At 37.8% G+C, this 113,616-nt stretch overlaps 4 protein-coding genes across 6 annotated transcripts; all 4 read right to left on the bottom strand.

Annotated features, from left to right (window-relative positions):
• Window positions 1-14,762: 14,762 nt before the first annotated feature.
• scarb1 (scavenger receptor class B, member 1) lies at window positions 14,763-33,666 on the bottom strand. Of its 3 annotated transcripts, XM_039677413.2 has the most exons (14): window positions 33,252-33,666; window positions 32,211-32,371; window positions 28,123-28,264; window positions 26,343-26,546; window positions 26,156-26,251; window positions 25,817-25,932; window positions 25,567-25,733; window positions 24,856-24,974; window positions 20,457-20,530; window positions 20,260-20,311; window positions 17,567-17,719; window positions 17,251-17,289; window positions 16,716-16,788; window positions 14,763-14,940 (listed from the first exon to the last, which is right to left on the bottom strand). In XM_039677413.2, exons 1-14 carry the CDS (start codon window positions 33,369-33,371, stop codon window positions 14,930-14,932), a joined length of 1,527 nt encoding a protein of 508 aa, XP_039533347.2. In that variant the 5' UTR covers window positions 33,372-33,666; the 3' UTR covers window positions 14,763-14,929. The 3 variants fall into 3 exon arrangements, with proteins under 3 accessions (XP_039533347.2, XP_039533350.2, XP_039533348.2); XM_039677416.2 differs by lacking the exon at window positions 17,251-17,289; XM_039677414.2 differs by lacking the exons at window positions 16,716-16,788; window positions 17,251-17,289 and having other exon boundaries at window positions 33,252-33,665.
• Window positions 33,667-38,537: 4,871 nt separating this feature from the next.
• Window positions 38,538-42,782, bottom strand: ubc (ubiquitin C). Its single transcript, XM_039677412.2, has 2 exons — window positions 42,644-42,782; window positions 38,538-40,926 (listed from the first exon to the last, which is right to left on the bottom strand). Exon 2 carries the CDS (start codon window positions 40,917-40,919, stop codon window positions 38,634-38,636), a length of 2,286 nt encoding a protein of 761 aa, XP_039533346.2. The 5' UTR covers window positions 40,920-40,926; window positions 42,644-42,782; the 3' UTR covers window positions 38,538-38,633.
• A 238-nt stretch (window positions 42,783-43,020) lies between these two features.
• tpst2 (tyrosylprotein sulfotransferase 2) lies at window positions 43,021-49,706 on the bottom strand. Its single transcript, XM_039677417.2, has 6 exons — window positions 49,467-49,706; window positions 48,641-49,144; window positions 46,672-46,989; window positions 44,660-44,858; window positions 44,034-44,084; window positions 43,021-43,590 (listed from the first exon to the last, which is right to left on the bottom strand). The coding sequence occupies exons 2-6, from the start codon at window positions 49,138-49,140 to the stop codon at window positions 43,552-43,554; spliced, it is 1,107 nt and encodes a 368-aa protein (XP_039533351.2). The 5' UTR covers window positions 49,141-49,144; window positions 49,467-49,706; the 3' UTR covers window positions 43,021-43,551.
• A 1,920-nt stretch (window positions 49,707-51,626) lies between these two features.
• sez6l (seizure related 6 homolog (mouse)-like) lies at window positions 51,627-111,996 on the bottom strand. Its single transcript, XM_089126192.1, has 17 exons — window positions 111,694-111,996; window positions 70,922-71,353; window positions 68,633-68,772; window positions 66,504-66,699; window positions 65,856-66,041; window positions 62,799-62,970; window positions 62,554-62,723; window positions 61,506-61,700; window positions 60,300-60,438; window positions 59,860-60,056; window positions 56,441-56,635; window positions 56,127-56,318; window positions 55,848-56,042; window positions 55,471-55,506; window positions 55,173-55,287; window positions 53,922-54,027; window positions 51,627-52,360 (listed from the first exon to the last, which is right to left on the bottom strand). Exons 1-17 carry the CDS (start codon window positions 111,773-111,775, stop codon window positions 52,331-52,333), a joined length of 2,778 nt encoding a protein of 925 aa, XP_088982318.1. The 5' UTR covers window positions 111,776-111,996; the 3' UTR covers window positions 51,627-52,330.
• Between the last annotated feature and the right edge of the window lie 1,620 nt (window positions 111,997-113,616).

Below are 113,616 nucleotides of genomic sequence, written 5' to 3'. Positions count from 1 at the left end.
AATAAGTTCAGTGTTATCAAAATCTACATTCAAGTGTGTGCTAGTCATACGTTTGCTCACACAGTGGTTGTTGGACATCTGTGTGTAAGATCATGATGCTGGCTTGCGCTCGCTTTACATGCTTTTTATAGCACAAAATTGTAGAGGCACTTGCTTTGTTGGCCAGGTGTCAGAGCTGCTTTGATGCCTGCAGAAGAACAAAAGAGCAGCGATGTTCCACCTTTTGAACTGCTCTGCAGCTGCATGCGCTTGCATCTAGCGTTATATCGCAGCCCTCTTTGTGGACACATGTTTAGAGTCACTCTGGATTTTATTTAGACTGTTAAAACAGATAGAAACAAAACATTGGTTAGAATAGCTTTTATATGTGACACATCACCAGCTGGAAGTTTTTTTGTTACATATTTGATTTGTGTTGTATTGATTTTCCTGGCAGATAGCTGAAGGCCAAATCTTTTGTCATATATGAGATTGAAGTGGTCCATGTCTGTTAGCTTTGAGGTCTAGAATGGTATGTAATATGCAGCAAGTTGATGTAACTTACATTTGTAAAAGACAAAAACTTTGATTCATGTTGTCCACAGGGGCATATTTACATTTTTGTCCAATCAAATGCTCTCTAGAATGGGAATGTCCCCTTTATATAATATAACTAGCCACCAAATATTGCAATTGCAACAAAAATCATGGTTTTAAAAGATGTAGCCTAAAGGCTAAAAAAGATGAGTTCTTAGATACTTTGCCTCGTTCCAACTTCCTGTTACATCAGGGAGAGAACATATGATGTAGCAAAGCTAGTCATTCCTTAGGAAGCCCTGTCCTCATCTCACACCACCAGCTGCTGTTCAAGCTCTCAAACTGAGTATAATGTTATTAAGCACCATCACACCCACCATTTAAACTATTCTGATTTATGTACATATGATGCATTTCATTTGTTTATCTGTTAAAAGATTTGTGCATAAAATAAAGCTACTGCTTGTCTGTATGAGTCTAAAGTTTAAATGTATAGCCTTATTACACCGTGTCCTAACTACACGCGACGCGATAAAATTCCAGCGACAGTAAGTGTGTCTGTCCACACATTCAGAACAGCGTGTGAGCCTAGCATGGTGTGAGCAGAGTCTCTCTGTGAAAGCGCACTGTTGGCCCGCACTCGGTTTTGGAAATGGGTAAGGACATAATCAAATCAAGAAATAACATTATTAAAAATCAAAACATTAACAAAATATACTCATTGACTAATTTTGTTATGAAGTACAGTTTGTAAAGAATTCATTTTGAACGCTATATTATATGCTTTCAAAACCTGAGGTAAATTATCGCTTGTGGCACAGTGACCTATTTTTAACTAAAAATAAATAATGTATACTCATTACCAGTGTAATTTCTTCATTCTGTCAGCCGCGACGTCGCAGAAATAGGAACCGTTTCTTAATTAGAAACTTCGCGTGTCGCCGTCGCGTCTGGTTAGGACAAAAACTCTGATTAACATGGAAAATATACCTTTTATCGCGGCGTCGCGTCGCGTGTAGTTAGGACACGGTGTTACACTGCTAATATTAGATTGCAATTAAAGAAACATTACTGTGTACTTGTGATTGCTTTATGATGTTCTGAAGGAAATGTAAATCTCCAATTACTCTTGTTTGCATCTCTGCTTTCCTCAATAAAATCAGATACCATTATTATATTCTGAAATAATAATAGTACTTGTTATTTTTTATTCTGAAAAGAGATATCATAGCCCACTTCTCACAATCTAATCCACTTCTACCCTGTTATTTAGCTGAATATTCTTGTGTGCATGTTTTCATCAGCCTAAAGCAGTAGGCTAGTGTCCATTTGTTATCATCTTGAAAGCTAAACCCCCTCTGAATGAGCAAAACTGAGCAGCTGAAGCATTGCAACGAGATGGACGTTTTCACTGTTAATCAAAGTTTATGACCATGTTTTCCATTTAATCCATATAATCCATTCTTAAATACCCAAACGGGTGCTATTTCTAAAACAATTACAGCAAGCTGATCAGGCAATAAGAACACCCTGCCAAGTCTGAGCAGTGCTCTCAAAGGTGCAGTTTACCGGGGAGAAAATTAAATGTTTCGGTTTCAATATCATCAACGTATGCTCATCAATGTTCAGGTACCTAGTGGATTGAATCAAGCTTTCATTTAATTGAAGGTACTTTTTCAGTAGCTCTAAAAGACAGGGCTCATACTTCTATAGAGATGACACTACTCATTTTAGCAAAAGACTGTTGCATTCAACTCAACTCAATTCAAGTCAATTCGTTCAAAGTCAAATCAGTTTAATGTAATTTAAGTTAGACGGACGGACGGATAGATAGATGGCTTGTGCAAGATTCAGAATTTCAGAATTGGCCTCCATTCAATTCATGAAATGGAATTTGAACTGAACTAACTCCACCTCACAGGGAGTTGAATTTGAATTGGAATGACAGGAAGTGGTATTAAATTCATGGCAATAGACCCCTTTTGCGCCGACGTCACGGTCACGTCACGGCGCTAGCTGGAGGCAAAACAAAGTGTAAACTGGAGGCGGCCAATACAAACCAGCACAGATTCGGTTACATAATAAGGAGCTTAAATTAAATTATTGTTACTTGTTGTGTTGTTTGGTGCAAGAATTGATGAAAAATGAATATGCTGTATCTGGAACTTTTATTTCTAGAAAATATTCACATCATTTAAATCGCACCGTAATGTCACTCTTTACATTGTCGTGGTCTCGGCGCTGGCTCAGCAGAACTGCGGATCGTACACACAAGTCTTGTACAGGACCATTTAGGCATTTAAAGATTTATAAGCCCTCAGTTTCTATTTACGATCGGTTTCTCTATAAGGTAGGTGTAGAAGTCAGGCCACTCAACCGAGGTAACGTACGTTAATCCTGTCAGATTGTCCATGAGTGAGCGTGTAGGCGGCTACAGGTCGGCCAATCTGGTTCCGTCCGTTAAAAATAACTTTTGGAAATAACAATCGCGGTCCTGGACACTGAGTGACCTTACACATTAAGATAATATCGGATTTTCTCCAGTGATTGTTAAAAAACAAGCTAACAATCCTTGCTAACTAGCGCCAGAGGGATCTTTCTGCCTCCACCTAAGCTCCGCCCACAAAAAACGTCACCATGTTTACCAACTGTAAAGGGGTCTATTGACATTATGCACAGCTGCACTACTTCCTGAACTTAAGCCAGCTCCTTGTTTCCTGTCTACAATTATTGGCCGAACTTGATTAATTCAGCTGTGTCTGATTATTGTTCCCGTGACGACTGAGGTCAAGCACACCTGGATTAATCAATGTGTCCAATAATGGCAGACATGAAACAAGGAGCTGGCTTAAGTTCAGGAAGTAGTGCAGCTGTGCATAAAGCCAATTCAAAGAAATTCCACACAGTCACACAACAGAAAGAATGTGCTGAATCTCACATTGAGGAGAGCGGGGCACAACGCAACACTTTCTCAGTTTCAGCAAATCTATTTAGACTATTGATTTTTCCCACATCATGTCTAAAACAATTATGTGGTTTTGTTTTATTAATACAGTGTATATTTTTTCATGATATAACCTGAAATAAATGTTGAAATGTGATGCCATGCCTCAAGGGGCATATTGTAACATTTTAAAGTAACACCAGGGACTTTTCAACCTTCATGTGATGGTACATCGACTTACAATAGGTTGAATGACACGTCTGCTATAGCCTGACGGGGTCTGTAGCGTTTTTAATCGAACTTTCAAACTTCCGGTTTCGGGTAGTAACCGGCGAACAAAGAGAACTACAAAATTCAACTGCTTGACGGCATATACGTCACTTCCACCACCACCCCCACTTCCTTAAAATCGGACGTGCGAGCCAAATGTTATAGTCATGGCCGAAGCAGCACAGAAAAACAAGAAAGCAAAGGTTTTATCGGACCAAAGCAAAACGAGAAAGCCATCGCATTAAAGGCAGAACGAGGGTCAACATTGGGCCAGCGTTTTCTCGCTGACGTGAGCTGAAGGAGGAGGAGGGGGGCCGACCGATGCGGACTTGGACTTGTCATGCTTTTGGACTAGTAAGTTAGTACGTATATTGCTTGCATACTGTCTCTTTGTTTTTTGTTTTTGTCTGCCTGACTATGTTACGGAAGCTATCTTATCCTCCGTTTATCTTCATGAATCAAGTATGATAGTAGAGTAGCGAATTATCAATCTGGTACCTAGTAAACGATATTCTAGTTTTTGATGGTTAGCTATCGTCTAAACGGCGTGTGCAAGTTTGGTAGGGGCTACATTCTTGCAAGTAAATATATAAGATGTACAAAATCATATTTTAGGATACGTAACATATCTGTGATATTCGTTTATTTTTCTTGCCTCAAGCTAAAGCAAATCGATTTGTAAAATTTGCAGATTCATTTATGGTAGCTTGATATTATAATATTGACGATATATGGTTATCATCTACCACTCAAACATTGCATTGAAGTATCATATATTGATGTATTTATTTATTTATTTCAAGCAAAATAGTGTGACAACAGAAAAGATACACAATAATAATAACTTATTATATAGATTCAGATTAATATAGATTCAGTAAAACGGTAACTAATAGACTAGGCTACTTTAATGACGCTGACTTGTAAACGTGAGCATCGCGATCATTTGTCGTTAGAAAAATGCAGAAATATATGCCACTGTATCTGGGATGAAGACATTTCACTATTGGGTATCGAGAATCGAGTATCGATTGGAACCGAGACTAACTTTTCGTTTTTCCCGGAATCTTTCAAAAGTGAAAATTTCGATTCCTAGTTTCAATATTCACAGTCCACCGAGCGGAAGAAGAAACCGCTGAACAACACCAACGAAGAAGCGTCTACCGGAAGTGTTGGCATAACCGCGCGAATCGAACATGAGTAGCTTACGTCGATGATCCAAAGTGTGGCTTCACTTTTCTAAAAAATAACGAAATCTCGGCAAAATGCAAAATTTGTGACAAAAGGAGTATTTTTACAGAAGGAGTATTTCCTTCAGAAAGGATTATTTCCTTCAGAAAGACCGTTGGTTAGCAAGGTTAGCTAAACTTTTTTGACCCTGCCTCTTAAAAGAATCGGAATCGAGAATCGTTAGGAACCGGAATCGAAACAAGGAATCGGAATCAGAATCGTTCAAATTCAAACGATACCCAACCCTACATTTCACACGCGATGCAAGCAGAACACCTGCATGTGACCTCCTCCTACAATGTTCAGGGCTATCATGGTTGTTAACAAATGCGCGTGCATGTAGGATGACAGAGTTTACGACAGTAGTAGAGGACAATACTGTTTCCCAACTGTAGGGGGACCCCGAGAGCAAAAACTACCTGGTGTTACTTTACAGTTTTTCTCCGTCGCGTTGGTGCATTTCTCACATCACTATTCACATTTGCACAACGGTTAGTTCAACCTCCACAACATTTTGTCATTTGTGCACATCATAGTAGCAGTTTCTCATTCCTTCCAACAAATTGCAAATGCTTTTGGACATGCATCAATTGCTTTCATACAACTCTCTGCTGTTTTATAACATTATTATTTGCTCATGTCATATCAGTCCAAATTAACTATACTTGTGAATGCTGAATAGTCATTCCATATAAAACTAATAGTCCTCATTTCATTGCTTGAGTCATCACATTCAAAAATGTTAAACTATTTGTCAAAATCCGTCAAGCTAATTTTTTTTTATCTTAAAAAAAAAAACCTTTTTTTATCCTAAATTGAACAATTTCTGGCAGGTGAACCTCAGCTTTCACTGATGAGAAGATATGTGCATGAATGATTTACAATATATGTATGTTTTATGTTCAGTTCCTATATGTACTGTGATATTGTTTACAGTTGTGCACCGATCTACCCAAAGGGAGTTTATGTTTGTTGTAAATAAGGGTGAATTTTTTCTTTTGGACAATGCTCTGAACAAATTACAGTACTGTAGAATTGCAAAGATCATGCAGTAAAAATGTGAAACATACATATTCAGTGTCTTGTACTCAATCACTGTACCTCACTAAATACAGTAATGTGAAACTTTACTGTAGTTTTCAAATGGCTGTGCAAATAGTTTATAGGACTGTCTCGAGCATTTTCAGGTAGTGTCACCAAGATCGGACTTTTTTTGCATTGGCACACACTTACAGAGTAAACTGTCAAAATGAAAACATGACAAAGCCATTTGACTATCTTGTTCATAAACACTGGTGTTAGGACACTGACACTTTCAATGACATGAATACTTGCTTTTGAGGCATGAGTTATCCATTTTGAGCAAGTGACACACTTTTGCAGGTTATCAACTAAGTTTTGCAGTTTGTACTAATAGTTTTGAGAACTGCATTAACTGTTGTGCAAATATAAATTGTGATGTGAGAAATGCACCAAAGCGACGGAGAAAAACTGTAAGCTGTCACCATCCATATGACAAAAATATTAAATAAATAATGGCATTTTTTAATAATTAGAAATAAACTCATTTTTGAATTTGACAACAAACACACAGAAAAACACAACTATACAGCATAGTTCAAAACAAAATAATAATGAAACATTTCTGAACATTGTCTCTCAGTCTTTATTTACATGTTTCTTGTGTTTTCTCAATATAATTCATAAAAGTATAGAATATAATATCATGTTTCTTCTAATAGGGGCACATTGTAAGGCAGTGTTATAACATGCCCCAACTGCATAACTGAGGTTTATATCCATGCTAGTGTCTTCTGCTAGTTAGCAAAGCATTAAAGAACTATATCAACTGTTAAACAACATATCGGAGATAAAAAATAATATCAGATTTGTCTAATTTTAAATAAACACTTACTTAAGAAATGTACTTTTGCTATGGTTAAATAAATGTTCAGTGATTTCTTACAAAGATTTCTGAATTTTGGTGCATTTTTTTCTCTATATTGTTGAAATGGCAACTAGTAAATACACCAAGTTTTGTCATGCTGGCATGTGTGGAAGCATTTAGAAGTATTTTGTCCACCTCACAAATTTTTTTTTTCCCTAAAGATTTATTAAAGTAATTATGGGAAATGTAGTGATGTTCCATCATGTTCCACATAATTACAATATTTGTTCTGTGACTAGAGCTTTTAACATTCATTGCTGAGGGAAAACATTGCTGCCGGGTAGTTAAAACTAATTTATAATTTATATAATATGTAATGCAATCATATCTGACATATACGGGAAAGCTTCATTGTTAAACACTTCACTTAAAATATCTATATGAATTTCTTAGAATATGATTTTGTTGTTGAATTGCAATTCTGCTTCCTTTAATTCAAATTCGAATTGTAATTCTAGATCTTTTTGACATCAATTCAAATTCAAAAATGGATGGATGGATGGATAGATGGATGGATGGATGGATGGATAATAGATAGATAGATAGATAGATAGATAGATAGATAGATAGATAGATAGATAGATAGATAGATAGATAGATAGATAGATAGATAGATAGATAGATAGATAGATAACATGTTAAATTGTTCGTTCACCCAAAAATGAAAACACAGTCATTAATTACTCACCCTCATGTCGTTCCAAACCTGTAAGACCTTTGTTCAACTTCGGATCACAAATGAAGATCTTTGTGATGAAATCCTGTCTTTCTGAACTCTATGGAGAAAAAGAATGGGATTTTTACTTTTAGAACTGCAAAGGCAACATAGATACTCAAGGCCATAGATATAACCCACAAAGAGGATTACAGCTCAATTAAATTATTTAGTGCTCCAAGCGTAATTGCTCTTTTGTCCATTACGGTGTTTAGGCCATTTGTTTTGCTAGAAGCGTGGAGAGAGGATGATGAAGAGGAAGGCGAAGCATCTTAATGCACTTCTCCTGCATGTTTTGCCTCAATCGGTCTTCCCTCGTGACTGAGCTTCATGATTCACTATTTATAATTGAACACTGTTAATGCAGACAGCCAGGCCTCATCAATCAAGGGATATCTAGGGCTAATATGATAATTATAATTATTCCATGCAGATGGCTTGGGCTGCTGTGATTAATCATTTGTTAAAGAGGCATTCTTTGATATGTCTGCTTGGACTCCATAAAGCATATCATTAAAACCCATTTAGCCATTCAAAAGCTAGAATGACAGGTTATCAAAGACAAGCTGATCCACGCCTCGCCACTTCAGCTGAAGATGTCACTGTAGCATCTGATTATAGCAAGACTTAAATGAACACAACTCTCTGAGCGCAACAGGACTCTGAGTGTGAGTGATGCTCAAGCATCCTTTCAAGGTAAATCATATTCTGTCCTTTGATACAGGGTTGGAGAGCAGGTCTGAAAACACAACTTGTTTAAGTGTTCTCCATCATATGTTTGGAATTCAATGCCATCATTGGGTGAACAATGGGACAAATGTGTCCAGTGTTATGGTGCGTTCTATTATTCATTCGTCTCGGAGATCCGAATCGGACGACAGACGTTGCCTAGCAACACGCCCCCTTTCCTCGGATTTCTCCTCTCGGACGTCGGACAACCGTGAGGACACCGAGCAAGAATTCCGTTTCGGAATTCAAGATGGCTGCGCCCTGTGACTTGTAAGAATGAATTGTTTTCATTGTTTTTGAACCGCTTTGGTATTTTAAATGACGGTTATAATCACTCGTATTGCATGCGTCCCCTGTAGGTATGGGAATCGGTTGTTGTGAGTGCAAAAATTACTGACGTTGCTAGCGTTGCTAACAGAAGATTAACATGAAAAACATTAATAAAGTGAACATTTTTAAGTTCAAATGGCTGCGTTTTAATAAGGTGTACTCATAATAATTGTTTTTAATGTAAGTGCCTGGTACTCGGCCAGTGCTACCATTATAACAGCTTTCCGGGTGGCGTCCATTTTTTTTCCCGACTCGGACGCGCAAAACAAATAGAACGCTTGAAGTGTGGACGTGACGTCAAATCCGAGGTCCGAGTCGGTTCGTTGGCTATAATAGAACGCACCATCAGTTACACTGCAGGGCTCTTGATTCATTATCATAATTTCCAACTAGGGAAGAGTGCGTCTCGTCTGCTTGTTTAATCAACCTACTTGGAACGCTGCTGTCAAACAATCAATATTGGGTGAATAAAACAAGCTAATCTGAAAGAACTTTCTCATATTTTTCCACAGCACTGACAAAAGACTTATTAAAGGAACACTCCACCGCTTTTTCATATTAAACTATGTTTTTCATATTAAACTCTCTTGTCTCAGTCCGTGCTCTAAAGCGCTCTGTCTTGTGGCGAAAATTTGTTAGCACTTAGCTTAGCCCAGTTCATTCATTTTAGAATCCAAGCAGAGAAGTATTTAAATACAGATACAAGAGTAGTGTAACTCAACCAAGAATGGTGACACAAAAGCGCAACGTTTTATTTTGTGTTACCATTCTTGGTCGAGTTACACTACTCAGCACTCCACTACTGTTTGTGTGAGAAAACGAACAGTATTTATATTTTTTTTACCTCTTATAACCAAGAGGTTGGTGGTTGTTGGTTACAAGAGGTAAAAACGATATATAAATACTGTTGGTTTTCTCACACAAACCGCTCGTTTCGTGTCTTAGGCCATCAATGTGTACTTACATTTACGAGTCATTAAATCATGTTCAATTTGGACTTCTCTGTGCATGCTCTTTGAGGTGGTGACCATAGACCTCCATTATATGACTGATAGACAAGAACGGTTTGACCTAAAAATATCAAAATTAAAAATACTGCGGAAACAAAGACACCTACAGCTTGGATGCCCTTGAGGTAAGCTAAAACATATCAAAAAAATTAATTTCAAAGTGAACTATCCCTTTAAGTGCAAACAAAGATTTTGCCGCAAGATTATATATGCTTCATGAATGTAATGGAGTGTGGCATCACAAAAAAAACAACAAAATGAAACCAAAACCAAAATACAAAATCAGTCAGTCAAAAAACAAAAAACAGGATTTTTTGATTAATTCAAAGTTTAAAAAACAGCATTTTTTAAAATATAATCTTAAGTAACATTATATATGTTTTTATAGTCACATTTGATCAATTCAATGCATCCTTACTTGATAAGCGTTTTTTTTTTAATCTTACTTATTGCATAACTTTTGAGTGATCAAAATTCATAATTTTTTCCATATGAGATGGAATGTGACCTGAACATGTTTTAATAAACTTCACCCATCATCCTGTTCTTGCATGAGCATTAATATTCTGAGTCTACTCCGCTCTATAATTTCACAGCAGACTTTGGTCATGCCCGGGTTCCAGACATCAAAGATGCTGGAAGGGCAGCCACAATTTCATCTCGGTTTGATGTTCCTTGAAGGGATGACCTGAACCCTCCCTTTGGATGTCAAACCCACTCACTCCAGCGGGGAGGTAAACAGGAGCAAAAGGATCTTCATCAGACACAACAGAGCAACACAATACAAACACCAAATCGCTCAGGTAAACGGCTCACTATGTCGAATCCAGGAGAAGGGGCATGGAAAACAAATGAAACAAAGACAAACCAACAGGTACTGAATAAATTACAAAGGGATAGTTCACACAAAAACCTGTTCCAAATAAATTTCTTTGTTGTGCTGAACACAAATAATATTTTGAAATATATCTTGTGGGGCACCGTTAAATTCCATAGTGTGGAAATAAATATCTTTGCGTTCAGCAGAACAAATAAACTCATAAAGATTTGGAACAACTTAAGGGTGAGTAAATGATGACAGAATTAACATTTTTTTGGTGAACTATCCCTTTTACTTTCCATTACGTTTGATGGACACAAACAACTGGCGTCCACAAATAGAACAATCTTTGAACTGGCCAGAACCCAACAGAGCTCATTACATATTTGAAGCATGTTTTCTCTTTGCATTCAGCTCTTGAAGCACTTGGTCGCCAAATCTGGTACAGTGTTGTTCTGCCCGTTTCTTAAAGGGATAGTTCACTTTGAAATTAATTTTTGGTATGTTTTATCTTACCTCAAGGGCATCCAAGATGAAGGTGTCTTTGTTTCCACAGTAGTTTCAACTTTGACATTTTTAGGTCAAACCGTTCTTGTCTTTCAGTCATATAATGGAGGTCTATGGTCACCACATCAAAGAGCATGCACAGAGAAGTCCAAATTAAACATAATTTAATGACTCGTAAATGTACGTACACATTGATGGCCTAGGAGCCAAACGAGCCATTGTTTTTACCTCCAAGTGATCTGAGGGCACGGGCGCTTCGGTCTGCGCAAGTGCCGGAAGTGATCTCTCGCACGTGTACGTCACTCATTGTTTACACAGAGATTTCGGAATCATTACCTTTCACTGTGAAGATCTAAACATATTTAGATAAACAGGGAATCGCAGACAACATTGAATCTTTCGCAACCGCGTGTGAGATCACTTCCGACGCTTGCACAGATCGAAGCACCCGCGCCCTCAGATCACTTGGACGTGGCTGTGGTTACAAGAGGTAAAAAAAACAATATAAATACTGTTCGTTTTCTCACACAAACTGCTCGTTTCGTGTCTTAGGCCATCAATGTGTACTTACATTTACGAGTCATTAAATCATGTTTAATTTGGACTTCTCTGTGCATGCTCTTTGAGGTGGTGACCATAGACCTCCATTATATGACTGACAGACAAGAACGGTTTGACCTAAAAATATCAAAATTTAAACTACAACGGAAACAAAGACACCTACATCTTGGATGCCCTTGAGGTAAGCCAAAACATACCAAAAATTAATTTCAAAGTGAACTATCCCTTTAATTGCTTCATCGAACCAAAACTACTGAGGTTAAATCCTAGAAATCTTTACACCACATACAAAGTGGCAGACCACTGCAATTGAGAGCTGGCGTTTGTTTAATCGAATATTTGAGATATGATTCATTGCAGTGTCCGTATAACGCTCTATATTTCACATGAAAGACAGCTTTGTGGCCATGACACCATAGGTTACCGTAATCAGCAGCGGGGGTCGAAGAAACACCGAGAGACGCATTCCCTCAGGACATGAGATTGAAATGCGGCAGCTCTGTTGGAAAAGGTCACATTTACAAGATTGCCAACTTCATCGATTGAACAGCCGTCAAACAGACAGCCGAAGCGCCTTTTCTCTCACTACACTGCATTTCATTTCAAATGTTGAAGTTCTGGTGACCTGCAATGATAAAGTGGTAACCCTCACGTTTGGGATCTGGGAAACCCCAAGGACCTTCACATACACCAAAGCACTGACACTTGCTAATCTTATGGGAAATTAATTATTCTAAACCTAATTTCAGCTAGCTTTAAAAGTAATCCATGAAAATAATAAATTTCTGTTTGTGTTGTGCTATAAGAATAAAGCTTCAATTTGCTACTTGTTATTACTAGATGGCAGGTGGAATTATGGGGAGGGACAATCGCACTGTAGAAAGCATTGTAATATACAGAAAAATGGACACACCAAATAAATAGATTTAAAATTTTAATTAGATATCTTGAATACGGACTAACCACACACAAATCCAATTCTGATTTCATAGAGCTTTAATCTTGTAAAGCCTGACATATGAAATGATGACCAGAATAATTTCGTGTTTCGTTTTTGAAACCTTTAGACAAAATCTAAAAGCTTTTTTTGCCATAATAAATTAGCATATTTTATGTTTGTATGATATATGACATATTAGACTTTTGAGGCCCATATAGTATGGTTTACTAGAATATGGAGAAAAAAATAAATAAATAATAATAATAATAATTCAGAGGCCCATCCTCTGTGCAGATGTATTTATAAGTCAAAAAGTAAGATGAAATTCTGTTAGCAAGTAATGTAAATGAGTGAGATCGTAATAAGAGTATATCAGACTATTAAAACATTTACTTTATAAAAATAATTTAAGATTACAAAGCAAAAATACATTTTACTTACTAAAAAAGTATGAAGTGTCAACCAGAGGGGAGAAGGTAACGTTATAGAAGATTGATTGTATAGCCTATAAACACGTTTTATATAAAAAAAATCTTGATATATGATCTTAATAATTTAATGGAATCAGCTTTGGATTATTTTTTTAATAACATTTGGCTGAGATGTTAGAAAACAAACATGTTGAAGATTTTGAAGGGAAAATCTAAGGTAAATTCTGAAATTACAAAGTATGTCATTGCGTTCTCTGGAGCCATAGACAAAGAATCATAATAACATTTTAAGTTTAGGGATATCATTGTGTAAAATTAGTTTATACTCACGTCAGGAACTCTTCGTTTCAGTCAACACAACAGGGACACGTTTTCCAAGATTTGTGTATTTCTTCAACAGGCCCAGCTCTCATACACAATCATCTATATATATCAATACATAAATAAAAACTCTTTGATTAAAAAAGGTTCAACAACATTAATGACTAACGACGATACAAGACCAAAAAATGACTTAATTCAGTACAAACTCGCCTGCTGTACTGTTGCTCGCTCTTGCCATCTTGCGGTGATTAAAAGAACTGCTATTTTAAAAATGGCGGAAAAAATAAAGACTCATTCTCGTTACTGTGATGCTAATAACTAACTAATAACAGTTATTTTAAAGTACAATTTAGACATCCAATTCAATTTGTAGTGCTACTTTTGGTCTGAATTAAATTGAACAAAGAACCTGACACAGTATTAGTGGCCTGGGCAGGATGATTGAAAGCCTAGTTTCATCCTTGAAAGTAACAAATCGTTCACCGCCGAAAAAATTAAAACTGTTATTTACTCACCCTCAAATTGTTGCAAACCTGAATGAATTTCTTTCTTCTGCTGAACATAAAAAGATATTTTGAAGATGGACACCATTGACTTCCACTTGGAGAAAAAAAAATACAAAGGAAGTCTATGAGGCCTGTCTGTCTTTTGTCTTCAGCAAAACAAATTGATTCTACAGGTTAGTTCTACAATGTACTTCCATATTGATTTTGGAGTGAGCTATAAGACAGGCAGGTTTTTATTTAACAGACAAAAGACAATATTTACTTCTCATCTACACAGCTTTTGATAAACCTTAACAGTATTTAAGGAGTAGGCCAAATAAAATCATGGATGGACTCATGACCATGTGCTGTTTGTAGCCAGATTTATAAGCGTCTTTAAAAGTTGTCATACAACATTTGTCTGCGAATCAACCAAAAATACCAAGAATTAAGTGAACTCAAAGTCATTATTGAATGGCTCATAAAACAATACCATTTAATTTTATACCGAACAATCAAGAGAATACAAACAACGACTTTTTTACATCCATTAAATACAAGTGGCTCTACAGACAGAACAAAAGCAACATGTGTATTCAGCATAATGAGAAACATGTTAGCTCAGCATTTTTTTGTTTTCAGAGGACATTTCACTCAATGGCACGGAAATATCCAGTGTTCACATCCCTTACTTATTTACAGGATAAAGGTTAAACGTCTATAAATACATTTTTCCCTCTGAGGAGATAAGGTTTGGAGTGTTTAACAATTTTTTTAAAGCTATAAAAATGCACCATTTGAAAACGCATCGTCTAGTAGTAAATTGTCAATTTAATTTGAAAGTGTACCAGTGTCACCTTTTCACCCAAAAAATGAGAAGATATAGTATTGACCCCACAGAGAACTTTAAACCCAACTGCTGTGCAAAACACAAGCCACTCAAGAGTTCATAATCCTGTTCTGGATGGTTTGTTCTTAATTCAGTTCATTCAACTACAACGCTTAATAAAAAAAGTTATTTATTGCCCAGTGGATTGTGGGATTGAGAGTTTATACAGAGTGATCTGCAGTGTGCAGAGTGGCTCTAGCTGGTTGAGGCCTGTAGTAATGGGGTCTTTTCACTGGCTGAGCTGGATGGATCCACATCTGTGCAGGGCTGGGCACACAGCTTACTTTTTATCTGGCAGCGAAGGGGGAAAAAAAATCGTTATCAAAAACAAATTCCTCACCAAAATTAAAGTTTCCACTGCTTAAGAAGATTGAAAAACTTAAAGGAGTAGTTCACTTTTTTTTAAAAAAACTTTTGCTTATAATTTACTCACACCCCATGTCATCCAAGATGTCCATGTCTTTCTTTCTTCAGTCGAAAAGAAATTAAGGTTTTTGATGGAAAAATCCTGGAATATTTTCTCCATTTAATGCACTTCAATGGGAACCAAACAGTTCAAGGTCCAAAAGACAGATTCATTTCAAACTGCAAACTATTCAAAGGGCTTTAAACGATTCCAGACAATGAATAAGGGTCTTATCAAAGCGAAACGGTCACTCGTTTAAAAAAAAGAAAAAAGAAAAAAAAAAAAGTTTAAGTTTTAGAAGCTCAAATGGTCGCCTTGCTCTGTTCTGTTATGCACGTTCGTGACTCTCCTGTTCGAACTTGTTTGAACCAAATGACTCGAAAAAAGATTTGTTCATTTTGATATTCAACGAACGATATGAATGAATTGACTCAGAAAAAGATTCGTTCATTTTGACGAACGAGTTCGAACAGGAGAGTCACGAATGCGCATCACAGAACAGAGCAAGGCGACTATTTGAGCTTATAAAACTTAAAACTTTTTTTTTTTAAATGAGCGATTGTTTCCCTTATTCATCGTCTGGTGTCGTTTAAAGCTGCACTGAAACTCATTTGGACCTTGAACTGTTTGGTTCCCATTGAAGTCCATTATATGGAGAAAAATCCTGGAATGTTTTCATCAAAAACCTTAATTTCTTTTCGACTGAAGAAAGCAAGACATGGACATCTTGGATGACATGGGGGTGAGTAAATGATCAGCAAAAGCTTTTCTAAAAGTGAACTACTCCTTTAAGTTACATCCTTTTTTGTTAAACATTACTCAAGAAAAATATTCAATACATTTTTTTTTTCAGATTTGCAGAAAAAGAACAAACAATATACAATAAAGAATAAAATGTGGACAGTAAAGTTAATAAAAAAAGGCTAAACATTCAGGAACTGGCAAAGACTTTACCACCTGTTTAACATCTGGAGCCACTTTTGGTTTTATATAAAGTATGCGTGTAAAAAATAAAAAGGAACTGGCAAAATCCTCCATGCAGACATATCAGAAAACACTCAGTTTGTCACAAACACTGTTCCCTCTAATGTATTTTTCCCCCCAAGTTTAAAGTGTAAATAGGATTTCGGACACGAAAACTCAAAGTGTTGTAATGGATATGATCATGTTGATGTGTTTGGTCATGGCGGAATAGGTATGCTACGCTGCTGCTGTTATTGCAAATATAGGACTTGCTACTGACAATACAGACGCAAAACTACTGTACAGCAGCAGTGTGTCTTGCTCACAGCATAGCATACATGAATTAACCATATAGCAGACCTACACAGGTGAAGCTGGGGAAGTGCACTGCTACAGAAAACACCAACCAAGGGGATTATGACGGATTCTTCAGCCAACCACCAGGGGGCGATTGAAAAATTTTAACTTCACTTTTCAGGGTTTTGCTCAGCAAACAAAACAAATTAGAGGGAACATTGCTTGCAAAATTCTGTTGAGTTATGATGGACTGATGGGTGAAGCAGATGAAATGGTGACTGTAAAAGGTGCATGTGAGTGAAAGGAGAAGCGTTCACTTCAGTGTGCTCATGTGACCTCAAAAACATCCCACCTGCAGAAGAAGACATTGAGAAGAGGCATTTCTGAGCCAAAAACCCACCTGTGTCATTCACGTTTAATTTTTCAGCCTGCGCCTCATTGGTCGGGTCGTGTTTTGTATCTTTTACGCTTTCCTAAGAGAATAACCAGACCTCATTGAACATCAGGTGGGCAGAGACACTGATTGGGAGCCAGTGATCTTCAGGTTGATTGGACACAGTGACAGTGTTGATCACAGCGGACAAACTGAAGGGAATTTGAACGGCCCGTAGTGCTCGTGCACGGCAACGCATGCAAGTGTGTCAGTGATTGGGACGGGAGCATGCAAGATGAACACGATCGTGCAATGTGAAAATCAAGTTTCTAAGCATGTGATTTACAAATGTCTTTACAATAAGATTCACATCTGCCGGGATCATCTCACTGTGGCTTTTCCTTTTTTCAAATCAGCAACATTACATTTAAAGTTGATCAGCCTTTGCTCATTTTAAATGAGATTGTAAACAATGGTTTCAAATTTGGAACAACGACATTTGATTGTTATTGTCATTGTAATCGTTTTGTTTTTGAATATGCATTTAGAAAATAGTGCTGACCATTTGTGTGGGAGAAACTGCGGTCTTTTTCCTGGCTTTCTGTAAAACAAACCATGCAAGTGTTGCACTTTAAACCATCTAAGCCCATGCAGCGTGTTAAAGTGGGGTGATGAGGAACGTTAAAGTGCTTTCGGGTTCTTACGCTAAACTTCCTCCTCAGAGCTCAGACACACTTAAACGCCAAACCACATTCGCTCAACATCATGTAAACCCACTTCCTCTCCAAATCTCACACAAACATACACCCTTTGAAATCACATTAATATTAGTAAAAGTGCATTAAAATCATGCATAGAAAGTGCAGTTGGCGACATACCTTTTCACTTGTCACAATGTATAAAATCACGACTCCCAGAATGGTTGCGAGTCCGAGACCGATGAAGATGTACTGCATGTACTCCATGACCATGGGCAACACCACCAGATTAGTGCGGAACGTGTTGAGAACGGGACCGTCAATGTATCCGCTCTGAGAAAGACAAATCACTTCATTCATTTGCCCTTTGGAACTGAATTCAAGTCACATATCAGCACATAGACAACGCAAGCTGTGTCCTAATTCAGAGGCCGAATGAGTTACGTGCAAGGACGGCCTTCATAATTTGAAGGCTCCTTTGAATGAGGCTTACAATGTCTTCATTTCATGGGGCGTGAAAGATAGAACGAGTGAATCATTCAAAGTCTAGCCTATGCTGGATTACACTTTTAAATGCAAGTATTGGAGTTTCAACCTACTTGAATTTCTAACCATAAAAAGGAAAAAAAATAAAAAAAAATAAAAAGTCCCCTTGTGGACAACCCATGTGCAAATTCATGTTGCAAAGTATTTTCTCTTTAAAACTGCAGTAAACCAAAGACACAAAAAAAATGCGGTTTGAAATCGCTGGCGTTTCTGACGTCACAAACTACCTTGTAACCAATCACGTCAACGTGTGAATCTCTCAAGGGGGTAATCCATCAGCCGGAAGCTGAAGCCTCGCGGGAGCCGCCATTATAGCAGAACTTCACCTGCTGTTGGCATCCCATTGACTCCCATTCATTTTGGCGTCACTTTGACTGGAAGCTCAAGTCGGCGGTGGTGTGAACGTACAAAGAGGCCGTAAGTCATTCATTTTCAATAGAAGCTGGCTTCTCTCAGCTGCAAGGAGCGTCAAATCCATCGGAGTCACGTTTTGGCCGTTTTGAGCGTCAATCAGAAAGTTGAAAGAATCTCAACTTTATGGTAAAAGTGACGCGGTTCAGTGGCAAGAAGCGGCAAAACGCCAATCGGAATATAGACGTCCTTCTGGCTGATTCCGGAGAAACGTGAATGTAAATTTTCGTTCCAACCAAAACATTAGCTCCGAGAAAATGAAAGAGAAGCTAATCATCGCCGTTGCTGTGTTTCCTACTGGTTTCGTATCATTTATGACATGACGTTGTTTGCTTATAGGGACCGCATGAGCGCAACTTTTATTTGAAATATTACCGAACACTCGTTTTAAAGCGGGAATGCAATTAATTTGCTCACGGTGACGCCGATTTAGCCACAAATAATAATAGCTAACTATTTTTTTTCTGACCAAATGTGACCAAAACGGTTATAAAAATGCTTTCAAAAAAAAAAAAAAGTTTATGTATTGCTTGTTTTTTTTTTTGTTTATTAAATTTCATGTTGCGACACTTCTATTCTCCCTGCAACGCCAGAGCGTCCAAAGCGTCAACAAGCTTCCCGGTACTTTTTTACAAGCGTCCTTGAGCCGTACAGTGACGGCGAATAACTTTACATCTAAGGCGTTCAAAGACTTAATTTGTCCATTATTTATTTCTAAATATTCTAAAATTCTATTTCTAAAACTTCTTAAAACGCTCCATTACTTCGCATCTTACCTTATGGCCCCGTAGAAGCCGTTTTTGTAAAAACAGGCTAATGATTGCGTTATAACTACGCAACTTTCTGTCGCACAATAGACACATTACCGTATAGACAGGAGGAGAAGCTCGTAGGAAATCTTTTACGGTCTATGAAGCAATCGGGGGTACATTGAGGCATAAAGTCAAGGGAGAAGCCTATAGATAGTCCACAAAAAGCAACGGGACAAAATATTTCAACGTTTTTGAGGAATTAGGTGATTCAGATTTGTCTTGGCACAGCTACTAGGAGACTTACAACTGTCAGACTGTCGTCACGCTCAGTTTGAGCCTGCGCAGTTGCTGACATCAGGCAGGAAGTGCAATAATCGGGCTCCCTTTTTTTATTTGTCTATGGAATCTGAGCTGGTGTGAGTAAAGATGGGGCTAATTTGCATATTAATAGAACTGCACATACTAAATGGGGCTCATTTGCATATTAATACAACCGCACATACTAAATGAGGCACGGGTGTAGTAGAGTTACTATCAAGCTATTTTAAGGCATGAAGACTTAACAAACTTTGAAATATGTTATTTTGGTGATCAAAGATGAGTTTTTAGGGATAAAATGATCGACTACAAGGGTACTTTAACATATCTTAAGGCAAGACACCCCAAGTATAGGAAATACATAAAAATACTAAAGAGTTAACCCTGGATGATTCTAAACCCCAGATAAACAGAATCCTGGTCACCTTGCTTGAGAAAAAGCAGAGCTTCTAAATGACAAGTGTGAAATGTTCCTCAACCCGGGTTGTCATTCAGTATACAATAACAGTGTAAAAGTTCATTTGTTATGAAGCAATAGAATATTTACCTATAAAGACGACAATTGTCATTATCCAGCACAAGTAAAGTTTTGTTAGAGTTCATTCAAGTTTTGTTGGTATCCAATATCTTCAATGCAGTCAAATTGATTACTGAAAATTAAGTGTTTTTTCAAACCACAAATTCAAGCAAATTTGAGATATGAAACTAAAAGTACCAATTCTTTTAAAAATGTCACCTTTTTATTTTGGCACGTTTAAGACATTAACACTTGGTGGGGACTTTCAAAACATTTTAGGGCATTGGAAGTTCTTTTGTGCATTGGTTTTCTTTGTAATTTGCTCTTACCTCTTCAAACCAGATCATGGGCATCACCACCTCCGTTATCTTTCCTGTTTCTCTGAAAGAAGCAAACCACAGCACACAGAACAGAGTCAAAGGGAGACCGTACAGAACAGTGAAGCCTTCAAAAACAAACAGGTTTCATGACATCTGCACCTCAGAGCAGACACAGAGCGCCATGACTGTTGACCTACTGTACTTACGAGATGCCCGAAACACTCTTTATGAGCAGATTGAGCTGCAGCCGTATGGAAACGTTCATCGGCACACCGGTCTCCTGTAATACAAAGCGTTGAATGAATCTCTTCAGAACATGCAACAGGATTTAATTGATGAAATTTCAGCCCGCTTTTAAACTTGAATGATGAGTTGAAAAAAAAGTTTAGCCAACACTGTATATAGAAAATTTGTATACATTTGATGCCACTTAGAACAAGGTGAAGTACAGAAGATGCATTCCTGATGAACAAATCAACTAAAATATCCATAAATAAACCTTAAATTCCTGAAACTCAAACCTGGATGAAGATTAAATATTAAATCATAATAAAAGGAATGTTTTCCCTGGTCTACTTAAAGGTTTGGGGTCTATAAAGTTTGTATAATTTTTTTTTTTACCTTTATTTAACTAGGAAAGTCAAAATAATGTTTTGAAAGTAGTCTCATATGATCCCCATGGCTGCATTTATTTGATCAAAATATAGTAAAAACAGATGTTCAAATAGAAAACCACTATTTTAAATTGTAGTAATATTTCACAATGACTATTTAAGAACGCAATTTATTCCTGTGATCAAAGCTGAATTTTCAGAAATCATTATAATATGATGATTTGATGCTCATGAAACATTTCTGATTGTTAATATCAGTGTTGAAAACAGTTGCTCTGCTTAATATTGTGGAAACTAAACTTAAATCAATTTTAAAAAGTGATTAAGGAATAAACTTTTGTAACTTTATAACGTCTTTACTGTCTTTTTTGATCGGTTTAATGCATCCTTGCTCAATAGAAGTATTATTTTTCAGAAAAAAAAAAAAAAAAACCTTTTGAACATGTACTTTATCTTTAGCCTGTTCTACTTCATATACATTGAGACGCTATCAGATCATAAACCAACTTGAAGATCGACTATTACAACTGCTCATTTGATTGGTTTCTCAACAGCCATGTCATTTACAAGCAGTTATTATGTTCTAAGATATAATCTTCGGAAGTGAAAGTCACTGTGATCGATGGTGAGATCAGAAGGTTCAATTACAAACAAGCTTCTATAACCTCTGAAGGAAGCACATGACTTTCTGCACCATGAAAAATTAATAAATGTAGTGGTTTCCTCCACTTTAGAGTACTGCATGGCCCTAAGCACAGGGTTCGTACAGATACGGTAAAATTAATTTGGGGGGTTTCTCAGAAATCTATCAGAGATCTTATCAAACAATATCTTTGCTACGTTTTAAACTTTTAAAAGGTAAATGGATAATAATATAAACTAATGTTACAAATAAAGTGATGCACATGCAATTGCTGCGGTAACTTTAACCACTGTAAGGAACCTATGACAAAGATATTGCTTTCCACACTCAAACTAATTTTTCTTCTGCCATGAAAATATGATTGCCCTATTTATATGAACAAGATCATGCTCATAGCCATGCACAAAGGCTCTGTTTCAGATGGGCTGCAGCGTTCATGCGAGAAACTTTTGTTTTATTAATAAAATTAAACAGTAATTTCATATATTGGTTTTTTTTTTGTATAAAAAAAAAAAAAGACAATTTTCAAGGGTTTTTCCAGGACTTAAAGCTTCAAATACTCAAATTCAAGTAATTCAAGCTCTTTAAGCACCTTGTACAAATCCTGCAAGAACTCCAAAGTCACAGGTTTGAACACAAATACTACAATTTATACCTTGAATATGTAATTTGGATAGAAGCTGGAAATAGTAGTTGCCAAGAAATACTTCTTGTAGTACTTCAGGCATGTCCTGCTGTGTTACTTGTGCATGGAGTAATATGGTTATAAAAAAATAAATTGAGCAGAATGTTACTTTTATTTAAAAAAATAAATAAAAATAACCCTGCCGAATCGATTTGGACACAGTAAAACGAATTAAACAGAACTAAACTACTGTACGGAAAGCATAAAGGCTTCATTTGTTGGGTGTAGATTCAATGTCGGGCTAGTTATGAGCAGACATGTATTTGCTCCAACAGAAAACACTGAAACCAAAGATCCGTTTTGTGACGCTTAGTAATGGAGTCTATAGATCTGGAGCTAAAAATCGCACATCATGCTGTGAATTTGTCCCAGACATTCAACCCAGGAGCAGTTTCAGGAAAATGTCTTAAACCGATGAAGGGAGAACCACGAGATAACCATCGAGTTTTGCAACCGGATGAACAGATAGTCAAGAAGTGTGTCATGATTGTGCAATTCTGTTAAATTTAGCGGCACAAAGCCTTGGCTGTATCTCCAACTAATCAGAAGTCATAAAGTAGAGCTGGTCTTATCAAACTGCCTGTTACAAAAGGCCCAGAGACATCAGGAGATTCACATCCAACATCCAGCAAAACTTAATTGACCCACAAAATGACAAATTTCCAGCTAGACTTAACCCCCAATAAACCACAGCACTAGAGTGATTTAACAATCATATTTGAACCTAAAAGATGCATGTAATTAGAAAACCTTTAGTCAGTCATTGAGCATGTATAAATGTTATACCTTTAAAATCTTAAGCTTGGTTATTATGGGTCATTTAGTTGCTGAGATCTATACAAACATCATAAAGGTCACGATAACTCTAATTTCCAATTAGCTTATCAGATGTTGTAATGGTTTAATGGCAGTAATGAGCAACGTACTCTCATTATCAAACCAGAAACGATCCCGACCCACAGTCCCACCTTTACCCGTTTACGTTTATTTGAGTTGTTCTGTTATATACCAGTCAGAAATGTGCGTTTCCACTGTCAAGCCAATGCGAGCGAGGGCCATTACCGGGCTAATAGCCTCCGACTGAAAGCTTTGTGCAATCAAAATGATAAAAATAGCCATTTTTATAACATGAGAATATGATAGAGCACAAGCTAGAGTGCCGTTTTTCCGAACATCTGCACAATAGCAAATCTGACATTGTTTTTATATAAAAGTTCAATTGACAAGTTACTGAGTAACAGGCACGGCACATTCGGTTTTCACTCGGTCCAAGAAAATAGGATATTTTTAAAAATAATTATGCTGTTTTTCTTTTAAACATTTATTATTTCTACATAAAAAAATAAAAAATAAATAAATCCACAAACTTACCTATACATTGATTTATAATTGCCGTGTAAATTCATTTGTCACATCTGAACTGCACCCAAAGATTGATTTTGTTGACTGATTTCATTAGTAATAGCTATAGACTTTTTTTACTCTGATTGGATTTGTAGATTAAACTTAAGAATTTGACATGAGGACACAGATGTGACGATACATTTTAAATACCAATGGCTTAGTGTTTTGATTTTCTCTCAACAAAGCACATCCTGTAGGCTAGTTAATCGTTCTGAGAACCTCAAAGCATATTTACATGTACTGTATGTGTATTTTGTGGTACTCCATAGCAGTGTCCTAAATGGGTCATTTGTTTTGTAGGAAGGGCCCAAACAAACTGGAGAGGCCCCTCAGTCCTGACCTACACTCTTGAAAATGGGTTGGAAAAGTGGTTATGCCACAGTTATAGGCTGTATTGACCCCAAAAGACATGAAACCAGGTATTTATGCAACAATATTAGATAAGACATAAGGACCAATTCCACATTTATGGCCAATTACAGAGATAAAGATCTTAAGTTTTTTTAGTCATAACAACCCATATTAACCTTGAGAGATAAAGACTCACACTTGCTCAGTCACCTGACAAGGGAGGAAAATTCCACTGGTTGTTAATTTTGTTTACCTTCTCGAACTGATGAATCATTTGTTATGAAAGTGATTTTACAGATTGTATAATGAGTTATAACTGTATGTTGCAAGTATTTCAAATTGTATTCCTAGAAAGAGTAGTAATTATATTAAGTAGTTCCCAATAGTAATGCTACATTAGGGTGACCAACAGTCCTGTTTTCACGTCCTATCCTGGCTGTTTTTTAAAAAATGATGAAAATGTCCTGGTTATCAAAAAAAAAAAAAAAAAAAGCTCTACAAAATATAGATGGGCAAACAAGGAGGATGAAGAAAAACATGATAGAGGAAGAAAACTAAAGAGATCAATATATTTCGTTAATGCGATTTTGTAAGTTTGTGAAAGCCATTTTTGTTAAATTGAGGTATTTCTTTTAGCTATTTATATGTTTATTTTCCTAATACATAAGACATTATTTCTATCATTATTTCTGAAATCTGTCATAAAAGTTAAGTAACCCCTGAGAAGCCTCTAAATTTATGTCTTGTAATATCAATTTTCTATCCATACAGAGGAGGCATAACTTACTTTAAAAGTATTGAAATTAATAAGTTATCTTCGAGTATCGTATCGTTCGGGTATCATTCGAGTATCATACACCGAGCCGAGTGTTCTGGTTTATGCGTTTCTGTGTGCCGGGATTTCTTACCGGGTGGATATCGATAAAAAGTCCATGTTCATCTTCATTTGGGCTCAATCCGTTGACAGTTTTCAAAAGGATGGGATCAGCCTCAAAAAAGTGCGGATGAGAAATGAACACAGGGGAATCTGAGATAGGAGGGGAAAAAAAAAAATACAAAAGGTGAAACAGGAAAAACAAATAGATGGGCTAAAAAGTAGAAATCAATAGAAGGAAAAATACAAGGAGAAAAGAAAGGAAAAGAGACGAGAATAAAATAGACCAGATAAATAGGATGGATAAAAGAAAAGGTTAAGAAAATGAAAAGGAAAAAGCATTAAAAAAAAATGCAGGGAATAGAAAAAAAAAAGTTAAGAAAAGGATAAGAAAAATGAAAACGGAAAGTAAAGAATTAGAGATAATTGAAAGAATTTAAACCAAGAAAAATGAACAAATACAAAAAAAACAAGAGAAAGAAATAAAAGATGGTAAGACGAGAAAAAAAAGGTAAAACAAAAGAGGTAAAAGAAAAGTGAAAGATAAAAATGGAAAAAAGTTGTAGAATTAAAACAAATGCCAAAAAAAGATAGAAACAGGGTAGAAAAGGGTAAAAAGGCAAAGAAAATGGGTAGAGGCCACATAATGATTTAACCCAGCATGAACAACATATTTACAGCCTCCAGATAAGACATTGATCCGCCAGCATGTTTGACAGTATGCGAGTCAGGATTAGAGACTCACTGTGTCTACAGGTGCTGACGTTCAGGAGCCCGGACTGACGACACGGACAGAAGCCCTCATTGGGAGGATAATCCGCACCATTGGCAAAAAGAGTCTTCGGCGCCACGAAGCGGTACACGGGAATCCCACGCGACACACCTGACCTCTGGTACACCAGCTCCATAGACCTGAGATTGGAGAACGTGCCATTAGAAACCAGTCACTAAACGCACATCATCTTATGAAGGCAGAGTAACAGTCTGCTGTTCACCGGCACGCGTCAGGGCTGTAGAAGGGCAGGGTCGACTCGGTGTTCATGAACGGAGGCCACATCTGTCCCGCCGTACCATTGATCATGTTACACTGCTCAGACCTCCAGTAATCCACCTGCACCAATAACACAAAGCACCACATCACTTCCTTTACGCAACACCAAAACCTATGTTGCGTCCCAGTTCGCATACCTATATCAAGCTCAAAACTTAAAGCATTTATGTACACGGACTGTGTATGTTTCAGACCCGAGTAGATCTAGGTAGGCAACTCACTAGATTTGGAACAGAGCTAGTGTCCTATGTTTTATAATGGTCGCAAAGGGCATTTGGCTTACGCTTTTCATGCCATTCCAAGAGTCCACCTTATGAACCTTCCGGATGTCATCTTGGCCAGTGAACACGGTGAACTGTCCAGAATTGGAGTTGTTAAACTACATAGGGAACGAAACAAAGCAAGAAAATCAGCGGACCCTAAAAACACCAGCCACTGCAACAGGACAACTGAATGCACAGGAACCTCACCTCAGCAAATAAGCCAAACTTGCCGCTGGATGGAAGCATGCCTGGAAGATAATTGTTCAGGAAGTCCACCAACTTGCTGTCGTAGCCCCACATGAGTTCTCCAACTGGTTTTGTCAAGAAAGGTCCCTCGTTGAAGGTCTTGAATGTAGTGCTGAGCAAAATGCGTATAGGAAACGGCATATTCTCCATCATTACCGATGCGCCCTGAAAGTGCGACAAGATAGCCTAACTATTACAAATTTCAAGCATTTAAGACAAATAAACACTCAGAAATTAAATGTCTAACAAAAATACAACCGAACAAATATAAGATTGAAAAGCATTTTAAAATTCTCAGGTATTCAGGTGCAGAAACTAAGCAAATGGAAGAGAACACTGCACTTCATAAATAAAATAAACATTACAAATATAGTTACAAAAGTTATTCAGTCACAAACAGTGAGTTCATTTCTGTCTTGTTGTTGGATTAACATTATTATAGAAATGGCAGAAGGAATATTAGAATATTACATATCCAATATAATGTTACACATGCGTTTTCTTAGTCGCTCATGTCTAAAGCAAACGTAAACAGTTGATAAGGATATTTCGACGTGTATATTTGTCTGTTCAAGTGCTAAAAGATGTGTAAGAGAACTCCGTTTAGTATCGCTCTGTCCAGTATGAGGTGGCAAAGGAATCCCAGACAGCAACAGATCCGGCCCAGATCCGGGCCTCATCTGGCACATGTGGTCAAACTATTCAGCAGATATATTCTGCTGAACGTAAACCAACTATTCGTCGTGTAAACCAACTATAACTATTCGTCGTGTAAACCAACTATAACTATTCGTCGTGTAAACCAACTATAACTATTCGTCGTGTAAACCAACTATAACTATTCGTCGTGTAAACCAACTATTCGTCGTGTAAACCAACTATTCGTCGTGTAAACCAACTATTCGTCGTGTAAACCAACTATTCGTCGTGTAAACCAACTATTCGTCGTGTAAACCAACTATTCGTCGTGTAAACCAACTATTCGTCGTGTAAACCAACTATTCGTCGTGTAAACCAACTATTCGTCGTGTAAACCAACTATTCGTCGTGTAAACCAACTATTCGTCGTGTAAACCAACTATTCGTCGTGTAAACCAACTATTCGTCGTGTAAACCAACTATTCGTCGTGTAAACCGGGGTGTAAGGATACTCTCATGTCACGATTCGATACATCACGATACGATATTATTGCGATACTCCAAGACATAAGGTTAACCAAAAATGTACTGTTGATTAAAATGCTAAATTTGATATTGCATTGTGGGTTTAAATGAATAGGCTTGGACTTGGTGCCTTGTAACCCAAGGACAATGGTGACACCAGAATAACAATATTCATGATTCTGAAGCTGAAAATACAGAATTATTTTAGATGAATATGCTTGCACGCTTCCATCGACTAGATACATTTAAAATAATGTCGGCCACTTTTTACTGGTAACATAAGACATTCGGCATTATCAGTCAGCACCTACAAATGTTCCAACATTGCATTATAACCAATATTAGGCTATACATAGTAGTTCAATGTAAACCTGATATTTCTCACACAGTAATTTTTATTTTGGGGGAACTATCCACGATACATATCGTCACTAGTATCCACGATACGTATTGTTGTATTTTTGTATTGCGATATATTGTGGCACGATATATTGTTACACCCCTATTCGTAAACTATTCGATTGATTTGATTCCCAACCCTACATGGTGGGCTGAATATTTAATCATAAATTCTCACCAGCACTAGCATGTTAGGGATGGTGACCACATCAGATTCATCTCCCACAGACATGCTCTCCTCAAAGAAATACTGCCGATATTCCATATACGAAACCGTGTTGTTGTCATGGAATGTAATGTTGTCCTTCCAGCGCTTTTCACTGAAAAAGATATGTCATCAGAAAAAAAAGTCTGATGAGCAATAATATTATCCCAACACTGCAAAATTCAGCTTTTAGAGGAACAACTTCAGTCAGCATAAATGGCACATTAGACACGCAAAGACTTCTCTCTCAGATCGTGAAACCCACAACACATGCTTTGATTAAGTTAAGCTCAGACAAACATGTCATGTGTCTCATCTAAAAAAAAGAAGCCACACAACTGTGAGGATGACACCAATGCACATTTAACAACCAATCATAAAACAACTAAATGATCTGGCCAAAAACAACTTTCTAACAATATAACCGTACTCTCCAAACAGCATGCCAACAGAAGTACACTACATGCATGAAATAGAACTATAAATACAGCAGTTAAAAGGCATTTCTGATGTTTATAAAATATATTATACACTGCCCGGCCCAAAACACACACAAAAGAGCAAATGCTTAACAAAGCATATAATTCTTGCAATATTTTTCAGGTGATCTTATGCTGATTTAGTTATTGCTTTGACATGACTACTGAAACTAAGGTCTGACTCTAGAGACACACCAAGATTCCTGACTTGATTCTCAGTTGTTTGACCCCTAGACTAAAGGTACCCAGACACCTTGAGAACTTCATCTTTGTTTCCAAATGCAATTACTTCAGTTTTGTCTTTGTTGGATGCGTCAACTTTCTTCAGTCAAACAGTTTACTTCATCAATACATTGGCAGAGGGAGTCAATGGGGCTGTAGTTGTTAAGCGATAGGGTTAAGTAGAGCTGTGTGTCGTCTGCATAGCTGCGGTAAGCGATTTGGTTCTCGAATTGGTTTTGGAAAGCGTTTTGGATTTGGAATTGAGCCTTGAGGGACTCCGCAAGTCATGGATGTCCGCTAAGGTCTCCTATAATCACATAATAACCTCTCCCTACCAAGCAGAGATGTATAGTAACGAAGTAGAACTACTTAAGTACTGTACTTGAGTATTAATGCTGTATCTGTACTCTACTAGAGTATTGTTTTTTTCCCCTCATACTTCTACTTTTACTTCAGTAGATATTTTCAGTGAATTTAATACTTTTACTTCGATAATTTTTTTTTAATGTTCTGCTAGTTACAATTATAAAAATTGTACGAATCATTCGTTGCAAGTTGGCTTTCAACCACACGCCAGTTTTATAGGGTAATGGTATTGATTGACACACATTGACAACTTTTTTTGGCGGCCGCCAAAGCAAATTTGAATCCCGCCAAAGCACCTTATTTGATTCCTAGTTCAAACTTTTGACTGCTTTCTTTAATAATTACGTGATACAATACTTGTACTTTTAGTACTTAAGTAGTGAATTTTAAAATAAACTACTTGCAATACTTAAGTACAAAAAAATGTTGAATACTTTAGTACTTCTTAAGTGTGGCGCTTAAAGAGCACTTCAACTTCTACTCAAGTCACTTTTTTGATAGAGCACTTGTACTTTTACTCAAGTCCAGGTTTCTAGTACTTTATACATCTGACCTGACCCATTTTAGGACTATCCCAGAAAGGCCCACCCAGTTTTCCAGCCAGTCAAGAAGCATGTCGTGATGGACAATGTCAAATGCAGCACTGAGGTCGAGTAGTACCAACACGGATACTTTGCCTGTATCAGTCATAGATATGTATATAAAGGCTAGATGTGCTACGGCGGAGTTTCTATCATCATCACCGACGGCCATCTTGTCACAGACAAGCTGATGTAAGATGAGTGATCAGCATGAACACAAATACTCTTATCTCGTTGAATTCTTGACGGATTTACAAACGGTTTGGTTTCTTACAAACGTTATTAATGTGGCTATAATTATCGGGATGATTATTTATTTATACACTTTTTATTCAGAAGTATGCAGTGTCATAGCTACATCTCTGACGTTCATAACAAACCAAACCGTTTGAAAATCGTTAGAAAATTGAGCCAGTTATGGTTATTTAAATAGTACATGTACCATTACCACAATGTTACGAGTGAGCGAGCTGCCTGTGACAAGATGGCCGCCAGGTGCAGACGACAACCTCCATTGGCCAGCAGCGCTGACGACACATCTAGCCTTTATATACATATCTATGGTATCAGTATTTAAGCGAATATCGTTTATCGTTATGAGCGCTGCCTTTGTGCTGTGATGCGATCGGAAACCAGATTGATAAATCAGCTGAACAAATTCTTAAGCTCAATTTTTTAAGTTGACAACCTTTTCAATACAAGATCTTGACCAAAAGTTGATGCACCTCTTGATGGAAATAACATCACAACATTTTAGAAGAACTGTTGCTACACATATACTGCAATAAACACACATAATGAGCCAATCACTGACTCTTAAGGATTTGCCCTTTTGAAATCCAAACAGCTTTTTATGACTGGACAGTGTATAAAATTGTGAATACTCTAAATAAAAATGTTCTTATGTGGAATCTTATTTTAATTCCTGATAGAGGCTGCGAATAAAATGTTAGGATTAGCATCATTTTAAGAAGTTAGAAAACCTTTCTTCTCGTTCAGTTCCAGCAGTGTCTGTATTTACTCAGTGAAATGCTCTAGTATGCATGGCTCAAGGGTAGGATCACAGCTCCACTCCAATAATAATAATAATAATAAAATAGACAGATGCAGATTAGGGAATAAAGAAAAAAAGGATAAATTTGTTGAATGCACAAAAAAAGAAAAGCTGTGGGAAACATTGCAAAACAGATAGTATGATTTAAAAATGTTCAATTAAAAAAAAAAAAAAAAAAAGAAATGCATCCCACGGTTCAAACGTTTTAGGCTGGTACGATTTTATGTTGCTGAAATCAGGATCTTAAGCTCACCAAGGATGCATACCCTAATAAAATAATACTTTTGATCTTAAAAAAAAAAAATAATAACAATAAAAAACATTACTGAACACAACCATTTTGGTAGCATATATTACTATTCAACTGGAAAATTAAATTTGTTTTCCTAATCTACTTAAACATTTAACAGTCTGTCAAGGGAAAAAAAAAAAAAAATTTCAGCCCTTCAGGCAAGTTTAAGGCCACCAGACAGACCTACCAACTGTATAGTGCGTCTAAAGCAAACAAACCTCATGTATGTGCTAAAGATCACGAGTCCATCAAGAAAGGGGATGTTTTTTTTAAATGTAGGGCCAGTCACCTCGAGGTATATTGCGCATAGTTATATATCTACAAGTCACTCTGGGATGGACAGGACACTTTATATCCTGAGGGGACGAATACCAGACATTATGGTGGTCCTGCCTGGACAACTGACAGAATGCACATGCAAACGCACCATGAACTTCAGCGCCATAGGGCTTCACTTGCAGGTCAGAACATCAACAAAACCATGTCCAGTCAAGACAGATCTAGTGATTTGTACAATCCCTATGGATTTGTTGTGTTTCTGACCTGCAAGTGAAGCCCTATGGCGTGGAAGTTTTTCTTCCAAGCAACATACAGGAGACTTTGAGGTGTCTTTCACGCAGAAGTTCTTCATTGCGTCGCAGTAGTCATCTCAAGGATAGTCTGATTAAGGGAACTTTTACATTGCAATATATACACTTAGTGGGAGGGATTTACATAGAGGTGGAGCAAACTTGTTCACAGGTTTAGGGAACATGTATTGAAAACAGAGTGATATCTTTTTCAACAAGAATAAAACAAGAAGAATGCCAGGACTCTCTTGCTGAGACAAAAGCTCACTAGAGTCCCCAAGAGTCTCAGTAATCCGTTTCATTTAACTTACAATAGAGAGAAAAAAGGTTGGGTAGGAAATCTGACCAATACAGAAAAACAGGATATAATGACCATCCTAATAATTCAATGTACAGAACTTTACTATTGTATTGGAACCTAAATTAAACATGTTAATAAAATTTGTAATACCACAGTTTTATGATACATTTACAGAAAAAGAAGGAAACACTTCTTACCGGTAAACATACGGCCCCCTCTGTATCACCATTGGCTTTTCTCCTTTTAGGATTTCATCAGGATTGACGATATGGAAGAAATATACTGACATAAAGAAGGGAACCGGGATGTCCTTCCACATAGTGTAGGAGAGATCGTTCTTTGGGTTTATCTCTACATTCTGTGAAGATTTGAAGTATGCAAATATGGTTAGTTAGCAATCAGAGTGGGATATGCTGAACTTAAAGCATTTTATAATTAATTATTACATACAGATTAATGGCCGGTTGAGGGACAACACAGACAATTTGTAAATTTGTCACACCAAAAAAAAAAAATTAATTAAAAAATAATAATAAGTGTGATTAAAAAAGGAAAGGAGATGAGGAACAGTAATTAATACTCAAATTATTATTTAAAAAAAGTCTCTACCATGCGCAGTAATCTCACCAAGGCTGCATTAATTTGATTAAAAAAAAAAAAAAGTAATATTGTGAAATTGTTTTTCTATTGTAATGTTTCTTTTGTAAAGTTAAAGTTATTCATGTGAACGGAGCTGAATTTCCAGCATCATTACTCCAATCTTCGGTCAAATATGCTAATTTGCGGTTTAAGGAACATTTCTGATACATTTTTTTAATAACACAAGAACAGACCCCTGCAAATAGTATTTGTAAAAACAAGACAACATCTTCAGAAGAAAACAAAGGCATCAGTACTTACGAATCTGATAATGCGATTGATTACAAGTTTAACAAACTAATAGCTACCACAACGATCGAATCTTAGTTTAGATTTCAAGTACTAGGTATGTTTGTAGCACATTATTCATATAATCGGGCTAGCTAGCCTATTATGAAATACTTAACAATCGTTCCCATTTATGCATTTTATTTTAAACGCATTTTTTTTAACGCAACAAAGCCACTAAAGAAGGTCATATAAAGCTCAGTTCAAGGATTTTCGACACTAAAACACGGGGTTTTGCAACTTAGTGTCATTTTAAAATGCAAACATGTTTGATTAGAGCGTCTCGTGCACCTGTGAGGTGTTTAACTTACCTTCACTATTTGATCGTCTATTATAATCGGTCCAACAAACACCAGGACAGTCCCGAACAAAACTGCCAAACTTCCCAGAACTAAAAAAACGATCGCTAATGTGGATTTAGACACCGCCATCCTTGTATCACACAGTTCACGTTACAAACGAACGCAAATGATTGAGAATAAAGTCAATTCTTCCAGAAAGGGCACGTAGCTCAAAGCACGAGTGAGCCCTCAACAGCTGAACAAACTATCACTTACATACGAGATAAAGCCATAAAACTCTGGTCATTGAGTTATTAATGCTCTTCTGGCTTTATGGCCACGTACATTACAGCTGTGAGTGATGTTAAAGTCCGGCTCGCTGATCAAGCAGGTTTTATAGGGCTCTTGCTGTGTGATTACCATGTTTACGATGCTCCAAGCGCCACCTATGAACCAGAGGATTCTGGGTAATGCAGTTATAGTAGGATATATGTTTGTTTACCACCATGGGTGATAATAAGAGACTGCCTGGAAGATCTAATACACGAATTCACTTTGTTTGGCATCTTTCAACAGCTGTTTAAGGAGAAAATATTGTATGGATACTAGCCCCCATTATTGCTAAATTTATGATTGCAAGATAGAAACGCCTCCCATATTTTTTGTTGGTTCTCAACCTGACAGGCGATATTTTTGACCACCTGACAAGCCACATTTTTGTTTTAACCCTGAAACAGCACGTAAGGCTGTAAGAGAACATTTTCTTTTAAATATATCTTGAAACATGTATACAGTTTGTGTGTTCTTTAAAATATTATATAGATGTGTTAAAGGAGTAGTTCACTTTAAAAAAAAAACTTTTGCTGAATAATTTAGTCACCCCCATGTCATCCAAGATGTCCATGTCATTCTTTCTTCAGTCGAAAACAAATTAAGGTTTTTGATGAAAACATTTCAGGATTTTCTTCATATAATGAACTTTACTGGTAACCAAACGGTTCAAGGTCCAAAAGACACTTTCAGTGCAGCTTCAAAGGGCTTTACACGACACCAGACGATGAATAAGGGTCTTATCTAGGACCCTTCGAGTCATGACTCGAAAAAAGATTTGTTCATTTTGTTCACGAATGCGCATCACAACAGAGCAAGGCGAGCATTTGAGCTTATAAATCTTTTTTATTTATTTTTTGAATGACCGATCGTTTCGCTAGATTAGACCCTTATTCATCGTCTGGTGTCGTTTAAAGCCCTTTAAAGCTGCACTAAAACTCTCATTTGGACCTTAAACCGTTTGGTTCCCATTGAAGTCTATTATATGGAGAAAATCCTGGAATGTTTTCATCAAAAACCTTCATTTCTATTCAACTGAAGAAAGAAAGACATGGACATCTTGGATGACATGTGGGTGAGTAAATTATCAGCAAAAGTAGGCTATTATTATTTTTTTTTTTTTTAAAGTGAACAAGGCTAAAGATTATCTTCCATATACAAATGGGTCAATGAGACATGTCCAAAAGGACAGAAGGATCTTCTCAAAAATAAATAAGCTTGACAAGATGCAAAACAAATATTGGTTGTTTTTGAAAAAGTTCTTTTTGTGTTTATGTGTGGGTGAACTATGTACGTACAAGGGACCTTTGGTAAAGAAAAACACAAGCTCTTGTACACTCTCAGGAAAAAGGTACAAAAGCCGTCACTGGGCCTTATACCTTTTCAAAAGGGAAAACTTTTTTTCATCTTAGGTACTAATATATACTTTTTAGGTGCTAATATGTACATTTTATGTGCTAATATGTACATTTTAGGTGCTATTGTATATTTTAGGTGCTAATATGTAGCCTATAAGGTACCAATATGCTCTCTTTAGGTATACTTTTGAAAAGGTACAGCCCCAGTGACAGCATTTGTAACTTTTTTTCTGAGAGTGAAGATAAGAAAGGCAGGAGTACGTTTTAGAGGATGTTCTTTTGTATATAAACTGTGTAAAATGAGAAGACCGGGGCCCTTCTCATATCAGAGTCTGTCTGTGTGTGAACTGCCTTTCTTGCAAGAAATAAATACTTATATTTATCTTTCGAGATCTTCATTTTTTGTTCTTCAATTGTTATTTAAGCTCTATAGGCAAGAAATTTCCACGACAAGTCTTAAGGCTTCACTTAACTGACAGGGCGAAAATAAAAACATGTCCTGTTGAGAAAATTAATAAGTTATTCTGCAGTACTCTATGCATTTAAATCATCCTATTATGTTAATTTTGCCAGGCCTATATGCAGATTTGATTTGAATGATATTTTAATTATAATACAATCATTTATGTATTTTTAGAACATATGGCGTATCATGTCTGACAGAGCGAATTATGAAAGTGGCACAATAAATGTTCAAACAGAGCCGCTGGAAGAACATGATTAGAGTATTGTATCTTTATTGGATAAGTATTTGCCACTGATAACTCATGTGTATGTAACACAATTACTTGAATCTCTTATCTGTGTCTTAGCCGTGGTGACGCAGCTATATTTATCTTTGTGACTTGAAAAGTTATGACGCAGTATCTTTGATATTTTTCCCAGATTTTGGGGTGGAAAACATAAATATAAGTTGAAATGTATTGAAGCACATAATTGATCCATCCTAAGAAATTTTGCATGTTTGAATCTCTCTCTTTTTTGTGACAGTGTTGGTATTCAGGGACCTATATATTACAATTGTCTCAATGCAGGTATGACCACACTTTACCCATTTTGGAAACATCAAAGTACAGACTGTTCAGTTAAAATTTCACCTAAAAAGCAAAACAAATAAAACAGTGAACGCCTTTCAGAAGTTTACTCGACACACCGGTATATCATTATATGGCGTCCCATCTGAAGGTTGCCAAATAAAAGCATCACACTCCAAAAAGAAGTTTCATGTTTCTTGGTGTGCCCGTGCAAGTCTAACATCTACAAATCCGTCAAACTGAAACTTTCACCTCATTTGACATTTAATACTATAATACTGTGAAATGTCGATCAGGTTGAAGGCGAAACATCATCAAAAGAGCTTTTTAAAAAGGCTAATCATGTGATTTTTTTACTTTTAATCTAAGACAAATCTGGACTGCATGGAAAACAAGAAAACTGTTTGGGCCCTGAAGAGCATGACAAATATGATAAACCACAAATTATAAATGATATTTGCAAGTGCATAGAAATGTGTGTGTATTTAGTGAATGAAATGTTCTGACAACACATGACACTGTGATGCATCGGAATAGTCTAAATGTCCTTATGTAACTAACATGAAATTCGTTGAATGCAGAAAAATATAAAATCAGACACACTAAAACACTCACCGGACCAATCTTACTTTTTAAACACAACAATGGCATTCTTTACTGAACATTTAACAGGCCAACATTAAGAGCTTTATCTATTGCTTTCAATGAGTGTCGTTGTTTTCAGCTCAGCTTGTTTCTCATTTAGTGCTGCACTATTTTCAGAAGACCAGTTAAGTATTTTAGGTATGGCTGGCTGATTGGATTCTGTCCAAGACGATGCAGTAAGTAGGCCTAGTCAAGAGACGTTATATGTGAATGCCTGGAATTACTAACACAAAGCTTGATTTGTATCTTTACACAATACACAACTTTAGGTTGCTCAAGATGTGCTGCTGGTCAATTTGAATGAAGTGTCTGCTACACTATTTGATGCCAAAACAAACTGAATGGTTTAACAAAGCAGATGTTAGATAATGGTTTATTTATGACCAACCCAATAAAATGCTGCAAGCTCTCTTGTGCAAAAAGTACCAAATAAATCAGCTTCTCTTAGGGCTAATTCATTTGGAATTGGGGCCAGTTCAAGAAACTGAAGCAAAATAAGAGGCCGGAGAATATGAGTAATTATGGTAACAAATAAAGAAATTACAACATACTGAAGGAATCAACATATTCTATTTTGTAAATGCAGAACAACATATATGCACATTGTGATGCAATAAGACACATAGGCCCAATGCATTGTTACATTTAAATGGAAATACTGTGTTGACAGGCAACATCAAATGTATCTCCACCAACAAAAATAAAAACGATATTTTATCAAGGCAAATTATTTAAAATAGCGTTACTCAGTTTAGGTGAGCCATAGCACACTCGCGTCAACGACAATAAACGCGTATTTCTGTGTCCATTCATTGTTGAACTGTCTGTTCTCTGATTCAATTTTTCCTTTTGTTTTTAAAGAGAGAGACATTTCAAACTTCGTGTTTAGGCTATGACTCGAATAGGTTTTTTTCTTTTTCTCATCCAAACCGATTATGTTTATCAGTGGTTGAATATCAGGCAAGGATAAGTTTGTGTGCATTTTGTTTTATAAGAATAGACGAGAGTCTCCACCACGGGTGACTGCGTGACACCTCGTCGGAAGACTGCGCGAGCCACAAGAGTATCCGCGCCAATGATCGCTGCGGCAACGAGCACTTGATCACTTGATTTCAAAAACACATTTCAGCGCTAGATCGCCTCGTACTTAACAAACGAAATGAATGCTCTGCTAGTTGACTGGAATTAAATAGCCCTTAAACAGTTTTTACAATATAGTTGAACTGCCCTCAACCAAACCAGAAGGATTTAAAGTGCACCTGCATTTATCATCACTACCCATTCAGGAATAATGACTCAAGGGTCAGACGAAATACATTTAAAAGAGCCGTTACATACATGAATGCCCTCCAAAGTATAACGGCATTAAAAGGGATAACGAATAGCTTTTTTGCAAAAGCTCTGGTGGCATCTTGTGGCTGGATGAACAATTGCAACGTGCCACAGAGGTAGCTATGACAAGAGAATGACCCATGTATTGGAAGAGGGCTTTTCAGTCTTTATGCCATGGATCCCTAAAGATGATCAACCTCATTATGAAGAAACCAACCCTAAAATGGAAGATTTTTTTAATAGAATGCTCAAATCCTCATTCAGTAATGAACTGTTCATTGTATTTTGTAAATTTTTATATTTAAATGGAAAATCTAAATTAATCAAATTTAACACATTCTTTGTGAAAACCTGTAGTAGATAACATGAAATTACACACATGAAACACATTGGAAGAGCCACCTTTAGTTAAGGGTTATTTCTCATGTCCCAAAAAAATGTAATTAAAGTGCACCTACACAATTAAATACTATAAATACTCAATGCATTAAATTTTACTAATTTAACTTTAAACCATTAAAAACACCTATAAAACAATTTTAATGGCCAAAATGTAAACATTTGTAATCTATTAAAGAATTTTGTGAATTACTTAAGAGATGAGACAGACAACAAAATCAGGAATGCCAGAACTTTATTGAATGATTAAGATGAACAAAAGAAATGGTAATTGGTCTGATAATTTTCAAGACTTATATATTAACTTAAGCATTTTAATTGCCCCCACGAAGACGCAGAACAAGATGGAGGGTGGACTCCTTCTGGATGTTGTAGTCGGACAGAGTGCGTCCATCTTCCAACTGTTTGCCAGCAAAGATCAGACGCTGCTGGTCAGGAGGAATGCCTTCCTTGTCCTGGATCTTGGCCTTGACGTTCTCAATGGTGTCGCTTGGTTCCACCTCAAGAGTGATGGTCTTGCCAGTCAGGGTCTTGACGAAGATCTGCATACCACCCCTGAGGCGGAGCACCAGATGGAGGGTGGACTCCTTCTGGATGTTGTAGTCGGACAGTGTGCGTCCATCTTCCAACTGTTTGCCAGCGAAGATCAGACGCTGCTGGTCAGGAGGAATGCCTTCCTTGTCCTGGATCTTGGCCTTGACGTTCTCAATGGTGTCGCTTGGTTCCACCTCAAGAGTGATGGTCTTGCCAGTCAAGGTCTTTACGAAGATCTGCATTCCACCCCTGAGGCGGAGCACCAGATGGAGGGTGGACTCCTTCTGGATGTTGTAGTCGGACAGCGTGCGTCCATCTTCCAACTGCTTACCAGCGAAGATCAGACGCTGCTGGTCAGGTGGAATGCCTTCTTTGTCCTGGATCTTGGCCTTGACGTTCTCAATGGTGTCGCTGGGCTCAACCTCAAGAGTGATGGTCTTGCCAGTCAAGGTCTTTACGAAGATCTGCATACCACCCCTGAGGCGCAGCACCAGATGGAGGGTGGACTCCTTCTGGATGTTGTAGTCGGACAGTGTGCGTCCATCTTCCAACTGTTTGCCAGCGAAGATCAGACGCTGCTGGTCAGGAGGAATGCCTTCCTTGTCCTGGATCTTGGCCTTTACGTTCTCAATGGTGTCGCTTGGTTCCACCTCAAGAGTGATGGTCTTGCCAGTCAAGGTCTTTACGAAGATCTGCATTCCACCTCTGAGGCGGAGCACCAGATGGAGGGTGGACTCCTTCTGGATGTTGTAGTCGGACAGCGTGCGTCCATCTTCCAACTGTTTACCAGCGAAGATCAGACGCTGCTGGTCAGGTGGAATGCCTTCTTTGTCCTGGATCTTGGCCTTTACGTTCTCAATGGTGTCGCTTGGTTCCACCTCAAGAGTGATGGTCTTGCCAGTCAAGGTCTTTACGAAGATCTGCATTCCACCTCTGAGGCGGAGCACCAGATGGAGGGTGGACTCCTTCTGGATGTTGTAGTCGGACAGTGTGCGTCCATCTTCCAACTGTTTGCCAGCGAAGATCAGACGCTGCTGGTCAGGAGGAATGCCTTCCTTGTCCTGGATCTTGGCCTTTACGTTCTCAATGGTGTCGCTTGGTTCCACCTCAAGAGTGATGGTCTTGCCAGTCAAGGTCTTTACGAAGATCTGCATTCCACCTCTGAGGCGGAGCACCAGATGGAGGGTGGACTCCTTCTGGATGTTGTAGTCGGACAGCGTGCGTCCATCTTCCAACTGTTTACCAGCGAAGATCAGACGCTGCTGGTCAGGTGGAATGCCTTCTTTGTCCTGGATCTTGGCCTTTACGTTCTCAATGGTGTCGCTTGGTTCCACCTCAAGAGTGATGGTCTTGCCAGTCAAGGTCTTTACGAAGATCTGCATTCCACCTCTGAGGCGGAGCACCAGATGGAGGGTGGACTCCTTCTGGATGTTGTAGTCGGACAGCGTGCGTCCATCTTCCAACTGTTTACCAGCGAAGATCAGACGCTGCTGGTCAGGTGGAATGCCTTCTTTGTCCTGGATCTTGGCCTTGACGTTCTCAATGGTGTCGCTGGGCTCAACCTCAAGAGTGATGGTCTTGCCAGTCAGGGTCTTGACGAAGATCTGCATACCACCCCTGAGGCGGAGCACCAGATGGAGGGTGGACTCCTTCTGGATGTTGTAGTCGGACAGCGTGCGTCCATCTTCCAACTGTTTACCAGCAAAGATCAGACGCTGCTGGTCAGGTGGAATGCCTTCCTTGTCCTGGATCTTGGCCTTTACGTTCTCAATGGTGTCGCTTGGTTCCACCTCAAGAGTGATGGTCTTGCCAGTCAAGGTCTTTACGAAGATCTGCATACCACCCCTGAGGCGGAGCACCAGATGGAGGGTGGACTCCTTCTGGATGTTGTAGTCGGACAGCGTGCGTCCATCTTCTAACTGTTTACCAGCGAAGATCAGACGCTGCTGGTCAGGAGGAATGCCTTCCTTGTCTTGGATCTTGGCCTTGACATTCTCAATGGTGTCGCTGGGCTCAACCTCAAGTGTGATGGTCTTGCCAGTCAGCGTCTTCACAAAAATCTGCATCTTTACGCTAGAAAGCAAACAAATACAAATTGATTAACACATGTTGCATTGGTGAATGCTATGCCCTTGTCAGAGTAAAACAGTTGCTCGTCTGGACAAATAGGACTTTTGGTGCAAATATAATTTATTCTGAAGCAATATTTTGTGTTTTAAATCAGACTGGAAAAACAAAAACCTGCATTTGCGATTTACCCCAGGGCATTCTCCCCATAGCCTTATAAAGATCATGTATAATTTAAAATTCTTAAATGTTTTTAGATTTTAAATCTAAATTCTTAGATTTTAAATTTCTTTTCTTGCCTTATTCAATTTGAACAATGACACAATATGGCTGTTACCTCTCAAATTAACGCACTTGCACTGAAAAATTACAACTGCATAAACGTTATGAGATGGTTTTAAATATACAAGTAAGTGTTAAGTGGGAGGGGGGATAATTTGACTTAAAAATTAAGCTAACCGCCAGATATCTTAATGGAGTCATTTAAAAAATGTGGAATGGCAATGGTTTATGAATGGGTAACTGAATCTTTGACAACCAATTTGATCAAAACACAAAATCATTAAGTAATGAAACAGATGAGTGTTGCTGTGAGATGAGCTATGGTTCCATGGAATGTTTATTTTTACTACTGAAATAGAAGTCAATTTAAAATAAAAATGTACGTGACATTAATATCAACTAATTTATTTAACAGAACGTTATACGAAATGGTCAGATTTTCAATCGTGATGGTATTGAAGACAGAAATTCTTGGATGTGTGATGTTGCCCAGTTACTATCATGTTAAATTAAAAACATTTAGTAGTTTTACGCAGTTTAGTAACTAAGCTTGTGTGCTGTTCGTTTGTTTCGATTTCTCAACTGCGCATCCTTGTTAGTCAGTATGCACATTATCCATACTTAAGTTACACTAACGTAAACCTAGTAACACAGAACCTTCTCGCGGTTCGGTTAGGCCCTGGTTATTTTGATATGGGCTAACGGTTTAAGGCTAACTGTTACTTGTCCGGTTGGGGAAGTAAACATATTTTTCTCACCCCTTCAAAAAAAACAATCAACTTGTCATGGACCAGCGTTGATGCGGAGCAATGAAACTGCTCATTTAGGATCGTAAGACAAGCCCAGGAATTTTCTAGAAGGTTAATCAAAAGAAACAGAGGTAGCTGTGCTTACGCCATCATTACTGCTGACACAGCTATGAGTCAGGTTTAACAAATGGGCGATTGAAAACAAAATGGCGACATTAACAGAAAACGGCCAGAAAAAACAAGTAGAATACATAACAAACGTTATACATATTAAAAATGAGTTAAAATTCGATGGGATGAATAGTTTAATAACGTGTCGACGACTGACAAATGTTATAAACGCAGATTAATCCAGATATTCTATTACCTCACCGCCCTATTTTGCGGCCTAAATCGCCGCCAAATTACTGAATGCGTTTAAAACTCGCATAACTCATCGACGATTATTCAACATTATGTTAACACTTAAACACATTAAAATGGTAAAAAAAAAAAAACTAAATACCAAAGAACAAAGAAATTTGGTCCTCAGAAACCACCAGGCCGGATAAGTTAGCATAAAAGCTACCGCGTTAGCTTTTTCAAAAACATACGAATAAACATTCGAAAAAGACCTCGAATCAAACAAAATTCGGTTGTTTTTAAGCAGTTATATAGCTGGCGTCGTTTGGGTACATTTACTTCATACTTACAAACAAATGTTCTTTTCTTGAGGAGCACGGAGTTTATGAGTCTCTTTTCTTTCGTCACGGGAGCGATTCTATCTGGTCAAAACAAAAGATCCGGGTATTTATACACAACGTGCGGTATCCTTCCGCCGCTACGCCCAACGCACTATAAAAGAACTGCAGCTATTAAATTTGAAAACTTGGTTTCATGGGAAACAATAACACATGTGTTATACTGAACATATACGAATAATAATTTTATACAATAGTTTTGTGGACGTAAAACAGATTTGTTTATTGTTGTGTATTCGTGGGGGTTGGGGGACCGGCGGAGTGATATTTTCTGCACACGGTTTGCCTTGATCAAATGTTTTGAAAGCAAAATAATGACACATATAGGCTTCATTGCGCGATTTCTATGAACCAATTTTATTGAAATAATGCACTTTTAGAAACACTGATGTAAACGAGTTAATTGTGGCAATAGAAAAAAGAATGGCTCCGTTTAACAATATCTAGGTCAAGAGAATGAACGCTGGCACATAGCAACAGCATTCAGTGCGTCACCAAGCACAACGTCACGGTTTTCTCATTTCCCAATAACACAAAATTGCAGTGTTTATGAAGTTCACTTCAGTGATGTTAGCTTCCATCGCTTAATACTCTTCATCAGGAAGTAAATACCTGTCCAGTTTGTTCTTTTTACAACATGTGGAACATATTAAGATTTAGTCACTTGATTCTCTTAAAGATTCTGGTGATTTCAAAATAATAGGTGACACAGGAATATAACCACAGTTATTGCATAATAATGATATTCCTCATCAGGTTGCTCTCTATCATGTGAAAGGCCTCCAAGGTGTATGGCACAAAAATTGTCAAGTTATCCAAAGTTGAACACAAGAATATATTACAATCAAAGCGAACTCTGTTCAGTTTCTTCCTCCTTTAGAATTTTTTTTTGGAGATACCTGTCAAAAGAAAGAAATGTTTTCAAAATGAGCTTGGCTAATGCAAAACAATTAAAGACAGCGGCCTAGGCTATAGGCTAATCATAATGCAACTTACACAGTGGCCACTAAGATGACGATGTTCCACAACTGGCTTGTGCAATGACTTTATATCAACTAAAACCAATTGAACCTAGTAGCATAACCACACATGTAGTTCATCTTAACTATGTTCTACTAAACTTTGAAACCCAGAAAGTATACAATCTTTTTTATACATAATTTCAAACCTAACAAACATATTTATGTCAACAGTTTAGCCTGAAATGTGTGCTTGTGTTCTGTCTTTCTAAATGACACTTGCTTTAATGTTTGTCATCAACTTAATGACATTCAGACATTTTGTGTTTCAAAAATAGTTTTTGGGGCCAAAGTATGTTACACAATCAAAAGCATGCACCTACTTGTGTCCATCTTTTCAGGTTTGTAGGAGTTTTAAAATCTCCTCTCAATACCTAAGGAAAAAAAAAAACATGGAAAAAATGGAAATTACTTTATTACATTTATCAAAAAAATGGTTTTACAAAAAAACAACAACATTTATCTCACAATGATGCCATAGAAGAATCATTTTTGTTCCCGGAAAAACCTTTTTAATTTTTAGAAGAACTATATTTACAGACCAAAATATGCAATACAACATATGCCGAGAACCATTGTTGGGTAGCTTACTACAAGTAGCGACGCTACTAACTTAACTAACATTTTTCAGTAGTTTGCAGCAGCTCAGTTACTTTTAAAACAGTGTAGCTTTTCCAGCATTTATTCATTTATTCAGTTATTATATAAATCATTATCAAAGTAGTTTCAGTGTAGATACTTTTTTATAGTATCTTAAGTTTAATTTGTAGCATGTCAAACTACAGTTTCAGAGTTGCTTCCCCAACACTGATAAGAGCCTTTATTTTTAATTTTATCTTTATAAAAATAAAGATAATATCTTATCTTTATTTCATAGAGTTCAGCAACTCACTCTGAACTTCGAGTTGCACTGAATGAATTGAATTGCACATATTCTGTTCAAATATACCCTTTGAGTATTGTTGATCACTTCGGGATCTGGTGGGCCATAGTCTGGGGGATTGGCGTTGGGGTTGTAGCCCAGTTTACGGAGCATTGGAGCGATCTTCTCCATGTCCACCCGGACGTCTGCTGGGATGTGGCCGACCCATCGTGTGAGAGCTTCCAGGTTAACTGGTTTGATCACCTGATCCGTGGAGCGTTCGGTTCTTAAAAACATAGCGTGAAGTGAGTATTGACAAGAAACAGAGGGAGGCCGAAATACAGGAATAGGCAACGTCGGTCCTGGAGTGCCGCTGTCCTGCAGAGATTAGCTCCTCCAATCCTAATCGAACACACCCGAACAAGCTAATCAATGTCTTTAGGATCACTGACGGTACTTTTACATGACAAACGAACCCGATTCACACATATCCGCGCAATCGGATAACAACTCTGTATTTGCTGCCAGGCCATTAGATGGCGATGAAACACTATACTGACACATAATATGCAATGCGCATGACATCATAGTCTTCGGAGAATCGCGTTTTTGTTCTTAACAAGGAGATCGTTTTCAATAACGTACACTTTGAAACCGTTTTCAAAAGTTTGCGTTTTCATCGAACTGTCGGCATTCGATCAGCGGGTGAAGGTCTATGCGTGTTACTGTCTTTCCGCGTACCAAAGTATTATGAAATAGACTGACTTATCAGACTCCATAAATTAAAAGGTTTTTAATGATATCTGAGCATCATTACATGTGAGACAGAAAGAAACCTCTTTCACATGAAAACATTAGCTAACAATGGAAATTTGCGAGCAGAAAACCATTTCCCTGAACGTCACACCCTTCTGTGTGCGAGACATTTCTAAACTCTTAAGAACTTTATTATCTTTTGGTTTACTTTTGTGGGAATGAGACACAGTCGCATTATGACATTTCAAATGATACCAAACATAAAACTGTATGATTGATAATTGTTCACATTAAAACCATATAGATTTTGGGTGAGTTTCAGGTGAGGTAGAAGGACTGGGAAGAGAGAGAGAAGTTATCTGAGGTGAGACTTTTCGTCTCAAATGGCTATGCTAACTTTACAACAGTGAGTTCAAATGTTAATTTCAGAGAGTAGCTCTCTCTTCCAGTTCTACCAGTCTTGAAGAACCCAAAAAGCTGTTGTCACGTAAGGCTAAAACGCAAGTCCAATGTGGCCACAGCGTAATATCATACAGGTATAAATAAAGGTTTATAGATGCTAGTTTCCATGACAAAGTTGAAAATAAATATTTTCATTACTACTGGAGTTGCCAGTTTGCTGAGTAAACCGCAAGCACAATCGATGCCCTTCCTGCGACTCAGGCCCCATCCACACTACTGCGTTTTCGTTTAAAAACGGAGACCTTTTGCTACGTTTGCACCTCCCGTCCACACTAAAACGGGAAAAACGAAGACCTAAAACGGAAAAGTTTAGAAACGCTGCAGCTGCGTTTTGCGTTTTGAATCTCCGGAGGGCGTTTTAGTGTGGACGAGACAAAACGGAGGAGTTTACAAACGATGACGCAGAGGCTCACGCTCGGCTCTATGATTGGGTGTCATCAGTCATGACGTATCTTTCCCTGATTCGCCAACCACTGTTTACACCGGCGCGCGCATGCCCAGTGTTGGTGAATAGTCACGTGATCCACGTTTTCAGTCGTTTTAGTGTGGACGGAGATAAATTCTAATACGCAGGTAAAACGCTAGTGTGGACGGAGATCGTTTTCGTTTTAATTCTCCGTTTTTAAACGAAAACGCAGTAGTGTGGACGGGGCCTCAGTGTCTGAATCACTCACTCGTCTTCTTTCACTCCTTCAACTGGACTATATTAGTGGATTTATGTAGGGAATAGTAATTGAGGGAAGGTGACAATTTGGAACGCACGCAGCCCAAGGCTACAGGACTTTTTTCCAGGTTTGGAGCTAAACTATGCAGGACAGCGGCACTCCAGGACCAACGGTGCCTATCCTTGGCCTAAAACATGAAATGTAATTTCACCATACCGAGACAGTGATACCCCTCCAGGCCGTCCGATGGCCTCCTCATGGTGAAGCACCCCTTCATGCCATGGGGATTTGAGAAAATGGAGCACACGCTGCATGGTGGCTCGTGGCTGCAGCACCAGATCCTCATAGCGGACCACCATACACCGCCTTTGGGATACAGCCATACACTGGGAGAGCATCACTTCAACTGCATTGCTCCATTTAGTCAGACAGTCCCTGTAGCTGGACAGGTTGAAGCCAGAGATAGTCACTCGTCTGGAGATCATAGAGTGAACTGACGCTCGACCATCTCTGAGCATTAGCAGGAATTTCGAGCTGAAAGGACAGATGATGACAGTTGGAATGAGTAAAATCCCATGAAAAGGATGAGAAATGGAAAGACATTTGAACAACAACAAAGGCAAAGCAACATATTTGAATATACAGTATTGACACAGAATCTCATCTCAGCACTTTAGATGAATGGTTATGCTATCCAAATTTACCGTACACTCTAAAAAATGCTGGGTTGTTTTAACCCAATTTTGGGTCAAATATGGACAAACCCGAAATGTTGGGTTAAAAATGTAATGTAAAAATTTAACCCAACGGCTGGGTTAGTCCATATTTGACCCAAAGTTGGGTTAAAACAACCCAGCATTTTTTAGAGTGTAATTTACACAATCAACATGTATGAGATTTAGTCAGTCAAAACATTTTTGAGTTAAATTGATTTTGTGTCTCTGGTAAATAATGATCTAGGACATTGTATAATGTTAATAAATTAATTAATGGGTGATTATTCAGTATTTACATGTATTAGATGTACATTTAAGACATCTTTGCTTCCATTATAATAGGTTACTTGAGTGAAATCATTCAATTTGCATTGTTGCTATAATGACATTTCTTCAATTAAAATATGGGCAATTAATTATGTAAATCTTTATGTAAATACCTTTCAGATGAATCTCTTTTACTGGGATTCTGCTTTCTCTGTCATCAGTTATTCAGTTATTTAAATTGTCAAATTGTAATTTTAAACAGAATTGTTGATATATATATATATGTGTGTGTGTAGGGGTAAGATGGTCTCTTTGAATCATTTTACATTTTGTTCTATAACATCTAAATTAGCAAAGGTTTCTATTTATTTCCTATGATAACATTGGCTGATATATCATCATCCTGCAGATGCTAAACTTGTTTAGTTACAATTTAAAAGTAATAAGGGTCTATTTTAATAAGGGTCTTATCAAGCGAAACGATCGCTCATTTAATAAATAAATAACAAAGTTTAAGTTTTATAAGCTCAAATGCTCGCCTTGCTCTGTTCTGTGATGCACGTTTGTGACTGTCCTGTTCGAACTCGTTCATCAAAATGAACGAATCTTTTCCGAGTCAGTTGGTTCATTCAACGAACGAAACTAAAAATTGACTCGGAAAAAAGATTCGCTCATTTTGATGAACGAGTTCGAACAGGAGAGTCACGAATGCGCATCACAGAACAGAGCAAGGCGACCATTTGAGATTATAAAACTTAAACTTTGTAATGTATTTATTAAATGAGCGATCGTTTCGCTTGATAAGACCCTTATTCATCGTCTGGTGTTGTTTAAAGCCATTTTAACAGTTTGCAGTTTGCACTGAAAGTGTCTTTTTGACCTTGAACCGTTTGGTTCCCGGTTCAGTGAATTATATGGAGAAAGATGCTGTAATGTTTTCATCAAAAACCTTCATTTCTTTTTGACTGAAGAAAGAAAGACATGGACATCTTGGATGACATGGGGGTGAGTAAATTATCAGCAAAAGTTATTTTTATAAGTGAACTACTCCTTTAAATGGTGGTCGTGTAATACAAAATATGCTCATAGAGATTTTTTAAATATTGATTTAATCAAGCACAATAATATCAATAACTATAATGTAAATGTCTTTGTGTAGAGCTTTTTAATTAGCATAAAATAAAATAATCCTCTAATCTTACTTGGGGAAAATGCGTGACAGATAAACTGCGCTCTTCAGTGTAAAGGGGTCTTTATTGCACAGCACTCGTGCAGGTTCTCCATGACGTGCGATGACCTCCAGGAGGAAGGCAGTGGTTGCAGCGTCCAGCATCTCTTGACTGACTCCCTCGTCCTCCAGAGCCCAGCGCTCGCCCGAGTCCTGCCTTCCCCATGCCTGCCGCAGGGCCAGCATCCTAGGGATCACCCGCGTCTCCTCCCCGCAGCGGATGTCAGGGTGGGCGTCGAGCATGACACGCATCAGAGTGGTCCCTGATCGTGGAACACCCCCCACAAACACTACTGGGGTGTTGTGATTATACCGATACTGTGTCTGGTTCCAGTTTCGAGACCGTATAGACACCATATGAGTTCTGGGAGGCTCTCCTTGGCATTCCAGCACTCGATATAGAGTCCTAGTAAGAGTCCACGCTCCGAACACGGTTAGCAGGAGTACAACTACCCGTTTGACTGACAACCGCATCACTCTGAGACATTGCAAGAGGAAAACATTTTAAGTTTAAACATCGACTTCCTCTGTTGGCTACTTCTGCAAAGTTTGTTGTTGTTGAATGCGAGTTAACTGGTTACAGGAACTATGAGTGTTATTAATCAGATCTTATCTATGAACCACACACCATTCTTTAAAAATAACTTTTTTTGCATGTTAAAAAAAGTGAAAGTGGTTCTCATCAACATGCATGACACACGCAGGAAATGTGGAGCTGAAAAAAGACACTGCACTGATAAAGTGACATGAAACGAGATGCATTAAACATGAAACGCACAAGTCAAAAACTATCAACTCACCTTGACAAGAAAAACTATGAACATCGCATGATCTCCATGCGCTGTAGTGAAGTCAAATGGGCAGAATGCACGAAGAGGAAGTGAACCGCAGTTTAGAAATAGACTATCAGTCAAGATCTTTCCTGACAGCCACAAACAGTTCTCCTCTACCAAAGAAACTTGCGAGATGTTTTTTCCTGTGTCTCTAAACCTCAAATGTTCTCAGTCTGTGCTGAATGATTCTTTGCTAAAAGTGCACATTTGATACAAATGCATTTAATACTTTCAAAAAAAAAACATTGGAAGGAAATGGGTGAAATGAGAAAAGGTGTGAAACGTGTGAAAGGTTGCATTTGCATGCAAGCAGGAGGCTGGATGTTTCCACTCCATTAGATGTGCTGATATACCCAGAAGGAAGATGTTATTGATTGCAAATTGCTTTTTTAATAGTTCATCTTAAGATTCCTTAGCAAATCTAGACACAAATACTGACATACAGTAAAAATATAGAGCTATAAAATGAGAGTAGAAGTATTCGATTGAATGATCATTTTGAGTCAAGGTCAATTAATCTACAGCTGTCTGTCACATTTACTGTTGTTCGGCATTTTTTTTTTTAGCCATTTCAATGTAAATCCACACAAATGGGAATTTAGCATGAAAGCAAACATTTCCCCACTCAGGTTTCACAATGGGTTCAAGTTGGTCACACAAATTCACCATGTTGGCCAACAGAAAGCTGATTATAATCTTTGTGACTGCTGTGGTTTATACATCATCAACAGTCCCCGCCCACTTTTTCAGCAGCGCTGGTTCCTTAAATATTTTTTCCATTCTTTTTTTCCAATAGGGATATTTTTTTGTTAAAGACTTACAGTATAAGCCACGAACCAAGCCAATCAGCTGCAAGGTGAATCACAAGACTACAACCTTTGATTGGAATCAAAACAGTTTATGAATATCGAACAAAATTACAAAAGACTGTGTACTTTAGTGAGGGAAAGAACTACAATCCCATGAAGCTTTACAAACAGCATAATGAATAAAAAAAGTACACATTTTGATTACATACAATATAAACAATATATTTTAAAGAAACACTCCGACTTTTTTGGACTTATTCACTGCATCCCCCAGAGTTAGATAAGTCCATAGTACATACCTTTTTCATCTCTGTGCGTGCTGTAACTCTGTCTGACGCACCCACCGCTAGCCTAGCTTAGCACAAAGACTGGATGTAAATGGCTACAGCTAGCATACTAATCCTAGTAAGCGACAAAAAAACGCAAACATTTTCTTATTTACATGTTGTGATTTATATAGTCACAGAGTGCACAAATCACAAGGTCATATGAGATATGAGAAATATTGGGAACTATATTCTCAGAAGGCAGCATTGCTATTTGGGTGGAGTGAGACGCACCGTAGCAGTGAGAATATAGTTCCCAATATTTATTCGGTTAAAAGATATCTGTGTTTAACATTACCTTGTTATTTGTACACTCTGTGACTATACAAATCACAACATGTAAATAGGAAAATATCACTATTTTGTCTCTTATTGGGATTATGCTAGCTGTAGCCATTTACATCCAGTCTTTGTGCTAAGCTAGGCTAGCGTTGGGTGCGTCAGATAGAGTTACAGCACGCAAGGAGATGAAAAAGGTAAGTATGGACTTATCTAACTCTGTTAGATCTAACTATCTAACTAATATTTAAGTATTGTGAGAGCTTAGAGAGATATAGACTCGATTGGACTTCATGGGAGTGGGTGGAGCTAAAGAGATATTTTTGAGCTTTTTTCAACTCACTGATTGGTGGAATTTTCTCTACAGCTTTAAGGGTTATGTAGTGTTTCACTAGGAATTCAGCTGATAAGATATATATAAAAAAAAGGCTGAAATAACATGGATTGACAAAGTCAACTTCCCTTTGGAGAAATTGAATGAGTTTTTACTTCCTGAACCCGACAGTTGCACTCCGTAGACAATGGACCTTTATTTCCCCAAAAATGTCATTAATGTGACCGTAATGAGCAAGTTTGAGACTTGACTTTTCTTAGGAGAAACATCTGAAATGCACGAGACTCTAGCAAAGTCTCCATATTAAAGAGATTTAATTCGAAAATTTGATGTCCTCTTTTCAAATGAACACCTTTAATAAAATCAGGACACTTCAGGGTTAAAAAAAGATTTAAATGAATTTATTTTTCACATTTCTTTAGAGAAATCAGTTACATTTTTTTCTTGATCTCCAAAAATGAAGTATTCATTAAACAGCAGAGAACATTTCACATATACTTATATATAAATAAATACATCATCTGGTCTCTGCTGCAGTAGGACGTCACTTGCAGGGGGAAAAAATACTACTTTAAAACCTGCACTACAAACTGCTCTAAGTACAAAGACTTAAAAATGACAGCAGGCAGGACGGGCCACAGACAGACAGACACGGGACGGCGCCACCACGACCCCTTTATATCGGAGCACGCACCTCAGGGTTAGACTGTCCCATACGTTACAGAACTGAGGCGAAAGAACACTGTGCAAACCTATCAGTTGTTTTTTTTTCCACTCACTTGTCATGTCTCACACACACACACACACACACACATTTGTGAATGGCAGAATGAGAGCCTCCGTCTGTGAGTGCATACGTGTTGAGTCACATGTCGTAAAACCACAGTAACGTCTACAGGCCGAACAATCTCTGCACTGATACTTCCTGTTTCACAGACCCTTTCCCTTCACGCCCCTCTCTCTCAGCTGATGAGCGCCCTTTCCTCTGGAGGTTGGGGAGGTGGGGAGAGTGGAATTGTCAGGATATATTTACATCAGTTCCTCTAAGAGCTGGAGCAATACGGGACGTGTCTGTGGACCTCTTCATATGGACACCTCATATTCTCTTGTGTCCTGTAGAAAATAAACAAGAGACGCTGTGAGAATTACCACGTTTAATCATGTAAAAAACTCATTTCCGAACACAGGTGATGTTGTTCTACTAGGTGATTTCCTGGCCCTTGTTATGTGGTTCAGAATGGCTGATTAGACTATTACTGGGTTTTTTTTTGGAGTTGCTAAGAAGTTTGTCAGATGTTTTGGATGATTGGTAACACTTATTATGCGGTTGCTAGGGTGCTCTGGTAAGTTGCCAGGGCAGTGCTATGTGGTTCCAACAGGGTTCTAGTTGGTTGCTAGGGAGTTGCTAGGAGGTTGCAAGGGTATTCTGGGAGTTGCTAAGTGGTTTGTCAGATGTTTTGGGTGTTTGCCAAGACTTATGGGGTTGCTAGGGTGCTCTGGAAAGTTGCCAGGGCAGTGTTATGGGGTTCCTACAGGGTTCTAGATGGTCGCTAGGGACTTGCTAGGGTTTTCTGGGAGTTGCTAAGTGGTTTCTCATATGTTTTGAATGATTACCAAGACCTATGCGGTTGCTAGTGTGCTCTGGGAAGTTACCAGGGCAGTGCTATGTGGTCCAACAGGGTTCTAGATGGTTGCTAGGGAGTTGCTAGGAGGTTGCAAGGGTATTCTTGGAGTTGCTAAGTGGTTTGTCAGATGTTTTGGATGATTGCCAAGACTTGTGGGCTTGCTAGGGGCAGTGTTATGGGGTTCCTACAGGGTTCTAGATGGTTGCTATGGACTTGCTAGGGTTTTCTGGGAGTTGCTATGTGGTTTCTCAGATGTTTTGAATGATTACCAAGACCTGTCCGGTTGATAGTGTGCTCTGGGGAGTTGCTAGGGAAGTGCTATGTGGATCCAAGGGGTTCTAGATGGTTGCTATGGTTTTCTGGGAGTTGCTAAATTGTTTCTCAGATGTTTTGTATGATTGCCAAGATTTATGTGGTTGCTATGATGCAATGGGAGGTTGCCAGGGCAGTACTATATGGTTCCTATGGGGTTCTAGATGGTTGCTAGGGAGTTGCCAGGGTTTTCTAGGAGTTGCTAAGTGGTGTTTCAGATGTTTTAGATGATTACCAAGACCTATGTGGTTGCTAGAGTGCTCTGGGAAGTTGCCAGGGAAGTGCTATGTGGTTCCTAAGCAGTTGTAGGTGATTGCTAGAGAGTTGCTAGGTGGTTTGGACGATTGCCAAGACCTATGCGGTTGCTAAGGTGTTCTGGGAAGTTACCAGGACAGTGCTATATGGTTCCAATAGGGTTCTAAATGGTTGCTATGGAGTTTCAAGGTGGTTGCTAGGGGTATCTATGAGTTATTAAGTGGTTTCTCAAAAGTTGTTCTGGGTGCCTAGGTAGTTGTTAAAATGTTTGGGCTGATTGCCAGGGCCTTTCTAAGCATTTGCTATTGTGCTCTGGGAGGTTTCCAAGGTGGTGATATGTTCCTGTGGAGTTGCTAAGTGGTTGGTTGTTCAGGTGTTTTGGATGATTGCCAGGACTAGGGTTCTCTAGGAGGTTTTGTGTGTTCTATGTGATTGCCAAGGCTTTGTTATGCGGTTGCTAAGGTGTTCTAGAAAACTCTCACCCCTCCAGTCTCGTAGAGGGGGTTGTCAAACTCAGTTTCCACGGTGATTTGGCTGTAGGGATGCGGATACATCAGAGGAAGTCTCAGGTTTGAATGATAACGGCACCTGAGGAACACAGAAAAGTGTTGACAGGGGTTAAAACGCAGCACATGTTCTCTCGTTTCACCAATGGACAATCATGGTGTCAGCTTTCCCACCCACACATATCATTACACTTCAAGCTATTAAATGCTTTATGAAGAAACCAATCCCATTTCACAACAGTATTAGTACAAACAGCATCGAGCAGTCTATTAAATGAGCAACAGAACATGTGTAAGTGCTCAGGAACAATGGCAGCTCTTTATTGTAGCACAACAGACGAGTTTGGAAGTAAAAACTCCATTCATTTTCTCCCTAAGGAAAATTAATTTTAAATGATAACTTATAAACCTGCAAAGACAGGCCTACTGTGTGTATTTACTTCTGTCGAAGCCACCAGTTCATGTTATTTCAGCTTATTTTTTTAAATAATTGTGTTTAACAGTGGAGTTCTTGGTGAAAAACTACATTACCCATGATGCTGTAAAGAAAATTCCACCAATCAGAGTCAGTCTTGTCTTGTATTGTCTTTTTGATCAATGTTCAAAAATGTTTTTGCTTCAAATCAAAGTTTGTAGTGTTATGATTCACCTTGTATCTGATTGGCTTAGTTCATGGTTTATAACTAGGGATGCACGATATATCGGCCACCATATCGGTATCGGCCGATACATGTTCACTTTAATGTCAACGTTAACGTTATAGACCCAATAGGAATATTTAGCTGAAATATAAAAGCCAATAAATAATGTAGACACTTCAGATGCATACTGTTCGAATTTATTGGTTTTGGATTGCTTGAAATATGATTGGAAAATACAGTTACGTGCAACATGCGCAGAGCAAATACCTCACATAGGCTTTATAATATTATAATTGTGTGCTTGGGAAAATCTCAAAATTAATATATATTTTTTAATTAATATTTATCGGCCAATATATCGATTTTTGGCTTTCAAATATAAAGAATTTTCGTTATTGGTATCGAACAAAATTTTCATGTAAGTGCATCCCCACTTTTAACTGTTAACCCTAACAACAACTAATTTAAAATCTCTATGGGAAAAATTTTAAGAAAAAATACTTCCAGAACCAGCGCTGCTGAAAAGGGTGCAGGCGCTAATGCACTCCATTAGTAAAACTAACACTTTCCGCAGTATATTACTCACCTTGTGACATAGATGTAGGCCCCTCCCAGTAAAACAGACACTAGCAACACTAGTATAAATATTGCTAGAGCCATACTTCCCCCGTCAAAAGAAGAGTCTGCCGCAGCCTCAGCCACTAGACAAGAGACAATGATGAAATACATTAAAAATTCATTTTCGCTTGCTTTACCCACTACAACAACCATCAAAACTTTATAACATCTATCAGATAACAAGGGTAACAATGGGTACACACTGAGATACAATCTATACAATTCAAACCTTTGCTTACATTAGGACATTAAACAATAAAACTTACCCTCTAGTGCATGATTGCCAGAACATTCATGATTGGCTGAAAATATTAGGGAAAAATAATATATATTTCAGCTTCTAATGATATAATAATATAATAAAACAATAACAATGGAAATGCATTTTGTTTTTATGTAGTATTCACGTCACAGATATTTAAATATTTTATTTGAATATTCATTAAATATCTGTAATGCAGCTTCATTCAAAACAAAATGCAATTGTTGGGATGGATCAACATTATTTTTTGAAATGTAAAAAAATCATATAAAAAAAAATGATAATAATAATAATAATACATCTTTGCTTAAGGGGTAAACCCCTGTACGTTTATATACTTACAAATTCTCTATAAATACCTCTGTAAATATCTTTTCTTACCTCTGCAAAGAGGCAATGGACCACTCCAAAATGAGGGATTTCCCAGAATGCACTTGATGGCAATCTCACCAATGAGCTCATAGCCTTGGTAGCACATGAAGGTTAGAGACTCTCCCGGTAGGTAAAGCCTTTTAGACAATATCTGGTAGCCGTTGTCAGGAAGGCCGGGATTCTCACAGGACACGGACTCTTCCGCTATTATACAGTGTAAGAAATAAAATCAGGAATAATTGAGGGATAAAAAAGGGATTTTTATAAAAAACAGAGGTAGGAACTCACAAACGCAATGTGGCAAGCGAGACGTCCAAACAGGGGTGCCGGGTTCTCGACCATAGCAAGTGAGTGTAGCGCCGCCCTGCAGGATAAATCCGGGAACGCAGCTATACTGGATAGTAGTGCCAACCAAGAGTTTGGGATCAGACAGAGTGCGTGTGGAGTGCTCCACGTGTCCAGGGTCTGTGCAGTACATAACTAATGAGGGGAAGGGAGGAAAAAGAGACAAAGCTGAGAAGGATGCCATTTGAATCTGCTGAAAGTAAATGTCTTTCAGACTCCAATTAGCAAAGACACCCAACTCCGCTGGACTGACTCACTCTTCTCACAGAACGGAGGCTGGGTGTTCCAGCTTAGGTCCACCTGACAGGTCAGGGTTTCACTGCCCACGAGGTCATACCCCGGGTCACACTGATATGTGATGCGAGCTCCACGCACCAGCGCTGCATGAGACGTGGTCTTCCAGCCGTTCTGGATCTCAGGTAGATCTGGACACGAGTCATTGCGTGATACCTCTGGAAAACAGGGGTAAAATCAATGAACCTCTTCTATTTCTCCCATATAAGTTAGAAATTATTTTTTTTCGTGCATAATTTGTTCATTACTATATATATATATATATATATATATATATGTATGTATATTTGTAAGTATACTGTATAATATAGTATATTATATACATATATATATATGAAGAGTTCAGATGCAGAAGCCTGTAAATGCCATTTGAAATTTTCTTCTTTAATGATGATTTTGATCAAACTTGTATATTTAAGTTCAGTAATTTCACTTAAATAACAATTAATAGGTAATTATCATTGCCATTTAAGTGAAATTACTAAACTTAAATATACAAGTTTGATAAAAATCATCTTTAAAGAAGAAAATTTCAAAATTTCAAAGGCTTTTGCATCTGAACTCTTCATATATATATATATATATATATATAGTATATACACACTTATATATAGTATAAACACACATAAATATATTTTACCCATATAAACAGTGTACACGCATAAATCTACAAAACCATTTAAATATAAAGTATATACTTACATGTGTGGATTAGAATACACACATGCTTGTACAGTACTATGGCCCACCAAAAAAAAAAAAAAAAGCAAAAATAGCAATGTATCTCACAAGTCATTTTTTATAACTTGGAATTGTGAGTTATAAACTTGCAATTCCAGGAAATAAAGTCTAAATTGCAAGTTATACACTTGGAACTAAAAAAGTCTGAATTTTTCAGGAGAAAAGCTTGTTATTATTATTTTTTTTAAGCTATTGGACTTACAGTTTTTGCCTTGCGAATAATTAAAGTCCCATCTACATAGATTAAAGTAGGAATCTGAGTCATAGAGACCAGAATATCACTTGAGGGTGGATTTTATTGACCTAGGCCATTAAGTAACCACTTAGTAAACACCAACAACACTCTGGTGACCACATAGCAAAGCGCTAACAGCTAACAACCACCCGCAATACCCTAGCATCTCGGAGGGACTTATGCACCACTCATTCACTATTTTTTAGGAAGTGAAAAATGTAGTTTTTAAAAATATTTTTGGCCTTCTGAGAATCAAAGAGGCAACTTGAAACCTACACAAATGTGTCGGCTTGGTGTGTAGGAGCATGTGAGCTAACCACTAGGTCACAGCTCTGAAAGCTTTATTCTGAATGCTTTATCTTGTAGCTGGCAAGGTTATAAATAAATGTAAAAGGTCTGAGAACATTTTTTTTTTTAAAGGCATTCAAAACGGTTTTCAACAGATCAAGTATTCTTAGCATGGCCTGATATACGTGAATGATGTTAGTTAGCGCAGTGCTAATGGGGTTTGCTTTAGATTGCACGTTCATTCAGTTCATGAGCGGATTGATCATGAGCAACTTGGCAGCCATTCATAGGGCTTCGGTGACCTTTATTCTCCTGGGAACTTTATCCTCTACCATTATACGAACAAAAAAAGAGCATCTTTGTCTCTTTAGTTCAAGCCATTACTGGAGATTACATGCAAACGTGCTGTGTGTGTGTGTGTGTGCTTCCTATGGGAGAGGATAGAGACTAAACTAAATGTGAATGAATGAGGGCAGCCAGAAGAGGAGGAGGAGAAGAGGATGGTGAGAGATGAATAGTTTTGCCTGAGCGGAAAAAAAAAAGCTTTGATTGAAATGCATGCAGACCACTTGAGAACATAATGGATCGGTTGAAGTAATTTGAAAAGAAAGAGTTGCATTGAGACTCTGTGAGTTCGTGACACTCATTCTAGACTGAAAATTTGTCTATAAAGCTTGTCTTTAACAGGGAGAGGTGGTAAAATAAATACTGTGACAGACTAATTTCGTTTAGCCAGATTTTTGACTATCAACAAAGTCTGGTCTAATGTTGTTATTGTTAAAGGAGTAGTTCACTTTTAAAAAAAACTTTTGCTGATAATTTACTCACCCCCATGTCATCCAAGATGTCCATGTCATTCTTTCTTCAGTCGAAAAGAAATTAAGGTTTTTAATGAAAACATTCCAGGATTTTTCTCCATATAATGGACTTCAATGGGAACCAAACGGTTCAAGGTCCAAAAGACAGTTTCAGTGCAAACTGTTCAAAGGGCTTTAAACGACACCAGACTATGAATAAGAGTCTTACCAAACGAAATGATCGCTCATTTAAAAAAAAAAAGTTTTATAAGCTCAAATGGTCACCTTTCTCTCTTTTGTGATGCACGTTTGTGACTCTCCTGTTTTCGAACTTGTTCATCAAAATGAACAAATCTTTTTTCGTGTCATTTGGTTCATTCAACGAATGAAATTCCCGAGTTGACTCGGGAAAAGATTTGTTCATTTTGATGAACGAGTTTGAACAGGAGAGTCACGAACGCACATCACAGAACAGAGCAAGGCGACCATTTGAGCTTATAAAACTTAAACTTTTTTTCTTTTCTTTTTTTTTTTTTAAATGAGTGATCTTTTCGCTAGATAAGACCCTTATTCATCGTCTGGTGTTGTTTAAAGCCCTTTGAAGCTGCACTGAAACTGTCTTTTGGAACTTGAACCATTTGGTTCCCATTGAAGTCCATTATATGGAGAAAAATCCTGGAATGTTTTCATCAAAAACCTTAATTTCTTTTCGACTGAAGAAAGAAAGACATGGACATCTTGGATGACATGGGGTGAGTAAATTATCAGCAAAAGTTTTTTTTTTTTTTTTAAGTGAACTATTCCTTTAACTAAAACTAAAACCTAAACCAATAAGAAAAAAATAAAATAAATTAAAGAAATATAATAACAATAAATCTGAAATAAATTAATTCAAATATTTAAATATTAGATAAAATATCGGCAACTAACTGAAATAAGATAAAAAATAAAATAAAAACTATTTATACTACTACTATAAATAAAATGTTTCTTATAATATATATATATATATATATATATATATATATATATATATATATTGTAATTATTTATAAAAAAATTTTTTTAATATTACTGTATTTTTTTATATTACTGTATATAAAAATAAGCTGAAGTTCTAAAATGACTAAAAGTAATCTAAAATAAAAATAAATTACAGCTATTATATATATATATATATATATATATTAAAGTTTGTGTTAAACTCTTCAGCTCCAGACAATCAGGTTTAGAAAACACTCTTCTTGCCTGTTTGCAAGATGCATGAGAATGAATATAATTTATGCCTTTTAAACGCTGCCATTATCTTGAGTGTCCTTACCCATGTAGTTGATGATAAAACCCTCGCCCTTCCCGAAGACCAGGCCGGCTGGGTCTGAGTGGAAGGTGATGGTGAGGTCAGGGGTCGAGGAGGACATCTTAAACGGGCTGGTGCCCCCAACAAACTGGCCCAATATACGAGTTGTGACCTCATCTCCATCCAAAATGGTTAGCATATCACTGTCGCTCAGATTTAAGCTGATGAGAGAGAGAGAGAGAGAGAGAGAGAGAGAGAGAGAGACAGTGGGCGAGAGGTGAGTGTGTGGGAGGAAATGAGAAAATGAACGAGTCATTCAGGCGGTTTGGTGAGTCATCATCTCATCCAGCAGGTCTGTGGGTTTCATTGGATTTCAGCAGTAGCTTGACGCATCAGCCACCAGAGCAGCTAAACCCGCAGACTTTGCTGTTGTTCACAGAACAGAACGTTCCAGACGGACTTACAGCTGCACGTCCAGCAGAACACGTTTGTCCTCGCCGACGTGAATCCTCCAGCTGCAATCCTCGCCCTCCCCGTACCATTCGGGCCAGTTTGGGGACAGGATAACGCCGCTGGGGCCGGACAGGTCACCGCCACAGAGAGCTGCAGAAAGTCCACACATAAATATATATATATATACACACACACACACACACACACACACACACACTATTTGGTTAACAGTATTATTAATATATTACATGCAATTTTATTTGTAATTATATATATATATATATATATATACACACACACAATATTTGATATTAAATGGGTATATAATTACAATCTAAATGCCATTTTGAAATTTTCTTCTTTAATGATGATTTTTATCAAACTTGTATATTTAAGTTCAGTAATTTCACTTAAATAACAATTAATAGGTAATTATCATTGCCATTTAAGTGAAATTACTGAACTTAAATATACAAGTTTGATAAAAATCATCATTAAAGAAGAAAATTTCAAATGGCATTTAGAGGCTTTTGCATCTGAACTCTTCATATATAAATATTTATTTCATTATTCTCTGAAGTGTGTCCTGTGCATTTAGTTGTGTAAATGTGCATTTCGATATTAATTGTGACATCCAAGAGATATCAACAATGTGTAATACATCATGTGGGGTCGACCAGTGTTATGTTCAGCTGTTATCTATTTTGACATATTGTCACAGAAAACCTCCTTTGTCCTATCTAAAGATGAATTACAACAAGGTTAAATATAGAGCAATAACTAATACTAATCGACTACCGATGATTAGGCCGTACACTCTAAAAAATGCTGGGTTGTTTTAACCCAATTTTGGGTAAAATTTGGACAAACCCAACCATTGGGTTAAAAATGTAATTTAAAAATGTAACCCAATGGCTGGGTTTGTCCATATTTTACCCAAAATTGGGTTAAAACAACCCAGCATTTTTTAGAGTGTACAAATATTTATCAGTCTAGCAGCAAAAAATATGAAACTCTAAAAAGCACTTCTTAGATCAAAGGCTGTTTTGGGATATTAGCATGCCATTAAAATTCAATGCAATTACCATAACATAATTAGAGAAGATGTGCCAATTAGCTGCAAATCTGCCATCCCATGACATTTAGTGAAGGATTAATGTTATCTTGTAGTGATGTGTGTTATGTAACATATAGGGTGATGCAGTGAGATGATGTACCTTTACAGAGGGGCTCTGTGTCGTTCCAGTAGGGGTCTCGTGTGTTGATGCACTCAATGACGGGCGGGCCCTGCTCCAGCGAGTGGCCGGGGTCACAGGTGAACTGCACCACTGTCCCGACGCTGTAAGTCGGGTCTGTCGTGCTGAAGTTTCCGTTTTGGATGAACGGCTCATAGCAGTGGCCCTTCTCGAATGCTAAACGTGAAGAATCAAAAGTTCTGTTAGCTATAGAGTAACAATCAACAATCTAGAGAAAAATGTTAACCTTAGCTGTTTTATATATATATACATATATTTGATTCAATTAAAATATATTATATATAACATATATTAAAATATATGTTTATGCATGTGATAAAAAAATAACTTTACAGTAAGTTTGTATTTGTTATTTATTCACATTAGTGATGAACTAACAATAAAAAATAGTTCTAAAGCATTTATTAATCTTGGTAAATTTTCATTTCAAGATTTACAAATCTATCATTAAAATCAAAAGTTTTATCTTTTATTATTTTGTACTGGACCTGAGCTAACATGAACTAACAATGAACAACAATTTTTTTTTTTACAAACATTAGCAATTATAAATAAATACTTGCTTCAAAATAAAAAATAAAGTCATTAATGTTACCATACAAATATTAGATCAAAGACATTAAGATAAAATATTGAACCAAATTTATTTATTTTAAAGCACATTTTGCAAGTACAAAACTTAACACATAAACAATAGGTGTAAAAAAATAGATCAGAAAATGTTCAGAATTTAACAGTGATTTTTCACACCATTTAAGTATATAGTTTTAAATGTGTCATTGGTGTTGCATTGCATAATTTTCATAGATTTTCATTGAAAAAACCCCCAAAAACAATTATGATTTAATAAAACCATTTCAGAAGCATAAAAACTGATCTAATGTTCCTAAAACATTTTTCTATTGCAATGGAATTTAAAGATTTGTAAGTGTTACTTAAATGTTTTAATAATTTTTGGGCTGCTGTACATTCAGTTTGATGAATCTGCCCAACATATTTAGTGGCATACCTTCGTAACGTATATTAAAGCCAGTGTTGTGACTGTTAGGTTGGTCTGTTATAAACTGGACACGAACAGCCGGGCCTTCGCTGATCACTCCCTCAAACGGGATAGGGCCGCCCCGGCCGGAATCAAACAGGACCACCGATCCTGCGTCGAGGCCGCTCCATAAGACAAGCCTGTGTCATGGGAGAAAGGCTGAGCCTCTTATATACATATAAAAAGAATGCAATGATTTAGATACGTGCATTTACCTGTCTGTCGGACCCAACACCATTCTCTCCAAATGCAGGTGCAGCCTTTGGCCATTAGGGGCCTCCAGGGACCAAGAGCAGCTGCGGTCCAGCGTGCTGTTAGGGCCCGAATGGGGTGAGGGGGACAGAACGCGGCCCACCATGGCGTTTTTTACAACCCCGCCACACAAAGCTTAAAAAAGAACATGTGCCAATAAGAACAAGGCTTATGATTCACTTTTTAAAATGAACAATAAAAGAAAGTATAATATTAATTGTGTTTATATCATTTTTTTATAATATATATTAATTGTAAAAATATATTTATATAAAATAAATATTTAGTTTTTTCAATAATATAACAGTTTCACATTATATATATATATATATATATATATATATATATATATGAAGAGTTCAGATGCAAAAGCCTCTAAATGCCATTTGAAATTTTCTTCTTTAATGATGATTTTTTATCAAACTTGTATATTTAAGTTCAGTAATTTCACTTAAATAAAAATTAATAGGTAATTATCATTGCCATTTACGTGAAATTACTGAACTTAAATATACAAGCTGGATAAAAATTATCAATCTAGAAGAAAATTTTAAATGGCATTTAGAGGCTTTTGCATCTGAACTCTTCATATATATATAACATTAGATTTTTTTAAATATACATTTATAAATTAAATAATTACATATAAAATATATAATATATTATTAACTTAAAGGTGCATTGCGCAAGTATCTGAGTTTTTGCAGAACTACGCCCCCTCTGGCGACAAGCGAAAGTGCAACCAGAGGTGTGTACGCTCAAGGACCACACGCACGCTTGCACGAGCTGTTCATAACCAAAGGAGCATCAGCCGCACAAATCTTTTGTTACAGTCATAATGTCGTCAGAGGTAATAAAGTTATAAATCCGCAAGTCATTTTAAATATATAAAAGGAAAGGCATTTGAGTAAATTACACACTTATGTGTGTGTGTGTGAGGGAAAAACGGGGGTATTAGAAAACTTTGGTTTTTGTTTCCATCTATCTCCATGTTGAACTGTTTTATGTGTTTACTGTATCCACTTATGATTGTATTATTATGGAAACACGTTCATGAACAATAGAAGTTTGTATAGGATCCCGTTTGAGCCCTAGAGCAGACCGGAGATCTCTCCATTTGTTGAAAGCTTCCCGACGTTGACTCTCGTCTTATTCCGACGCCTGGCACTAGACAACAGTTTTCTTCTCTTTGTCTTACGTGGAGTTTGCGTTGGGCTTTGGAATGAACTACAAGCCGGTCTCTTTGAATCCATCTTCTACTTTTGTTGAAAGTTGACTAAAGTTGTGTCGCTCGAGTTGTCTTCGCTGATGCGGAGAATGGCGGCGAATACACAAACCTGCCAGACATAGCCAGGCGAGCATGACGTCACGCTCAGTCTCAAACTCCTTCTTATTTATTTTACTGTACAGGACTATAGAAGTCATCACAGTGATCAGAGAAGGACTCATTCGGCCCATCAGGCAATTGTTTAAAGATGAACTGAACTGAAATTTGAAAAAAGGTGACATAACAGATGTATTTTATTAATTATCATTGGTACAATTTTTAAAATGGCATAATTTGTTAAAAGGGATAAAATGGTACATTGAAAGTGTTGTTTTCGTTACACGGGCGCCGCCATGTTGGATTTCAACGTTCGATTACGTCACTGGCATGGTAAGCCACTCCGCTGCCTACCCGCAGCAGCAGAACAGCTGTAGCTTGTAAACAGTCTGAGGCGCGCTGACATGGCTGAAGAAACAGAATTTTTAGCGACACACTATCTAGAGATATGTACTTTCGTCAATGAGTACATGAAACGTCTGACAATGTCTGCATTAAATGTTTTATTTACACAAGTTACAAGTTCAACATATCACGTTAACGTTACACGAATCCTTGATATTCGGCTGAGGGGAAAAGATCCCTGATGTATAGTTCACGGTAAAGGATGGGATTCTCCTTTCTAAATGCACCCTCGCCCATAGAGTGAACTGCCAGTACGCTGTTAATCTAAACAGTTTGAGAAAAGTATAACAAGTTAGCCCAGCCTAGTCGCCTATTCGTAAAATATCCTGCTACTGATGGGGCGCTCGCGTCTCAGCTCGGACATCCATAGACAGCGTAGCCTCCTCCAACACGTTTCTCTCACCGAACAGCATCCGAAATGAACGGTGCATGGTGATGCATTTTTCGCCGATCAATAAATGTTCCAGGTTGACCTCTCTGCAACAGATCGACTCCTGTGCAGTATGCATACTCCACAGCGCTCGCGCCCACAATCACTTCTCCCCAAACGATCCTGTACTGTAAGTGAAGCCTAAAACTGATCGTCCTCCATGTGGTGGTAGTCAGACACCACCGGCATGTCCCTCGCGGGCTCAAATGCGTAATCCATGCCGTTAAAAGTGCTCATTTTCGTCCGTGTATATAGGACTTGCAGCTGTTGTTTATGGTGCTCCGCGGGTCCTACCATGCCAGTGACGTCATCGAAATTGCCAGCGCTAACAAGCGCAATTTTGCGTTGCTTATAAAAAGCTATATTAATATTTTTTATTAAAATGTTTAGTGTAATTTACTTTTAATTGTCATAAACAACACGTTTTCATCGTCGATTTTTTTCAGTTCAGTTCATCTTTAAGCATGTATGGGTTAGAAAAACGGCTATTTTTAACATGAAATATTGCGCAACGCACCTTTAAAATATAAATTATTTTAATATAGGAAAAAAACACAAAATAAATACAATATATATATATATATATATATATATATATATATATATATATATTTAACATAGAAATAGAAAGTCGCTGCTACATGCTACAGTGTTCCGGTAGTTCTTAGCTTATTGTTGAGTGGTTGGGGTCTATGGGGTTTTTCTGCCCATTTTATTTCTCTTCCAGATGAGACTATATACAGTACTTTTAGAACTTTAGTTTAATACTTAGTGTTAGGGGTTTGTTCAAATGACTACCAATTATTAATATGAAGATTTCAGCACTTTTCACAGCTGTTCCTGTGACTCTGCGAGTCTCACCTCTGCAGCTTGGCTCGCGTTGGCTCCACACAGGCAGCGAGGCATTGAGGCATGTGAGTGTGGCGCCCCCCTGCAGGTGGTATCCCATGTGACACTGGAAATGAGCCGTGCCTCCGGGATGCAGATCTTTGACTGACACCTCCCCAAAATGAGGCCGTCGAGGTAGGGCACAACTCAGGCGAAAAACTGAAAGAGAAAGATCAGATTCTCCTTTATGAGACATGAGTAGATAATGCCAGATATTTTGGAGGGTGAACTATTTCTTTAATCATTTACGAGTAAAACTATGATAATTCCACTCGAGAACACTAATCGAAACAAATTGAAGCCAAGGCAGCACAAGAAAGCCTTGTGAAATGAGCCCTGGAGTGAAACGACAACATTAGCCGGTTAATGGACATGGCAGAAGCCATCAAGTTAGATAACCGAGCAAATTAACCAAACGGAGAATTTTTCAATTAAAAGTTTGAAGGCAAAGCCAACTACTGAGATTTCTGGATGAGGAGCATTTTTAACATTTACACAAGCACCTGTGGGATTCATTACCGTAATATTAAACTTCACAGTTTTATGTAAAAGAGCAATTATCTCCACAAATCCCACAGATGCCCTGTTTAATGCACAAGTGGCTTGTTTTGAAAGACTCACTTTGATAATGCAGCTGGAACATGCCGACTCCTCCCTCTGGAGACGACCGGTAGAACACGGATAGCGTGTTGGTTGGACTGCGGATCACCTGACCTTCCACCAGAAGCGTCTGATTGGCCAGTACGAGCAAGGCTCCGCCTTCATCCACACCTCTGATTGACAGCTGCTCGCCCTCTGACAGGTTGACACTTTTGACCTAAGAAAACCACAATACATTAAGCAGTATGTAGAGCATGTACAGTATGACATTCACATATTATAGTTAATTTGAGAACAGAAAAGTAATGTGTACTAATGATGGTATCTGATGATAATACCATGGTACTATATAAAGAGAATGTCTCTTTTTAATCATAAAAATTACTTCATATAGTCAAGAAACTTCCATATAAGTGTGTGTGTGCGAAATTATAATATTTATTTGTACCAAATTTCATATATACTGATATTAACCAAAATATTTGATAAATAATTATGATATATTTATAATATTAAAAACAAAAATGACAATACTGTAAATATTGCATTATATATATTTAAATATTAGGGCTGTCAAACGATTAATCGCGATTAATCGCATCCAAAATAAAAGTTTGTGTTTACATAATATATGTGAGTGCACTGTGTATAATTATTTTGTATATTTATAAATACACAGACATGCATGTATATTTAAGAAAAAATATTATTTATATATAAAATATTTATATTTATATATAATACAAATTATATATCAATCTATGTACAGTATATACATGAAAATATTTCTTAAATATACGTATACAAGAATGTGTGTGTATTTATATATATATATATATAAAATAATTATTCACAGTACACCTACATGTAAACACAAACTTTTATTTTGGATGCGATTAATCGCGATTAATCATTTGACAGCCCTAAATTATATATATATATATATATATATATATATATATATATATATATATATATATATATAATCGTTTCACGTTGATTAATCGCGATTAATTGCATCCAAAATAAAATTTATATTTTCAATTTTCTGATGTTGATAATGTATGTGTGTGTGTGTGTGTGTATATATATATATATATATATATATATATCAACATCAGAAAACAGTGATTTTTCACACCATGTTAAAAAGTTATTCATTTAAATATATAGTTTTAAATGTGTCATTGGTGTTACATTGCATAATTTTCATAGATTTTCATTGAAAAAAAAATATGATTTAATAAAACCATTTCAGAGAAAAAGAATAACAGGAACAACATGTTTTTCTTTGAAACAACATGCACCAATAAACAGTGCACAATAAAAGCAATAACGCGCATTAAGAAAGAAAAAAGTGTGCATTTTGATTTCACGTTTAAAGCATATCACAGCCAGCATGGATTATCCATATCTCATCTGATCCCATGAGGACAGTGTGTGTATACATACCAAATTAATTAAAAGTGTTTAATCTCTTGAGACAGAATATTTAACACACACACACACAAACACACACACAGACACAGCAGGCCTTTGGCTGTGGATTAAAGGGGTAATTAGAGATTATGTGACGGGCATGAATAATCCGCAGAGGGAGAGCGGACGTGGACACGGGATTACAGCAGGCAACACGCGGGCACTGCGGCAACAGGCCCCCGTTTCTCTCATTAACATCTGCTTGTGTGGCAACACACTGCTGCTGCCGGCCCGAAGTGCTCAACTCCAGTAATTAGATCCCTGCAGTTACACCATCCGCCACTAGAGGGCACGTTCGACTGGACACAGAGTTGTTAAGCGCAGTCACCTGTATCCGAGCGAGGGTGTTGGGGAAATGTGCTAGGCACAGGAGAAATCAAATTGCATTGCAGGAAAAAAAAAAAAAAAGCTTGTTAGGCAGCAGATTGCATTTCCAGATAACTCCCTCGGGGCCTCGGTGTTCTGCAGCTGGTTATTTGTTGAATTACACAGTCTATTAGCATGTCATTTAAAGAGATTCATGCATTAACAGGTGCCTGTTTAGTCAAGAGAAACCAGCGCAGTTTGTCATATCGTTTGAAGGAGGGGGAATGTATGATTAATGGATGCAATATTCAAACCTCGTATTCAAAGGTGTGCAAAACTGAACCCCCGTAGAGCTGTAAGTGTACCTGTAGCTCCACGCCGTAGCCCGTGTACACCGTCACTGTGTACGTGCACTGCAGGAACGCTCCTTCGGGAAGAGGAGGATCGTCTGAAGAATCGATGTAGCCCTCTGGGTCGGTGAAATTGACCCTGCAGTTTGTTACAGCTGGAGGAAAATGCCAGACAGACATTAAAAAACCCAATTGAGAATTTCTAAAAAGGGGATTTGAGAAGGAAAACAACAGTCAGGAGAAACATCTATTGAGCTGTAGGGGAGCGCGACGCACGTAACGTTCCTCCGTGAAAAACGCAAGACCGGTGTTCTGACGATTCATGCTACCCATCGAGATTTGCTACTTACCGGTTATGCGCATGTGCAGACTCGTATTTATTTATTTATTTTTTTTTTTTTACAAAAGGTACATTTTCCTGTTATAATGTATAATTTCCCTTTAAAAAATGCTTACTACCATATGAATATTTGTACGGTCAGCCAGCTGAAAAAGAATAACTGAAAGTTTCAGTTACTATGAGGAAAGGTGTACTTTGACAAGTCAAAGATGAATATTTTATGATAATTTTTACTTTTCACACTGTTTTAAAAATAAAAACAGTACTCCACAGTATACAGTAGCTACTCATAACTTAGAATTTTATTATTAATTCTATTTCATACGACTTTAATCGGCATTCTGTGATCAATTCGCGCTACGGTAGCATTTTTCGACAAGGCGGGCGCCTAAAAGTTGTCTTTCATTAGCACTCACGCCACCGGCCTCGCGCATCACGCCGTCTTCTTACATCCCCCGCCCTCGATCGTCGTGCTCGCCACAGCCAACTAGACATTTTGTGCGAAATGAATTTCAAACTCTGGTGACAGCTAACGTTAGCCTTGCAGACGGAAGAGTGAATTCTCTGTTTGCGCTGTTCTGGATTAGTGGGTGTGGCTTGCGGAGCTGTGCAATGCGGTGCATTGTGGGACCTGTAGTTTTTCATACAAATGCGCTCCTTGGTTATTTCCTGTCTTCTCTCGGTCAATAGGGCACCAAATTAAAAAAATCTTTTACATTTCCACTACATATATGATCCACTTACCGCTTTTGGTAGCCTGTTTGTTAATGTGCTTGTTTCTGAAAGTCAGTCGCTAGTTCCGCCATCTCGATGACATCATGCACGTCATTAAAGGAGTAGTTCACTTTTGAAAAACCTTTTGCTGATAATTTACTCACCCCCATGTCATCCAAGATGTCCATGTCTTTCTTTCTTCAGTCGAATAGAAATTAAGGTTTTTGATGAAAACATTCCAGGATTTTTCTCCATATAATGGACTTCAATGGGAACCAAACGGTTCAAGGTCTAAATGACACTTTCAGTGCGAACTGTTCAAACTGTTCAAAGGGCTTTAAACGATTCCAGACGATGAATAAGGGTCTTATCAAGCGAAACGATCGCTCATTTAAACAAATAACAAAGTTTAAGTTTATATGCTCAAATGCTCACCTTGCTCTGTTCGAACTCGTTCATCAAAACGAACAAATCTTTTTTCGAGTAATTTGGTTCATTCAAAGAGCGAAACAAACAAATTGACTCGGAAAAAGATTCGTTCATTTTGATGAACGAGTTCGAACAGGAGAGTCACAAACGTGGGTCGCAGAACAGAGCAAGGCGAGCGTTTGAGCTTATAAAACTTAAACTTTGTTATTTATTTATTAAATGAGCGATCGTTTCGGTTTCGCTTGATAAGACCCTTATTCATCGTCTAGAATCGTTTAAAGCCCTTCGAACAGTTTGCGGTTTGCACTGAAACTGTCTTTTGGACCTTGAACCGTTTGGTTCCCACTGAAGTCCATTATATGGAGAAAAATGTTGGAATGTTTTCATCAAAAACCTTAATTTCTTTTCGACTGAAAAACGAAAGACATGGACATCTTGGATGACACAGGGGTGAGCAAATTATCAGCAAAAGTTTTTTTGAAAAGTGAACTACTCCTTTAAAGATGGCTAGCGATGATGCACATTTTTATGCACATTTTGGATATTTTATTCAGATCTTTGGGTTTCCACCCAGCATTTTTAAGCAATCTCTGAACATTTGCATAAAAAGTGAATGGAAACCCAGCAAGCCTATGATTCCCAGTGCGAAAGCAACCATACGTCATTCACTTTCAATGAGAGTTGGCGAGACTGTGCTGGTAATGCGATGAAGTTAATCAGAGGTCAAATATATGTAAATGTGCAGCAGCATGAGGAACAATTAACAACCGACAGCAGAATGACTCATTTGTGATTCAGGTTTCTCCGAAACTCGGTCTTACCTGAGGTGAGAACACCAGACACTGTGTCGACGTTCACAGTGGTGGGAACCGCGTCGGTGAGCGAAGGCTTCGTGTGTGCCGTTGGAGCATCAGAATCCCAGCTCGGGGTTGCGACGGCCTCCGGGGGTTCGGTGGGGAGGTCGTAGGCTGGAGGTAAAGTGGGGTGTGTAGGGAGCATCTTCTTCAGGAAGGGCTGGTCGGGGGACAGGGCATCTGCTCTGGCCTCCAGCCCCTTCCCCAACATGGGCACAAGATTAGGTGGTAAACCACTGGGAAGAGTCACACCCTTCTGGGCCAGAAGATGATCCTTGCCTGACAGGACAGACTCAAGGAAGTCCTGCCCCATGGATGCCACTCCTCTGGGGGTTTCTTTAGGGGCTGGCACCTGCATCACTGGAGTGAGGCTGGGTGGAGGGGTCAAATCGCTCTCATCTGGGACAGAGAAAAAGAGTTTGAGAACAATTAGTAGGGAGTAACCAAGTTGCTTCCTGCAAACATAACTGATATCCCACTTGCTTGCCCAAGACAGCTATGGAGTGCAAATTGCTCTGCTTCTCAAACTTGTCTCGTGAGAGAAAGAGCCCAGTAAGAGATCTCATGTCTAATTGTCAAGATAAGTCTGCAAACAAAAGTCAAAGATCTCATTAAATACTTCCAAGTTCAGATCATCCGAGCTATCCATACTTTTATAGCACTATATTCTATGGCTTCGTCTGAAATCGCATACTATGAGTAGGTACTTATTTTGAATATAGCAACAGATACTTTTTTTTTTAATGGTCTATATAGTATGAATGTAATCCGAACATTCTACATTAGCCATGTTGTCATAGTCATGTGACCCACCACACTGTAAAAAAATATTTTCAAGATTTGTTATCACAACATTTTTTCTTTTGTCAAATCAACTTAAATAATTTATTTAGTTGAGATAACTTATTATTTTGAGTTTTTGATGATTAAATCAATCTCCTTCATTGTATAAACTCACTTTTTCCAGTTCAATCAACTTAAAATTTTAAGGCAACCAGGTTACTTAATTTTTTAAGTTAAACCAACAATATTTTTTTACAGTGCAGGTTCTGTTTACTGCCATTCATAAAACTTTCCTGTAGTTTCCATTGTAAAACTATTTAAAACATGTTTGGTAATTCAAATAAAGCTAAAATATAACAAAATAAAATAAATGTTGTATTTAAATTTTAAAATTAAACTAAATAAAAATGTTATATTTTGCCTTGGCAACTCACTCAGATAATTAGGTTTAAGGTAAAAACTAACACTAAACTAAAACTAAAAAATAAAATAGTAACATTTAAAAAAAAACAACTAATGATAAAAACAATTACTAAAATTTTAAGTGAAAACTGAAAATATAAAAATAAAAGCTTTTTCAAAATATTAATAAAAAGTATACAACTACATCAATAATACTAAAATAACACTGCTCTGTAATGTACCTTTAAGACATGGCGTCACACGGCACTGTCACTATATTTTCACTGGCTCCACCACACAAAAAAATGACATTTTATATGCAAAAAAATATTTTATGTTTAAAGATAATATAAGTATTCCTAACAACCTTTTACTAGAAATAACGATAAAACCATAATATTACTTTCTAACTCCATAGTTAATGTTACACACTGTGTAACTCGTTTAGCTTATTCTTAGCTAAAAACACTTAGTTCTTTCAAAAATATATGTGCTCATTAATGTATATTTACTTCAAGTAATAAAGTATTCTCGTGAGTGTATAATATGTAAGGGATTCTAATGTCGGTCGCCATGTTGTCCCTCCATCCTGAAAGTACATTAGCCAAAGAGGGACATACCCGTTAATTCAAGCTTCGCCTTTCGCGTTTACGCTTGAGTTAACACTCATGGACGAGGTCGAACTGGAAGCCATGTTAATCTTGGACTACATTGGCCACCGTAGGAGTTGAAACGAAATCAGAATTGAGAGGAACAGAAGGTGTTTCTCAATGTCAAGGATACTTCCTTGGCAGGACGGGTCCTTCCAAGTCATTTCCTTCAGAGGCTAGGCAAGGGTCCTCTTTAGCGTTCGGAGAACATGTAAATGGAACAGGCTAGCAAGTGCACGTCATTGCGTCATTACATCAGTGAAAGGTACGCTTCGGCGCTGCAAAAATCATTGTGCTGGTGTACTGCACTGTTTAAATACACTTGACAGTCCTTATTTTGTCTTGTCAGTCCTCATAGAAATAAATAAATAAAGGGATAATGTATAACCAGGCGGTTGTTATAGTGAATACAACCCCGCAAACTCTAAAGCAGAGGGGTCTTGATCAGCCGGTTGTATTCGCTGTAACAACCGCCTCGCTATACATTTTCCCACTTATAACATGGCTACCTACCAAATAAATCAATAATTTGACACAAAATATTGATTTAAAAAGGAGTTTATTCATTCAAAAACGATTATATTACCGGAGTTAACAGAACTACCTCCATATAGCAACATGATCTAACGTTAGCTGTTAAAACACATGCAATTGTAAAATATGTGACCAACAAAAAAGGCTAATGAAGTAAAAATTAAAAAGTTAATCACCAGTAAAAGGGAACAGCTTTAAATCCCCTCAGCAAATTTGAGCCGATATGTTAAATAGTTTAACAAACATTAAATAAATGGCTAAACTGAAATTATACTTGCTTACATTTGAAAGCATATTGCCGTTATCACTCCGACTCCGCTAACGGTCGACATTTTTTTATTATTTGATCAAGATAGCAAAGCTGCGCATAGGATTGTGGGTGATTTAAGAGCGCGAAGGCTACACATATGCATCCTTTCCTGTGTATGGGATATTTTCCGAACGAAGGACTCAGTCCTTGGTTGAATTTCTGAGGATCCTCGACATTGGAACAGTCCTTCGACGGACGTCGATGACGTAGCATCCTCGAAATTCCGGCTTCCGAGGATCCTTCCTTGACATTGAGAAACGCCTAGAAACTAATATTCACTGGATGGTCATATACCTTTTCACCACTAGATGGGGGTAAAAATCACACAGTGTAGCTTTAAGAAATTGTAGAAAAAGTTTCTAAAGGTGTGACTGGAATTTGAGCAAGTCTTGTGAGCAATAAAAAAATCAACCTCTGAGCTATACAATTTTCCACTGGAAAAGCATGTTGCCAAGCACATAAGTGCAATAATATGCATGATTTGCGATAAGGTTATGGTGAAGAGCAGGCTTCCACTGCTGCGTTCAGTCAGGGCAGTATCACTGATGAGGGGTCGGTGTAACAGAGGAGGGAGTTCAAGCTAAAGGGAAATCTAGTTTTCACAGCACTATTCTGGGTCTGTCAGGCTGAGTGGACCCCTGCCAGGACAGTAAGTTATTCAAACTCTCTCTCTTTCTGTGCTGCTGCTGATTCAGGTTTGCAGACAGTCCTTCACGGGGAGGATGGACTGGAACGCAAATGAAGCGTGTCGGAGAAACGACGCCGTAAGAAATGCGCCGACACGCCGGTTCCTACGTGTGTTAATTTGTGGAGCTTCACCTCCTGCGCGCCAACCCACCGCATGAACTCATTCTCATGCCCACTGAAACACCTCAACCTTTCATTTTCTGCCAAAAAGGATGTCAATGAGCCAGTTAAGTGACATCAAATTGTCATGCTTATGCTTTGTTTAAATTGGATTTGAACCTAAAAAGACATTTTTCTGCACTTCACTCCCACTCCCAAAAGTATATGCGACCACATTCAAATAAAATATTAAAATGTTCTATACACACTCACCTAAAAGATTATTAGGAACACCTGTTCAATTTGTCATTGATGTAATTATCCAATCAACCAATCACATGGCAGTTGCTTTAATGTATTTAGGGGTGTGGTCCTGGTCAAGACAATCTCCTGAACTCCAAACTGAATGTCAGAATGGGAAAGAAAGGTGATTTAAGCAATTTTGAGCGTGGCATGGTTGTTGGTGCCAGACGGGCCGGTCTGAGTATTTCACAATCTGCTCAGTTACTGGGATTTTCACGCACAACCATTTCTAGGGTTTACAAAAAGAATGGGCAACTTTGACTGAAATAACCACTCGTTACAACCGAGGTATGCAGCAAAGCATTTGTGAAGCCACAACACACACAACCTTGAGGCGGATGGGCTACAACAGCAGAAGACCCCACCGGGTACCACTCATCTCCACTACAAATAGGAAAAAGAGGCGACAATTTGCAAGAGCTCACCAAAATTGGACAGTTGAAGACTGGAAAAATGTTGCCTGGTCTGATGAGTCTCAATTTCTGTTGAGACATTCAGAATTTGGCGTAAACAGAATGAGAACATGGATCCATCATGCCTTGTTACCACTGTGCAGGCTGGTGGTGGTGGTGTAATGGTGTGGGGGATGTTTTCTTGGGACACTTTAGGCCCCTTAGTGCCAATTGGCTCAGTTTCTGACCATGTCCATCCCTTTATGGCCACCATGTCCCCATCCTCTGATGGCTACTTCCAGAAAGATAATGCACCATGTCACAAAGCTTGAATCATTTCAAATTGGTTTCTTGAACATGACAATGAGTTGACTGTACTAAAATGGCCCTACAGTCACCAGATCTCAACCCAATAGAGAATCTTTGGGATGTGGTGGTGGAATGGGAGCTTCATGCCCTGGATGTGCATCCCACAAATCTCCATCAACTGCAAGATGCTATCCTATCAATATGGGCCAACATTTCTAAAGAATGCTTTCAGCACCTTGTTCGAATCAATGCCACGTAGAATTAAGGCAGTTCTGAAGGCGAAAGGGGGTCAAACACAGTATTAGTGTGGTGTTCCTAATAATCCTTTACGTGAGTGTACAGGGTGTGGAATTACATTACAATAGAATATACTAAATCTTTTCATGACAAACTAATTCAGAGGCACACGACTTTAATCTCTGTTGGCTTTTTCACCACAGGGGCCATTCCTCAAGGTGAAAAAAGAGGAAGTGCCTGATCAATTAAATTACTCTGGCGAAAAAAGCTATTACCCTCGCAGAGTGATAGAGTGTTGTCCAGGGACGTTGTCTGAGCAATAAAACATGTAATGAAAGCGAGTACCAGAGGAAACCACCTGACGTGGCGTACACAGGGCCACTATGTCCTCTAGTGAAAGTTAATTGGTCCATGCACTTATACATGCACTTCTGTTCAATATAAGCAATTCTGAATTTATTAGAGATTCAAACAAGAAGACAGTTGATTTATAACAAATATATTTCAAGGTTTCATGAAATGGACTTTTTTTTTAATGTTTCTTGAGGTACCCCCTATAATGTTAATAATTTTTTTTGTATATATGCAGAAAAATTCATATTTTCAACCCACATTCTGTCTGAAATGTTTGGTTTTAATGCTTGTGAGTATACAGCCACTGTTATGATTGGCTTACGTCACTGCATAGAAAACAGCATTAACGCCCACTAGCTATTAAAAACATTATCCACATAAAACCGTCAAAGCATAATGAAATTGTTTACTTCCAAAAACGCTTTTTGAGCATAGAAAATTAAATGTCCAATTTAAACTGTTGTAAATCTTGAATGCTTTGGAGAATATACTTCTCTTTTCAAAGACGGCACTTGGCAAATCATTGCTGAAGTGAGAAAAGTTTTAAAAAGTTGACTTAAAAAAAGTTACAGAATTTTATGTTATGAAAAATGCACAAAAATACTATTTACATTTGTATTTTATATATATTCATTTACATAGATATTTTCATACATTTTCAAAAAATATATATTTCTAAAACTGCAAGAAATCCAAAGCCATAATTCTAAAGTTGGGCTCCAAATTTGAGCCTGATATCTAAAAAAAAAATTTTTTTTTGATTTTGTTTGTCCGCAGTACCAAAAGTTTCCATTAGATGAAATTCATCTCCCTTTAATTTTCAACGTGCAAAGGAGCACATGTATTTTATTCAGGACCATTAAACCTTTTCGAATCATGTCTCGAATCATTTTGTGTGTGTGTTCACATAGCAAATGCCAAAACATTTACCAAGTTTTACCAAATTTACCAAAATGTTTTACACATAAGTAAAAATGTAAAAAAAAAGGGTTAAATAGATGTTTTGTTTATATTGGGGAGGATGTTAACCCTTGTGCTGCATTAGGGACATTTTTGGTCATTTGCAGTTTAATTTCTTTGACCATTTGGCTGTTTTAATGCAAATGGTATGTAATTTGGTAAAATTGTGAGTTTTGGATAAATTTGGAAAAATTTGATCCACTTTTGCAAAATATGTATAACACACACTGTGTAGATCAAATAGTAACACTCTGCACCATAATGACCAAAAATGCCCCATTGAAACCCATTAAAACGCTGTGTAAAGCCGGGCCATCATTAAAACATGAATCATGATTTACACTGAAACATCCTTTCATTTTGAAGTAAAAGTATTATATTTGCATTATATAGAGTTTTCCACCAGAAAGGTACACTACATAGGTATAGGTATTCGCTATTGGTGGAAATGCACGTTATTTTCCTGGTTTCCACTAGGGAGACTACTGACTGTTTTATGAAGCATTTTAATGGCTCAATGACCTAAAATTATGTTTCTGAGTATGTGTGGATGTCTGAGAGCAATGTGTGTGTGTTTAGGGCCCAAATTAAATACATGGTGTTTAGGCGAGTGACAAATCACAATATCCTGAAGGTCATATTCTACCTTTTTGTCTACTCTCTCTCTCATTCTCCCAGTCTCTCTCTCTCTCTCTCTGTGTCAGTGGTGTAGGATGTGTGTGTGTGTGTGTGCATTTAGCAAGAGAAAGCGCTTCTCACTGCATTGTTTTCTTTCGGTTTGATTCGTGCGTATTTTACGCACAGACATGAACCTTTGACACAGCTTTGGGGTTTATTTTAGCAGTCTATGTACAGTATCAAAGTTAATTGATAATTTCTCACATACATAGAGGCAAAAAAATAGAGAGCCATGCAGTCAGTCCTTAGACAATAGTAACACCTTTCATCTTGTGGCAACACAAAGATGTAGCTGCGAGGGATCCAAAACAAAGTTTGCCTTTCATACAAGCGCAATTGATGCAAAAGTTATAAAGCTATGCACATCTTTGGTGCGGCAATTTCAAATTCGACAAGATGAAGAAAAGTGGGTCTGCAGACACCCATGGCAAAAGGAGGAGGGGGTGCAGTTTCTGCCCTAACAAAAAAAGAAAAACGTCCACCACCTGCTCAAAATGTGGCATTTACATCTGTAAGGAGCATGCATTGCAATGGGCTTTATGCCCAGCTGCACTACTTCCTGAACTTCAGCCAGCTCCTTGTTTCCTGTCTGCTATTATTGGTCAAATTGATTAATTCAGGTGTGCCTGACCTCAGTAGTCATGGCAACAATAATCAGACACACCTGAATTAATCAATTTAGCCAATAATGGCAGACAGGAAACAAGAAGCTGGCTTAAGGTCAGGAAGTAGTGCAGCTGTGCATAAGGTCAATTCTGCAGCTCCCTCAAATCAGCTGAAGAATGACCCCAACAATGACTTCCTTTCGATGGCGTTCGCCCATCCCTTGTGCTGTGTTCACACAGGACGCAAATTCGCGCCTGACACATCTAGTTTGATGCTTGACCACTTTGTGTTAATTCCACCAAATCTAGCTGTCATTTATTTTTGTTTTGATGATAAACAGAGCCAGCTTCCAAAAGTTATTAACCTGTCCTGTGATTTTTTTCTCTCTCTCACATCCAGACACGAACTTGTGCACATATATGTTGATTGTCTTTACATCATAATACTATTTCATATAATCTAGATATGGAATGAATAACAATCAATACAAAATGAACATGTCTCGTATAAGGAAATAAATTTGCTTTGTTGTGCATAATCCCACCATGCATTAAGTCATATTACAAAATAATTTATTGAAGCATCCAGACACTTCACCACGTGAGCAAGCAACTAGGCTCCTGATTGGTTAACACGGCGCGAATTCACGCCAAAGTTCAGATTTTTCAACTCGGGCGGCAGACACGAATTCGTGTCAAACGAATGCACAAATGGCACTAACTAAATCATTCGCGCTTAACGCGCCAGATGCTCAATTCGCACCATTCGCGCGAATGAGGCGTATTCGCGTCTTCTGCGCCGCGCTCCACGCCTCATTCACGTCGCAGGAATTTTTTACGCGCGTAACGTGTCTTTGCATTGACTTAACATTGAAATCATTCGCGCCTGATGCGCTATTCGCGTCTGGTGTGAACGCACCATTAGGACCGACTGACCCTTGTTAAACTGCTGTTCACATGGAACCCTTCTCCACTTCGGCCTTCAAAGCTCCCATTTGAATATTTGCTACTACCACCAAGATCTGCACCCGCAGCGGCTCCACATGGGGCCCGTGCCCGGAGCTTCTGCCCCACCGTTGTGGCCCTCCTACTCATCGAGGTGTGCCCTTTGACGGCCAGCCCCATTCATTTTCAGGGCTAGCTGATTCGGCAGGAGAGTTGTTACACACTCCTTAGCGGATTCCGACTTCCATGACCACCATCCTGCTGTCTATATCAACCAACACCTTTTCCGGGATCTGATGAGCATCGGCATCGGGAGCCTTAAAGTATTAGTTCACTTTTGAAAAAACTTTTGCTGATAATTTACTCACCCCCATGTCATCCAAGATGACTATTTCTTTCTTTCCTCAGTCGAAAAGAAATTTAGGTTTTTGATGAGAACATTCCAGGATTTTTCTCCATATAATGGACTTCAATGGGAACCGGATGGTTCAAGGTCCAAAAGATAGTGTTAATAACAGTTTCAGATGCAGCTTCAAATGTCTTTAAACGACACCAGACGATGAATAAGGGTCTTATCATGCGAAACGATCGGTTATTTCAAAGCTTATTCCAAAAATGTAACTTTTCTAAGGACAAATGCTAGCCTTTCTCCATTCTGTGAGGCTCGTTTGCAACATCACGTAGTACGTAATTACGTTCAAAAGGTCACGGGCGACGTAGCCAGAAGTACAGAGTCAGAGTGTTTACAAGTTGAACGCATAGGTTGAAAACTAACTCAAACGCCGTTTACAAAAAAGGAATTAAAAGGTAAAACAACGATGTCGGACGATTTTGATTCTGTACTTCCGGCTACGTTGCCCGTGACCTTTTGAACGTAATTACATATAACGTGACGTTACAAACGCGCCTCACAGAATAGAGCGAGGCTAGCATTTGTCCTTAGAAAAGTTACATTTTTGGAATAAGCTTTGAAATAACCGATCGTTTCGCATGATAAGACCCTTATTCATCGTCTGGTGTCGTTTAAAGACATTTGAAGCTGCATCTGAAACAGTTATTAACTGTCTTTTGGACCTTGAACCGTTTGGTTCCCATTGAAGTCCATTATATGGAGAAAAATCCTGGAATGTTTTCATCAAAAACCTTAATTTCTTTTCGACTGAGGAAAGAAAGACATGGACATCTTGGATGACATGGGGGTGAGTAAATTATCAGCAAAAGTTTTTTCAAAAGTGAACTACTCCTTTAACCCGACGTTCGGTTCATCCCACAGCGCCAGTTCTGCTTACCAAAAGCAGCCCACTGAGCGTTTCGCATTCCACGCCCGGCTCCAAGCCAGCGAGCTGGGCTTCTTACCCATTTAAAGGGGCACTATGCAGTAATACCGATTTTGTCAAACAGTGACCCCTAGAGTCGCTGTGGAGTACTTGAATTTAACGTTACTGTCGTAAATACCACTCACGCAGAGCGTGATGCGTTACATAGGGCCCTATCTTGCACCCGGTGCAAATGACTTTATACACAAACGCATGTCTCATTCCTATTTTGCACGCGCGCAAAGCGGGATTTTCCCTCCACAGACGCACACAAGGAATCAACTTTGTCCTAAAATTTCGAATTGACTCAATCCAGACCGTTATTAAAACACAGTATAAGAGTACAGAGCTATACAATTAATGTGGATAGTAGCTCAGATAAATTCATCTTAAGAAAAATGTATGAGAGATGTGTTTGAGATCATCTTTTACCTTTGATTGCTCTCAGATGTGCCAAGATACTCAAGTCTGCAGTTTGAGATCTCTTCTGAAACTCTAGAGGAGACATTTTCGAGATTATATGGCGTCTTTTTCTTTGAAGAACAATCTCAACTTCAGCAAAGCCTCCTTTTGATCCTCTAATCTGATTGCTGTCTAAAAGAAACAATTGAAGTATTAAAGAGATTTGTATTCATATAAGATGACTAAAACATCTGACCTATGAGAAATTGGATTTTATAACACATCCGTTGCAATTCAGTGCTCACTCAGAACAACAACAACCCTTCATCTATTAATGGTTCGATTTGAGGCTACACATTCAATGATCACTGTTTGCCAGTGCACGGTGTTATCTCTGTCAGTCATTTAAGCTATAGTGACAAAGAGTAGCAATTTCGCTTCATTGTTCACTGGATCTTTTTCATCATGTTGAATTGCTGTTATACGCTGTTGGACTTTTATTTATAGCAAGTGGGTCAGACAAAAGCCAACACCATCTGACTCTGAAACTCCAGAGCCACTAAACACTACAGGGTTGTGTAGTTAGGACAGGAGCCATTATACACAGAGAGAGAGAATTTTAATGACGCTATTTTTCAAACCTGCTATTTTGAATGTCAAATGAACTATTTCCCCCAGTCAGAAATTGCAGGAAGACATTAAAATCTTTTCATCACCGAAAGCGCTTTTCTGCTGCATGAAACCTCCGCAGAAATAGCTGCAAATGTCATGACCATCTGTAAATTAATAAATCAACTGAGCAATCAATTAACAACAACAACAAAAAAACACATTTTACCATAAAAAAATTATTAATTAGTCAAATAAAAATCTAATTTAAAATGGAAAATTCAATTTAACAATAAATAACGTATAGAATGTACGACTTTTTATTTGAAGAATATGTCAATTATATACACATACAGTATCTTAACAAAAATATGTATATAAAAAATTATATAAATTCAAAATGCAACTTTCAATCTAACAAGTAATAATGTAGAATGTGATTATACATTAGTTTTTATAATGAAATTACTATTTAAACATAATTATACAAATACTGTATATATAAATTAATGAATTAAAATACGCAAAAAAAATGCAGTATTCCATTCAGAAATTAATAATGTTGAATTTTATTCTATATACGCTGTCACGGTAAAGTTGTTCAGTAAAGTTTAGAGTTTGTTTTCAGTCATTGGCTGTGTCCGAAATCTCCACTCAAACCACTACACCCTACCCCCTATGTAGGGGGTAGGGAGTAGAGCACTATATAGTGAGCTCACCAGTAATAGAAACACCACTTTCGGACACTACTCGATCGTCTCTCAGCGCCGTTGAATACATCATTGCTGTCGCACTATTTAAACACGTGCGTGCTTACATGTCTGACAAAATTGTAAAACTACATATCATAAGTTAAATGAGACAGAACATAATTTACATTTGTATGACAAATTTGTATAGTCATGCTGCTCCCCTTGTCGTCCGTCTGCCATTTTTACGATGTGCAATGCATGATGGTATGTAGGGCTTGGGTTGTACACTACTTTTCAAATTGCATTCTGGGATACATTGAGTGGACTATATAGGGTATAATAATCATCACTATACATTCAGACAGCACTACAAAATGGCGAGCTCACTATATAGTCCACTATATGAGTAGTGGGATTTCGGACACAGCCAATGCTTCTTTCTCACTTTGCTTCTATAGTTACTGATTTGATTAATTGTTCAGCTGTGCACCTCGTTAGCCTCTCTGTTTCATTTGAGTTTCAATGGGATGTGAATGATACACTTTGTGTTTGCTTTGTGGAATATTAAAGACTTCAGTTTTGAATCTACCGTGATTGTGACATATGCAAAATATGTATTATATGCTATTTTTGTAAATGAATGCAATAAACTAGAGGCTCCTCTCACCATAGGTGCTCGGGCCCTAAAAAAACACACACACACAAAAAAAAATATATGAATTGTAATAAATGATATTCTATGTCTTGGAACATCCCGCTCTCTAGTTATCAACATCAACCATCAAAAAAAAAAAAAAAGCACATACACCCACTTTAATAACCAGATATGACTAAGGTGTTATTTTCCCCACTACTCTGAATGACAAATGAACTCTTCCACCATTAGAAATTGCTCTCGTCAAGTTGACACATTAACACGCGTCCACACCGAGCCAGTGATGCGCCTTGCAGTGATGTCAGTGCGGTTGAGCTGGCCCCGTGAACGCCATTCATTCACATGAGATAATGAGCCCCAAACACAGGGGCCCCAACACCACAGCAATTACTAAGAGCACAGAGTCCAACACTGCTGCTGATTGAGAAATTAATCCTCCTCTAGCTGTCATCAACTTTACTCTCTCTCTCCCTCCGTCTCTCTCTCTCTGTCTCTCTCTGTCTCCCGCCGCCTCTGTCTCTTCTTTATCTTGTTTCCTTGACTCGGCTTCTTTCCGTCCCCCCGCACACTGCTTATTCTGTCGGATTATGACTCAGACAGCTTTCCTGACAGTGACGGCGGAAACAGAAGAAATGCAATTCAATAAATGGCCAGCGCTGAGAAAAATGCAGGAGAGGCAAAACAACAACAACAACAAAAAAAACAAAAAAACAGTGGCAGCAGAGCAACCATGCGAGAAATATTGGACTGAGCTAAATGTAGTTTCTAGCGGTTATGTTGGTGTTTCTGCTTTTTGTACCATGGATTGTAGATTTTGTACCATTGAATTGTACACATATGAATCTGGTAATCAGACAGGAGTATATACAGTACACTCTCAGAAAAAAAAAGGTACAAAAACTGTCACTGGGGCTGTACCTTTTCAAAAGGTACACTTTTGTACATTTTGGTACCTTAATGGTATATATTAGTGCCTAAAATGTACGTATTAGTGCCTAAAATTTACATATTAGTACCTGAAATGTACATGTTAGCACCTGAAATGTACATATTAGCACCTGAAATGTACATATTAGCACCTGAAATGTACATATTAGCACCTGAAATGTACATATTAGCACCTGAAATGTACATATTATCACCTGAAATGTAGATATTAGCACTTGAAATGTACATATTAGCACCTGAAATGTACATATTAGCACCTAAAATGTAAATATTAGCGCTTGAAATGTACATATTAGCACCTGAAATGTAAATATTAGCGCTTGAAATGTAAATATTAGCGATTGAAATGTACATATTAGCACTTGAAATGTACATATTAGCGCCTGAAATGTACATATTAGTGCTTAAAATGTACATATTAGTGCCTGAAATGTACATATTAGCACCTGAAATGTACATATTAGCATCTAAAATCTACATATTAGTGCCTAAAATGTACATATTTAGCACCTGAAATGTACATATTAGCACCTGAAATGTAAATATTAGCGCTTGAAATGTACATATTAGCACCTGAAATGGACAAAAGTTTACCTTTTGAAAAGGTACAGCCCCAGTGACAGCTTTTGTACACACACCTAAAACTGTCCTGAATGTTGCTTTTAATTGCAAAAAGTACCATCATATAACCATGGTAAAACCATGTTTTTTTTGTATCTTAAACACAGTACCATCAAAACACCATGGTAAATATGGTAATCATGAGGTACCATAAATACAAGTCCTGTCTTTACTATTTACCACAATACATTTTTTGTAGCGAGATAGACTGCAGTACAAAAGTAAGTGTAGTAACGCAACTGTACTTTTTTAAGGGTTTCTATTGTTAGAAAGTAAACATACAACAACTCGTGTAACAAAATATGTGCATCAATATAAATAACTATTTTATGAAATATGACAGCATAGTTAAAAACAGCCTGTGTTACTCTAGCTGAAGCTCTCTCAGTAACAACCCTACTCCAAGTCTTTCGTCTCTTGAAATGCAGTAAAATAATTCCTCTCAGCAGCATCTTTTGACATTCAAACAGAGGTGAAAGAGGGCCAATCATGCGGCACAATGGTCTTTTCATCACTAGTGCTTGACAAGAGGAAGATCCCGACCAATCTGGATCAGGAAAAACCATGAGATCCTGTCAAACGCTTGATGGTTGCCATCCCGCCTCCCTTTGTGTGTCTGGATCAAATCCAAAAGCGGTTCAAAGCGAATATGCCAAAATCAAAATAGAGGCATTCAGTTGTCATAATTGCAGCCTGGAGAGCAGTTGGAGGATTTTCAGTCAGACGCTGCTGCCACAACAACCTGGAGAGGTTTAGCAAGCGTTTCTGTTGTTGATAAAAGCATAGTGTGTTCACCTTCACAAGACAGTGTTGTCTTTATCAGGATGTTGCTAAAAGCCAGCAGCTATTGAGAGCAACAACAGAGTTCCAGAAGTAAAAGTCCTATTCATTTTCTTTACAGAAAAACTGGGCTTTAGCAATAATGTATTAAATCCGACAGGCCTACCGTGAGTTCTGAGGTTGAGTGACGGTCTACGCTTCTGTAGAAGACACAATTCAAATTCAAGTTTTTTTTAATCATGTTTATTTGTAAACTTCAGAGATGAACCCAACAAGGATTATTAGGAACACCACACTAATACTGTGTTTGACCCCCTTTTCCTTTCAGAACTGCCTTAATTCTACGTGGCACTGATTCAACAAGGTGCCGAAAGCATTCTTTAGAAATGTTGGCCGATATTGATAGGACAGTTGATGGAGATTTGTGGGATGCACATCCAGGGCACGAAGCTCCCGTTCCACCACATCCCAAAGATGCTCTATTGGGTTGAGAACTGGTGAATGTGGGGCCATTTTAGTACAGTCAACTCATTGTCATGTTCAAGAAACCAATTTGAAATGATTCGAGCTTTGTGACATGGTACATTATCCTGCTGGAAGTAGCCATCAGAGGATGAGTACATGGTGGTCATGGTCAGAAACAATGCTCAGGTAGGCCGTAGCATTTAAACGATGCCCAATTGGCACTAAGGGGCCTAAAATGTGCCAAGAAAACATCCCCCACACCATTACACCACCACCAGCAGCCTGCACAGTGGTAACAAGACATGTTGGATCCATGTTCTCATTCTGTTTACGCCAAATTCTGACTCTACCATCTGAATGTCTCAACAGAAATCTGCTGCATACTGGATGTTTTCCCCTTTTCACACCATTCTTTGTAAACCCTAGAAATGGTTGTGCGTGAAAATCCCAGTAAGTGAGCAGATTGTGAAATACTCAGACCGGCCCGTCTGGCACCAACAACCATGCCACGCTCAAAATTGCTTAAATCACCTTTCTTTCCCATTCTGACATTCAGTTTGGAGTTCAGGAGATTGCCTTGTCCCCTAAATGCATTGAAGCAACTGCCATGTGATTGGTTGATTAGATAATTGCATTAATGAGAAATTGAACAGGTGTTCCTAATAATCCTTAAGGTGAGTGAATTTGAATATTTGGCAATAAACCAAAAATATATATTTTTTTATTAATTATTTAATATATATTTGCAAATTTATACACCAGCAATCATGAAACTATTAAGTTATTAAAATATGCTACTGTTTAAAAGTTTGAGGTCAGTAAGTTTTTTTTTTAAAAAGAAACCAATACTTTAATTCAGCAAGGATGCATTTAATTGATCAAGAGTGACAGTAAAGATATTTAAAATGTTACAAAAGATTTCTATTTCAAATAAATGCTTTAAAAAAAACTTTCTATTCATCAAAGAATCCCAAAAAATATTAAGCAGCACAATTGTTTTCAACATTAACAAGTTTCTTGAGTAGCAAATCAGCATTAGAATGATTTCTGAAGGATCATGTGACTAATGATGCTGAAAATTCAGCTTTGATCACAGGAATACATTATAATAATAATGATAATTTGTTACATTTATATAGCGCTGGGTACTCAAAGCGCTTCACATATGGAAGGGGGAATCTCCTCAAACACCACCAATGTGCAACACGACCTGGATGATGCGACGGCAGCCATATTGAGCCAGAACGCCCTCCACGCACACAGCTTACTGGTGGAGAGGAGACAGTGATGAAGACAATCATAATATGGGGATGTTGAGGAGGCCATGATGGACAGAGGCCAACAGGCAAATACTCTTACACCCCTACTCTTTTTGGAAAGATATCCTGGGATTTTTAAAGACCACAGACAGAGAGTCAGGACAGTCTCATCTGAAGCACGTGCTGTGTGTCCCCATCACTATACTGGGGCATTAGGACTCACACAGACCACAGGGTAAGACTCAGTCTTCCAGCAGCAAACTAGGATATCTCTCCTCCAGGGACTGACCAGGCTCAACCCCACGTCAGTGGGCAACCAGGGTGATATGCCTATTAGCTATTTCACACTGGCCAAATCGTTACATTTTACAAAATATTCAAATAGAAACTACTTACTGTTTTTACTGTGTTTTTGAACAGATAAATGCAGCCAGGGTTAGCATAAAAGACTTACTGACTCCAAACCTTTGAATGGTATCCCTTACGAAAAAGAAGTTTATTCAAGTGTGCCATTAGTATTCTTTTTTTAAACTAAAAATAAGAAAGTATACTTTCAGTTTATTTTTCCTGTACTTCTCAGAAATATACTTCAAATTACACTTAAGTGTACTTGACTTATACCGAGAGAAAAGCAAGTATATTTGTCCCGTTCTTGTACTCAATCTTTTGATCCAGAAATACTTAAAAGTATAATTAAGTATTCAAAGTATACTTGTATAAGTATTACAGTAAAAAAGTAAACTATTAGTATGTATCTCATGTGTACTGCAAGTGAATTTATGGCTATACTGTATACCCATAAATTCACTTGCAGTACACATGAGATACATAATTATGAACTAGTTGTGCACTTACTGTTACACCTAAACATACACTTTTATGTACTAAAAGTGGGCCAATTTAGTCCCAAGCGGTATTAAAATAGTACACTTACAAGTTTACTAATAGTACATAGTGACATTAGTATACTTACTACATAATGTATATTTAAAAATATACTTGAACATTACTGAAGTATACTACACAAAATGAACTTGAAATATACTTCTTTTTCGTAAGGGGTGTATTGTGCCCTTGTCTTATAATATATATATATATACTTTATTTTTGTACCATCATGTTATTTCAACACATTCTCATCCTTTAACGTCATATAGAACGCTATATGAAAAAACGACGCTATACTACGCACATTGCACCCGTTATCGTTAATATAACACGTGCTGTGAGGGCTAAGTTTAGGTGTGGGGTAGGGTGTGCGTGTCATATTCACGCTAAAGCATTTATGACGTCTTGGGTTCGCGTGTTATATTAACGATAAAGGGTGCCATGTGCGTAGTATAGCGCCGTTTTTGCATATAGCGTTCTATATGACGTTAAAGGATGAGAACGGGCTGGTTATTTCAGTTAGTTTTACTAACTAACCACCGCTAATTTAAATGAATCTTGTCTAAGCAAAAGCACATCTCTTTCAATGCAAATGAGTTGAATTATAGAATATAAATTATGGAATATATTGGCTGCCACAGTTAACATTGTTTATGCTCCATGTCAAAGTTTGTAATGTTGTGATTCATCGGGGAGCTGGTCGGATCGCTTCGAGTTTCAGAACCCTTTATTTGAAATCCCAATGGTAGGAAAAAATATTTCCGGAAGCAACACCGATGAAAGAAAGTGGGCAGTCATGGTACAAGAAAAGGCATTAAAATAAGCTACAAATGACTTGACCGAACCAATAAACACGCTCTCGTGGATTCGAGCAGAGCTTCCCACACACTTCCACATCTCCCCCGTTCTACACGGCATCCCATTATCACCGTTAACAGCTATGACTGTGTGCTGACTCATTAAAGGTGTCAATGATCCACCATAGAGAGGAAGAGTAACAGAGTGGTTGTGAAAGGAGGGATTGCATGAGATAAAGAGGGCGGCGGGAGGGTGTGGAGAGAGAGAGAGAGAGAGAGAGAGAGAGAGAGAGAGAGAGCCAGCAAGGCTGTGTGTTTCTGGGCAGAGCAGATAAAGGCCACCGCCATTGGCTGTGTGGATGCAGGGAAGAATTGCACGCTTGTCAAGGTTTGAACGCATGGCTGAATAGAAAAATATATAACTAACCTTGACTTTTCAATCTCTACATTTGCCTGCTTTTATGCCCTTCCTCTTTCCACCGCTGGTGACATTCTCTACGCTTTTTACATCTGTCAAACAGACAATTACTATGACCGTAAATTCCTGAGGCGCATTCCCGTCCGTTCATATTCAGTTGCTGTGGAAAAGAGCCGTGTGTGAACTGAGGCTACATTGCTTGTGACTACATGCTGCAAAACATCACGCGTATTAGGGTGGAAATTAACTAAATAGCTGTCCGTGACAATTATAAACCACAGGGGAAAAGAAACACAAGTGTGTAATGTAAACATGACAGTGTAGTAAAACGACGGTGTTCACAATCATCAACCTTTATAGCTCAAACGGTTGTTCTTGGAGCCATGCTGAGCATTCTGGGAGGTCTGCAGTTCAGCGGTGGCTCTTCTGTTGGAGCGCAGGAATAACTATCACCACTCACTATGAATATCTGATGCCTTAGACCTATTTTAATAACTGCCAGCATTTGCTGAAAGAATATTATTAGAGCTGCTCAATATACTCTCTGCCTGAATCATAATCATATGTTTGTTTGTTGGCCAGAGGAGAACTGGCCCCTGACTGAGCCTGGTTCCCCCTAAGGTTTTTTCTCCATTCAGTCACCTGATGGTGTTTTGGTTCCTTGCCACTGTGGCCTTTGTTGCCTTTGGGTTTTGGCTTGCTTGCTTGTGGACACTTAATATTCAACAATATTATTGATCTGCCTGCATTACACCATTATAGGAGAACTGAACTGAGCTGGACAATGACATCACTGTTTTCTCCAGAGAGGCTGCATAGATAATAAACTAAAGTAAAAAGTTTTAATCACAATAAAAAAATTTGATCTCACGGCAAATTTTACGAGGTGGTTAATTCGCAACAATTCGTACGACCTCACTCCTAAGAATTAATACGATTTTTGCTAAATCAGAGTTGGCCAACTTGTATGAATTCGTATGAGTGACCTACCCCTACGTGGGTTTAGACAAATGAGGAGCGAGGTCGTATGAATTAGAGCGAATTAGCCCCTACGAATTTGTACGAATTGGTCGTGAGATAGGGTTGAAAATGAACCATTACTGAATTCAATTAAAGGGTTAGTTCACCCAAAAATGAAAATTATGTCATTAATGACTCACCCTCATGTCGTCCCAAGCCCGTAAGACCTCCGTTCATCTTCGGTTGAAAATATTTTAGATTTAGTCTGAGAGTTTTCTGTCGCTCTATTGAAAATGTATGTACGGTTTACTGTCCTTGTCCAGAAAGGAAATAAAGCCATCATTAAAGTCGTCCATGTGACATCAGTGGATTAGTTAGGATGTTTTCAAGTGTCAAAAATACATTTTGGTCCAAAAATAACAAAAACTACGACTTTATTCAGCATTGTATTGTCTTCTGTTGTGGATCTGTGCTCAGTGACGCTGATGACATATGTCTGGTGCGTCCGTGTATTCGGGTTCAGATAAATATGCTGTTTTCCTCAGTGTGGAAATCCTTAGACATTTTTGCGAAGATTGTTTTGTTTACAGCGTGCGTCTCCCTCAAACTGTAACTGAAGCTCAGCCGCACCAAACACACGTCAGCCGCGTCACTGAGCGCGGATCCACAACAGAAGACAATACAATACTGAATAAATTTGTAGGTTTTGTTATTTTTGGACCAGAATGTATTTTCGACGCTTCAAAATAATGATGTCCCATGGACTACTTTGATGATGTCTTTATTACCTTTCTGGACAAGGACAGTTTATTGTACATACATTTTCAATGGAAGGACAGAAAACTCTCAGACTAAATCTAAAATATCTTAAACTGTGTTTCTGAAGATGAACGGAGGTCTTACGGGCTTGGAACGACATGAGGGTGAGTCATTAATGACATCATTTTTATTTTTGGGTGAACTAACTAAGCTGGACCATGATGGTAATTTCTTCTAGATCTGATGTAGCAGAAACAAACTCTGTTGCATTATTTTCCTGTTATCACTGTAAGTTTTATCCAAAGTTGAACATTTTTCAACTCTCGGCGACCAGTAAAAAACGCTGAGCGTTCGGCACTTCAGCGTGAAAAAAACGCCCAGTGCCTCGTTACGCTCATGGTGTTTAAAAAGCGCGGCGTTCCCATTGAAAACAATTGAAAACGTACGCCAGGCGCGTGGAAAAATGCGTTGGTGGACACACGGCCTAAAGCTGCATGCTTAGAAACAATCTATATTGTAAAAAGCACTGTATATATATAAAGGTGACTTTAAAATAAAACTTCCAAAATGGGGTCTTCACAGTAATGTCATAGAAGAACCATTTTTCAGTTTAAGTCTTTATAGAACATTTAAAAAAATCTGCAATAAAGAACCTTTTGTGGATGCAAAGGTTCAATGGATATTAAAGGTTCTTCATGGAACTATAGATGCCAATAAATAACCTTAAATAACCATTATTTTTAGGAGTGTTGTTAAATTATAATAGTGCAGGGCTATATAGACAAAAATAAGGAAATATATAACTAGGGAGATTTTGGCCCCTGAAATGAAACGTGAAGGAGCCAAACAGCTTTGTCAGACATTATGAGACAAATTATAGAATGGCTAAAAATAGTTGTTGAGTGGATAGCTTCCTACCTTAGCTTTTAACTCTTTCCTTGCCAGCGGTTTTGAAAAAAGTTGCCAGTCAGCAGTAGCATTTGTTTCATGGAGTATTTCTGAACATGTTTTTTAAAATGTAATTTATTCCTGTGATCAAAGCTGAATATCAGCATCATTACTAGTCATAGTCTTCAGTGTCACATGATCCTTCAGAAATCATTCTAATATTGCAAATTTCGTAATATCCCTGCTAAATAAAACTATTAATTCCTTTTTAAAATCAAATCAAGAGATTAGAATATGATGGAGACTTGGAATGGGCTCTTTTGACTTGAGCTTTTAAACGACACCATAGCAACCACCATATTTACCCCAGTAACCAATTAGAACACCTTACAGCACCTTTGTCAACCACTCCAACACAATATTTTTCCAAACAATCCCTTTGAAGCACCGTGCATTAATTATATCTGAACTATTGACTCAAGTGCACATTCCAACATTAATTCATGTAAATTCTATGACAGCAGCCATTTTCCCAAGAGATCGAAGGCCCGGCTCACTAATTTGAACACCTGCCTCATTAGCTGTGGCGCTCGGCCCTGAGCTCAGCGGCAGTTATGAGAGATAGAGACAGAGAAGAGCACAAACCAGAAATAATGATTTTTTTTTCCAATGGAAGCTAATGAGAGCAGCACAGACATTGGGTCGATGTCTCGGGACAGTTGCTGTATAACCCCACGGGTCAGCCAAGCCCTCTAGCTCTAAAGCTGAACTGGAGCTGCCATTGATCGCACACACGACACATCATCTCTGCCCAATGCAGCACAGACACAATATTAAACCAATAAACTACCATGCAAACAACTTCATCATCTGCTGAGAGTCCATAAACATGTACAAATTACATCAAGAGTCTTGGACAAATGCCTGGTGACTGTGCGAACAAATTGGTGGTGGTGAATGCACAGCTCTAGATTGACTGTCCGTCGATGTGGAAAATAAGAGCTGTCAATACTGATCCATTACAGATGGCGAAACTCACCCGGCATGAAAAGTTTTCCAGCACGAATCAGCTCCAGTCTGTAATAAGATGGATTGAAGACTCGTAATAAGACTGGTAAAATATAGCTGTTTAAAGGAATACTTCAGGATTTAGCATTAAGCTTTGTATTAGTAGAAAACCTGCAGTATTTTCAAATTACCATGCTTTCCATCATATCCCCCTGAGACGAGAGATTTATGTATTTCTTGTCTGGAAAAAAATCCTCCGATGACGCAAAAATCTTAATTTTGCGTAATTGGAGGATTTTTTGTCTAGACGCTACAGTCAGTAGTAGGGGCTGTCCCGCATGTTCTCAACCCGCCCATAGAGGATCACACATCTTTTTTTGAAAGCTAAGCCAGCAGGCTCTTGTTCTGTGGAGAAAGCTGAGTAGTCGGGGTTACCATCCTCTTTTTCACGGACATGTCCGACCGTCAATGTCTGGGATTCAGCTTTTGCTTTCAGCAGTCACCATTCATTGTTTACATGCACAGCTTTTATTTCAATCTAATTGAATTCATTCCGATTGGTGAATCTGAATGTAGTGTTTACATGAACGCTAAACAAGTGATCGGTTGATGTGAGTTTTAACATTGCTAAGAAAATTCCCACTCCTCCATGAGCGATACGAGACCGGTGCGTCTCACAGGTGTCTCTCATCGGTAGTCACGCCACCGGCCTCGCGCCGTTCTCCCGCGGCCCTCACTCGTCCCGCTCGCCACAGTAAACATGATGAATGGCGACTGTAGAACGCAAAAGCCGAATCCCGGACATTATGGGCGATCTCGAAATCCCTGACAGACTCGTCACGGAGACTCACTAGTAGCCTAGACTTGTTGTTTAACTACTGCGCTCTGTTACCGGTAGGCGTGGCCTCCTAGGGCAGCGAAGCAAGTGCATTCTGGGAGTTGTGGTCTTTCATCCACATAAGCCAAAAATAAATTTTCTGGCTTTTCTCAGTCTAGAAAGCTCCAAATTCAAAAATAATTTCACATTTCTTCTACATAAATGACCCATTTCAAATACACATTCATCTTTCCAGAGGTGAAGTATCCCTTTAATAAGCTTACACTCTTAGAAGATGAGGTTTTATATAGAACCTTAAAAGGTTATATCAGCGCAACATATTTGGAACCCCTAAAAGGTTCTATACAGAAGCCTTTTTAAGGGTTCAATAATAAGAACCCTTTAGGGTTCTTTGTAACCAGGAAAAAGATTCTATATGGAACCTTTTGGGTTCATTCATTATCAATTGTTTTGTCCTTTCCGGATTAAATATTTCATATTATCGACAAACATCAAGACACTAAATTGTATTTATGAATGCATGTGAATGATCACAAAATTCAAGACATGGGGGCAGTGTTGTAGTACTCGAGACTCGAACTCGTCTCGGACTCGGTCTCGAGACCATATTTTAATGGTCTTGGTCTTGTCATGGACTCGTGTGCATTTGGACTTGGAATTGACACGTACTCGAACATTTTTTTTTTTTAGGACTCGGACTTATTCCCGAGTCCACTCGAGTTCAATTCAAAATATTTTTCATGATTATTAATGTATGTTAATAAAATATTTCTTTAAATTGATTGACACGCCCAGTGATTGGTGATTTTCTAGTGCGCAACTGCGCATGACAAATTGTAATAAAATTACTTTTAACACCACCTACTATGTGGCCTTTTTACCCTAAACTGATCATATTTTTTAAACTCTAAGTAAATTCAGTTAAAAAAAAAAAGGATTTCTCTAAGTAAATAAAAGTATATTAGGTAATCAACCCTCACTGGTCTCGGTCTCGACTCGGACGTCTCTGGTCTCGGACTCGACTCGGACCCGACTCTCTATGGACTCGGTCTCGACTCGGACTCGAGTGGGGTGGTCTTGACTAAAACACTGCATGGGGGTTAGAAAATGTGTATATTTATATAATTTTATGTAGTTAATCAATATCACACGAAGAGTGCCATTTCAATTTTTCTCCTCCAAAAATCAGCATGATTAAAATTGTTACTACAGTTTAATAAACAATAATTTAATTACAACTACAAAATGTTGCAGAATAATGTAATATATGAATGAATAATAGCCTATAAAGAACCTTTGTGCCAAAAAGGTTCTTGTCATTATGGAACCTTTTTTTAGCATTAAAGGTATATTATAGAACCCCAATGAACCCTTTTTTTCTAAGAGTGTATTTTAAGTTGCTTAAAGGTAAAGTGTGTATTTTTAAATGTAAAAATTCAAATGTAATGTGCCAAGACAATTCTAAGCATTCATTAGTTGGCAATGAATATTCACAACTCATTTTTGTAATGTGATGTATTTTTTTGTGAAACGGCATACTGAACAAAGAAAATGTGAAGCAGGGTTTCATATTTGGGTTAAGCAAAATTCAGGACTGAAGAGATGGATGGATGGATGGATGGATAGATCTGCAATTCTTCATCCTGTTTGCTACCTCAAATCAAATAAAATTCAATTTCAGGAACTAGTCATTCTCACATCAATTCTGAATGGCCCACAACCTGATTTCATGTAATGGGAACAGAAGGCGAGTTTAAACTCTTTTAAAGTAAAGAGGCTCAAATCAATAGGTCCGCCGAATGTAAATCATTCTTAAATCCAATTCGTGTGAGGTAATTTTTGCGACTTATCACTATGTTAAATGACTTAAGAAAATGTGAACTGTGTGAAGGAAGGAATTTTCTGCAAGGATTTTTCACAAGTGTTTTACCCATTTTTTGAATTACACGTTGCATCGTGTTGGGTTTTCACGGTGAAGGAAATGTCCGCAATGGAAATTTTCTGCCAGGACATCATCTCTTTTTCGTCCATACTTCTGCTTGTTTCAGCAAAATAATCTAAGACAGGAGAAACTATGCACGGTCTCCATGATCAGTGGCTTTAGAGGAATCTCATCACTCTCTGATGTGTTGGATTCCCTCCAGGATGGCGACGGGCACAGTGAGGCAGATGGCATCTTCGAGCAGCTGCACAGGTGTGTGTCGTCTGCACAGGCAGCTGTCCTCTCTCTCTCTCTCTCCTCTCACATGTGCATCTCCCTCCATCCTTCTCTCTTTCCTCCGCCTTTAATCTCGCCGCTCCTCCCTCTACATTCTGACCCTTCCTGCGCTTTCATTTATATTATTTTGGGACGGTGTGTTCCACAAAGGTGAAACAAATAACGTTTTCTACGATACGACGAGAGTGTGATTAACCACTTCTCTGGAGAACAAAGGGTGACAATACATCAAAGAGCCGCATCTCTCCGTTCTGCCTCTCCTGCCTTCATTTAACTTACAAAGTGTGCACAGGGATCAAAAAGATCAAGAAGACTGATAGTATGATCTCGCCCACTTCATTTCTCTCTCTATGGGCATTGGTGTACAAAAACACAGATTCCTCACAAAATAGCACTTCCACTTCTTTAGCATGTATTTTATACACTACTGTTTGTTTGGGGTCGGGTATGATATTTTTTAAAGACAGTCCACTTCGTGTATACAGGCAGGAGCCATCTTTGGAAAACAGACTCGATAAGTCGAACCACGAACGACGTAACAAGTGAGCTGAACTGTATGAACGGCGTTCGTGGTTCGACTTGTCGAGACTGTTTTCCAAAGATGGCTCGTGTCTGTATACACGAAGTGGACTGTCTTTATAAAATATCCTCTTATTAAACGCTCTGTACAGTTAAAAAGTTCTCAATGCTTTGTTTTTCATGTAGGGACCCTCATTATGTTACTGTGTTAGTGTGGGGCTATTTTGAGCCTTGTCAGTGGAGTTAGCGATTTGTTTTTACTTATTAAATGCCCCCATATACCAGTGTTATACGCTAAACAGTTTTTAGAGATAAAACTCTTTACATTCGATTATCATGAAAACAAATCTGCCAATGTGTTACTAGACCAAAGGTTCATTTTTCGCCGGAGTTCTCCTTTAACAAAACCTGTAAACTTATTGATATAATTGATATAAATGTTTCTTGAGCATCAAATCATCATATTAGAATGATTTCTGAAGGATCATGTGACACTGAAGACTGGAGTAATGATGCTGAAAATTCACAGGGATCACCGGGATAAAATACATTACCGTTTTACTGTATTTTAAGTCAAATAAACACAGCGTCGGTGCAGCATAAGAGATGTCTTTCAAAAACATTAAAAATCTTACTGACCTCAAACAGTAGGTCATCCATACAGAAATTCACAGAACTACTTTAATAAAAGGCAGTTTTAAGATTTGCCTTTGAGATTTCTTGTAAAAAATTATCGTGATTTTAACAGTAAAATAATAAAAAAATTTCCTTACTATATACGGTAAATAACTGTGATATATAACGGTACATTTAATGTAATTTTACAGTAAAATACTGTTTAATTTACAGTTTTTGGAAGTGAAAAAGAACAAGTCATTGTGAAAAAATTTAAATTGACATCCCCACAATTCCCACAAATGTATTTGAACTGTTTCTTCATAATTTTCTTAGTTTTTTTTTCTAATCAGTTATGTACATTAGGGTTTTATGTTACATTTAATGTTGTTAAATTAATGCTTATTGCATTTTTTAAATTTCAACATGTTACCATGATGGTGTTTAATGTTTGTGTGAATGATGTGCAGCTTCTATATAATGAATGGATTTTCTTGTGGAAGAGCTGATTATGATGAGCTTTGATTGATCATGTGACTCTCATTACTGCTGTGATTGTTGGCTGTCAGTGTGTTACAATTGAACAAAACAGATATTAATACTACAAAAGGTCACTAAATTAACATTATATCAGATAATGGAATACTGTTTATTGCTGTAAAATTAAATACAGTTAAAAGTCTGTAAAACCTAAAATGTTGCTACCGTATTTTTAAGAGGAAAACTCTGGTAAGCTGCCAGTGTTTTTCCCATAAATTTAACAGATTTTTTTTTTTTTTTTTTTTTTTTTTTTTTACAGTGTACCTAAATGTCCATGCCAAAGTCACATTTGGCATGTTCACGAGGTACTTTTCTTTGCAAAGCTACTTTGGAACTATCTGAATAGAAAAAGTGTTCCACTAATAAAACAGAATGGAACTGAACTGAATTCCGCTCTTGTTTTTCCAAAGATTCCCAGTGTTGATATTCCTATTGCCATGACAGCCTTTCTTAAAAGCCTTCTCTACAATTAATGCGGTTGCATTTATTTATTATTTATGCTTTATGCTACCCAGAGGAAACCCGCCTAAATATCAAAGCTCTTGTCTGTCATCAAAACACAGATCTTACAGTCTCATGACAGTGAGGAGGACAGTTTCATAAGCATGACAAAGATGGAAAGAAGGGGTAAAGTGTTTTTCTCTCTCTTCTCCATGCCTTGACTCCTCCATCTTGTGCTCCATGCATGAACGGGAGGCAGTCTGGAGTGTGAGTGGTGTTTCAATGACTGTTGCCCACAGAGAAGCACTAAAATATGCAGGCCTGCCAAGAACCCCCCAACCGATCGCTCATTCACACGCTCAAAAGACCTGCATCCGACTGCACCGCCAGAAAACACCCGGACACCCATATTTAACACCTCACATCTCACACTAACTGAGCACCACGGTATTATGCTTTCTTTATCATGTTAATACCACTGTGAAGTACTTTGCCACCGTCACTATCACATTTGTAAGGAAAATATCATGTAAGATGGTCCTTTTTGTAAGTTTGCAAATACAGTTGTTTTGATATTATGATATTCATAGACGTATCTTGCAGTAGCATGTAAATAAATAAGTTAGTACACGGTTTTCAATAACATAACTGTCTGATAATGTTTTAAAGGGAAAATTCTAAAACCCTTGTTTTATGAAAATTTAAGGTAATACCATATTTTTATTTTTTAGTTTTTTTATAGCGTGGTTTTTGGTTATGTACCTTACAAAAAAGTTCTGTGGTGGTACACCATACAGTGATGGTGTCAAATGTTAATGATAAGGCACCATAATTTCCAAGAATTCCACAGAACTTTTCCTAAATATCATGGCAATACATTCTAAAATACCACGGTACTTTTTCTGTTAACACAGATATACATTTTTTTGACATTAAAGTACCATATTATTCTTATAATACCTTGCAGTAACATGCATATACCATGGTATTTTCAACTGATACCATCACTTTTTAAGAGAAAATGGTAATACCATAGTTTTATGAATAGTTACCGTCATAATACAATGTTTTTTTAATGATATAACATGGTAATACCGTAGTTTTATGAATATTTACCATCATAATACAATGTTTTTTAATGATATAACATGGTAATACCATAGTTTTATGAATGTTTACCATAATAATAAAATGTTTTTTAATGATATAACATGGTAATACCGTAGTTTTATGAATGTTTACCATAATAATACAATGTTTTTTAATGATATAACATTATAACACCGTAGTTTTATAAATATTTAGCATCATAATACAATGTTTTTTAATTATATAACATGGTAATACCGTAGTTTTATGAATGTTTACCATAATAATACAATGTTTTTTAATTATATAACATGGTAATAGCATAGTTTTATAAATATTTACCATAATACGTTTTTTAATTATATAACATGGTAATAGCATAGTTTTATGAATATTTACCATAATACAATGTTTTTTATGATATAACATGGTAATATAGTTTTATGAATATTTACCATCATAATACAATGTTTTTTAATGATATAACATGGTAATACCATAGTTTTATGAATGTTTACCATAATAATACAATGTTTTTTAATGATATAACATGGTAATACCATAGTTTTATGAATGTTTACCATCATAATATGTTTTTTGACTCTAAATTTGTTTTTGACTTTTTAATTAAAAGTATTAAAAGTATTTAATTACCAGCTACTAATGAAATCTCCAACAGTGTGATTAGATTACTGTACTAATTACTCTCTCAAAAACTAATGCCATTACTTATTAGTAACTGCTTCCTAAAATCCCAAGAATAGACATGAAACTGCTCTTTTAATTCTTTCAAATAAATAATACAACATTGCATAAATTCTTCTTGAAGTATTTAAAGGGAGAACGTTACATTAAAACATACATTAACATTAAATGTTTAATCTTATCTTTTGTCTTTAATGACAGACAAGCATTTAACTCAACTGGTTAATACACAACTGTTCTAGTCTACAGCATTTAATGCAATTAAATCAGAAGTAACTGTAATTAAATTACAGAGAAAATGAAGAGTAATCCTTTACTTTATCAAGGAAAACATAATTAGATAACAGTAATTAAATACGTAATGCATTACTGTAAAAAAAATATTGTTGGTTTAACTTAAAAAAATTAATTAACCCGGTTGCCTTAAAATTTTAAGTTCATTGAACTGGAAAAATTGAGTTAATACAATGAAGGAGATTATCAGAACTACATAAATTATTTAAGTTGATTTGACAAAAGAAAAAATGTGATAACAAATCATGTTTTTACGTGTGGATGTTAATTGAATCGAATTTATTAAAGGATAGTCTCTAACATGGTATGCATTTTTGGTTATGTACCTTGCAAAAAGTTCTGCAGCATTACCATTAGGGTTGGGTATCGTTTGAATTTGAACGATTCTGATTCCGATTCCTTGTTTCGATTCCGGTTCCTAACGATTCTCGATTCCGATTCTTTTAAGAGGCAGGGTCAAAAAAGTTTAGCTAACCTTGCTAACCAACGGCCTTTCTGAAGGAAATAATCCTTTCTGAAGGAAATACTCCTGTCACAAATACTCCTTTTGTCACAAATTTAGCATTTTGTCGAGATTTCGTTATTTTTAGAAAAGTGAAGCCACACTTTGGACCGCTGACGTAAGCTACTAATGTTCGACTCGCGCGGTTATGCCAACACTTCCGGTAGACGCTTCTACGTTGGTGTTGTTCAGCGGTTTCTTCTTCCGCTCGGCGGACTGTGAATATCGAAACTAGGAATCAAAATTTTAACTTTTGAACGATTCCGGGAAAAACGAAAAGTTAGTCTCGGTTCCAATCGATACTCGATTCTCGACACCCAACCCTAATTACCATTGCACAGTACTAGGCACTTTTGGTGCATATTTACACGGTACTTACAATGTTTAAAATACCATGATCAATGGCACCATGTTATTTTGACATGATACACTAGGGTATATTGATAATAAGTATACATTCTACATCCTGATCTACAACATAGGCTATGTTTTAAGGCCATTAAAGCACTTCAGTCACATTTCAAGATTAATTCCCATTTACAAAAGCAGCAGGCACAATTATATCACATTCAGAAGTGATTCAGATCTAAATGTCTGAAATTACATTAGTTCAGAGGCTCTTTCTAAAGCTGTCTTCATGCCCTGAAAAAGTCATTTCCATAATAGCTGTAAAATGAAGTTTTGGCACTAAATCGACTCTCTCCACCTGCTGAGACTGTCCCTCTGCATTAGCGGGTGACAGCGCTCGCGAGCACACCGCTGAACTAACCCGACAGCTGAAGGTGTGTAAAACATCCAGCTAAAACGTTAAGGCAAACACGCGCTCTTTAAAATGTCACCGTGGAGACAGGGGAGCTGACGGCAATGCTTTGACTGCGTTTCTCACCTCGTCTCGACGCGATAAACGCGCCCGGGCTCAGCTGAAGCTAGAGAAACAGGTTGGGACGTTTCAAAACATGCTACCTGTCAGCCACTGCTTTGAAGCAAAGGGAAGCTGAAATATTAAGCATGTAAAACGCTCCACGGAAATTGAGGTGTCATGGGCCTGACAGATGGCGCATGCTTCACAGCAACCGTTCCATCTGGCTGAAGTGACACCGTCATATTCAGAGGCTCAGATTCATCATGGAGCGTCTTCAAAGTTCAGCGCTGACGTCCTGATCGCTCATTCACATGCATCATTAGAGCTGTAGCCGTGTTTGGAGCGATTATGAGGGGCTGTGTGTGCTATTCCTCAACTTTATCTCGCGTTTTGGATCAAGGCATCTGTTGGCAGTAAACATTGCAGATGTTTGAGGAGCCTTATTCTACAGTCTTAAAGGCCCTATATAATTTCATTACAGTGAATGGGAGTTTATGACCTTTTCTTACCACAACAACAGTAGAGAGAACGTGTAACCAGGGGAAACAAAATCAAGACACAAAAACAAACTAGATTCAAACTCACATCTCCCATTTGAGCACCATGGCTCAACGTGTGGGAGAAGCATGCGATGGTGGTTGCAACCCAATGCAATTAAAGGGTTAGTTGACCCAAAAATGAAAATGATGTCATTAATGACTCGCCCTCATGGGGTTCCAAGCCCGTAAGACCTCCGTTCATCTTCGGAAGACAGTTTAAGATATTTTAGATTTAGTCCGAGAGTTTTCTGTCCCTCCATTGAAAATGACGCAAGACGCTGCTGATGTGTGTCTGGTGCGTCCGTGTATAAATATGCTGTCTTCCTCTGTGTGGAAATCCTTAGACATGTTTGCAAAGATTGTTTTGTTTACAGCGTGCGTCTCCCTCAAACTGTAACCGAAGCTCAGCCGCACCAGACACACGTCAGCCGCGTCACTGAAGCGGACTGACAACAGAACCGGAAGGCAATACAATGCTGAATAAAGTCGTAGTTTTTGTTAGTTTTGGACCAAAATGTATTTTCGATGCTTCAACACATCCTAACTAATCCACTGATGTCACATGGACTACTTTGATGATGTCTTTATTACCTTTCTGGACAAGGACAGTATACCATACACACATTTTTCAATGGGGGGACAGAAAACTCTCGGACTAAGGCCCCGTCCACGCTACTACGTTTTCGTTTAAAAACGGAGAATTAAAGCGAATACGATCTCCGCCCACATCAGCGTTTTATCTTTGTATTAGAATTGACCTCCGTCCACATTAAAACAACTGAAAACGCGGATCACGTGACCATTCACCAACACTGGGCATGCGCGCGCCGGTGTAAACAGTGATTGACGAATCAGGGAAGGAGACGTCCGGAGATTCAAAACGCAAAACTTCGTGTTTTTCCGTTTTAGTCTGGAAACGTCTGTTTTCATTTTTAAATGAAAACGCAGTAGTGTGAAGGGGGCCTAAATCTAAAATATCTTAACTGTGTTCTGAAGATGAACGGAGGTCGTATACGGGCTTGGGACGACATGAGGGAGAGTCATTAATAACATCATTTTCATTTTTGGGTGAAGTAACCCTTTAATTTCTGAGCCAGATATTTTTTTTGCATAACATGCATGCACTGAATCCTTCAAAACAACAACAACAACAACAAAATCATTACAAAAGTCAATGGGTTGATTTTGTTTTCATGTTGACTTTAACTCAAAGTCATGCACTCACACTCTTTTCGGAAACACTTCACAATAAGGTTCCATTTGTAAGCATTAGTTATTAGTTAACATAAAGTAACATAAATACTTCTAAAGCAGTTATTAATCTTAGTTGATGTTAATTTCAACATTTCTTAAAACATATTTTTTTAAATCAAAAGTTGCATCTGTTAATATTATTTAATGGAGTAGAGCTAACATTTACATTAACAGATTCTGTAACAAAGATATTTAGTTTATTGCATTAACTATTGGACTATTGTAAATTTTATCCACTTTTAACTGCATTTAATGCTGAAATTCATGATCTGATCCAGTGCATATAAACATAAAACAAAATATTCTCTTCTCATGGTCAAGATAAGCTGATCCTTTGGGCCATTCACTAGTTTTGTCAGATTCACCCGACCAGCGCGATCAGTCAGGGCTGATTAACACTGCCTGATAATTTCATTAACACTCTGAGGCAACAGATGCTCGGCTGTGAAACTCTCGTGTTAGGATGTTTACACTAAACTGTTTCCTCACTTTTTCATCGGATAATATTAAAGAGGGCCTTTTTTTTTTATTTGACAGGCTCTGCCTCTTTTTTTACACGCTGCATACCTGATAAGTGTGTTTAATAGTTACATTTACCAATAGTTTGATGGGTTGGTTCCGCGCAAGAAAAAAAAGCATCCACATTTTAGCCTCAGCACAAAAAGAAATTGCTCCAGGGGGATTGAACCTGGAACATAAATGATTAAGGTAAAAGTAACACTGTTTTCTAGCAGCTACCGTGTAATATCACAGCTGAGGTCAAGAGGGAATTGTAACACTGGTTATGATATGTGAATTGTTTGACAGAAAAGAAAATACTGTATATACATGCCGGGTTAATCGTTAAAGGATCATGATTTCGATTCACGTGATCTTATAACGTTACTAAATGACAACGGTTTGGGTGTTTGTGCTCCAAAAAGAGCAGTTGTCATGTATACAATAATTCACAAAAGTATAAAGGTTTATAGTTTGGATATAAACACTGATGTCTACGGTAGCGACCAAAATATAGCAGATCCCCTTTTGAGAGTAACTTGGCATTTCATATAACGATTGTATCCATAATCGATTAAATTGTCACAAAAAGTGACTGTTAAAAACGTATTTGTCATTCAGTCATTCATTCAATAGATGTGTTCTAAAACACTGAATCATCTAGTAATGAAACAAGTGAAGTCTTTATGAGAGAGTCATTGAATTATTCATTCAATAGATTCGTTCAAAAACACTGATTCATCTAGTAATGAAACAAGTGAAGTCTTTATGAGTGAGTCATTAATTTATTCATTCAATAGATTTGATCAAAAACACTGATTCATCTAGTAATGAAACAAGTGAAGTCTTTATGAGTGAGTCATTGAATTATTCATTCAATAGATTCGTTCAAATACACGGATTCATCTAGTAATGAAACAATTGAAGTCTTTATGAGTGAGTCGTTGAATTATTCATTCAATAGATTTGTTTAAAAACACTGATTCATCTAGTAATGAAACAAGTGAAGTCTTTATGAGTGAGTCGTTGAATTATTCAATAGATTCGTTCAAAAACACTGATAGTAACGAAACAAGTGAAGTCGTTGAATCATTCATTCAAGCCATTTAAAAAAAACAAACATTTTATTTAGTTGTCTGTTCAGAATCATTGTAGGATTTTGATTTCTATTTGAAGAAAAAAACTTGTGATTCTCAATAATATCCATATTTCAGATCGGTCTCATCCCCAAGTCGTCATATAGGTGATGCTTTTGACATAGCTTCTACATTCAACGCACATGGCACCCTATAGCATCAATACGAGACGCAAATATATATGGGCCAGAAGGCGCCTCCTAGTGGACTAACCCTAACCCTACCCCAGACCTAAACCTACCCATAACCGAAGCGTGTTATATTGACACTAAAGGGTGCCATGTCCATCAGATTTGGACGCAATGTCAAAAGTGTCACCTACTGTATATGATGCCCTAGGATGAGAATGAGTTGCATATTTTTATGAAAAGTGACTGTTAAAAACATATTTGTAATTGAATTATCATTCAATAGATTTGTTCAAAAACGCTGATTCATCTAGTAATGAAACAAGTGAAGTCTTTATGAGTGAGTCATTGAATCATTCATTCAAACCATTTTAAAACATTTTTATAGTTGTCTGTTGAGAATCTTGTTCTCTATTTGAAACAAACAAACAAAGAAATACATATTTTCACTTGTATATACGAGGTAGATTTCTAGACTGTATAATTCATTAAGGGAAATGTAAACATGGTACAACTGGCCTCCAGTCTCCCCTATAATGTCACTTGGATTAAAAAAAAAGAAATCTCCAAAAAATCCACATCTCTTCTACCTTTTCTCTTTCTCTTCAAAGCAAAAAATCTTGTTTGTTTAGTGATGTAGGACACCTCTGCTCAGAGAACGTCTCACCAACTCCCAGTGACTAAGAGCATCCTCATATGTGAACAATGCGGAGCTGCTGAGTTGGGCTCCAGGCGCTGGGGAGAAGCTGTCAGTCGCCCTCCTGTCAGCAAACCTCCAGGGCATCAGATTCAAACCTCTCGTTCAGAGGAAACTACAGCGGAAAGCACTTTCCAAGATCCACTGTATGCGCGCAGGCCGGTATAGAGCTACAGGATAGCATATATTACACAAGCTGCCCTGTCAGAGCTTATAAAATGCCAGTGATCTTGCATAAAACACCATATCCTGATGCAGACACAAATCTTAAGAGCTTATTGCTATTTTTAACGCACCACATGCTTAACTGAAATAGTACCATAATGTCAGCCAACAAATTAAGCTTGAGATATTAACTTACCATACTGAACATGCCAGCGCTAGTGCCAACTAGCGTTTGTTTACATATTAGATTAGGATAAGACAACATCAGCAAAACAAACACCTGAAAATGGATCCAGAACCAGACAGAAGGAGTCAACAAACCCACACAGGACCAATCAAACCAGTCATTCTATGAACGGGGAATAAAAAAACTATGCCAAAATAAGTGTATTCTTTTTAACAATTTGATTAATATTTCATTATTATTATTATTACTTAAATATAGATAATACACATTGATTAAATAAAAAAATATTTTATAATATAAAACAATATGTAGATATTTTTTTAAAGTTTTGCACTAGGCAAAATAAAGTTTAAATGAATTTTGAGCCATCTTGAGGCAAATCAAATTATTACCAGTATTATACGCAACTGGCTATTTCTACAAATATTCACTTTTCATGGTAATAAGGTCTGACAAACAGAAAAACCCCAAAAGAAAAAGTCTCCAATTAACCATAAAAGTCATAGGTCTGCTGCCTAGCTGCGTCCGAAATCGAATACTTCCCTACTTTATCGTATGCGAAAAACAGTACGCGAGCAGAGTAGTATGTCCGAAATCATAGAATTCGAAAAACAGTAGGCGAAAAGTACCCGGATGACGGCGAGATTCTGAAGTGCGCATACGATGGACACTTTACTATCCCATGATGCCACGGCAGAGGAGTTGTTGTCGTTATATTTGAAAATGGCGGAAACATTAGGAGATAAACACAGACACACATGCGTATCTCTATTGATTCATTCATGTTTATTTATCGATGGTAATATCACAAGCAAATAAATGGCTTTTTCCTTGCCAAAAATCGACATCTGTCATTGTTCATAGGAGTTGTGTGTGTGAGTGTTTTATGAGGTAACATTTATTAGGTAAATAAATGTTATTTGAGAAATTCCGCAAAAGGCGTGATCTGCGAGCAGCTGACCGACGCCTACTCTTGATTGTCGGCTCGGACGACGTACAAAACGCAGATGAAAACAGAAAGCAGAACTAAAAGCGCGAAGTTGGTCCAGTCAGTGGAATGGGCTCTTTAAATTTTCGCACTGTTGTTACAGTGTATATCCCGCGACAACAACATGGCGCATGTAGTACGTCCAAAATCATTCATACTATGTAGAACATACTTTTTTAACAGTCATGAAGTATGTTCTTACGCCGCCTTCACGCCGGCAGTTGAAATCAGCTCCAATTCGACTCCAAAACGACCGGAAGTCATTCATTTCCTATGGAGATTCGCATATTGCATGCGAATGGGCCCCGAAACGGGTCCGACCGAGTGCGGAGCGAAGAAAATCGTGTCCGTTGGTCATCCGGATGCTTTCAAAAAATTGAACTCTTGTGAAAAGCTACGGACGGTTCCTATCCGACAATTCCAGCGGAAGTTAGCGTTGCTATGGTACTGATAAACAAACCTGAATTCTTAACTTTTAATAAAATAAATAAAGATTTTATAACGATAAGTTGTCATGTCATTTTTTAACTTCCATTCGCATGTGGTCTGCGAATCTCCATAGGAAATGAATGACTTCCGATCGTTTCGGAGTCGTATCGGAGCTGTATACCCAGACAGCAAACTGACATTGAATCAACGTGGAAACGACGTCTCTCATGACATTGAAACAACGTTGATCTGGCATTGTTTTGCTCATCGAATTAACGTTGAACCAACGTCAGACGCGGCATTCTTCAAAGCTAAATGAAAATCGGAAATTGGTTTGCTTTCATAACGTTGAAACAACGTTGATTTCAAGTTGATTTTCCATTAGCTTTGAAAGAATGACGCGTCTGACGTTGGTTCAACGTTAATTCGATGAGCAAAACAATGTCAGATCAACGTTGTTCCGATGTCATGTTTCCACGTTGATTCAATGTCAGTTTGCTATCTGGGTAAAGGGGCGTTATTTAAATATAGTACCTACTCACATAGTACGCAATTTCGGACGCAGGTTTCACTGGGTTTAGATTAAAGGGGTCATGAACTGGCTTTTTAAATTTTATTATATTGTCTGAGGTCAACTTATGATGTTCGCTTGGTTTTTGCATTCAAAAACATCAAAATGAATAAGTAATAGGCTATTTTCAACCCTAGTTTTGAGCCTAGCTCAAAAACGCTCGGTTTTTATGGGTGTCTCTGAAGACTTGGAAGTAAACGCCCACTGCTGTGAGTGGATAACAGTTTTGCATATTATAATGAGATTCAACTCGTCGATGCACTTGGGGGAAATTGTTTTGAAAACGTCCAATGTTGTAAAATGGCAACCGGAATGATTCGCCCATACATGTTCGACCCAGAGTCCGTGTGTTGCACAATTCCTGTCAGATCCACTATAGACGGCACAGCACCGTTCTTTACTCTTATTAAAAATTTAAATTTGATTTCTCAGTTCATCACCCCTTTAAGTCAGGATTAGACCTTAGTTCAATTAAGACATTTAAGTAGCTTTTATAAACATGCCTTAGAAAAAAAAAACATTACTGGTGTGAATCTTGAGACAAAACAACGGCACTTTTTTATAGATATATCAGTGCAAGTTGCTCTAAAACAGCTCAAACTTGCATTTTAGTCTGAGACTAGCTCGAGCCTGGTCTGTGAAACCGTTTATTTCCATATCAATGAGTAAAAAGGCCTGTTTTGTAGTATGACCCAACGGTCAGGTTTCCCACACCATAAAAACCCAGCACAGGACACTGCCACAGACAAACACACACATTTTTAGCCTTTGTTCCTCTAGGTGCACATCTCACACACTTGTTTAAGTCCCTATCAGACATTTCCTGTAGGACATTCTTCCCCTTTCTATTCTGATTTGCCTTAGTGTATCAGCAGAGCTGAAGAGAAAGACAGGAAGTGATGTGATGGGAAGAGAAGGACAAATTCGAGATGAGTGAGTTTCAGAAGGTGCAGAACAGACAGTCTGTCACCTAGAGAGTACTGGCCCCGTGGAAATAACACTGACAGCACCGCCAGAACAGTTCGTCTTACTTTTTCGGAGAACTACTGTGAATTTGCTTAAAAATGTGCAGGCGATAATAGTTCTGTGGTTGTTCACAAATCGGTAAGCAATGCTGTTAAAGGAATATTTCACTCAACAATGAGTAATGTCACGCATTTGCTCACCCCGAAGTCATTCCTTGTGTGGAAGCAAAACATATGGACTACTTTTATGTTGCTTGCTTTGGAAGCATCGAAGCTCCCTGTTCATTGCAACTGCATGGAAGAGAGAAACCAGAACAATTCCTGTACGAATTAAAGACAATGATGGAGAGCAAATGGGTGAATTATTTTTTTTTTTTAATTTTAGGTATGATTCAGTGGTAAAGAATACTCTTTATATTTAATGTGTTTTGTATATGGAAGAGCTCTGACTATTATATCACCAGCAGTAAATAAAGACACATAGAGTGTAACTATATCTCATTCCCTTCAACAGTGCAGTGTGCCAAAACAATGAGAACTCTATTATTATTAATTTAAGGGACCTGATCCAAAGTGAACATGAGGGATATGATAACTTTTGTAATCTAATAGGCTACTGTGCTGGGTTCAGTACAAATCTGATTTCTATAATACGTAATTAACACAGATGCTGACGATTTCTAGACAATCATTTTGAATGTCCTTTGGCAGTGTTCAATTCAATTCAACTCAATTTGAAATGGCCAACTTGACTTTAAGTGCAACAGAAGCCAATTCAAATGTGGAAATCGAGAATTGAAATACACTTGCTATTGCCATTTTATTTCTTTATACATCTTATTCTGAACAGAGAATACTGATGTCGGGAAACATGCACTCAATCATTGTATCCCTTAAAACTCATCTTTAATTACCAAAATTACATACTTAAATGTTTTTTTTTTCTTGTGGGAAATTTTTTATTCATGCCTTAAAATAGCTTGACTGTAACTCCCTTGGTTCATTTATTATATGCAGCTCCCTAAATATGCAAATTAGCCCCGCCCCCACTCAGTCACAGAAGTTCAGACTACCTGATCCACTCGGTCACAATTGGCAAGTGGAAATACTGGTTTAATTCAGCCATATATGTTTGAACCAGAACTAATTCAGAAGTGTATTATACAGGCTAGAAGTCGATGTATCAGAAAAATGCATTTTATGTATCATTCTTTACAACATCGACACATAACGGCAATATGATTAGCCTTTTGTTTGACTACATTGTCAAACAGCTAATAATGTGTTGCTATTAATGTTACACAAACCATGTTCCCGTTCACCATCTCAGTCACACAGCTGCCTTCTAAAAATCAGTGTCCAGAAACACTTTGACCAACAGAACATCAGTGGAGAAAGGCATATCATAACATCATAATATACATCAACATAATTCAACCGCTATATTGCTAAATGTACCCGATTTTTTATATCAATAAACTGGCTTCTCTTGAGACTCTGCTCAGTTAATGCGTTTTTTTCTTCACAAAGACAGACCCAATCACGACTAATAGGCTACAACACAAACATCAGTTTGTAGTAATAAAGTATCAAATATTCATTACCATATTATTGTAGAAAACAATAGTTTTTGAGCACATGACTTAATTGTAATACTGTAATAGCTATATTGTTTAGACTACATAATATATATATATATATATATATATATATATATATATATATATATATATAGCCAAGTACGTTATTGTTTATTAGTTAAAAGAGAAATACTGTTCCTTCAACCTGGAAACGGTGCTGGAACATGAATTTACATTGGACAAAAATAATCCTAACACACAGAGTGGGGTCTTTTACTTCTCATTTCCTAGGATCAGCGCACATCACTGAGGAAAAATAAACATAATTTTTTACTAGAGGACAGAACTGTGTTATGGAGCCACATGCACTCGCGCATGTCCCGATTAAAGATGAGTTGCCCACGCGCTTGGAACTGAGCTAAATTTACACAGTAAGTGATTAAAGAGCTGCTCGGGGAAGGAAAAACGCGGGTGGATGAAGAACCAACACAGTCGTTTGACTTCTTGTTCGCGCATCTGCATGAATAATGCAACAGCATTGCATTTATTACACCAGGTCAGGGAGGGTGAGTGAGTGCTCCTGTTTTGGGGAGGTGACACTTAAATCAAACTGCTCGTGTCTGATGCAAGTCCACATGCTTTACAAAGGAATCATTTATTTCAAAACCAATCTTGCACACACAAACTCACCTGCTTACTGTATGAATGTAGAACCACGCGCACACAATATATAGCCAACAACAAACAAATGCGTTTTCATATCAATGCAGTTAAAGCGCAAGTCTTAAGGGTGCTTCTGACAATCTTGAGTGTGATTTACAATGTTAAGCGCGATGTTTGTGCATTACATCTACACGTGTGATACAATATAAACGACATTGATTTGGAATCCCGCAGCGTTTCTTTGTCCACGCGCGTTATTATGCACCAGATCCACACACACGCGCGTTTCTTCCAATGTTTCTGCCCCACTTTTGTCTTGAAAACAATTCTGGCAGCGCATGCACGATCCAAACTGATCAAACCCGGCATTTGTCTCACATACTGTATGATCTTGTCTGTAAGCCCCACACGTCGCATAAGGGTGACTAAACTTGTGCTGCAACGAGTCCTTTATTAAACAAGCTGTGCGTAATTGAAATAAAAGTGCGGTGGTAAAGTTTACAGGGGGGGGGGGGGGGGGGGGGGGCTTTATGTTAAACAGCAGTGTCAGTCCATCAAAGACACAAGGGCATCTGAATGAATTAGAGCAGTAATGAACATTACCTTGGGTTGTGATCTCTCCCCACAGGATTCCCATCCAAACCATCAAGCCAAGTAGCAGAGCATCACTTTGACCTCCCAGCATGTTAAGACACAGTCCAAAGGGGGTCCAGTCCAGAATAATCACAGATGCAGGGTTTAGGTCCACGGCAGAGCGAGTAGTGTGAGAGACGTGGAGTTGAACTCAAAGGCGGCGTGTCTGCATGAGCTCCTGTGTGTTCACAGCTCTGATGTCGGTTTGGTCTCTGTCTCCAGCTCTCTTCATTTCTCCTCTGCTGAACTCCGCAGTGTGTCTTCTCCTTCACTCACCCCTCCTCTCTCTCCCTCCCTGCCTACTGGTTTGTGTGTGTGTAAAAGTTGCTGATGCTGTGAGGGGAAAATGCTTCTACAGTTTCCAATTCAGGGAAGTAATGAATGCTTATTTGCTGATAGATAGATAGATAGATAGATAGATAGATAGATAGATAGATAGATAGATAGATAGATAGATAGACAGATAGATATTTTTGTAGTGTAATATTAATTAAATATGTAAAGTGTACTATATGGATGTTAACGGTGACTGAATGATTGACAGGCTGGATTACAGTGACAGAATGCGTGGATGCAAATTTTATGATGTGATATCTACCCTATCTCACGACCAATTCGTACGAATTCGCATGAGTGATTAAAAAGTGGCTAATTCGACCTCACTCGTACGAATTCATACGATTTGTCTAAACCCATGTGATGGTTAGGTTTAGGGGCGGGGTAAGGGGTAGGTCATTCGTACGAATTCATATTGGCCAATTCGTAACATATGTACGATTTAGCAAAATCGTACTAATTCGTACGAGTGAGGTCGTATGAATTGTTACGAGTTAGCCACCTCGTAAAATTCGTACGAATTCCCGTGGATAGCCAGACCTTAAGACTATAGGCGCTTTTCCACTGCATAGTACGGTACGGTTCGGCCCAGTACGCTTCGACTCGGCGCGGAACAGTTCGGCTCGCTTTGCGTTTCCACTGCAGTAGTACCCCTTCAAAGTGTGTGGGACTGATCGTTATTTGTGCGCGTCTCTACTGCCATGACATCATCTTAAAAGCGCCACATTTTCAAACCCACAACACAGGAACAATGGAGACTATCGAGGGGATGGTGTTCCTGATTCTCGGTATGTGGTTGTTTTTAAGTGCTAGACGGAAAAATGTGTTTAAAATGAGGCTGATGGCAGCAAAACAAAAATACTGCTAAAAAAGTTTCTCGTGTCTCGTGTCGCAAATCCAATGACGCTAGTAGTGACGCTGGTAGTGACGATTCTGTCTGACCAATCAGTGATCTGCAGTGTTTCACGTCACATTTTAGTACCAGTACGGTACGCTTGGAACCTCAACATACCAGGTACCATTTAAAGCGTCCTGAAGCGAACCGTACTGTACCGTACCATGCAGTGGAAAAGCACCACAAGTGAGCCGTACCAAACCGAACCGTACTATGCAGTGGAAAAGCGCCATAACAGAGGTCTGGACCCAGAGGTTGTCTAAAGCCTTGTTCACACTACATGATTTTAAAACGTCGGGCTGAACTGTGCGGTTCACACTACATGACTTGCTCTCTGTGAAATCAGGAGTGTTCAAGTTGTTCACACCACACAACACAACGTGATTGATCCACAACAGGAGGTAACTCACTAATAACACGAGTTGACAACGCACTACATAGAGATACAACCACGGTCGGATGATAAGAGCAAATCATTTGTGACTCAATGAGAGCTGTTTCAGTACGGTCTAAATCCTGAAAATAATCAAATAAATAACGAGTTGACAACAATTCTGTCAACCAACGATTCTATCTGGTCTACAAACCATGTTTTGTCACGAAAAACCACGCAATAAAACAAACCAGAAATGACGCGAAACTGCAGAGAAGAACAACACGCG

This window comes from Pimephales promelas, chromosome 23, assembly GCF_988280905.1.
Source record: "Pimephales promelas chromosome 23, fPimPro1.hap1.1, whole genome shotgun sequence".
NCBI lineage: Eukaryota > Metazoa > Chordata > Actinopteri > Cypriniformes > Leuciscidae > Pimephales > Pimephales promelas.
Note: the sequence above shows the minus strand (reverse complement) of the source record. Positions and strands in the feature narration are given on the sequence as shown.

Excerpts from the sequence above, each read along its gene's own strand:
- scarb1 (XM_039677413.2), bottom strand. The coding sequence starts at position 33,371 with ATGGCGGTGTCTAAATCCACATTAGCGATCGTTTTTTTAGTTCTGGGA. Across the intron at positions 25,734-25,816 it reads TACAGCCCTGACGCGTGCCG|GTCTATGGAGCTGGTGTACC; the intron begins GTGAACAGCAGA and ends CTCCAATCTCAG. Across the intron at positions 20,531-24,855 it reads TTTTTATCGATATCCACCCG|GAGACCGGTGTGCCGATGAA; the intron begins GTAAGAAATCCC and ends TTTGTATTACAG.
- ubc (XM_039677412.2), bottom strand. The coding sequence starts at position 40,919 with ATGCAGATTTTTGTGAAGACGCTGACTGGCAAGACCATCACACTTGAG.
- tpst2 (XM_039677417.2), bottom strand. The coding sequence starts at position 49,140 with ATGCGGTTGTCAGTCAAACGGGTAGTTGTACTCCTGCTAACCGTGTTC. Across the intron at positions 46,990-48,640 it reads CTGTCACGCATTTTCCCCAA|CTCGAAATTCCTGCTAATGC; the intron begins GTAAGATTAGAG and ends CTGTCCTTTCAG. Across the intron at positions 43,591-44,033 it reads ACCTGAAAAGATGGACACAA|GTATCTCCAAAAAAAAATTC; the intron begins GTAGGTGCATGC and ends TTCTTTTGACAG.
- sez6l (XM_089126192.1), bottom strand. The coding sequence starts at position 111,775 with ATGCTGGGAGGTCAAAGTGATGCTCTGCTACTTGGCTTGATGGTTTGG. Across the intron at positions 71,354-111,693 it reads GGGAGAGATCACAACCCAAG|ATGAGAGCGATTTGACCCCT; the intron begins GTAATGTTCATT and ends TCTCTGTCCCAG. Across the intron at positions 62,971-65,855 it reads ACGCGAGCCAAGCTGCAGAG|CTTTGTGTGGCGGGGTTGTA; the intron begins GTGAGACTCGCA and ends TTCTTTTTTAAG.